Here is a 127891-nt window from a genome sequence, read left to right on the forward strand (position 1 = left end):
GTTTTCCAGGCACCAGAGGTGTGGAGACTCTTCTGGCCAGGGAATCACAATTGTAAATAAATGAAGACGTGGGTGCTTCTGTGGCTGGAGCTTAGGGTGCTTGTTTAGGGTGGATATGAGGGAAGTGGGATGGTAGTTGGGAACAGAGCAGGGAGGTGAGGAGAAAGCGAGTCGCCAGAGGCCAGTTTAGCAGGGCATCCTGTGTCACGTGACTCATCCTGGCTTTGTCCTGCAGCCAATTAGGCACCACTGATGAATTCTAAGCATGTTAGTGGCACAACCAGATCGGCATTTTGGAAGGTGGCTTTCTGGCTCCATGAAGTGTAGATTTGAGGGCTGGGCTGAGAAACCTGGTGGATCAGCTGGTAGAGGATCCACCCGCAATGCAGGAGGCCTGGGTTCAATTCCTGGGTTGGGAAGATCCCCTGGAGAAGGGAAAGACTTCCCACTCCAGCATCCTGGCCTGGAGAATTCTGTAGACCATATAGTGGCAAAGAGTCAGACACAACTGAGTGACTTTCACTTTCACACTAAATTAAAAGAGAAAGAAAATGTGCTTTGGAAAGATGTCAATGTCACGCAGGGTCTAGAAGATATACATTTTGGAGACGTGTTCAGAGGTCTGCCTTCCCCTAAAGAGAAAAGGATTTTGAAAATATAACTGCACCCTCTATTCAGAATATTGGCAAGTCTATACAGAAAAGAACACCCAAGGATCAAGATCCCACTTCTCTTTCAAGCTTTCTGTTATGTTGAAGGGTGGAGAAACCTTCCAACATGTAAAATGTATGCAGAATTTTATTCAAAAATGTCTAATAAATCAAAGATGCACTTAGAGTAAGAAGCATTACACAGCCCAGGTGACAGCTCTTTGCGAGGCTGGAGAGTCAAGGGGCATACTGTGTTTCTGTAGAGCTGATTGATGGAATGGGAGAGATTGGGGGAAAAATACACTCTCTGCCATAGACAGCCACTGAACAGAGGAGATTTAAAATGAAAGAGGAAAGGTCGAAGCCTCAGTGAAAGACTAAAGAAAGGAAAGAAGCACAAATAGATCAGCTGTTGTGTGAAGACCTTGAGGTGTTTAATACTTAATGGGTTGCATTGTGTTTGGAGGGTATACAGTTTTACTGCATCTCAGTGGTTTTACATTTTTCCAAACCTTATAGATCACAGGAGCCAGAACTACCAATAACCAAAGACCAGGGATCCCTCTGGCAAGAGGGAAGGAGCTCTGGATTTGGAGTCCATGGTGACCCCTTGCCAAAAGAGAGGCTTCTGGCATCTGATCTGGCATGGCTGCCCACTGTCTCTTCACCAATCCATTCACCCATTCAGCCAATGGATAAATACTGACACACCATACCAATGGATGTGAGAGTTGGACTGTGAAGAAGGCTGAGTGCTGAAGAATTGATGCGTTTGAACTGTGGTGTTGGAGAAGACTCTTGAGAGTCCCTTGGACTGCAAGGAGATCCAACCAGTCCATTCTGAAGGAGATCAACCCTGGGATTTCTTTGGAAGGAATGATGCTAAAGCTGAAGCTCCAATACTTCGGACACTTCATGACAAGAGTTGACTCATTGGAAAAGACTCTGATGCTGGGAGGGACTGGGGGCAGGAGGAGAAGGGGACGACAGAGGATGAGATGGCTGGATGGCATCACGGATTCGATGGATGTGAGTCTGAGTGAACTCTGGGAGTTGGTGATGGACAGGGAGGCCTAGTGTGTTGCGATTCATGGGGTTGCAAAGAGTCAGACATGACTGAGCGACTGAACTGAACTGAACTGAACTGATACCAGACTCTGGGGCAGAGGATAAGTTAGGCCAATAAACACGACAGTCACGTGGTCTTCTGGAGAATACTGTGTCTGAGAGGAACAGAGAATACTGTGTGTCTGAGAAGAACCCACAATGAGGCCAGATCAAACAGTATCTCAGTAAGAATTTTGGCTTTCATTCTAAGTGCAAAAAGAAAATACCCAAGAGTTTTAAGCAGGGGCATGACGTAATCTGGATTAGGCTTTTCTACAACAGTGGTGCGTATATGCTCAGTCGTGTCCAACATTTGTGACCCCATGGACTGTATCCCACCAGGCTCTTCTGTCCACAGAATTTTCCACGCAAGAATGCTTGAGTGGGTTGTCATTTCCTACTCCAGGGGATCTTCCCAACCCAGGGATCAAACCCTAGTCTAGCATCTTCTGCAGTGGTGGTGGATTCTTTACCACTGTGCCACCTGGAAATCCGTTTTCTACAAGACATACTGTTATATGGTAGAGAATGAATTTAAGAGGAGTGGGCTGCAGTCCATGGGGTCGCTAAGAGTCGGATCCGACTGAGCGACTTCACTTTCACTTTTCCCTTTCATGCATTAGAGAAGGAAATGGCAACCCACTCCAGTGTTCTTGCCTGGAGAATCCCAGGGACGGGGGATCCTGGTGGGCTGCCATCTATAGGGTCGCACAGAGTTGGACACGACTGAAGCGACTTAGCAGCAGCAGTAGCAGCAGCAGGAGTGAAGACAGAAAAAGCAGTAAAGGGGCTTTTGCAAGAGATTAGGCAGGAGATCAGGCATGCTTAGCCTAGGGTGGGCGGTACTGGAAGGATTTGAGATGCATTCTGGAGGTAGAAACATACTGATGTTTTGGGATTGAGGAAGGAGAGGGAGAGACAAATGCTGATTTCCAAATTTCGAACTTGGAAAGTCATGTGTACACTGATGCCATTTTCTAAAATGGAGAGGATTGGGAAAAGCTGTTGATTCTTCCTGTCCTCCAACTGGCATTTCTTGGACACCTACTATCTGCTAGAGACTCAACACCTGCTTCTGAGAGAAAGAAGCAAATCCATGTCATGGGTTCATCCAGACTCTTGGTTTGGCATGACAGAGACCCTTCACGGGTGATGCTGGCAGACCACGTGAACTTCAAATCATCAGAGAGACCATGAGTTTCACCATCCCGTTTACTTAACTCCCACTTGTGTTCATCAGATCATAAGGTTAAAAAAAAAAAATTTGACCTGGAATTGGTCTTGGGAATTCTTTTTAATTTTTCTTATGAAATTGATTTAAGTATCATGAAAATGATGCCAAATGATCAGGGCTTTCAGTTTCCTTTGGCCAACAGGGAGCTTAGCTATCAATTTGTAACTTGGCTTGCTTAATAACTATGTAGAATTTATGGTTCCTATAACAGCATTCTGGTTTTCTCCTTGATATTGATTAGCTCAACTAAACATCTGTCACTGTCTATCCCATGGATCCGGATCAGTGTGCCCATGTTTGTGGGTCCAGCCATCCCTGACTAGACCAAGTATTGACTAGAGATGCTCATTCAGAACTTGACCGGGCCATTCAGGTTTCCTGAATTGGATATTTGACCTGAGGGATATAGGGTAAATTCCCAGTTAATGATGGTTGAAGTGGGTGTTCTGGAGGGTACCACCAGATCCCCAGTTCCCAAATGAAGTCCCCTTTCTCTCAGAGGACAGATATTGGCTGCCAGGGGCTCTCAGCTGAGTTCCTCTCTGAGAGTTACTCTTAACCAGGGTTGCCTTGCCCAAGCTCAGCCCTCTTTTCCAGGGTTCACCCCCTTCCCATGACAAGATGGTCCCAGTACAAAGTCCCAGTCCCCTTGGCTCATGGCAGGACAATGCTGAAGGCCATCCCAGCTCCGGAGCAGTTCGTGAAATGGGTCTCTGTTGTGACTGCCTTACAGCACAGCCTTTCCCTCTGCCTCCCTCCCTCCTCATGGGTGTTGGTCCTAAGAGTACTTCCCAACAGACTCCCTGCCCTCAGATCTCAACATCTCTGTCTCCCAGGAAACCCAACCTAAAACAAATGGCTGCTATTGCTGGTGGCAACAGTGCCATCCCTAAGAATAAGTAATTGTAAGGAAGACGCGAACATGGAAATTGGTGAGGCAATGGGGCAACCTCTGCTTTTAGACATGTTGTTTTCATCAATAAGTTCCAATGTGGCTCGGGGTTAAGGGCAAAACCAGCACCCCAAGAGTCTCCAGTCCATGCAGTAGGGTAGGAAGAGCTTCAGACCTGGCTCTGCCTCAAGATCTGTGACCCTAGGCGCTGTGTTTAACCTCTCTGAGTCTCTTGAGTTTCTTTATTTGCAAAATGGACCAAATCACCTTGCAGGGTAGTTACACAAACTGTATGAGCTCAAGATTGTAAAAGCACCTGTGACACAAAAACTGCTCCATAAATGCTGGTTTCTTTTCACAAACAAGGTGGGTGGCACCCTAGTATCTTTCAGGTCAGAGAATGGGGTATGTGGTATCAACAAGTTTACAATGACCTGAACATACTAGACCATGGTAGGGGGTATGAGGTAGACTGGGGGAAAGTTACTGCCCCATGACAAGTCAACAAGCCATCACCCATCCCCCCAAAAGAGAGTGCCCCTGATAGTGAATGGATCAGGCAGATGTCTTCAGGAACAACAGGAAGGAGCAAGGACACGTCCCTGCAGGATGTCGTCTGTGATTAGGGATGACCTGAAGAATTTAGCCAAAGATCGGCCACGTGACTCTGAGCGGGGATGGTCCTGGGAATGTAACTCCATGAAGCCGGCACCTGGTCTGTCATCTGGCACATAGTAGGTGCTCAATAACTTCTTGTAGAAGGAATGACAAATGATCTTTAGTCCCCCCCACCCCACAAAGAAGTTCTGATGATTCTGGGATTTGGGAGGAATAATTTCTGAGTAAACACTCTGACTTCCCTCGTAGCCCAGTTGGTAAAGAATCTACCTGCAATGAAGGGGACCCGGGTTCGATTCCTGGATTGGAGAGATTCCCTGGAGAAGGAAATGGCAACCCACTCCAGTATTCTTGCCTGGAGAATCCCATGGACAGAGGAGCCCGGAGTCAGTGGGGTTGCAAGAGTCAGACAAGACTTAGCAACTAAACCGCCACCACCAAACACTCTGAGGACAGCGATGTCATCAGCCCGGGGCCCCTCCCACGTTTACCCAAGTGTCTCCATTTTTTCCAGGGCCCCTCCAGTTGTGCAGTGCTCTGGCCTCATCTTCAGGGCTCTCTCCTAGGGTCGTAGTCCATGACTGTGGTGCTCTTTTTTGTAAATACGGTTTTATTGAAACATAGTCTTGCTGTTGGCATTAGTACCATCATCGCTCAGTGTCTGGGGAGGATTGGTTCTAGGACCCTCTGTGGATAACAAAATCCATAGATGCTCAAGTATCCTATAAAAAATGGTGTAGTAGTTACATAAAACCTACACGTATCCTCCTGTATACTCTAAATCATCTTTAGATTGTTTATAATATCTAATATAAATGTTGTTGTTCAGTCACCAAGTCATTTCTGACTCTTCGTGACCTGTGGACTGCAGCACACCAGGCTTCCCTGTCCCTCACCTTCTCCTGGAGTTTTCCCAAATTCATATTCATTGAATCGGTGATACCATCCAACCATTTCAGTGGTTAATACAAAGAGCATGCTATATAAATAGCTGTCAGTCAGTCAGTTCAGTCGCTAAGTCATGTCCAGCTATTTGCAATCCCATGGACTGCAGCATGCCAGGCTTACCTGTCCATCACCAACTCTCAGAACTTGCACAAACTAAATAATTGTAGATGCTATCATTGTAGATGCTATTGATCATTGCTAGCAAGCAGCAAATTCAAATTTTGCTTTTTGGAATTGTCTAGAATTTTTTAAAAAAACATTTTTGATCTGTGGTTGGTTGAATCTGTGGATACAGAACCATGGGGAGTGCTGGATGAGTTAGCTGCAGCTGCTTCTGTGTAAAAATGGCAGAACTGAAGATTCAAAACATAAACTGGGAGTCTAGAAAAAAACTAAGATTTTTACTATCTAGCACTTTCAGAAGTTTTTTGACCCCTGTGCTAGAGAGAACAGTAAGACAAGAGTCCTCCCGAGGATACAGTCATTCTGTCCCTGGGTTGGGGATTAGATTCACTGAACACAGGTCCTTTCATCTCTGAGGATCTGGGGGCTCAGCAAGTAGCATCCTATGAAAGTACTTTTCTGATACTAAAGCCAGTGTGTTTTGCAAAGTCTGCTTTATGCCAGACACTGCATTCAATGCCTTACCTTTATTCTCTCATGTATATTTCACGGTGATGCCATGAGGGAGGAGCCACAGCATCCCTATTTCACAGATGAGGAAACTGAGACTTGGAGGGAGTAAATGATTGGCCCACTGTCCAAAGCAGAGATGTGGCTGAGCCAGAGCTCAGGTCAATTTCAAGTCTGGGCTGCTGTTCTTACCCCCATGCCCGCTACCTCCCCGTACTGAAGGCCTAGCAGGAAGAGCTGTTACTTGTAAATAGCAAACATGAAGCAGGTCAGTGCAGGCCCAACAGATGTCATGTAACCCAGTCCATCAAAGGCTGGGTCTCCAGCAAGGGCATTTTATGAGGGCTACTTCCCTTAGGGTGGAAGAACCAGCCTGCTAGAGAACCAGAGTCCCAAGGCCTCCCGGGGCAGGACAGACATTCTCACCAGCAACATGTAACCCTACACGTGAGAAAACAGCCCCCAGAGCGCTAGAGAATAGATTGACTTGATCACATCTGAAACCTCCGCCGGGATGAGAGGTGAAGTCTCATGTGTTTGGACTTAAAAAACAGAGATCGCAGATAGGCTTGATTCAACTTCCCCGATAAAGCCATATCACATGATAAACTAGGCCTTTTGTCCCACCAAATTAAAAGGATTAAGCATCTTCTCTAGAATTCTGTCTTTCAGGGCTACAAGCAGAAGTTTATTCGGTTTCACACTGTTGTGATAACAAAACTTTAGGGAACTGAGACAATATGTGGGAGGCCTGCAGTTATCACACAAAGAGCACAATTGTCCACTTTTTGCTTGAGATAAAAGGAAGGGTACATGTCAGGGAAATGAATCCAGATTCTATTAATGAAGGTGAACAACAGACTCACCAGGTCACTTCCTGTTGACACAGGAAGAAAAGCTTCTGATTTGTTTTCTGGGAATCTCTCCACAAAGTCAGAAGGTCGCTAGTTCACATGAGGCCGTGGAGGTTAAAAGAAAAGCGTATGTCACGTGGGTGATTCAGTGATTCGACTTGTCTGAAATGTCCATTTCCGCCTTTTACAGTCTGAGCTGATACTATGAAGGCTCCAGCTCTGAGTCTGGAGAGCCGCAACCTCTTTGTGCTCACTGCCTCTTTGACCCTTGCTCCATGACCAGATAACCAGTAACGCTGTCTACACCCTACAATGACCCACTTAGCCACTGTCACTACCATCGCCACCTCACAGTCTATGGAAGGCTCCCACTCGCAAAGATTTCTGTCCGATCACCTTGTTCCATTCTTTTCCAGACTTCTTCTTTTCTTCCACTTATTAAAATTAACTTGCTTACCCTTTCACGGTCTGCCTAACTCTCCCTTCAGTTCAGTCAGTTCAGTTGCTCAGTCGTGTCCGACTCTTCCAGCAAGAAAGTTCCTAAGAGCAAAGTTCATGTCCAACTCTCCTGTCCCAGTGTGGCCAACGCTTGCTCACAGCAGATCATCAGTGGGTAGCTGATGAATATTCATGTAGTGTCCATGAATAAATTGAAGGATATTTACAAGTGTACCAATGCTTTGCCTTTTTTTTTTTCATTCCCAGTTTTCCTTTTCACGTTGAGTTGGCTATGCTATCTATGGTGCCTGGGTTAAAAAGTGTCCAGCTGTCACTGTAAGAAGGTGGTTATTCCTTTCCTCATTCATTCATGGTGTATCTATTGAATGCCTATCACAAGCCAGGCAAGTGCCAGGCATCCCTGCAAAGAATCCAATGATGAACAAAACAGAGTGCCTACCACACAAGTTTTCAGTCCAGTGGGGGCGGTAGGGAAACAAATATTAATGGAAGAGTAATATAGGTATGCAATTGCAACCTTGATAAGTGTTGTGAAAGAAAAACGCACGTAGGGCTTTTGAGGAAATAATGTTTGGGACAGCCCTGGTGGCCCAGTAGATCCCTGATTTGGGAGGATTCCACTGCAGAGCAACAGAGCCCATGTGCCACAATTCTGAGCCCCCATGCTGCAACTACTGAAGCCCAGGTGTCTAGAATCTGTGCTCCGCAATGAGAGGAGCCACCACAGTGAGAGGCCGGCACACCACTACAAAGAGTAGCCCCTGCTCACTGCAACTAGAGAAAACTCGCGTAAACCAGCGAAGATCCAGGACAGCCAAAAATAAATAAGTAAATAAAATTAGGTAGAAAAAAAATAATAAAAAAAAATTTTAGAAAGAAGTAATGTTTGGGCTGACATTGGAAAGTTGGATTAACTAGATGGGTACCTAAATGAATTTGCTAAAGAGTGATCAGCATTGGAGTTAGGATAAGAGTTAGGAGTGGAATAAGGCTGGGACTTTCCCAGTGGCTCAGCAGTAAAGAATCTGCCTGCAGTGCAGCAGACTCAGGAGACATGGTTCAATCCGTGGGTCAGGAAGACCACCTGGAGTAGGAAATGGCAGCCCACTCCAGTATTCTTGCCTGGAAATTTCATGGGCAAAAGAGCCTAGTGGACTTCGGCCCATAGGATCAAAGAGTCGGACACAACTGAGTGAGCAAGCGAGAAAGATTGGGGATGAATAGGGGAAGATTAGAGATCTTTCCCGGGAAACTGTGCTTGTCTTATAGGGATTTGATGAATGTTGACCGGGAATGAATTGCTGTCTGCCTAAAACAGAGTGGAGAAAACACAAGTGAGCAGAAGACAAATTACGGTTTGTCATTTTTTTGGTAATTTGCTCTTTTTCGATGGTTTGCTCTTCAAGGACCATCTTTCTCATGACTGGGGCACTGACTTTGGTCTTCTCCTGGGCTACTACCTATGGGGCCCTCCATGACCAGCAACCTGGCTTCTGAGGGTAGAAGCAGCCACACAGGGGCCTAAGCGCATGTCCAAGTAGGGATGGCAGATGGGTGAACAGGTGAGCCAGGTGAGCACCTGCCTTGGTCATCAGCAGGATTTTAGACCCTGGATTTAGGACTCAGATGAGAGGATTCCTGGAGCCCTTGCATAGATTATTGTGGGCAGCTAGGTGTTTACAGAAGCTCACAATGATGCCTATTAAAGAGATCAATTGTATCCAAGAGCACCCATGCTTCACAGGCAACTGTTGCTTTATGATGCTACCTGCAATCAGCGTAGGTGAAAAAGGAGTGTAAGAAACAATTGGCCCCAGATATGAGCACCATGGGCACTTTTTCCCCTCTCTTGATCAAAGAAAGACTCTAATGAAACGGAAAAAAAAATAATTAAAAAGTTAAAGCCTTATGTAATGAAATTTAAAAGAAAACTTTGAAGCCAACAAGCAATCGTGGGGAATGCTTCAAAGGGCCTGGAATCAATGTTTGTCAATAGCAGTTTTGCATCCTTTAATTTATCTTTCATGAATATAAAGCGTGATGTTATTAGGAGCCTATCCATGCCTTAATTCTGTTTGCGATTTGATGAATCAGATCTCTATTAACATTCTGCTCGAGTCAGCAGTGTCAGAGGCCTGTGGCAGGAGCCTCACTCTGGCCAGGCTTTTATCCTGCAACCGAGATGCTAGTGAACTGTGGGGACTTCTGCACTGAACCCTTGGCAATCCCGCCCCCACCCCCAGGAGCCAGGGGCACTTTATCTCTGCTGCTTTCTTTGGAGACTTTCTCTCCAGAAAAGAAACCAACCCCATGACTCAGCCCAGCCCCAAAGTTACCATTTGTTTAATCAAGATAGTTGGTTTGCAAAACATTAAACATTAAACAGTATTTGATGCCTAGTTAATAATTTGCATCCTCTTCATTTGTTCCTGAATCCTGGGAGACTGACATTCCCCCCTCCCCCCCAAAGGCAGAGACAACAAAAGAAATTGTATTTAGAGCAAAACAAGAGTTCTTAAACTACAAAGATGTTTGCCAGAATGTCTGATCTCCATGTTCTCCTGTTAATGGTTCTGGCGGGAAAGACAGCCTTCGGGGTAAGTGTTCTTTTCAAATATCTGGTGTTGAGAGGCTCTGAGGTTATCAGGAAGACCAGACCAGCTGGGCCAGGAGCAATGAGAAACTTGAGTTGTGAAAGACTGCTGTTGCCAGGTCGAATATGTCCTGATTTCAAGCGCTAATGCAGGTCTTTCGTGTCGGTTGCTATTAAGTGGCCAGTTCTAAGAAGCCATGCAATTGACTTGCGCCATCTTGGAGCAGTCTCCATGAACACCTTCCGACTAAGGGAATCGGAGCCAAAAAATCCACTGAGGCAGCATGTTTTGTCTGATATGAACCCAGAGATCCCTTTGGGAAGCCACTGAAAGCTACCAACTCTTTCTCTGTACATGCTGGCACGCATACCCGGTTCTCCAGCTTCTTTGGGGGACATCAGGGTAAGAATCCCCCTACTTTAACCCTAGAGGAGGATCCTGCTGGCAACAGCTTTACTTAAATGGATCGAATTTGGAGAGAAGCTTCGCAAGCAGGACTTTTTCTCGCATCAACCTGTGACTGTGGCTGTAGTTGACAGGGCACAGAGGTGAGCAGGGGCCTAGGAGGTCGTGGTGAGTGGAGCAGGAAAGTGACATTGGGGGGTCTTACATGGGGGATTCAAGACATTGGGGAGCAGATGAGGTGTGGTGGTGTCTGCTCCTGTTTCGTGCCCTTGTAGTCCAAGAGTGTTAGCTGGGTCTGTGGGCATATGAGAGGGGTCCTCACCAGACCTCACACCTCTTAAGTTCCATGCTGGAGGTGGTCTGAGGTGGGAGTGTGGGCTTGGAAGCCAGGGTTTGAATCTCAGCTTTGCCACATTCTGGGTGTGGAACCTTGTGCAAATAACATCATCTCTGTGAACCTCAGTTTTCTCTACTGCAAACCAACTGATAATCTCCCCCAGATTTGCAGAGGGTCGTGACTGATTAAGCGGGGCAATGCATGTGGCTTTCAATAAATGTGAGCTCTTTTCCCTTGAAATTTCCAAAGTGAACATGAGTTCTTTATAAAAATCAAAGAAGGCTCACCTTTGTTAGGGTGGAGGGGGGTGGTGAGTAACGTACAAGAAAGGGATGAGAACTGAAATAACAGTCATCATATCAAATACCTTTGCATTTTATTTCAAGTTTCACTCCATAGAGCTTTTCCTGTAGGAAGCAGATTAGATTCTAGGCTTTCTGATTAGCATGCCTTCAAAACAGCAGCTTCTCCTCCCCTTTTCATAAATTGTACACGGACACCTACCTTGGTACCATATTAAGCTGCCAATGACTCATCTCGGAAAGAATTTTCTTTTCCACTGATAACTTGTGTATGTGTGTGTGTGTGTGTAGTGTGGCTGGAGTGATCAGTCGTTATCAAACCCTCTACATCACTGATTGCTATTGAATGTCTGAGGCTAAGACCCTACAGAAATAGCACAGGTCTAGAGAAAAGCGATGGAAATTATCAGAGACTCACAAAGGGTCCAGGGAAAGTACCACTCAGAAGAAATTAAATCTTAAAATTTGCAGGCAAGGAAGAGAGTGGATGCAGTCTGTTTGAAGTTCAGCAAAAGATAACGGTCTCCCCAAATTCTTATTTTGCAAGCCCTAGTGAATTTTTAGGGTTAGCAATGAAATTGTAAGTCAATAATGGATAAAAGAGAAAATATGAGAACTAGCCTTTAGGCAACAAGCTTAGTCAATTCCAAAGAGAGGATTCAGGGCTTTGGAATGTTTTCTTACTCCAGATACCTGCCAGACAGGTGACTGGGAGAGTGGCTTGCATTCCATAGGCCAATACAGAGATACTGGGGAAAGTGGCCAACTCACTCAGATGTTTAGAGAGTCTGAGACATCACCAGGAAGAAAGGAACCACAAAGTCAGATGGACAGGGTGGCTTCTCCTGCCCCAGTGTAGGTAAAATAAGAATAAACTGCCATTTAATGAGAAATCCTGTGTGCCGAGCGCTGTGCTTTTGAGGGATTGGTCCTTGAGTTCTCCAGAAGAAAGAATGAAATAATGCCGTTTGCAGCAACATGGATAGACCTAGACATTGTCATACTGAGTGAAATAAGTCAAACAGAGAAGGATAAATAGCATATTGCATCTTTTATACATGGAATCTAAAAAGAAATGATACCAATAAACTTTTTTAACAAACAGCAATAGGCTCACAGACTTAGAGGATGAACTTATGGCTGCCAGGGGGAAGAATGGGGAGAAGGGATAGTTAGGGAGTTTGGGATGGACATGTACACACTGCTATATTTAAAATGGATAACCAAGTCCCTACTGTATAGCACAGAGAACTCTGCTCAATGGTATGTGGCAGATTGGACGGGAGGGGAATATGCGGGGGAATGGGTACGTGTACATGTTTGGCTGAGTCTCCTGGTTGTCCACCTGGAACTATCACAGCATTGTTAATCAGCTATGCTCCAACACAAAATAAAAAGTTTAAAAAGAAAAGAAAGAAGTACTGTTATTGCTCCCACTTTGCAGATCAGGAAACTGAGGAACGTGTTCTCAAACTAGGAGGCGGCAGAGCTGAGTCTTAGACTACGGCTCGTTTCCATCTGTCTGGATAAGGTCTCTTGCCTGGGGCCCTGGCTAAGGATGAGATTTCTTTGGTCCATGCAGCCTCCAGTATTCTTGCCTGGAGAATTCCTTGGACAGAGGAGCCTGGTGGGCTATAGTCCATGAGGTCACAAAGAGTCAGACACAACTGAGTAACGAATTTTAGGGGGGCTTCCCTGGTGATTCAGATGGTAAAGAATCTGCCTGCGATGCAGGAGGCCCGGGTTTGTTCCCTGGGTCAGGAAGATCCGCTGGAGAAAGGAATGGCAATCCACTCCGGTATTCTTGCATGGGAAATCCCATAGACAGAGGAACATGGCGAGGCTACAGTCCATGAGGTCGCAATACAGTCAGACACAACTTGGTGTCTAAACAACAACATATAGCCTTAGGGGTATGATCCTTCCTATAGGGATGCGGGGCTTTTAGACCAGGGGCCCGTTGCTGGGTAAAGCTTCAGGCACAGATTCCATGTGCCTCTGAAAGTTTAAACAAAAGCAGTTACAGGTCTCTCATTGCTGGCCACTGGAGAGATGCCCCGAAACCCGCCTATGCTTCCAGAACATACCACAAATATTATGATGACTTCTCTGGGGGCTCATCTGTAACTTAGGTTTATATTCAGGTATCATGATCCAAAAAAAAGCGTGGTCAAATATTGCCACAGATTCCAGGGAATCCTTCATAGTGTCTTCCTGGTCTGGTCTAGATTTGTTTTCCCTTGCCTGTCAGTGTTGAACACCTGTCCCCAGCACAGGGGCTGCCCTGGTGGCTCTGTGGTACAGAATGCCTGCCAGTGCAAGAGAATCAGGTTCAATCCCTGGGTCGGGAAGATTCCCTGGAGTAGGAAATGGCAACCCACTCCAGTATTCTTGCCTGGGAAATTCCACGGACAGAGAAGCCTGGTGGGCTATAGTCCGCGGGGGTGCAAAAGAGTTGGACACAACTGAGCGACTAAAGGACAACAACGAAATCCCCAGGACATCTCGTGTTGTTATTCCCGTTTTCTGAAGGAGAAACAAGCCCAGAGGTGACCTAACTTCCCAGCCAGAACTGAGACGCCGCTCTGTCCTAACTCCTCACCCATCACAGGAGGTTTGCTCGACTATGTGCATTGTTCCTAGGCTTTGACTTCTTTTCCTGCTGCGGTTCTCAGGGTGACTTGGGGAGCCCCTGGGCTCAGCTTTAATGCAATTTGACTTCTTCCAGGGTCAGAAGCTAGAGGACAAGGCTTGTCAGGCTTGCCCTGTTTATCTCAGCTCATCCTCAACAGGAGGCTTTGCAATTAAAATGCATATTTGCTCCCATTTATTAGCTTTTTAAACCCCAGAATTTAAACTCAAGAACTCTAGGGCTCCACAATCCTCTTAGGTAGAGAGTCACAAAAATATCTGCACAGACAGGAGGTTGCAAATTTGTGGCTTGGGATACATGTTGCTCACAGCCCATGTTTTATTTGGCAGGTAAAAGTTCAACCTGAAGAGTGTTTTCATTTCCTTTCGATTGCTGGTGACATTTGAGAATCAGGACACTTCATATAATAATACAGATCCCAGCTTTTCCTGAAAATCAGACATTCTAGTAACACAGGCTTCCATTCTTATATGACACCGAGGGGACAAGGAACTACTGCTTCTGGTATTAGAAACTGAAGACCCCAGGTCCCCCAGGTCCCAGCATGCTCTACTTTTGACACTGTCTCTGTTCAATGGGTGTACATTTACTGTCCAGTTCTACCTTGGAAAGAGAGAGACAAACAAGGAAAGAAACACAGAGAGCAGGCTTGTCTGATTATTGTTCAGAAACACTGGATGCTGAAATATTAGAGTCAGTTTCGGGTGGTCAAGTAACAGGGCTCCTTGTCTGATTAATTCAAGAATCCATAACCACATGGCCCCCAGGACCAAACAAGGGCTTTGACGAGAAGACACAAACCGCCCTTTTCAAATCCTCAATGCTCCAGAATGTCAGTCTCTTTCAGGCATAGGAGACATCCCTCCTTCATGCTGTAACCCATTCAAAGTCTTATGGAAAAGATAAGTACTGATTTGCACTGCATGTACTTATATATAAAAAAAACAACCTGATCTTAAGCACAAGTCCAACTCATTAGCTTTGGTAGTGTACGCTGGTATTTAGGGAAATCAGGTCGCAGGAAATCGTATGTGTGTGTAAGCACAGATATATTTATATTTTCAATTCATTAGAGTTTCCTAAATGCAAAAGCAATTCTGCTGTCACAGAGAAACAGCATGGCAGAATATTTGGCAGCCGGGATTTTAAATAAAACATGCTTTTTCTTCATAATTAATATAACAAGGTTTCCTGGCTTAGGACTTGGCAAAGATCCCAGGAAAAATCGGGGGAAGGGGCTGGTGTGACGTGCTTGTGACCCAATGAACAAATTCCAGGAAGAGTTTGTGCTGAGCAAGCTCTCTTCAATTACTTCACAATGTGGAAAAAAAAAAAAAATTAACATATTGACAACAGTGGCTAATAATCACTGTAGCAAGTATTTATTAAGCTTCTTAAGTCTTTGCTCTGTGTCAGACATTGTGTGGTTTATATTACCTCATGTATAGCTTCCCCGCAGCCCCATGGGGTAAGCACTGCTGTCATCCTCATTTTACAGATAACAAACTAAGCTTTAAAGAAATAAAATAATCTGCACAGATGGCTGCCCTGTGAGGTTACAGAGCTGGGATTCAAACCCAGGACGGCTTGATGCTCGTTCCAAATTCATAACTTCCGTGTTAGAGGTTGCTGCGACAAGCACTACCCTGAAACGACTGAGACTTTCGATGTGGAATGGGACGTGCCCAGAGGGACAGTGGCCTCAGACTGCAGCTTCAGGCAGGAGGAAAAGTCACTCCCACCTGGGAGCTTCTCCAACAATCCCTGAAGCTTTTCTTTCCAACACGAGAGGGATCAAGTCTTGCTAGATGGCTAGCCCATTAGCTCAGGGCTTTCAAAACTTTAGTCATGAATGAATCCATCTTCAGAAATTTTGCCAAGGCCCTGACTAGTTTCTTAATACTTTCTGTCAACCTGAATAGATTTATTTTGAAAGGAAACTGTCACTACTATAAATTGGAAAATCAAAGAAAAGGAATTGAATTCCAACTGGCTACAGCTGTCATTCTAAAACTCTAGGCAGAACTCTGCTTTCTCCTTGGTAGGAGGGAAGATTAGGAAGAGTGGCTCAGATGGTAAAGAATCTGCCCGCAATGAGATAGACCTGGGTTCGATCCCTGGGTTGGGAAGATCCCCTGGAGAAGGGAATGGCAACCCACTCCAGTATTATTGCCTGGAGAATTCCATGGACAGAGGAGCCTGGTGGGCTACAGTCCATGATCTCACAAAGAGGCAGACATGACTGAGCAACTAACACTTCACTTCAGAGAAGGACTTACCAGCACCACCCAAGTCTGTCTTGGTTATGGGATTGGGAGAGTTTACAGTAAAACTGAGAAGTAAATGGCTTTCTCACGCTATGTTTTGGCGTGATGTCTCTCCCTGGCCAGGCACCACCCGAATCAACTTGGATACTAGCAGCCGTTCACATGCCACACCAGGGAAAACACAGACGTAAAGACGGCTTCGGGGATGGAATTGGTTCCCATTTGTGGGAAGTTAGTTTCCTGGGAAAGTGAAAAAAGTGAAAGAGATAGTTGCCCAGTTGCAGCTGTCTCCTTATGACCCGGTGGACTATAGCCTGCCTGCCAGGTTCCTCTGTCCATGGAATTCTCCAGGCAAGGTTACTGGAGTGGGTTGCCATTCCCTTCTCCAGGGGATCTTCCCAACCCAGGGATCAAATTCAGTTCTCCTGCATTGCAGGTGGATTCCTTATCATCTGAGTCACCAGGGAAGTCTACCTCCCTGGGAAGCCCTGGGCTTTTCCTGAGAACTGACTGGTGGAGGAGGGGAATATCAGGGCTCGTGCCCATGTGGTGGGCCTCAGACACAGGGCCAACCCACTCTTCTCTTCGTTCATTTGCCATTTCAGTGGGCTCCCAAGAGCATGATCGCATCCAGAAATAAGTGTTTTTCTCCAACCTCCTTATACTGGATGGTCTCATGCCCGATCCTTCTGCCCTCTCCCTGCAAGCTCCTGCGATAACCCATTTGCACCAGTATCTCTCACCAAGTGCTTATCAGTTGTGTCCGACTCTTTGCGACCCCATGGACTGTAGCCTATCAGGTTGCTCCGTCCATGGGATTTTCCAGGCAAGAGTGCTGAAGTGGATTGCCATTTCCTTCTCCAGGGGATCTTCCAGACCCAGGAATTGAACCCAGGTCTCCCGCATTGCAGGCAGATGCTTTACCATCTGAGCCACCAGGGATTCTCATGTGAAGAGCAACCGACTGCAAATGCTGTGCAGTCCAGTCCGCAGCTAACTGAGCAGAGGTGCTGTAGTGGCTCCGGGTCGGGCACAGGCGACTGCCTCAGAGTGAAGGGATCCGGCCTTGACTTCCTCCCTGGCCCAATCCACTCGTGTCCTTTCAGGAATGCATCATCCCACTGGGCCTGAGCTTCCTCCTGTGCATGTAAAGGGTCTGGGCCAGCTCCTCTTCACCTCCTGGCTCATCACTGTGGTCCTATAAGCGGCTTTGCCCAGTCTCCCAAGGAGGAGGACACCCAGAGGGGCCACTGGCTGCTGCTTCTCCTCTGGCCCCAAATTTTCCCATTAGGACCTTCCCTCCTTCCCTCCAGCTCCAGATGAAAGCAAAGCCGCAGTGAGGCCACTGCTAGGATAGCATTGCGCATGTGCAATGGATAGATTGTTCATGTGCTAAAGCAAGGATGAGATTTCCTTTGACCACAAAGGACGGAGTGGCACCACTTCACACCTATCAGGATGCCTGGGACCCTTTAAAAACGACAAATAGCAAGTATCGGTGAGGATGTGAAAAAATCAGAGCTCTCTTTTTTCGCTGGTGGAAATGTTAAATGGTGCAGCCACTGTGGAAGAGCATGGTGGCTTCTTAAAAAGTTAAACATAGAATTACAACGTGATCTAGCAATTCCACTTCTAATATCAACCCCAAAGAATGGAAATTAGGGACTCAAAGAGGTACGTGTACACCAATGTTCAGAGCAGCCTTATTCATATAGGCAAAGGATATCACAACCCAAGCGTCCATCAGCAGATGAGTGGATAAACAAACTGTGATATGCCATGGAATACTACTTAGCTATAAAAAGCAGCAAAATTTTGATGTATGCTACAATATGGATGAAGCTTGAAAATATTATGAATAGTGGTGACATAAAGCCAGTCATAGAAGGACACAGATTGTATGGTTCTACTTACATGAGGTACCTAGAATAGGTAAATTCATAGTGACGAAGTACAATAAAGGTTACTGAGGGCTTGGAGGAGGAAGGAAGAGTTATTTTTTCATTTTTAATTAATTTCTTTCTTTTTGGCTGTGCTGGGTCTTCATTGCTGTGCACGGGGTTTCTCTAGTCTTGGCGAGTGGGGGCTTCTCGTTGCGGTGGCTTCTCTTGTTGCAGAACACAGACTATAGCTGCAAAGCCTTCAATAGTTGTGGCTCCTGGGCTCATTTATGCCAAAGCACGTGGAATCTTTCCAGACCAGGGCTGGAACCGGTGTTCCCTGTATTGCAAGGTGGATTCTTCACCACTGGACCACCAGGGAAGCTCGAGAGTTATTATTTAATGGATACAGAGTTTCTATGTTGGGAATGATGAAAAAGTTTTGGCTATAGATAGTGGTGATGGTTACATAATACTGTGAATGTAATTAATGCCACTTAATGGTATACTTAAAAATGGTTAGAATGAAAAATAGTATGGTGTATATATTTTACAATTTTTAAAAAATGGCTGAGGCTTTGCATAATTGTTCATCTCAGGACATAGCTTATGTTTGCGGCAGGGGCTGGAACAGAAGGATGGTGTGAGGGAGGCGGCAATTGGAATGGTGACTGGCAACACCTGTCCTCTGTCACCTCCACCTCGTACCCCAACACTGAGCCCTTGCTCCAGCAGTGGGGACAGGCCCTGCTGAGCTGTGCACTCCTGCCCCTGGCTCGCTTTCCAGCCCTGCAGCCTCACATGACCACAATGCAGTTCTCTCCAGCTGCCTTTGGGAGCAATGCAAATCCTTCCCTGGTGTGTAGTGACATCTGGTCTACCACCAGGGCTTGGAAGAACATCCAAGGAGAAAGAGATGGCTAGGGTATGAGTTCCAATCTTACCTGCCGGGTGAAAGGTTGTTCTGCTATCGGCTCATTCTAAGCTAAGGTTCTAGCCCCAAAGGTCAGGTCTAGCCCCAGCTCTTTGCTCTACTGCTTCCCAGTCCTTTGAGAACATATTGCTGTTGTTCTAGCTCTTCAGTCGCCCAGTTGAGTCTGACTTTGCGACACCATGGAGCAGCACACCAGGCCTCCTGTCCCTCACCATCTCCCGGAGTTTGCCCAAGTTCACGTTCACTGCACCGGTGATGCTGTCCAGCCATCTCATTCTCTGACCCCCTCTTCTCCTTCTGCCCTTGATCTTTCCCCGCATCAGGGTCTTCTCAGTGAGTTGGCTCTTCGCATCAGATGACCAAAATGCTGGAGTTTCAGCCTCAGCATCAGTCCTTCCAGTGAATATTCAGGGTTGATCTCCCTTAAGATTGGCTGGTTTGATCTCCTTGCTATCTAAAGGACTCTCAGGAGTCTTCTCCAGCAGCATAGTTCAAAAACATCAATTCTTTGGCATCTGCCTTCTGAGAAAATGTCCTAATAGTTAATTCCTGGAGACCATCAACACAGACTTTAAGTCTCTGCTTTTTTGTTTTGTTTTCTAGAAGGTTTAGAATTGTAAAAGGTAGAGGAAGAGCCTGTGTTGAAATAATCACTAGATTAAATATAGCACAGAAGAGATCAGACCACAATGCCCTCTACCCTCAAGAAGATTATGCTGTAAGTCACAGGATCCCTCTCTCTGCGCCCCCCTCCCCCCTGCCACCTTCCCCCCAACCATCCTTAACCTAGAAGACACCATATTATGCTCACTGGTGACTGGGTTAGGGGGTGAGATGTTAACATTGCTAGTAATTTGCTTCTAACTCAGTTTAGTTCAGTTCAGTTCAGTTGCTCAGTTGTGTCTCTTTGTGGCCCAGTGGACTGCAGCATGCCAGGCTTCCCTGTCCATCACCAACTCCTGGAGCTTGCTCAAATTCATGTCTATTGAGTCAGTGATGCCATTCAACCATCTCATCCTCTGTCACCCCCTTCTCCTCCTGCCTTCAATCTTTCCCAGCATCAGGATCTTTTCCAAGGACGCAGTTCTTCACATTAGGTGGCCAAAAGGTTGGAGTTTCAGCTTCAGGATCAGTCCTTCCAACTGGGGAAGGCCAAAGTCCTGAGGCATGGATCCATTGTGAAAGTCTGATTAGAGATGGACCAGCAGTTGGATCTCAAGGGGTCTCACTGAATCTACTGCAAAACGTCTACCTTTCCATGTGCCAGAATTAGCCATTCCTAGCCCTCGCAGAGGAGCTGGGGCAGTTGTGAACACTCAGCCATGGTGAGACTGGGAATACACATGATGGAAGAAGCAGGCAGTAGCTTGTGTGCCTTTCGATCTGGGTGGAGATGTTTGCTGAGATGTGTTTGTCACAGTGAACTGGCTGAGGCTCCAGCTGACTTTTGTCCCTACCCTGGATGTCCCTGGAGCCTAGCCGCCCTTTTTGTGTCTGCCGGGTCTGAGCTAGTCTGGGTAGGACCTGCAAAAACTTTCCAAAGACAGGGGCCCAGTCTCTTCACCAGACTGAGTGCCCTGCCTCTCTCAGGATTAGGCGGCTCTTCTACTTTCTTCATTATCAAGCTTGCAGGCGGTGGGTCCCTCATCCTCACACAATGGCTCTGGCATAAGACTGGCTCCATTCTACTCTGGCTCTGGCATTTACTAGCTGAGTTACTATCGGTAACTTAACGTCTACAATGGACATAATTATAGTACTCCAATTATCTAAGATTATGTGCAATAAAAGAGACAAAAGGCACATAAAACATTTACACAGTCCTTGGCAGCTGTCAGGTCTTAATAAATGTGAACTGAGATTATAGTTGTCCCCTCCTTCTCCCCCATTCTCCTTGTTTTGCACCAGTGATCTTCCTCTTTGGATTTACAAGTCCTGGGAATAAGAATTCTTATCCTTTCCCTGTCCCTCTGTAGAAACAGAATGGATTATTGGGATGAAAGTAGGTAGATGCTGTCTATTCACAATCCCCATGCCCTGCCATCACCCAGGTGAGTTACAGGATCCAGGTGTATGGCGCAAACAGCTGGCATTCTTGTGGCCTTTCTGGTTTGGTCCAGCCTGGTGCTGTGACTGCCAGTAACCACATTTCCACCACAGCCTCTTTTCTGCGGGTGGATCCAGTGATTCACGAAATAAGTGGGCCTGCTTCGGACCCCTGGGACCCCTTGACATCAGTCCAGGGTGCACAGCTGGGAGGCAGCTGCTTCAGACTTAGAGCCCGTGGGATCTGAAGGGCCCCCAGCTTGGGAAGGTCCTGATTTCTTTTTGTTTAGTTTCCATTTGAGCGCCAGGTCCGGTTCCATCTCCTGGGAAGGGCACGTCTGCCACCTGCTGGCCATGAGCAGTGAAGCACCCAGCTCTCCCTGAGGCTCCAGTTTTCAGTTAAAATGTGGGGCTCTGGCCTAGCATAAGTCCTGCAGGTCTGGATGAAGGCCGGTAGAGAGGTACAGGCCCTGGCCTCCAGACAGCTTCATGGAGGGATGAAGAGACAGACAAAGGACTGGATCAAGGCTGAGCTGACTGGCTGTGACGAGGATAAGATTGAAGGAGGGGGTGACATTTGTTCCAGGGTCCCCTTATTCCTCTTCTCTGGCACCTACCCGGCACCCAAGCCTGGAGGTATCAACGTCAGACACTCCCCAGGGCCAGAAACACCCTGAGCCCTGAACCTGTCATTCCTCTGCCGACCTGCCCTCACCTCTCCAAAACAGGCACACTCCAGGCAGCAAATGACCTCTGTCTCCGCATCCTTTTTCCTCCCCAGCTTTTTATTTTATAGTTTGTCAGACCACTAGAAAGTGGAAAGAATAATACAGTAAATATTTTCCGCCCAGACAGATGCAACACTGATCGCTTGTCATAGTCGCTTTCTGCCCTGATTTTATGTACATACATTTGTTAGGCTGGTTGGTTGGTTGGTTGGTTGGTTTGCTGAATCCTTCACAACTAAATTGCAGCCATCCCACTCCCTGCTTCAGGACCTTCTTAGAACAAAGACATTTTCCTATAAAACCACACTTCCATTATCACACTCAAGAAATTCAACATTGACACAACAATACTGTCTACCCTAAGTCTATATTCAAATTTCCCGATAGTTCCAATGATATCTGTCAGGGCTTTTTTAAAAAGAAATTTAGGATCTAATCAAGGATCCTTCGCTGCATTTAGTTGTCAGGTCTCTCTAGTCTCATTTAATAAGGAAAAATCTTCCCATCTTTTTCATCTTTTATGACATGGACAGGCTCGCAGAGTTGAGGCTAGCTGTTTTGCAGAAAGCCCGTGGTTTGTGTCTGTCACGTTCTTCACGAGATTCAGGATAAGCATCTTTGTCTAGACTATTGTGCCCTTCATACACCATGTCAGAATGCATTCTTTCTTCTTATCATTTTATCCCAAAATGACTAAAGGGGCTACAGTGAAACAGAAAACTAAAGCTTCTGCTGGAGGTGGAGGAAGCAAATATACAAAACTGCCTAGACTGGGTACCAGGAAAATGCATCATACTGACAGCAGCTTCCTGGCCACTGAGAACCAAAGGGAAGCCTGTCAGAAGACGGAACTCCTGGTTTCTAAGTCAGAGGTCAGCAAACCTTGCCTGTAAAGTTCCAGACAGGAAATATTTGGGACTATACTGTCTCTGTCACAACTGTCTTATCATTATAGCATGGAAAGAGTTAAAGTCAGTATATAAGCAGGTGGGAGGGGCCATGTTCCAATAAAACTTTATTGGCAGAAACACAGTCTGGCTTCAGCCTCAGGGCTTTTTTTTTTTTTTTTTTAGCTGATCTCTGATTTAACTGAAAGAAAATATTCCACCTATTAAATAAATAAAACTTTCTCTTTTTTTCTGGTGTACTGCATTTTAAAAACAATGGAGACAACAGAGGATGAGATGGTTGGATGGCATCACTGACTCAATGGACATGAGTTTGAGCAAGCTCTGGGAGCTGGTGATGGACAGGGAGGCCTAGCATGTTGCAGTCCATGGGGTTGCAAGGGACACGACTGAGCAACTGAACTGACTGACTGCATTTTAAAAGCAAAGCAAGCACTATTCCTACCATTATTGGTTTTTTCAGCAAAACTATGTTGAGGCATGCCATATGCCAAACACTGCTGGGTAATGGCTAAATACATCAGTGGTGAAACAGAAAGAGCCTCGATTTTCTAGAGAATCAGAGTTTGGTGTGAGCAACAGATAACATGCAAATAAACAGATATAAAATTATAAGCTTTAATGGGGACCATGGAGGAAATGAATGGGTGCAGAGACAAAAGTATTGGGGTGCGCCGTGCTGATGGGGGAAGTGGGAAAGATGCAGAGAAGATGGCATTAAAGCTGATGTGGTGGCAAGGGAGGAATGGTGGGGCAAGCCATCTGGGCGGAAGGAACAAGCGCAAAAGCCCCAAGGAGGGAAGAGCTCGGCTGGTGCCATTTTGAAGCCAGTCTGGTTGGAGCATCAGGAGAGAAACAACATTTGGAGAAAAGGGTCTGGGGTGAGGTTCATAGGTCGTGGCAGGTGTTTCTATTTTGTTCCAAGAACAGTGAGAAGCAACTGGAGAGTTTAAGCGTCTGTCCATCTCCAACCTTAAAGAGCTGTTGTGTGAGTCGCTCAGCTGTGTCCAACTCTTTACAATCCCGTGGACTGTAGCCCACCAGGCTCCTCTGTCCTTGGGATTTCCCAGGCAGGAATACTGGAATGGGTTGCCATTCCCTTCTCCAGGGAATCTTCCCAACCCAGGGACTGACTCTAGGCCTGCTGCATTGCAGGCAGATTCTTTACCCTCTGAGCCTCCAGAGAAGTCCAAGGCAATCACCTAGACATGGGCGTGAATGTGGATCCTCTCACAGCTGTGTGACCTCTGAAACTCAATTTCCTCATCTGTGAACAGGCTAATAAAAGCCTCTTCATAGGGTTGTTGTAAGAGTTAAATGCAGCAATGTATAGTCAGGCAGAGGAGACACACAATACCTGGTGATCGGTGTAACTAAGAAGATGGTCAGTACCTAGGCAGCCAGGTTTCCCCATGAGAACAGGTAAGCGAGAGCACTCTGCATCCATCCTGGGGAGAAGAGTGATGTTTCGGATGCTCAGCCAGCACAGGAAGAGTGGGGAACATGGTCAAATAGGCCCTACCACTCTCTCCAATCCACACCCCCACCCCACCCCCGGCCATCGGAAAGTACCCAGTGCTGCTATGCCCTGGCTATGACCCCTAAACAGCCCCTTTCGGCTCACAGGAGCTCAGGAAAGAGCTCAACCAGCTCAGAGAACTCAACCTTGCTCTCTGTGTCATTTTCTCTTTCAGTTCTCCCTGCTGTCTTTTCTCACAGACCTGGACCCAGGTGAGTGTGCAGACTGCCCTGGGGCTGCCCACCCCACAGGCTGGTTCTGGGATGGAGAAGAGGGGTCTGAGTGTGGGTGTGCCCCCAGGGTTCCAATGTTTCAGAAGTGGCTTGGACCCCTTTGAGGATTTCCCCAAAGAAATATACTCCTGGGTGTAGATAGCCACACAGTGCTTCACACAATTTTTAGTTGACTGATGTTCAGTCCCAGGACTCCAAGAGAAAAACTGCAGAAGTAGTTAAACCCCTTCGTTTCACAGAGAAGGAAACAGGCTCAGAGAGGGGAAGCAACCTGCCCCAGGTCACACAGCCTCCTAATGGCTGAGATGAGACACTTTGCCTTGGCAAAGGGAGGATGTCTTGAGCAATGGCTCCAGGCAGGCCAGCCCTGTGCTACCTTACTCTCTCCGCTCCATCAGTGGGAGGCCGGCATCTCTCTGTGGAGACGGTGGTGTCACGTAGGCAGGCTCCAGGCTGGCCCATCCCTGCTGATGGCCTCCCACCAGCAGCCCCACTGGGATGCTCCTCCACCGGCTTTGTTTCCTCAGTGTCCTCTCACACAAGCTCTTCTCTCACAGACGCACCTGCCACCTCTCACCTTCTCCCCATCCTGTCTCCTCTGTCTGGTACCCTGGGCTGAGCAGAGCTGTTCCTTCCTGACATCTGGTCTGCTCTGGGTCTCTGTCTCCAGGTCTGAGTCTCCTTTTGCTGCTCTGAGACCCAAGGAAGTTAACTCCACTCACTACTTCACTCTGGGGCAGAAGGCATCCCCCACTAGTAGTGCCCATGTTGGTCACCCGCAGAGGACACGAGCCAGGCACAAGACTACAGTCATGTCTCAGCTTTGGATCAAGGGTCTCTTTAGAGCACCGGGTCAAATTCAGCTTGACAGTCAATATTCTCTGGCAGCAAAGCCCCACATGGGCAGACAGACTTGTGTCAGCTCAAGGCAAGCGACCTTATCCCACCCCAGGTGCTTAGGGAATGTTTGTGAAATTGGTAAGAAATATACATGACTGTGGCATGCGGGGGTTTGAAAGGATTGGGGTCTTTGCTCAAAACACAAGAGAGTGTTGAATTCAACAACATGTAATTCCTTGGAAGGATCATATTTCAGGGAGGGCTCTCTCGGATGGCCAGACCAGCAGTGTCCACATGTGGAATCCAGGAAAGGTCCAAAGTCCAGAGATGGAACGAGCTGCCCCCACCCTAGCCTTCTGCACAAAACTGCTCAGGCTCTACTGAATGGGCTGCTGTAGTCTGGGTGCCCAAGAGACAGAGCTGCAGAAATGTGTGGTCACACAGAGGAAGAAACAGGACATTTAAGACTCAAGGGACATCACTCTGCATGTATTTGAAAAGCAGCCCCACCCTTAGTCCATGAGGTAGCCTTTGTGGGAATTAAGAGGGGTATTTACCTCAACACACTTTACTGCCACCTGCCAGAAAGTTGCAAAAGACATCTACAATGACTCTAAGTTTATGATGCCCTGGATTGTGCAGTGAACGGCGTAAAGAACATGGACTATATGCAGTGGTTCTGCTGAACAGACGTCACAGAAAAGGGACTGAATACGTTCTATTCATCCACGAAGCTCTCAGTTTTAATTAAACAGATTGGAAACTATAGTGTCAGATTTGATCTGCGAATAGTAGATCATCAGAGTTCTCAAAAAAAAATCTCAATGGGCTTTGGGGCTCTTGGAAAATAGTGCATTCTCCGTCCCTGGTGGTATTCAAGCACAGGCTGAAAAACCACTTAATGGACATGAATTTGAGCAAACTCCAGGAGACAGGAGAGGACAGGAAAGCCTGGCGTGCTGCAGTCCATGGGGTCTCAAAGAGTCAGCCACGACTTAGCGACTAAACAACAAAAACAGGGAGTGGAAAGAGTGGAATTTAACATGCTGAGTTTCTGGGCTTTATAAGAACTCTGCCAATGGCTTCTGAGAGTTCAGTGAGTAGAAGAAGGGACCTTGGAGCAGGCCACCCACAGGTTCCCGAGTCCCTCTCAAGGTGTTCGGTCAGCCTGTGGCTGTGGAATGGGGTGAGATGTCGTGACTGGGTCTGTCTGCAAAGAACAGGTTAGGTTCTAAAGACTCCTCTGTTTGTGTCTGATTTAATTTCATCTGAGGGTTATACTTTGATGGAATTTTGTCAGATTCCCCACTGTCTTTAGACAATGGTGGGGCCAGAGATACACTGTGCTCATGTCCACGGGCAAGCTGCTGCTGTGGTTGATCCTGCTGGAGTCAGTGCGTGGTGAGGGCCTGGCTGGCACAGACAGGGCCAGGACACAGTCCCCAACGGGTGGCGGAGGAGGTGGCCATCAAACAACACAGACTCTGCCCATCTCCCCAAAGCAGGTGACACGACAGCCCACAAGCCTATGGAAATGCCTCTTCAAAGGCGGCTAGACTGGGCCCGGCAACACAGGCTGAGCGCATCCATCAGCTGTCCTGCCGCCTGCCAGCAAGGGTCTCTGCTGGGCTTGCCCTGTCAGCCGGATTGGAAGCGTCAAATGCAGGCCGACAGGGCTGGGGTTTGGGGGCGGCCCTCGGAGGAACGGTTTGTGCCACAGTGATGGATGGTGCCAACAGGGACGGCGTTCCAGGGATTTCTACTCCGTTCCACACATCTGGCGAGCTCTTTAACCCAAACAGCTGCAGAGCCCCATCCCAGGAACTCTGGAGTTTTTCTGTAGGGACCACGATAATCCCAGTCCAGGGACCTGGAGCATGTGCCAAAGGAGATTCCCAACGCATGTTACTTCCTAGAAGCTAAAACCCGTGGACTTGCAGGAAACACAAACCCACAAGAGGCTCCCGGGCTCATAAAAAGCAAACTAGACTTAGAGTCAGGTAGACCGGGGTTCTGATATCATCTCCTTCTGCCCTAACTTTTCCTTTTCTGTAAAATAGAAATAAGAAGACCTATGCCTTAGGGTTTTGTTTTGTTTTGTTAAGGTTAAACAGATTGTGTGAAATCACATTTATTTAGTATAGTCAGCAATACATAGACAATAGTGAGTGTATATTAACCTCTTTTTTGGATTATTGGAGTTAAGATACTCTTAACATTCTTCCTGATAAATTCCAAAAGCAGACTCTGATAATTAGACAAATCCACAAGAGTTTCTTTTTATACCTGATGTGAAATGCTTCTGACAGCTGCCCCATTCTTCCTCCAAAGCTTTCTCCTTTTCGGTAGACTAGAGAAAGTTTCTGATAACCTGTATTTGAACCTGGAGTGATTTTTCAAAATCTACCAATGGAACCAAATTTCATGCCGGGCTGCATGCAATCCCTCTCTCCCCAGGTGAGCCCTTGGACAAATCTCTATACTCCTGTCAAGCTCATCAGGCACTGTCTTCACCAAATATCTATGACCCAAATCGCACAGTTTCTCTCCTGAATTCTGTTTACTCTAAACCAGACAGACGCCATCTTTGCTGGCAGAGCCGTGTGCCCACTGTGTGTTGGTTGATCAGAAGGAAGGGAGGCTTGGTCACCAAGGGAAAGCTTGATCTATCAAATACACATGTCAGGGGCTAACAGGGCTCTGTGTTGGGCACTGTGTTGTGAAAAAGAGGAACGGACGTGGCTCTTACTCTTAAGAAGCCAACTATGTAGTTGGAGGAAACAAATCAGATAGACCACGTTAAATACGAAATACAAGAGCTATGCCCTCTGAGACTGAGCCATGCAACCTAAAATTCTGCAACCCGCTGAGCCATTGAGGAGTTCTAGTATCTAAAAGTTGTATCCTACCAGCAATTGAATATTAATCAAGCTATGTGGGTCTGTTTGTTATTACTACATGATATAGTCGGCCCTTGAACAATCTGAGGGTCAGGGATGCTGACCCCAGTGTAGTAAAAAATCTACTTTGTATGCCCCCCGCCCCCAGCTTAACTTCCCTGGTGGCTCAGCAGTAAAGAATCTTCCTGCAATACTGGAGACGTGGGCTTGATCCCTGGGTCATAAAGACGCCCTGGAGAAGGAAATGGCAACGCACTCCAGTATTCTTGCTCGGAAAATCCCATGGACAGGGGAGCCTGACTGCTGCAGTCCCTGGGGTCGCAAAGAATCGGATACGAGTGAGCACACACACAAACACACACACACACACACTGCCTTGCTTAGCAGGACTATAATTCAACATCTACGTGTTTCATTCCCTCCTTAGCTTCACTGAGGGGTGAGCAGGCCTTGTAAATAGAGCTGGATTCAAGTCAAAACCCTCCACCAGACATTTCATCCATCCCCCGTCATCTGGAAAAATCACACCATTCCATCTATCTATAAAAACCTCCCCTCATTTCCAAATATCCACAAAGGTCTAACCAAGATCAGCCAGTCTGCCCCTCAACTTGTGGGAGTGATGGGAGAAATTACAGGAGCAATTTGAAGGGGCTTATCTATAAACACCTGCTGGAAAAACAAAAATCAATTCTCCGAAGAAAAAAGAAAGAAAGAAATGGGGCCATCGTCTCATTACCAAACCCACTGTCTCTGCAAAATGTCAGTTTGAAATCTTTCATGTCAAATTCAGAAAAACATTTTTTTCCCTTCACTCTCTCCCTCTCTTTCTCTACTTTATCAAGCTAGCTGGAAAGAAACTTGATTTGCTCCAGGAAGACAATGGCCTTATCTTCAACCTAGATCCTCATGCCTGGGAAGGTGCCCTCCTCTGGGAGCATTTTCATGGTGGGGAAAAGCGGCTCGAGCGAAATAATGAGGAAGCAAAGGGAGTCTGGACTTGACACTGTGATAAATGAGGTGAAACTTTGGCAAGGAACCAGAGTTGGCGTATTCAAAAAGGAAATAAAAAGATAGTCCCATTTTAATGGGAAATATAAAACAGCCATTGTGCAAAAGTCGATTTTTCAAAGGCCAGAGAGATAAAGACTATCAGGGAATGACTGAGAGACCAGTAAGATAATGTGATTGATAATCAGGCTTAGGTAAAGTGGCATCCTCCGAGCCATCAGCTGGCTCTGTGGGAGTGCCTTTTCAAGTCGGCTATCTGCATTTGCCCCTACGTCATTATCATATGCATCTCCGGAGGGCTTTCTTGCAGCTTCAGCTTGCCGACTTGCCACACTCCTGCCAGCTGGCGAGAGCAAAGTCAACCCTACTTCTCTTAAATCCCAAACTTCTCTCTGTCAGCAGCAGAGCTACCAACATCTTCCAAAGCCCCAGACAACAAAGAGCTTGGGCCCAGCCTTACACACACCTGCTTTCCCCAGTGGACTGGTCTAGTGTGAGATTTACCACCACGGCCAAGCCCATACACTGCGCTTTCTCTCAGTGGGCAAGATCTGTGAACCTTCTCAAGGTTGTTCTTGCATGATTCCTAATTAACAGGCTGGATGTGCAGTGGGAATGACTGGACTCCTTTGACAAGGGTAAGTGTGAATTCTGAGGCAGTGTGAGAGGCCTGCTGAAGACGTTGAGAGTGTGCGCTTTAGAGGTAATGCAGAGATAAGCTGCCTTAGTTCATAAGCTACCATCTAATAGCGTGTGACCTTGGACAAGTTACTGACCTCTTTTAGACTCAGATTTCTAAGTTTAAAGCAGAGATAATAATACACTTCCTAGATTTTCAGGAGGATGAAACGGGATGATTCATGTAAAATGCTTAGTGCAGAGCCTTGTACATAGTAAAGACTCAGTAAATATTAACGGTTATGATGACTATAGAAATAACTTGGGAGCAGTTTGATGCTGTGACCGAAAGGCAGGTGGCAAATTTCTTTGACTTGATTGAGCTGAAGCGACTGGTAAAGTCCCACTGAGGAATTTCATTGATAGAACCACCCAACAAGGCATCCCAGTGCCCCTGGATCTGACCCTGGGCAGATCTTGTATAGCAACTTGGAGGATTCCTGGACCACAGTCATCTTCCTGTTACAGGTGAGGAAACTGAGGCACCAAGAACACAGTTGGCTTGTGTTCCAGGTCATGGTTAACGAAGAACCAGAACTTGACATCTTCTGCCCATTTCCAGTCACGTGCTCTTGACCTTGCCAAATGCCAGTACTGGATCACTGGGTCATAACAACCCCCTCAAATGAGAATTCACAGTGCTTGACCCCTTCTATACACCCTATCAGTGTCAGGAGCTGAAAAGACACAGGAAGCCTCTTTTAGGATCTAGAAATCTTTGGAAAAATGGAGTTTTCAGTGAAATAAAATGGTGTCTTCTTTAAGTCTAACAATTAGGGTTTCTTCTGTCCTGTTCCCACGTCTGTAGATTGGACTCCTGACCAGTATGAGTACAGCCAAGAGTATTATAACCAGGAAGAGAATGCCAGCAGTACCCCTGCCTATTCTGACAACCCTGACTGGTACTACGAAGAGGATGGTGGGTACCAAAGCTGTTTGGGGGCCCTCCCGAAAGGAGAGCAGCCCACCTAGCAGAGAGTTTACATATGACCACATGCAAGGGCTCACCCCCTCCTCTCTGAATGGCATCATAAAGTAGGTTTTGAAAAAAGTTATTTAGAGTGGCTTTTTTTTTTTTTTCAGTTAGAATCATACACTATGAAAACTGGGGAGGTTGTTGGAGACCATCTCTTCCACCCTCAAATGACAGGGGAAGCAAGTGAGGCCACGAGAGGAGCTAACTTGGCCAAGATTACACAGCAAGTTAGCGCATCGTCATTCAGGTCTCCCGACCCTGTGGGGTTACAGTCATGTTCAAAGTCATTCCCAGAGCTTTCAGGACATGCAGGTCCTAATTATGCAGAAGAATTTCATTTAGCATCAGGCATCAGACTGTAGCTAATGCGCAGCTGGCACTGGGACTGCCCTTTCAGCTGCGCTGTTTTCCTTTCTCTTTTCACTCTTTGGAAGCTTTGCACAGTTGTTGGGTTGTGTGTGTGTGCGTGTGTGTATTCACACATGTGCTTCGGCCACCTTTGTTTTTGTTTCTGTGGCTTCTCAACCCACGCAAAGGGAGAGAAAGGAAAATGAGAAGCTGGGCCTGAACACAGGCACGTGACTAAACCAGGAGAAGGAATGGAAAGCACTCAGCAGCTGGAATAAAAGCTGTGTAACTGCGAAGTGGCCTGGAAGGCAGGGCCAAGATCCGGGGCATCAGGGGAACATCAGAAGGGACCATCAAAACAAGAGCCAGGCCCAGGGATCCTAGTTCCTGAACCAAAGAACAATGTGTGTGAACAGAAGGATAAAGAATTCCCCAAGGGAAGATCCATTCAGACAACCATGAAAAGCCAAAGGCACAGATGAAATATGACAAAATCTAACTGAACAAGTAGTTGAAGAAAGATGAAGGCCACTGGGTCATTTCCTCCTCGCCGTCAATTCTTCTGTCCCCCTCTTGCCTTTGGTCTTCTTTCCTGATGTTCAGAAGGCTGGTGTTTCATTAGGGGTGGGTTTTCGTTCCCCACTCCTGACCTCCACCCCTGGGCACTGGGAGTAGGGGAGGTCTTCAGGCTTGTGAAATGCCTTCAGCATCAGAGACAGACCCCGTGGCACTCCCAGCGAGACTGGGAGGAGAGAGACAGTGATGACGGGAAAGGGGAGTTACTCCAGGAGAAAGGCCCCATCCAAAGCCAGGCCGAGGGAGCCAGGCATGGTTCCTTCTCGCCTCTCCTCTTCCTAACCCGAAACCCTCCCTCTGCCCTTGTGATGGCAGTGTTCCTGGCTCCTTAAGGGCAAAGTGTGTTTCCCCCTTTCCCTGATCACTGGCTCTGTAGTTCCTCTCTTATTTGGGGGCAGGAAGCAGAAATCCCATGAGCAAAGGGGGGCGTCTCGCCTGCTTTTCATTGCAAACCTTGACTTCTGCCCGTGTGCTTTAGACCCATGCCTGTCCAACCCCTGTACACATGGTGGGGACTGCCTCATCAGTGGGGCCACCTTCACGTGCCGCTGTCGGGACCCTTTCTCTGGAAACAGATGTCAGAATGGTGAGTGTACCTTCACCAGATCCACTCTTTCCTCCAAGTTGAATATCAGGCACTTTTTCCTGCAATTCTAAGGGGGTAATGAAGGCTCTTAGAAATCCCATGGAATGGCTGAAAACCACACATATTACATTACGCATAAAGGATTCCTCAGCCTGGTCAAGGCGACATCTCCCTGAGTCCTCATCGCCATGTGTTAGATTGGACTAACACGTCCATTCCACAGATGAGAACACTGAGGAGATAAGAACTGGATCCTGACCAGGGCTTATTAGTACTGTTGTTTAGAGTGTTCAGACCAACTTCAACAGCAAAGTGTTCTCAAATAGGGGAGCAGGAAGGTGCTCAGGGCGCACAAGGCCCAATCCTGTTAGAGAAAGGGGGACCAGAGTGCACAGGGAACACGGCCACACATCTAGTCGGGAGAAGAGCAGGAATTAGAGATCCGGGGCCTGATTCCAGCTGGAGGCTCTCTCTTCCTGCCATCCTCACTCATGAAGACGCTGATAAAAGCTGTGTCTGCCTTTAGTGACCTCTTGTGGGCATAGCATGAGGTGATAAAGTATTGGGAATGGAATTCTTATGGGCCAGTTATACCCTTAGAGAGAACCTGGATTCTGTCCTATCTAGTGACCATATAACTGAGGGGGGCTGGGGGGAGACAGTGAGGGTTTTGAGGTTGACTTCTTTTCTCTGTGCCCTTTTCAATTATTCCTACCATTTAAAAAAATTCATTTATTTATTTGGTTGTGCTGGGTCTTAGTTGGGGCATGTGAGATCTTTCGTTGCGGCATTCAAACTCTTAGTTGTAGCATGTCGGATCTAGTTCCCCACCCAGGAATTGAACCCAGGCCCCCTGTACTGGAAGCATGGAATCTTAGCCCCTAGGCCACCAGGGAAGTCCGTCCTATCATTTTCAACCCTGCAAAGTCTAGATAAATGCTTCAGGATGGTTTGGGATATCAAGCACAAGCACAGCATCTGAGTTTATCCCTCCACTTCTTGGAAGAGCGACCAAATTGTAAATGGAACATAAAATCAGCTATAAAGTGGAGAAACTCAAATTGCAGATGCATTTGGAATTTTTGAAGTTTTAACATTATCAAAGTGCTTATAAAGATAGAATAATAAAGGCTATGAGCACTAGGAACTCATAAGGAACTGGGAAGCAATCATCCATGACCCAAGGATAAGGGAAATTTTCTGGGGGGTGGGGGGCTGTGAGGGATGGGGGATGGGGGTGGATAGCATAGTGTTTCAGAACCATGGACAAGGGCACATGCTCTACCAGTCACCATCACTACCACCCCCAGGACCACCTCCTAAATATTGTACTGTGCAGGTACCTCTCAATGTAAAATGTGCCCCAAATAATGTCCTGTACTTTGGCAAAACTCCTCTATTGATCTCCCACAGTGCAAAACAAGTGCAAAAACAACCCATGTGGCCGGGGAGACTGTCTCATTACTCAGAGTCCTCCTTACCACCGCTGTGCCTGCAGACACCCTTACATGGGTTCAGACTGCTCCAGAGGTAAGTACTGGAAGCCTCTTCTATGCTAAGCTCTCTCTCCCCTGACTTATGCCTGGAATGTCAGTATCCTACTGTGTGAAGTCCAGATACCAACCCAAAGTTTTGGTGGCATTCAAGATGGCCCTTTTAACTAAGATTTTTTAATATTCATTATCCCTGGAGAGTCCAGTGGGAATTGACCAGTCTGTGTGCTTTCCCATAAAAAAAAAAATCATCTTGAAACTCACATCTAGGAAGTAAGCCCCAGTCTATTCCTAGAATGGGTCATGTATATTTTTTCACTGCTGTGAGTCAGGCATTGTCCCAGGAGATTTACATTCTCTCTCACACTCTCCCAAAAACACTACAAGAAAGAGTTTTACAGATGAAGAAATTGAAGTTCAGAGAGGTTAGCTCACTTGCTCATGGTTACACAGCTATCAAGGGGCAGAGCTAAGTTTCAGTCTAGCTCAGACTGGCCCCAAATTCCTGCTCAGTCCATGCATCTTGCTGTTCCTTACTGAACCCATCTACTTATATACTCATTTTTGCTGGCCTCCATCATACTGTTTCACCCACGTCTGTTTACATTCTTAAGATGTATGTGTATGTTTACTAGCAAGTCAGTGGGTCTCTCTTTCCTCTTTGGTGACCCATCTTCTGTGAAAGGCTGGACACCAGAAAAGTGCCTCCAACATCTCCTCATCAGCTCAGATGTAGCTGCAACTCCTCCTAAAGGGCCTTCCTGGACCCACTCCCTGTGTTTACAGTGGTTCCTGTGTGCAGGCCAAATCCCTGCCAAAACGGTGGCACCTGCTCCCGGCAGAGGCGGAGGTCCAAGTTCACCTGCGCCTGTCCTGACCAGTTCAAGGGAAAGCTCTGTGAAATAGGTATGGGTCTCTACCACCACTTCTCCAGAATCTCAGAGCCACACAGGAGGCCTCTGGAATCCTTTATCTGTTGGGGACTTGGCAGAACAGGATTCAAGTCAAGATTCCCAAGTGCTGCTATTGCCTCCGCCTTCCAACCAAAGGGCATAGGGTGTGTCCTGCTCCGTGTAAAGGATGCAATAAACAGGGATATATGTAGGCAAGTCAAATACATCCGGGCATCCTTGGTCCTCAATGCAGCTCAGTGTACCAGTTCTTGTTTGAGCCAAAATTAAAGAATTTGGTTGCCAACCCCCACCCCCATGAGATTCTGTGTTTTTAAGCTGGGTTGAAGGTGGAACATTCTCAAGCCACCTTCTTTCTGGGACCTGTGGTGAAATCTCAGGGTGATCAGTATTTAGGCCAGTCCTCTCATGCCTGACAAGTCCTTTCTGGGCGCGGCACGCCAGTTCGTCTCAGTGCTCACGTTCTTGCCTGCTCTCTCCGAGGTCCTGATGACTGCTACGTTGATGACGGCTACTCTTACCGAGGGAAAGTGAGTAGGACAGTCAACCAGCACTCGTGCCTTTACTGGAACTCCCACCTCCTCTTGCAGGAGAAGTACAACGTGTTTATGGAGGACGCTGAGGCCCATGGGATCGGGGAGCACAATTTCTGCAGGTAAAGCTCACCTTCCTCTCCGCTCAGCCTTGGCTGCTTGTCAGGGTGAGGATTTGTTTGTCCCTTCCCCTTGCTCCTTCCCTGGTGGCTCAGATGGTAAAGCGTCTGCCTACAGTGCGGGAGACCTGGGTTCAATCCCTGCATTGGGAAGATCTCCTGCAGAAGGAAATGGCAACCCACTCCAGTACTCTTGCCCGGAAAATCCCATGGGCGGAGGAGCCTGGCAGGCTACAGTCCATGGGGTCACTAAGAGTCGGACATGACTGAGCGACTTCACTCACTCACTCACTCACTGCCCTTGCTGCTAGTTTTCCTGAGTCAGCTTAGAGATTTTGAAATGGAACACTGAAACTCATCAGCTTACTATCAATAGGAAGATTTTCCCACTCAGTATAGGTTAGGTTATGCTTCTGTTAACAAACAACCCCAAACCCCAGTGGCTTGAAAACACCAGTGTTTATTTCTCATGCACACTGCACGTGTCATGTCAGTTGGGTAACTCCAACAAAGTTACTCAAATATCCAGGGAGGACAAGGAGAGCCTGGAACATGGAGGATGAGATTCTTACTACCTCAGCCTAGAAGTGACATGTTATTTCAGCACATGTACTTCATTGACCAGAAATAGTCACATGGTCCCACATAAACTTCAAGGGAGAAATGGAACATCAAAGGAGAAAATTTGGTGAGCCTTACAGTCTCTGCCACAAGGATGTGCAGGCTTTCCCAGATAAGAATAATGTTATTTCCATCCCTGGTGATGACTAGTTACCTTCTTCCCCATCGGCTGCCTCCAGACCATTCTGTTGCTTTCCTCTCTGTGCTCATTGTCTGACCAAGGCCAAGGACATTCTATACGGTCTCCATACAGAAACAGGGATTTTGTGTATGGCTTTCAACTGGTTCCATTAAGCAGAGGGGTTTCCCTTGCACAACACACAAGCTCCCTTCCACTTTCGTTGACCTTGAGCTGTTCCTTCCATGGGATTGTCTGCAGGGTAGCCTCCCTCAGAGAATTCTCAAGCTCAAAATTTGGAACTTTGGGCAAAGGAGCCCTTCTCTCACCCTGTTTCTGTAGTTACTTCATGTTCCTAACAAAGAAGGATCTTCAATAGGGATCTCATTTATTTTCCTGCAAAACAATTTGTGTCTTGTGGATCTGGCATAAAGTTTGTGAACTACTCTCTGGTTATTGAGATTCCCCTCCAGAAGTTAAGACTTGGTCCCAGAGCTGTAACCACGCTTATATGCCAAGCTTTGCTAACCTGTTGGAGGAATGGAATGGAAGTTAGCTCTGGGCATCGGGGAGGGGGGGCAGAGGGTGCAAGAACTTGATATTCTTTTACCCAAAGGTCCTTTAATGAAGTCCAGTGGGTTCGCCAAGCCTCAACCCTGGCTTACTTTGTTGTTTGTTTGTTTGTTTTTTCAGAAACCCAGATGGAGACAAAAAGCCCTGGTGCTTCTTTAAAGTAAACAATGCGAAGGTGAAGTGGGAGTACTGTGATGTCCCCGCCTGCTCTGCCCCAGGTTAGACCGTGGCTACTGGAGGCCTGGTAGTGGGGAGGTGGTAGATGCACAGACATTCCCGGAACTCTCTCTCTCTCCCACCCTCACCCTCCCTCCACACCTGCTTCACCATTTGCCATCCTCGTGGCAACCCAGCTCCGCGACCCTCTGCTCTCAGGCCGAGCAGACCTGGGCAGCTTTGCAGACTCAGGCCTCCTGGCTCCCCGTCAGTGCATTCAGCAAATACTGGTCACTTGCGTGCTGTATGCCAGGCGCTGTGCCAGGCCTTCAGTGCACAGTGGGGATCAAACATTGGCTGGGCCTCCACAGCCTCTCAGGATGCAACACGGACTGCGTTCCGGCTTCACGGTCTTTCTAAAAGTCTGCCTTGGTCCACTTCTCTGCCCACATCTGAAGCTATGTACCCTCCTGCCCTATCAGTGGGATTGCTTCCCTGAACAGTTTCATTTTTGTGCCTTGGCTCTATCCCATGTTTGCTCTTGTCCATATCTAACCATTCTTTGAGAATCACCCCCAGTAATCACTCCTCCTGGCTCAAATGGTAAAGAATCCACCTGCAGTGCAGGAGATCTGGGTTCAGTCCCTTGGTCAGGAAGATCCCCTGGAGAAGGGAGTGGGTATCCACTCTAGAATTCTTGCCTGGAGAATTCCAGGGACCGAGGATCTTGGTTGGCTCTAGTCTGTGGGGTCACAAAGAGTCAGACATGACTGAGCAACTGTCACTTTCAATCACTCCTCCAGAAAGTCCTACCAAGTGATCTACCAAGTGAAGCGTTACCTTTCACTCCTTACAAACCTCATGAAATAGATCGGGCACCACCCATACATCTCTTGTTGCTCTTTCGTTTGATTGACAATTATCTGTGCAAATGTCTCATCTACCCACCTCTGTCATCTGGGTATCTTCCCCTAGGCACCAAAAAGCCTTCAAAAACCTATGTGTACATTAACATAGCTAGATACATACCTGGAGGTCAGTGAAGAATCCGCCTGCAACGCATGAGACCTGTGTTTGATCCCTGGGTCTGGAAGATCCCCTGGAGGAGGAAATGGCAACCCACTCCAATATTCTTACCTGGAAAATCCCATGGACAGAGGAACTTGGTGGGCTACAGTCCATAGAGTTGGACACAGCAACTAGACTACCAGAGCTGGATTTCTATATTGATACTCATTTGCACATGTTTTATTGAAATTCTCTTGCTATACAGTGTTAATGTAAGTTACAGGTATACACTAGAAGGATTCACAATTTTTAAATGTTGAACTATATTTATAGTTATTATAAAATATGGACTATATTCTCCCTGTTGTACAACAAAATAAGCCCCCTGTAGTTTATTTTATACCTAATCGTTTGTACCTTTTAATCCCTTACCCCGTCTTTCCTCTCCTCTCTCTGTCTCCCCGCTGCCAAGCACTAGCTCATACTCTATACTCGAGTCTGCTTCTTTTTGTTATAGTCCCTAATTCGTTGTATTTTTTAGATTCCATATATAAATCATACACACTGTTATGTATTTGTATGCACATCAAAATAAGAAGGAAAGCGCAATATCTTCATCATTAATTCTATAGGCTTGCTTTGTATTAATCAATGTGCTCAACAATTTTTTAAGGGTATGTATAAGCATGTAGGGTTTTTGTTTTATTTTTTTCTCACTATACCGAGTGAACTTGTGGGATCTTCCATCCTCGACCAGGGATTGAATCTGGACCTTTAGCAGTGAGAGCATGGAGTCTTAACCACTGGACCATCAGGGAATTCTGCCAACAAATGTTAACTGCACATGTGCCCATCCTGTATACACCAGTACAGTCTCTTAGCCCTGGACACTAGCTCAGCTTCTAAGGCAGAGTCATACCTCTGATAAGGTCCTTCTGAGAACCTAGAGGGAGGGTGGAAGTGTGATTTATTTCTCTTGTGTTTCACAGACGTTGCCAACCCAGAGGGAAGACCCGTGGAGCCCTTGACCAAGTTTCCTGAATTTGGGTCCTGCGGGAAGACTGAGATAGCAGAGAAGAAGGTCAAGAGGATCTTTGGAGGCTTTAAGAGCACGGCGGGCAAGCACCCGTGGCAGGCATCCCTGCAGACCTCACTACGACTGACCGTCTCCATGCCCCAGGGCCATTACTGCGGGGGGGCGCTGATCCACCCATGCTGGGTGCTGACTGCAGCCCACTGCACTGAGTAAGCGCCTGCTGGGAGCAGAGGCCAGGGAGGCCAGAATCCCCAGGGGATGCTGGCCTCTTCCCATCTGATCAGCATCTTGACAGCTCTAGCAGGACTAGGGGGTCTGATCTAGCTCCAAGGGCAAAAGCATGTCTCCTTAAAACCAGACAACAGAAGAAAGCTCCTGTGTGTAGAATGCTTACCACGTGCATTACATGTGTTATGACAGTCAAGCCTCAAAACTGCTTAATGACCCGCAGGAGAGCTCTGTGAGCAAGACCATGATTACATGGTCTTGAGGATGCCACCAAGTGAGAAGTCAGGTCATCTGTCAAAGGTCACACAACTCACGGGTGTGGCTCCAGCCTCTCAAATTCCAGGACTAGTTCCTGATCATCACACTTTCCCCTTACAGGATAAAAACCAAATATCTAAAAGTGGTGCTTGGGGACCAGGACCTGACGAAGACGGAATTCCATGAGCAGAGCTTTGGGGTGCAGAAGATTTTCAAGTACAGCCACTATGTTGAAATAGACGACATTCCCTACAACGATATTGGCAAGTCTCTTCTCTTCTATCATGGCTTTCCGTTTCTCTTGTCCTGGGTGGATTTCTCTTCTGACAGAAAGTTGAGGCTTGGTTCTGGAAGGTGCTCTAAGCAGGTCTTTCATAGGCCCTGTTAAGTAGAGCATTTCTTCCAGGGCGTTTTAGTTCTGAAAAGTCTCTGTTAATGTTGCAGATAAATGTGCACAAACTTTTAAACTGAGGGGAAGGAACATCCGACATGAAGAACGGTGTGCTGTGCAGAGCTGTCTTGAATCCCTACTCCCCCACTCCCTAACCAGTTTCACCCTTCTAAGTCTCAATTCCCTCTTCTGTGAAACAGGGACACTGATGTCTAGCTGTTCACTGCCCATGTGCTAAGTGACATGATGTACGTGGGTCCCATGTACATCTGGCACCTGGTAGGCAATGATGTACTTAAGCTTCTTGCTCCTTAGTTCTGTATCTTATTTCTTCATTCACACACTTCTCACTCTCCCTCCTCAACACTGTGCATGCGTGCTAAGTTGCTTCATTCATGTCCAACTCTGTGCGACCCTTTGGACAGCAGGCGACTAGGCTCTTCTGTCCTCAACATCTTCCCCCCCCCCCCACTTAAAGCCTGTTTTTCCAAAACGGTATTCAAAATGATTTCAAACTCAGTTATTATTTCTTGGTATTACTCTCAGCCTGAAGTGTTATGACTCCTCCCCAGGTGAAGGTTAAAAGCATGAAATGATAACAGAAGAATTTGGGGTATTGGGAGTGGGGTTTTCCTACAACCACCTTCCAATCAAGCTGAAGCTGATGCTTCTTTGACAGAGAGGGTTTCATCGCCCATTTCCCCTCTCTCTACCTAGCCTTGCTCAAGCTAAAGCCAGTGGATGGTCATTGTGCCCTGGAATCCAAATATGTGAAAACTGTCTGTTTGCCCGATGGTCCCTTTCCCTCTGGGACTGAGTGCCATATCTCCGGCTGGGGTGTCACAGAAACAGGTGAGTCTGGCCATGCATTCTCCTGACACTCAGGTTACTTGCATCCACCAGACAAGAAAGGGTCACATTCAGCCCTCCTGGACTAGAAATCAGAGTTATATTCAAAAGAAAGAGACTGCCCCAGCTTTCTCTGTGTGTGGTCAATCATGTTCGACTCTTTGCAACCCCATGGATGGTAGCCTGCCAGGCTTCTCTGTCTGTGGGACTTTCCAGGCAAGAACACTGTAGTGGGTTGCCATTTCCTACTCTGGGGTATCTTCCTGACCATCTCTCTAGCTCTAGTTAAATCTCATCACCTTCGCAGTCTCCTCTGATCTCCATATCTGTCCTTGGCCCTAGCCCCTAGCTCCTTGACTTTCACCAAGCATTGATCTTGCATCCATGGAGAATTTCCTCCTTTCCTAGGTAGATATAGTACTGACAAGATTATGTTGTTATTGCTCAGGCCCTAAGTCGTGTCCAACTCTTTGCGACCACGTGGACTGCAGCATGCCAGGCTTCCCTGTCCTTCACTATCTCCCAGTTTGTTCAAATTCATGTCCGTTGAGTCGGTGATGCATCCAGCCATTCCATCCTCTGCTGCCCTCTTCTCCTTTTGCCTTCCTTCTTTCCTACCATCAGAGTCTTTTCCAATGAGTTGGCTGTTCCCATCAGGTGGCCAAAGCATTGGAACTTCAGCTTCAGCATCAGCCCTTCCAATGCATGTGCCCTGTAATACGGAAATTGGGAAGTAGTATCTTAAGTGTCTCTCAAATACTCAAAACAGATTTCTCTCCCTTCCAATCTTGTTCTTAATGATGGAAAGCAAAGATCATCTCAAGTAGGCTTCTCTCCCTGTCTCCTAGAAAAACCCCTACTGCCTGAACTTGGGGCAGGTGGCTGACTTCTGGTGGGGCAGGTTCCACCCTGGTCTCTACAGTGGCAACGTCTTTTCTCTGACCCTCAGGAGAAGGGTCCCGCCAGCTCTTGGATGCTAAGGTCAAGCTGATCAGCAACACGATATGCAACTCCCGCCGACTCTATGACCACTCAATCGACGACAACATGATTTGCGCAGGAAACCTCCAGAAGCCTGGACAAGACTCCTGCCAGGTCGGAGACTTCACATGGCATTTGGAGAAAGCAGGGCCTTACACAGGGGCACAAAGGGCCCTTAGAGCCCCTGGCAGGGAGGAGGGGCAGAGACCCACTTGCCATTCGGTCAAGGTGGGCACATCTGTCCTCTGGCAAACCTGAATCCACACCAGACCAGGAGGACTCAGCATCGATACTGTAGCAGTCACTTTGCTCGCTGTTGTTGGATTTGATTCTGACCAGTCTGGTGAAGGATGTCACTGTTACCATTGTACTGATGCTTAGAGAAATTATCTTGGTTCACAGCTCCTGGGTGTAAAGTGCAGAGCAAGAACTTGCTCCTCTCTGTTAAAATGTGAAGAGGGTGTTTCTGCCCTCAGCGCTGGGCAGCTTGTCTGCAAATCCCAATAAGCAGGGGACATTTGCAAAGACCAGTGGTTAGAAAGAGAAAGATGAGGGGCCAGAGAATTCACAATATTGAGTCACCATTTAAATGTGGATTTAAATGTGTGTGTGTGAAGGGGGAAGGTGATTTAGCCCAAATACACTAATTGGCTGAGTGGCTGCTCTGTGGCCAGAGCCCATTTAGATCCTGCCTGACACCCACCCCCAGATAGGACTTTGGGGGACAAGCATGGGCACACTCAAACCTGAGCTCCTCCCTACAAAGAAACTCAACAGTGATCTGCAGCTTCGAGCCTGCTTTGGGATGGGAAATCATGGTCTCTCTCAGGGTCTGTGGCTCTCCTGTGACCCTCTGTCCTTTCCCAAGGAGCCACGGGTATCTACCTACTTAAAGGAAGGGTGTGAGCAGATGGGAGTGATTTTCCCTGAGTCCCTACAAGATGGATAAGGAAACAGATTGCAGGATTTTAAAAAGACAGTCAAAGGTTTGAAACCTGCTTCTGTCCTTTACTTTGTGACCTTTATCAGTCACTGAATGGCTTAGTCAGCTTGGACTTCTATATAAGTGACCGTAGACTGGGTGGCTAAACAACAGACATTCATTTCTCACAGTCCTGGAGGCTGGAAGACTGAGATCAGGGTGCCAGCACGGTTCCAGTGGGACCCTCTCTGACTGCCAACTTCTCACCGTGTCCTCGTGTAGCAGAAAGAGAGAGAGCTCTCTAGGTCCCTTCTGCTTGTATGCTGAGTCACTCAGTTGTGTCTGACTCTTTGCAACCCCAAGGACTGTAGCCCACCAGGCTCTTCTGTCCATGGGATGTCTCAAGCAAGAATACTGGAGTCGGTCACCATTTCCTTCTCCAGGGGATCTTCCTGACCCAGGGATCAAATCTGAGTTTCCTGCATTGCAAGTGAACTCTACACCAACTGAGCCACAAGGTTTCAACAAGGGCACTAATCCCGTGCATGGGCCCCACCCTCCCAACCTAATTACCTCCCCAAAGCCCCACCTTCTAATAAAACATTAGGCTTTCACACAGGAATTTGAGAAGGGCAGGGAGGACACAAACATTCAATCTGCCGCCCTCAAGTAATTAGCCAATCTCAGGTGTCTAATCTATAAAATGGAACTAGGGTATCCATAAAATTGGGAGATTGTGGCTAAGATTGAAAGAAATAATTCATTAAATATCCTACCAGGTGTGTAAGCAGGAGCAGATATGTGTGTGCGTGTGTGTGTGTGTGTGTGTGTGAGCTGTCTTTCTCATTCTTGCCCTCCCCACCATCCTCCTCCTCTCCACTCTAACTGGGGGTTTAATGTGAACCACGCACTCTCCCATAAGCCTTACAAGCCTTAGTCCTCACAAGAACCCTCGGGTGGGTTCTGTTGCCACCTATGGTTTATAGTGTGAAAAATGGAGGCCCCATAGGCCAGCAGATGGACAGCCTGGTTTGGAGCCTGGTAAATCTAATCCCATAGACCCTGCTGAGCATCATGGCCAAGCTGCCTCTGAACCTCATCCTTCCTGACCAGTGTGTGCCCTGCGGGCCCTGGAAGGTGCTCTATCCAAACAGGGCATCCGTCCAGCCCCTGCTAGGTCCTAGGATGGAATGAGAAGTTGAGAGCCCCTTAGTAATACCTGCATCACTGAGTCATGGTGGGTAAGGGAGTCAGGGTGTGACCTGGGCCTGGGCTTCTCTGCCAAGCCCTCTCTGACTTAGGACACAGGTTGTTATCTACTTCTCTCCCTTCAGAGCACTGCATCGTATGAGGCATAGGAAGAACCTTGTTGCCACTTTCCCCAGGGCTGGCCAACAATCCCACCCTCACCCCCCAGCATCCCCTCATGGAAGGCCGGGGTGTCTCTGAGTGTATGCTGAACCACAGAGTGGTCTCTTGCATCTTTTCCCACAGGGAGACTCTGGAGGCCCTCTGACCTGTGAGAAGGACGGCACCTCCTACGTCTACGGGATCGTGAGCTGGGGCCTGGAGTGTGGGAAGAAGCCAGGGGTCTACACTCAAGTGACCAAATTCCTAACGTGGATCAAAACCACCATGGAGAAGGAGGCTAGCTTCTGAGGTGTCTCGTGAGGCTCATAGCCTGCCCTGTGAGCACCCAGACAAGGCGAGGCCCTGTGGGCAGCAATGGACGCCCCCTGGAGCCTCTGAGTACACAGGCTCTAAGCAGAGACCACTGCTGCCCAGCCCAGGGCACCCGGGACCAGCATGGCCCCCGCTGCCTCAGGCTCCCTCCTGGGAAACCCAGAAATGAGAGAATCAAGCTGAAGTGCATGACGTTTGCTTCCCTTCCAACAATCGTAGCTTCTAGAAAATCAGTGTTCACAGCCTGCCTTCACCTGGGACATTGGCAAGTGTGAGCTTTCAGACGGCTCAGCATTGGTGGGGGTCACCTTTACGTCTTTATTCCTCAGACACTCAGGGTGGACAACAGGGTCAGCCACCCACCGCTGGGTGTTAAACAGAGAACCAAACACAACATTCTCCACCCATTTCCAGGGAGCTGTTATTTTAATAAAGGAGGACTAGGGCAGGGGTGCCATTTTCAGCTGGCTCCGACTGAAGCCACATCTCTGGTGTGCAGATTTCCTCTCCAGCTTCTCTCCCAAGGACCAAGGGTGGACGCCGCCCACTCAGAACAGCGGGGCCTTCCTTCTTTTGACGTGCAGAATCTCGGTGGCATCTGGGTTTACAAACCCCCTCTGATCATCTCCGGGCTCCACAGCCTCTGGCCCCCGCTGCAGAAACCAAACACACCTCCCTGAGTGAAGCGGAAGCTCCCACAAGACAAGCTGTCTAAAAAGCTCACCCTCTCCTTCCTTTCCTCCTTCTCCATCCTCCCCAAGAAAAAGGAACCTCACAGCAAGAAAGAAAGAAGCAGAGCCCATCTCTCATTTAGACGGGGCACCTTTCTTCTGAACAAAGTAGGGTTCAAAACCCAGACTGTGGTAGACAGCATGGCTCTGACCCTGTCCGTGCATGTAACAAGCAAGCAGTCGGCACAGCCTGGCCTGCGTGGCCAGGATTGATGTAGCCCCGGCACACTCGCCTCCGAAGAACTAATGGCTGTGACTTCAGAGAAAACCCCGCAGGAAGTTTAACCCAGGTGTCATCCGCCTGGTCATCTCAGACCCATGAAATTAGGCGCCTTGCCTGAGCTGCATTGCATGCGTCTTTAGAGCCAGCTAACCTTTGGCCAAAAATAAAGTTTGAAAAGAAACAATTGAGTTCGCCTTTCCCCCCGTGGCCTTGCCTGCCAGCCTGCTACTTACGTAAGCCCCTCGGAGACCCAGGCCCCTCGCGTTGGCCAGCTCTGCAGCCCGCCGAGCCATTTCCACTTTGTAGGAGCCAGGAGGTGTCCAGCCAATACCTCTGGTCAGGTTCAAGTCTGATTTGTATTTGACCTTGGGGGAACGAGGGAGGCAAGAGGAATAGGTCAGGAGGGCATAGAGTGAAGAGGCTTAAAAAGGCTGCCCTGGGGACTATGTTGTGAGTGAAACCAGGACATGGGAGCCAAACAGTCTTACACAGGAGCTCCTTGGCACTGAGGATGCACTGTGCTGGGAGTCAGGCCAGCACAGCGCTGTCCCCTGCATCTCTCTACTCAAGGGGGCTGCAGTGAAGGTGGAAGGTCAGAGATCTGGTTCAAGGCCGAGCTCCTTTCTAGACCTGCTCTGTAACCTTAAGGAAGTCATCTCCCATTTAGGGGCTTCAGTTGCCTCTCAGAGATAAAGGGCCCAGGCTGCTGATTACAAAGATCCCTTGGGAAGAGTGTGTACGTGCTAAGTCGCTTCCTTTGTGTCTGACTCTTTGCCGGACTGTAGCCCATCAGGCTTCTCTGTCCACAGCATTTCCCAGGCAAGAATACTAGAGTGGGTTGCCACGCCCTTCTCCGGGGAATCTTCCTGACCCAGCGATCGAACCCGTGTCTCTCACATCTCCTGTACAGGCAAGCAGGTTCTTTACCACTAGCGCCACCTGGAAAGCCCCGGAAAGACTAAGGCACAGCAGCCAAGATGTTGGGCTCTCACATTAAGCCATATGGGGCTCAGATTCCAGACCTGCTACTGATTGCCATGGGATCCTGAGTAAGTGACTTCACTGCTCTAAGCCTCCGGTTCCCCATCTGTGAACCGGCTGGTTGTGAGAGCCACGAGGCACAGCATGGAAAGCATCTGGCACGGAGCCTGGCCCGCAGGAAGGGCCTGATACACTGGGATGCTTGTCATTTCTTCTGGGGCTATCATGTTAGGTATCCTAGGTTCTATCTCAGCTTGGCTCCTCCCTGAGGGTAACATGGGATGTGGGATTATGGACACCTCCGGTGAAGAGAACCAGAGGCAGGGCCTAGGCCCGAGGGGAGGGCAGCTCACATCACTCTGCAGCCGGTGGGCCTTCTGCGCATGTTTCAGGCCCAGCTGCTCTGGGTCGCAGGTGGGCTGGGGCAGGGCCTGCCTGTAATGCACGTCGCTGGCCAGCTGCTGGCTCCTCTTGGCCTGGAGGAAGCCGGGCTGGTCTGGGCGGCTGTGGAACTGGGACCGAGTCTTGGCGAAGTCCTTCTTGTACTCGTTGTCACTCTGGAGTCTGCCGACGCTGAGGAAGTGCCTCATCCTTGGGTCGTCGTGGATGCTGCGGTACCCAATCTGCAGGCCCCGGTCCCTTAGGAAGGCCTCTTTGTACAGGAACTGCAGGGCAGAGGAGCAGAGAGGTGGTCACGGGTGCCCCCCTTCCCTCCAGGGCCGGCCCTCGGGATTCTCAGCAGGAAGCTCAGCAGTGGGTCAAGGGCACTGCTTTGGATTCAAGTAGGTCTGGGATCCAGGTTTCCCTCTGTTTCCTTTAGCTGTGTGGCCTCGGGTCAGTTACTGAGTCTCTCTGAGCTTTGGTTTCCCCACTTGGTAAAATGGGTGTGTGAACCTCCACCCCACAGGATCTTAAGAGGATTCAGCGAGACGGGGCTGAGCTTCGTGTCCTGCACAGGCTCACGTCCACCCAGTGGCAGCTGGTGATACTGCTGTGGTAACAATTTAATCCAGCAGCTAAGGAGTGCACCCATTCTATGAGCAGCCTCTCATCCTCTGATTCTTTCCAGCTTTCAGGGACCCAACTCAGTGCTGCTCAAACCATGTATAGTGAAAACCAGGATTGATTCACTTTGTTTTGCTTTTTAAAATTTCCAATCCATCGAAGTCCAGTATGTGGTCCTTCTGCCTGTGACTGCACGTGTGTGAAATCACTTCGGTCGTGTCTGACTCTGTATGACCCCATGGACTATAGCTGCCAGGCTCCTCTGTCCATGGGATTCCCCAGGCAAAAATACTGGAGAGGGTTGCTGTGCCCTCCTCCAGGGGATCTTCCCCACCCAGGGATCAAACCGCATCTCTTATACCTCCTGCACTGGCACTCGGGTTCTTTACCACTGGCACCACCTGGGAAGCCTGTGATTCGTATGTAAAAAGTACCAGGTGCATTTGATAAACCCAAACTGGCTTCTATTCTGCTCAGCCAGAGAAGTCCACCCATCTCAGGCTTGGAGGTCAGAATATCTCATTGATAAAAGTGTTGCTAAATGCTTGGTTTCTGTACTTGTTTCACTTCGAACCAGTGACAAGTTGTTCATGAATGACCATGTATCTAGTTAGTAACGTCTTCCTATCTAGTTAGTGATGTCTACCTCTTTGATAATAAAAGCTGCCGTGTTTTGTCCCCCTTCTCTGTACATGACACTGTGAACCATTTTGGTTACATTCCTACATCAATCCCAGGCTTCCCTGGTGGCTCAGCTGGTAGAGAATCCGCCTGCAATGCATGAGACCACGGTTCTATCCCCAGGTTGGGAAGATCCCCTGGAAAAGAGAAAGGCTACCCATTCCAGTATTCTGGCCTGGAGAATTCCATGGACTGTATAGTTCATGGGGTGGCAAAGAGTTGGATACGACTGAGCAACTTTCACTCTCTCTACATCAATCCTGTCACCAATAGAGATAAGTATTAGATCTCTATTTCATAGGAGAAATTTTAGTCCAGAGGATTTAAGCAACTTGCTCAAGACCACAGAGCCAACTCCTAAGCAACTGAGACAGGATCTGAACTCAAGTCAATCTAGGCGGGGAAACCCAATTTCTTTCTATCCCATAGTGCACTTCAGCTTTGAAAAACAAGGTCCCTTTATTGAAGGTCAACAAATCAGTCCTCTGCTAACTGATTTCTAGTTTCTGCCCACATACATCAACGTTTAAGAATGCCTCTCTTGAAGGAGAGAAAGTAGAAATAAAACCTTCCTTAATTCCAAATTTCTGGCTGAGATGCTAGAAAATAAGGCCAACTTTTATTCCTTTCACTTGAAACACTTTTTCAGCTTTGGTTCTCAGTGGTCTGCCTTTCAACAGAAAGGGGAAACGAGAGTGACACCTATCAGCGACAGAGGCAGGGAGAGAACGTGAGCTCTTACATCACTGGCGATCTCCCTCGACGCCCGTGCCGTCTGGAATGGGATGGCATCCAGCCTGAAGTCGTAGCCGCCTGCCCGGGTCTGCTCCCAGGAGTGTCTGTAGACTTTCTAGTTGGGGAAACAAAGAAATGAGTGACAGGTGAATGGGCAGCTCCAAGCCTCCATGTCCGCTAGTTCTCAGAGGGAGTCATTCCCATACAGGTACCCTTTGTCTTGCTGGTGCCCAGATGGCAGAGCCCATGGCCCCACGGCCACCTTGAGGACCTCCCCAGCTCTGGCCATGACGGGCTTTGGCTCTAAACGCCCAGCCTGAGCATCAGGCCCTGCTCTTGTGGGTCTCAGGGTCTGGCTGATTTGCTACATCCTGTGGGCACCAGACGCCCCTGTCCCCCTTCCCCCTGTCTTTGCTTTCATTCCAGCACCTCAAGTTTGCAGCTTCCAGCTGCCAGAATGCAAAGTTAAAGAACCCTGTTTCTCCCCACACGCTGCCAGTTCTATTCCTTGGGTCCTGGCACCCTTATGTTCATGGGCTCCACTCACTTCCTGGGGGCCCCTGGGCCACCTTGACGCCACGTCACAGCATCCCTGTGAGGCGTGCTGCAGCCCCCATGCCCTCCTGCTGTCTGCACCGAGAGGAGAGCCTTCACCTGAATTAAATTGATCGTCAGGAACCTGACCGAGTTCCTGACCCCTGCATTTCACATCGTCCTCTTTTATTTCTCCGCCTTTCAAGTTGTTCTTGCACACCCTCCGGGAGTCTGTAATCACATCCTCTTAGTCCTCAGGTAGACCCACATCACCTACGGAGGCATCAAAACCGCCCGCGCCTTCATGTAGCTCATATATATTTTTTTCAAGATAAGGGAATGGCTCCATGAAAGGAGTCATCTGGAGATCCCAGCGGAAGGCTGTCCTTTATTCTGTCACAGAGAAGGGAGACAGCAGGCGAGGCGCATCGCCAGCAGATGACAAAGTGACAGCCCCAGACCGTTTCGGTCGCTCACGCATCTCAGAGCCACAGCAGGTCAGGGGGCCCTTAAGAACCTTACTTTTGTCACTTGGAAATAGAGGTCAAGGCTGAGACTCTGTTCTACAGGGGATTGGGGGGATTAAGCAGAGGAAGAGTGGCAGAGAAAAAGGCAGAGTGCCCTCATGCCACCCCACAACCGAGCCTGGAGCTAGAGGGGACCACGGAAAGCTTGAGCCAAGCGTGGTGGAGCTCACTGTTTGTTAAGTCCTGCTGCTCATCACCTCCTTTACCTTCATCACTTCTTCCAGTCCCAACATTACAAACCAGAAGCCAAATGCCTACTCTGTTGATGCACCTAGAAATACAGAACTAATCATCACTAAGGTCATCACCTCATCGGCAGATCACAAACAGGGCCCAAAGGATTAGATTTCCTGGGTCGTCGTTGAGTTTAGTGGGCAGGACTGAGAGGTGTGTAGAAGGCGAGGCGGAATTCAGATCATGACAGACAACCAGCCCCTCTAGCATTGCATTTCCTTGTTTTGATGGTCCTACAAATATCAGACTAGGAAGGAGAGTCAAAACCCTGATCGTTCCCTGGAAAGGGGTCTGTCAGCGCCTTCCTAATAAGATTCTCCACCAGATCTGGGCTAGGAAACGACACCCATCTCTTCACAGCATCAAACTCCAAGGTCACCCTGCTTTGGTGTCATGGCACCCCAGCCTCCGAGTCTCTGTAACTGGGGGTCAACTCAAGTGTAAGTATGGCGCAGGCACTCAGTCCTGGCCGCCTCTTTGCCATCCAATGGACTGCAGCACCCCCAGGCTCCTCTGTCCATGGGATTCTCCAGGCAAGAATACTGGAGCGGGTTGCCATTTCTTCCTCCAGGGGATCGCCCCAACCCAGGGATTGAACCCACCCGCGTCTCTTATGTCTCCTGCATTGGCAGGCGGATTCTTTACCACTGCACCACATGGGAGTCAACTCAAGGGCAGGCCCAAATTGGGGTTCTGCCCGAGGCGCTGGCTCCCCGTCTTCCCACCCCACCTCTCCCTGTAAACTATTTGCTTGATTGTCATCGCTTCCTCCCTGAGGTTTTTTTTTTTTTTTTTTTTTTAATTCTGTTGAGGTTTTTGCCTTGCCACTGGGAGTCTTTAGATTCCGCAGGCTCTTTGATTTGGAACCCTGGGCGTTCCTCTTCTTTATCACAGTGGGCACAGCTTTGCCCTCATCCTCACACATTAGAGTCATTTGATTTTTAGTTATTTCGGCTGCCTTGCACATCTCAATGGCTTTCTTTGCCCAGGAAGGTCACTTTCCCTCCACATCTTCCTCACAGAGCACTTGATCCAATTGTGCGTATCCTCCACGCCCCCGAAGAAGTGCTCTTTCAAAAGAGGTTCGTGAGTCCTCCATACCCGCGTGCCCTGGCGGCTAATTTCAGCTCCGGGACTCTGCAGACTGGCACCCCTTGTGGAAGGAAGGATGCCTCTGCCGCCAGCCCAGGGTGGCTGTCCTCCTTAAGTCGGGTCCCTGAAGGACTGGTTCTTCTATCCCAGTGTCCAGGGCAAATGGGCCTCCAGGAGTTCCTCACATGGAGGCCTAGCCTTCCCCCATCCTTGAAGCATTAATGAGATGGATGTTTTGTCCAAGCTCCGCTGAGGGGGAGGTCCCGCTTCCCCAGATGGAGGTCAGCCCACCAGAGCTGCTGTTCTAAAATTATCGCCTGCGCATCCCTCAAAAGCATCAAATGGTCATAATAACTCATATTTACAAAGCACCAGCACATTCACCGCGTGGGATCCCACAGGGCTTTACAAACGCAACAAACTAATACACACGCTAACTAGAAGGCGCCTCTTGCCGACCCCTGCGAGGCGGCTACCTCTGGGGTGAGCAGCAGCAGCTGTTGATCTGCACGGAGCCCCAGGACACAATGGCCGGGCCAGGGCGGGAAGAATGGCCGGACTCTGGGAGGCCCCGCGCGGCCCCAGGCCGACACACTCAGCCTGTGTTATTCTGATCTGACAGCGTCTTTTGATTCTGCCGCCTCGGTACCTGTTATCCCAGGATCACAGCTTTGCCGGCAGAGCGGCCGCCTATTCTATTACGACCAGGGGCCTCCGACCCCTGCCAACAACAAGCCCGGGCTGAGGAAACAGCATCTTGGAGATGCATGCAAAGGGCACACATCCAAGGGAACAGACGTGTCGGGGGCCACAGCCTCAGGCACAAAGGAGCGGATTGTGTTTGGATCCCATGGACTACAATTGCAGCGTCTTTCTAACCTGCAGAAAGCAGAGAAAGCGCCACTCGGTCTCCAGACTTACGAGGCTCTGAATGGCTAAGGAGAGGAGTCTGGGGAGCAAGCAGAGCAGGTGTCTACACCCGCGGGGCCAGGGCACCGCTCCTCTGACTGGAGCACAGCCGACTGAGGTCTTTGGAGTCATGCCCAGCACTGGGCTGCTAGAGCTGGCAGGACCACAGGAGTGGGCTAGCCCAGCTCCATCCCCATTTTGCAGCTGGGGGGACTGAGGCCCAGCAAGAAAAGTGGCTCAAAGTTATATATGTCACTTATCCTACTCTCAGTCTAGGGTGCTTTCTGTTCCCAGCTCCCTTCCTAGGAATTCTTTCTAAAAAAAAAAAAATCCCATCTGGGCACAGATCATATTACAGAAATGGGCAACACCACATGAATAGCCGGTTCACTTACGTCGCTCAGATGCAGGGCGTTGAGGCGGGCCCTGGTGAAATCAGGGTGGTCGGGCACCAGGGTGTACCTGTGTCGGGATTCAGCATCCCCTGACCTGTACAGGCGCTGCAGGGAAGAAGGCTCACAGTAAATGGGAACCCACACTTGCTGCAGTCAAAGGTGAAGAGGGGGCTGATGCCCTTTCCTGCCCCTCCCACCCCAGGTGCAGAAGCTATCCTGCCCTTGGAGAGCATCCCTCCAGACGCCACCCAGGAAGGGAGGTGCCTGAGTGGCCAGGGTCAGGAGGTGAGGAGCTGGTTTTAAGTATTTAAAATATTCATCAAGTTTTGCTCCAAAAGGATCACAAACCATCATCCTGGGTCACTGTACCTGTGTTTCACAAACAGTAAAAGATGGGTGGATATTTCAGAGGATCTTTGCAATCAGGCATTTGCTCAAGCTTTTTACTAGTAACAAGATGTCTCAATGCCTTTGTTACTAAACATTAATAAAAATAATAAAAAGACATAACAGCTAAAAAAACCTTAAGTGCCTTAATATCTCTTAAGAAATTTAAAGTTTTCTTAGTTCACCCTGTGTCCCAAGAAGACACAATTTTAGAACTCAAGCTTTCTCTTAATGGCTATTTTTAGGGCAGTGATATAAGGACTGGAAATAATTTTAGGAGGTGGTTGAGTCTCATCCAGTTTTAAAGAGGAAATATAATATTTAACATTCCAACCCTTTCCCAAATTCAGTTTGTGTTTTGCGAACATGAACTGGTCAGTACCACACTTAGACTCTGTGAGCACGGGGCAGCTTTGTCAGTGTGCAAAAATCCAATCCCTGGAGGGTTTCAGAGAAGAAAATATGTAATTTCCTATTCTTCAAAATTAATACAGGAGAGAAGAAATGGGGCTAAATTATACAGTAGAAAGAAGTTCTTTATATAGCTGCTTTTTTTTTTCTTAATTGGCTTATGTTAAGATTTAATTCCATTGTCATCTATGGACAATTTAGATATATATGATCTAATGTTTGGTAAGGATCCATCAATAATACTTGTATTAATTACTATTGTGATGGTTATGAGTCAAACTAGGGACATTTATTGAGGACTTACTATGTTCTAAATACTTGCTAAAAGCTTCATGAAATTTTATTTACTTCATCCTCATTTAATTCACTCCATCTCATGAAATGGTTGCTATCATTCTCTTTCTTTCAAATAAGGGAACCATGGCCGGAAGACATTAGAAAACTGACCCAAGATCGCCCAGGTAAGGGACAGAAGGTTTGCACTTACATCTTAAGCACTGACCACTGAGCAGCTCTACCCACTATTAAGCCTGGGATGAGTGAGCAGAAGACACCCACCTCATTGCAATGCATGTAGCTGTTCTTGGCATGAACTAGGTCCGGGGAGTCAACCACTGTGGTAAACTTGATGGTGTCTGGTTTTTTACGGTATTTGGTCTGTAAGAGAAAGACCAAGATTCTCAAGAAACAATCAAAGACCATGCATTTTTCTGGGTGCAGCTTCACCCTACCTACTCAGTACCAGGTGTATCAATGACATGCTTGGGAAAGAAATCTCTCTTCTTTGTGGCCACCTCACCAGCATACAGAAGAGATTCAAGCTGCCTCTGTGATAAGGACCATTTTACAGGTATTTCCATTCTTGGCAAGAGAGGCTGCAAAATGCCAAAGCGCATCACAAGAAAAGGAATTCAGGAGACGGAAGGATTCAGCCTTAAGTCGGCCCTGCCCAGACCCTATTCAAGTAGGTTCTGTTATTAAGGAACTAAAGAAGGCAGTGCTGTGCTCTCAAGGAGTTCCCAGGGCAAGAATCTCTGGGTCATCAACATGGTGGGAGTTCAGTTAATGCAACCATCTCTGGGCAACTTTTAACACCCTCTGAAGTCAGGTAACCCTAGGACATTGAACTGAGTAAACTCAGGAGACGGGTGGCAAACCCTCTCCTTACCTCCATGAAAATAATGGGTCCAGTTAGATCATAATTGTGCATAAAACATTTGTTGATCATCATCTAATGCATCACCCCTCTTTCACTGCCTGATTGGAACAAGCCTTTAACTCCCCAGCAAGTGAATTCACTGGGAGCCAAATCTTGTTCTGTCTTGGGATTTGGTTGCAAATCGCCCCTGAAAGAAATCGGGAGTCCAGTGCCATGGGGCCCTCCCAGGCTCTCCAGTCCCTCTGCAAGCTCCCTCGTCAGGAGGAGATAAACGCCAGGTTGCGTTTGTGGTAGAGTCAGGTTAATACCTCACTGATGAGTTCTCCGGCTTTCTTTGCACTTTCTATCTGTGGGGAACTCAGTGCCAGCCATCCTGTCCCCTTCATGCCCATCAGGTCCGACTTGTAGCGCAACTGTGGGAAGAAAAAAACACTGGCTTTTATCAGGAAAGGGTTGCAAACCATTGGGGCATCCATAAAAATGCTTCATCACAACATTCGATATCTTCATTTGGGTGAGTTCTGCATGTCACCAAGGCAAACTATTTGAGTTTGTGCATTCCGCCCAGAATTAAGTAACGGATCATGCGTAAAATACAAGCAGGTCCCACATGTAAACTGGCTGGATTCCAAGCAGAAGGTTGTGACCTACGGGAATGATCCCTTAAGAAAGATCTGAGATACACACCCCAGCCCACACGTCAGCCTTGATTATTTGGTTTCATTCTGGCAGTGAGGCGATTGACCGCCTGCCTAAACAGAAACGTTTCACACACTTGCAGTGGATCAAAGGGCTTTGAGCTCTGGATCAAACCTGCTGTGACTCAGGGCAAATCACTGTACCAAAATGTGACTCAGTTTCTCTCTGTGATACCCGAAGGTCATGACAATCCCTCTGTTCTCATGAAAACACCTGAGAGTCCTGAGGGGTAAAAGACACTCTGCGTGTTAGATTTGTTTTTCTCTTTGCGGTGGTGGGGGAGGGGGAGTTCTTTGCAGGACTCTCAAAACTGCAACAAACCTGGCTACAACTGGGGAATGGTGTGTAAACCGCCTTAATATTTCCATGCCTCAGTTTACCCCTCCTCCTATGGTTACTCAGGATTTGCCTACATTGCACAATAGGCTTAAACTTTATCCATTTTTCTCCTCTTAACGACTCAGAAGATCAGAACTACAGCATCAGTTCCAGGAAGAAAACAGTAAGTGGGGTTTTAAGACAATGGGCCTGATTAGGAATCTCCTGAAATGTTTGATCTTATTACCATTCCTTGATCTGCCCACCATTACCTACATCGAGACAGTCTCTGAAAAAGCTTTTCTTCCTCTCCATATGGAAATGTTAGGCATTTTTAAAGGAAGAAAAAGGACTCTCTAAGGAAATGTGAAATTTGGAACTAAACGAAGTTGCTGGCATTTCTCTAATTTAGATACAAGCTCTGCGGTAACGCAAAATACCCACTCCTGAAATCAGCCTTTCGGCCTTTTTAGTTTTCTTTCATTTCAGGAATCACAGTGCTCCTCACAGCTGGCCTCAAAGAGGGTCCGTTTCTGATCTACTGTCTGCTGGTTAAGGCCCCTGAGCAAATTCCACTCTGCTTTCCAACTGGTGAAGGGGGACATCACTCGGGTTTGGGAGCACGTTTCAAAACCCCATGTCAGTGAAATTGCTTTTTATACCGCGATCTTTCAGTCTACACCAGCAAAGCGTTTGCCTTCCACTCTGATAAAGAACAGAGAAAATTGGATAAATTTCTAAGTTAGAGAGAATAATCCTACAGGGCCTCTTCACAGCCGGGCCTTGCTCCTTTCATAAGTGAGATGAAGTGGGGGCGCATGCTTTCAACTTGCCTTTTGTTGAGCTGAACAGTGCGAGCGCAGGTGAGTCAGAAGGCAAGACGCAGGTTCCCCAAAGATCTGACTGCGCCTCCGACTCGCTTATAAATGGCTTGTCTATTGATATTTCTGCTCCCAGCCCCGCTTTGACTATTCACGCAGACCCTAAAAACAACACGCCTGCCCCAGACCTCACCATAAAAGAGAGGGTGAGGAGCAAGGAGGGTAGTTGAGGAGAATTGGCCCAAAGAAGGTTTCCAAGAAGGATTCTAAGATAATAAGAGATCTTCTCAGGCTGCCCAGCTGTATCTCGCTTCCCCAGGTGGCAGCCTCACTACTTGCCCTTGTACATATGAAGGCCTGGATCCCACTTTCAGAGTCACACGTGAGATTCCTGGCGCCCGCCCCCCTCCACCCCCATTCTGGAGACGCACAAGCTGTAGCTTTCAACCCTTGAGCTCTAACAGGAATTACATAACCAGGAGGTGCGCCCAGGAGGTGGCCAGGGGAAGGGGTATATTTGTCATATTAATAATAAGAATCACTATAATAACTGTCTTGCAAAGGGTGTGGTTTGCTTCAGACTCATTTGGGCTTCCCTGGTGGTTCAGATGGTAAAACGTCTGCCTGCCAGTGCAGGAGACCCGGGTTTGATCCCTGGGTTGGGAAGATCCCCTGGAGAAGGAAATGGCAACCACTCCAGTACTGTTGCCTCGAAAACTCCATGGACGGAGGAGCCTGGTAGGCTACAGTCCATGGGTCGGACACGACTGAGCAACTTCGCTTTCACTTTCATTACCTCATTCAGTCCTTGTGCCATTCTCAAAGGACGAGCTCTCATTCCCAACTATAGAACAATCTGGGGGGTTAAATGCTTGCTCAGATTCTCAGACGAGTCACCAGCTGCTGTCCTCTGGGATCTTGCGCAGGTGGTCCTTAAGAGAACCCTCAAGAGCCAGAGCGCCTGGGTTCTTAATCTAGCCACCAGGGGGAGCCAGAGAGCGCTAACCCCAGAGTCAGGAGCCCAGAGCTGGGCTTTGCCTCTTAACTAGCCATATGGTCTTGAGCAAGTCATTTCCCTGGCAGCTTATGACCCTGAGCAAGTTCCTGAAGATTTATAGGTGCGTTAGTTACCGCAACTGTAAAAATGGAAGTACTCACAGTACCTACCTAGATACTACATGAGATCGTTCGTGCAAAATCTTTAAATAAATGCCTAGCCCAGGATAAGCATTCCGTACTTCTTAGGTATTGTCACTGTCATTGCTGTTGTTTCTGATGGGGAAACGGAAGCCGGGGAAGCTTAAGGAGTCTCCTGAGGCCTTGCAGCCATAAAGGCTGGGGCCAAGGCTGTCCCCTTGACTGTCCCTTCATGTGCTTTGCAGCATGCCTGCAGCCCTTATGTGAGGTCACGGAGAGGAGCGTGGAGTGGCAGATTTGGAAAGGACCAAGAGGTGACTGAACTAGCACCCCCTGGTGGTGGAGCGTGGAGTGGCAGATTTGGAAAGGACCAAGAGGTGACTGAACTAGCACCCCCTGGTGGTGGAGCACAGCCTGGGCAGAGCACGTATCTCAGATGCATCCCTGAGGTAAGCACAACTTTCCCAAGACTTCAGCAGTCACAGCCTTGAGGACCCTCCCGCCAAGGGTGAGCGCCGAGACCCACAGCTTGCTTTCCGGCCTGGATGGGAGAGGTCAGGAGAACGACTGATGGCTACGGGAGCTACTGTTCCTGCCCAGAACTCTGCTGAACTTCGTGAGCTCACAATGAGCCTTTGTTTCCTTTTCAGTAGAACATAATGGCAACCCACTCCAGTACTCTTGCCTGGAAAGTCCCATGGATGGAGGAGCCTGGTGGGCTGCAGTCCATGGGGTCGCTGAGGGTCGGACACGACTGAGCGACATCACTTTCACTTTTCACTTTCATGCATTGGAGAAGGAAATGGCAACCCACTCCAGTGTTCTTGCCTGGAGAATCCTAGGGACAGGGAAGCCTGGTGGGCTGCCGTCTATGGGGTCACATAGAGTCGGACACGACTGAAGCGACTTAGCAGCAGCAACAGAACATAACCACATGGAATTGGATTTTCAGTGATGACTGCAAGAAAACAAGCCTCCAGACCAGACAGACATTCTGGGGGTCTGCTATTCACAGGATCTTGGGGCCCAAGACCGCCCAGTTTAACAAACCTGAAGTTTCAAAACAATGCATGAAGCCCAACATGGTCATTCTCAAATCAATAAATTCTCAGCACAAAACATATCGCATTTGGTAAAGTGTAAGTCTATGACTGCCAACAAGTGTTTCTTGGGAAGGACTCTCTTTTTTTCTTGTTGTTCTTATTTGTATGTGTTAAAATATCCTTTCTTTTCAGAAGTAACGGTGATATAAATGGTAGCTTGAGGTAAGAGTTGGTTTTTGGTCTTTCTCCTTACTTAGTAAAATAGTCTGATACTATGATGATGTCAGCATTAAAAAAAACATTTATCTATGAATCCTGAAATCTGAGATCACCAATAAATCAAACATCTTTGCTTTTCCAGTAGAAACATGAAGGCCTAGAAAGCCAAGTGGCTGCTGCCGGGCCCCCAATCTCCCCACAGTGGCCTGTCCTGTCCCAGGAGGTTTATTTTCTCCCCGGAAGAGGCCACCAACAGAAGGGTCCTTGGAAGGCTTGGTGGAAAACATAATCCTAACAGCTCACACCCTCTGGCATATTCCTATGGACCATGCACTGTCTGTGCTCAGCACAGTGCATCATATAGACAGTCCTCAACTGAGAACAGAGGTCTCAACACTGTTGAGACCCCCAGGTGCATTTGGCAATATATGGAGACGCTTCTGATTGTCACTTTGAGGGGGTGCTAATGGCATCTCAAGAGTAAAGGCCAAGGATGTGGCAATGCACAAGACAGGCCCACACAACAAAGCATCCAGCCCCAAGTGTCAAAGGTGCCCAAGTTTGGAAACCCCGATATGGATGACAAGGGTTCATGTGACTACGGTCTCATGAGACCTGCTCTAAAATCTCATGAGAGCACCTTCCTCCCAGGGGAGCTGTGGGGCTGGGGGAGATGGTACACATAGGCAAACATCGTGCAGACCCTGCCATGGGCATGGGGCCTGGAAGTGCTGACCGCGACCACATTTTCATCACTACCCTGGCCCTCGTGAGGGAGCCGAGACTTGGAATGGCCTGGAACTGACTTCAGAGGCACTGAGTCTGGAGACGTCCACTAAGGGTGGGACTTAATGCCCCTGCATGGGCCAGGATGTCCCCTCTCTGGGCCTAAGCATCCGCACCTGCATCACAGGAAGCATGACTCCCCTGATCCAGGAGGGTGGCATGGTTGAGAGTGTGGGTTCTGGAGCCAGGCCTGCCTCAGCCCCTCCCATGTGACCTCATCTGTGCAACAGGAGGAGCAAGGCCCTCACCCCGAAGTGCTGGAATGAGGGTGCCATCCTAGTGAGCAGTCAGGGAACGGCAGCTCTGGGTACAACTCTCCACCTCGCCTCAGGGACACCCCCAGTGCACACAGTCGGGCCCTGGGTCTCTTTCTCGGACCCCCATCCCATCGCCTGGGACATCCTCACTCACGTACTCAGGCACTCACTTCAGTCCAGTCCCAGATATGCTGAGGCTGCTGCTGCCCAGGGTCTTTGCTCAAAAGTCACCTCTGCAGCGAGAGTGATCCTGTCTTTGTTGTTGTTCAGGTGCTAAGTCGAGTCCGACTCTTTGCGATCCCATGGACTGCAACACACCAGTGTCGTCCTTGTCCCTGTCCCTGTATGTCACTATCCCCCAGAGTTTGCTCAGAACTCATATCATTGAATCGGCAATGCTACTAACCATCTCATCCTCCTTGGGCTGCAAGGAGATCAAGTCAGTCAATCCTAAAGGAAAACAGCCCTGAATATTCATCGGAAGGACTGATGCTGAAGGTGAAGCTCCAATACTTAAGCCACCAGATGGGAAGAGCTGACTCATTGGAGAAGACCCTGATGCTGGGAAAGACTGAAGGCAGGGGGAGAAGCGGGTGACAGAGGATGAGAATGACCCTGTCCCTCATTTTTTCACGTTGCACACATACACTTACCTGGCCCTCCCTGCTGGCTCAGATGGTAAAAGATCTGCCTGCAACAGGGGAGACCCAGGTTTGATCCGTGGGTCGAGAAGATGCCCTGGAGAAGGGCATGGCAACCCACTCCAGTATTCTTGCCTGGAGACTTCCCATGGACAGAGGAGCCTGGTGGGCCACAGTCCATGGGATCACAAAGAGTCAGATGTGACCGAGCTAACACTTTCACACTTTGACACACACACCCCGCTTCCCTGCTCTGTCTCCACCTGACGCACCACACAGCTCACTCCTGATGCATCTCCTCCCCACAGACTGGAAGCTCCCTGACACCAGGAACTTCGGGCTCTTTTGCTGACTGCTATATTCCCAGGGCCTTGAGGGATGCCTGTGGCATGACAGGTGCTCTGCAAATATCTGTTGACTGAATAATCCCAACCTAGATGATACAGATCAAGCAAGTCACTGATGAGGGGCAGGGGCTGATGAAGGGATCTGAAGGGCTAAGGAAGAGGCAGGGATGTGTACCCAGGCCTGGTGGGAGGAAGAAGGTCGGGGACTGGCGTGTGATCCCCGGACTCCCTACCTCACTCTGCAGGGCATGAGCCTTCTTGGCCCAGGCCATCTTCAGGTCCTCGGGCAGCGCCGTGAACGCGTGGCACCGTGTCCTGTAGTCAAGGTCGCTGGCCAGGGCCTGGGCCTTCCTGGCGTGGACCAGTGGCACCATGTCCATGGGCAGGTGGCACTGCGCTCTGCTGCCCGCCGCCTGCCTCCTGTACTGAAGCTCGCTCTGCAGCTGGCCCATCCGCTGACAGTGCCGGAGCCGGGGGTCGTCACTCACGCTCTGGGCCCCGATCAGCCGTCCTCGCTCCTTCACAAAGTCATGTCTGTAGAGAAACTGGAAGGGGAACCAGGCGGTCAGGGGCCGGCGTTTGGCCCACTGATGTTCTGTCTGTGCCTTTTCCTCGCAGTCACTAAGAAAATCACCTGTTCTTACACGAGACGGGGATGATTATAAGAAATGGCACAGTGAGGCTGGCCGGAGAGCCTGCCTCCCCCACGCTGGGGGAGGAACAATTAAAACAGTGCTCCCTTCCTCCCATCTAATTAAAACCAGATCCTTAGAACCAAAGCGAGGGCCCGTTCCCCTTACGAGTTCTATGGCCAAAAGGAATTTATCAAAAAGGGTGAAAGAGAAACTTGTGCTTTATGCCCTCACACTTGGCAAAACATCAAACCCAAAAGACAGGATCCATTTATTTGAAGTCTACATTTTCTGCGATTTGTTTGTGGGAAAGAGAAAGTCACCTTCATGTCCCAAAGCTATGGACGCTATGAGTCGAGTGGCTGAAACACAGCTGCAAACCCTACCGCCGATGCGGGAATCCACAGAGCCAAGAGGGGACTGTGCTACGGCCACAGTACAATTTCTACTGCAAATTCTCTTTCTAATTCTGGATGGAGTTAGAAAACAGTTCACACATTACAGGGGGATGGTTGCCTAGATGCTACAATTAGAAATAAATTGTAATCTCCTTTCTGCTGGAGATCTTTGCCTGCATTTAGCTTCTGATTACCAGGGCCTTTCTTTCCCTCTCTCCATCAAAGAATCTCATTCATAACTAATATATTCCGCGGATGACATCCTGTTTCACATGGTGAAAGATCTGCTTTAATTCAGGGAAATCAGCCATAGACATTGTTTTACATGAAGTTAACAGAAATTAGGCAGAATGGAAGGTCGTATCATTCAACTCACATCACTGGCTATGTCTCCAGAGACTCGAGCCGCCTGGAAGGGCAGAGCGTCTATTGTCAGCTTGTAGCCTTGAGCATGGAGATTCCTCCAAGACTCCTTGTATTTTGCCTACGGTAGGAACACATGTAGATTTTCTTAAGAAAACAAAACCAAAAAAATTACATGACTCCATGAACAAAGGCTACCCACTTCATTTGTACTGTGGTGTTGCAGAACGGATTTCTGACAAGCAAAAGCTTTCGATTTGGCAAAGAAAATCTCATTAGCACCCTCCCGGGAGTGGGCTCTGACACACACATATCAACACATCTGGGAAAAGGTACGTTTAACGTGCTTGTCGACCAGATACAAGGTTGAAAGTTTCTGCGAATGCCAGCAGGGTCACTGTTACGTCCCATCACAGACAGAGACTTGGCCTTGGAGATCATCTCAACCTCAGCAGTGAGAAAGGCTTACGTCACTCAGATTGGCCGCGTTTGCTTTCGCTCGGACAAACTCGGGCAGGCCCAGGGTCATTGTGTACTGATGTCTCGCATCTTCTCCTGCTGCTTTATAGAGGCGCTGGGCAGAAGGGGGAAAAAAAACCCAAGAAGGTAAACGCTGTGCATTTCTGCAGGACTGGAGGTCCCTCCTTTGCAACTGGGAAATATGTTTGTAAAAGGCCGTTCGCTGTGTCATGGACACACCCTCAGCTTGGGGAAGATGTTTCTTTCAATAAAGGTAATCTTTCATGGGATTTCCCTGGAGGTCCAGTGTTTAAGACTTCGCCTTCCAATGCAGAGGGTGTGGGTTCAATCCTTGGTTGGGGAGCTAGGATCCCACATGCCTCACAGCCAAAAAACTAAAAACATAATTTTTTTTAAAAAAGCAAGCAATATTGTAAGAAATTCAATAAAGATTTAAAATGGTCCACATCAAAATTTTTTAAAAACTTGAAGGAAAGATAGTCCTTCATCAGCCAAATTGAGTGCTATGAAAGGAATGCGTTAAAAAAATTGCAAGTTGCTTGTGATGGGGTTCAGGACATGTTACCCCCAAATAGGGTACCTTAGCATAGTGCATATTTTAAGCAGAAGGATTCTGGAAGTAGCAGGAGATGGAAGACCTCTCTCTGACCTTCCCCCCGAAGGAGGTCACAGGCCTCCTGGGGGAGCTGCCCGCCCTCTGGTGGAGGGAGAAAGGGGCATCTGATATCTGAACCCCAAGGAACCCGAGAGGCATCTGAACAAACAGACCTTGCTCAGTGTCCCCCAGCTTCCTACCCTCAGCTCACCCCCTTTTGTTCTGTTACACCTGCCCACGATCTTACATTTCTCATCAAACCTGGGGTAAAAACGCTCAGGTTTAATGGTTCCTCCTGAACTCCATTTCCTTACGAAGATGCCTAAGTCCCCTAAAGCTCATCCTAAATAAATGTGTATGCTTTTCCCTTGCTCATCTGTCTTTTGTTACAGAGCCCCAGCCGAGAACCCAAGGTGAGTCAAAGAAAAGATATTTTTCCCTGCCCTCTACTTTGCTTAATAGCAGAAACACCATTAGGAATACTGTTATGGTTCTTTCCATTGTATATATATATATATTTTTGCTGAGGACACAGTGTAAAGACAATATTAATATCTGGGAAATTTAGGAGCCATTCTGCTGGTTGGAAAGGAGGTTCCCAAGCCCCAGTCTGTGTCCTTCACTAAAGTCCCAGGATCCTCCCACGGGCAAACACACCAGTGCTCCCGTGCAGGGCCTCAGCCGGCATGAAAACACATGCTCCTGTAATTAGAAATGGCCTGCGGTTGCTGAGTTCTCCGAGGCCAGAGGCCACTGAAGGAGGCATTACCATCCCACAGTACCCCGATCACAAAGCAGGCAAGATAGGTTCAGTGGGAATCTTAAATCGATAACGTCGCTACAGAGCCCTTTGGGTCTTCTTAACCCAGTCTTGGGATAAGTGTGGAAACTAATATATAAATACCCAAATCTCAACTGACTTTCAAAAGCTAGGGTCAGAAGGGAGAATCTGAAAAACTCATTTCATTCTCTGCCAGGCTCACTTGCTATTTCAAACATGTCAGAGAGCCACTCCGAAGAGGTAGAGCTGGAACGATGATTTGACGGAGTGAAGAGTCTCTCCCTTGGGCCCCCTCTGCTCGACTATTACAGTGAGAATTGGGTAAGTGGGGAGCGAGAAGATGGGAAGGCAGAGAACCAAGAAGCCTGGCAGACTTCACACTGTATCAATCACCGTCCCTGGACAACCACAAATCCTCCCCAACACCATCGTCGGAATGACGATGGAAGAAGGGTTAGCCAATATCTGCCCAGCCAGGACAGAAAAGTGACAGACCAGTACTTGCCAAACTTTCATGTGCAAAGCAAACCCGTGACGGTCTTAAATGACCTCGTGGATTCGATGGCTCTCGGGTGGGGCCTGAGGTTTAGCATTTCTAACAAGCTCCCAATGATGATGCTGTCAATCGGTAAATGCATTTGGGGTTGTGGTGGGGGGGCAAGACCACAGACTTTCTACTGGGCCTTTTTCCCTTCTGGAAACCATTTAGGTTTCATCTAATGATATTCCTTTCTTTCCATGCAAACATGCATGCTTTCCCCCGCTCCCCACCTCCCCCGTCCCACAAATATTCATACTTTTTTTTTTAAACAATCTAGCAGTTTTTTTTAAAGCCCATCCCGAAGTCATCCGAAGGTTTTACCTCGTTTGTAATCTGGTTGCTGAGTTTTGCATGAGTGAGGCTGGGTGTGTCTGTCACAGCTGTGTACTTGAGCGACTGGGGATGCTGACGATATTTACTCTGAAGCCACACACAGGAGGGAATAAGAGGACAAGGTGAGGTGCAAAACCAGAGGAAGAATCGGCTCTTTAAGCACTAGTGATAAACCCTCATTTTGTGAAGGTCGCCAGTCTGTGACCCAGAATCCAGTCCATCACCCGCTCTTGTGACCTCAGAACTCAGTGAGATGAATAGACAGAGAGGAGGAGGACCGATGGAATCGGAGGCTTATTAACAAGAAAGGGAGAGCTAGTCCTTTGCCACGAATACGAACATGACTACTGAAATTCATGTTTTGCTCCCCAATTTCCTTTGCTCACTGAAGACCCTGGATTCCTCAGCTTTGGGGGTACATGGGAAACAATCGTTCAGCTTAAAATAACCCACATGCCTGCACACCACCCCAGGAAAAGGGATTCGGTAAATTGGCAGTAGCCTCAGGCCTCTGTAATTTTTTTTAAGTTTCCAAAGGGCATTCTGATGCACCATGAAGTTTAGAAACCACTTGCTTTAGAGATTTCATTGGAAAAGCAAAGCACAAAGTTAAATCTCGACTCCCACTGTGAGGCCCATTCTGCTTGCTCAGAGCTTCTAATCAATCAACGCATAAGCCATTCTGAGGCACCCAGGCTGGATGCTGACCGCCTTTCACTTCCAATGCCTTCCATTATGCCAGTCTACTGGGAACGGAAGTCCCAGAGCCCTCCCAGGGGCGGGCAAGATTCCTCAGGAGTTCAAAAAGCTTAGAATTCCAGACTTCTATCTTTTTACCAAGAAATTACCACCAGGCTCACGGCAACGATTTCATATACAGCCAACAAAGAAGCACAGTGCTTAGAAGACTGTTGATCCTCTCAAAAACTAAATGAGACAGGTCTCAGTATTCCCATGTGACTGATTAAAATATTGAGGCTCAGAGAGGGCAGGTGACTGGCTTGAGGTCACACAGCAAATGAATCACCATCTGTGTCTCCAAAGCCTGCTCTCTTTTCACAAGGCACTGTTCAAAGGGATTCTGGGAAAGTACATCTTGCAAACCAGTGAATAATTCCTGTATGGTATTAATACAGGACCTGACCCGGAATCTGCAAAGTTGTCTTACGTGGCACCCTGTCTAAACGGAGAACAGAGTAAGGGGAGAGGCCGGGTGAGTCACCACGGCTAACAGTGTAGCATCTAATTGGCCGTAGTAAGACACAACTGATAGTTGTTTAATCTCTACTGTGGAATATACCTGACACCCCCACCCCACCCTGGGCCCCCAGTTACCTCACTGATGAGTTCAGATGCTCTCTTTCTCCCTTCAATCTCTAACGTGCCTGGAATGACACAGGCAACACCTCGCATAAAGTTCAGGTCCGACCGGTACAAATTCTACAAGGAATCAGAAAAACCAAGCTTGTCGAGCAAGGAAGGACCCACAACAGACAGCATCGCAATTAGAACTCAAGGCCAAACCAGCCTCTCCAGACACATAATACTCAGCGAACACACACAGGCTTCTGAGTAAATGCTCATTAGGGAAACAAAAATGTAGGTCAGAAGAAAATAATTCTGCTGTCACTCGTCTCTGTAGCTGTTAGAGGGGTGCTCAGCGGATTTTTATTTTCATGTGGGCTATCAAAAAATAATCGCTGGAGCGGATTGTGGTTAGAAAGTCAGCTGTCTTGGGGCAAATGTGGAAATGATTTAATAGGTCTTCAAAACAAACCCCAGCAGCAGAGGGTGCCATGAATTAATCATGGGTTAAGAAAGAACTAATAAATGAATCCAAATAATCTGACAAAGCCCCGAGTCTGTTGGGGTGGGGGTAGGGGCGGGGGTGTGAACCTGAAGGGCCTGGGCTGACAGTTTAAAGAGGGCCTCAAATTCACTCCCCTTCAGCCACCAAGGCACCCCCTGGGCATGCCTCCTTCCAATTGCTAAGGCAATGAGAGGCAGGGACAGTCAGGGCTCTGCTCAAGTGACAAAGGGGCCCCTTAGCTGAGCGTGGCGGCTTGCTAGCTCCTCCAGCTGCTCCTGGGTCCCTGACAGTTTACGTCGCTCGTAAACGCCGCACATGGGCAGAAAATTCCAACAGACGACAGCAACCCAGATCTGGGCGCCACTCAGCTCTCAGGCTCTGCCAAACCAGAAAGCAGGGTTTTTTTTGCGGGGGTGGGGGTGGTAGGGGAGAGCTTGTTTTATTTCCAACTCAGGCCCATTACTTGCAAATCTCCCAGCAATGGAAATGTAGCAAGCTGGGGGATAAGATGAGCACCAAAAAGGATGCTGCTGTCTGTTGGGAAGATACATCCGGCAAGTGAGGAAATTCTTCAACACTTCTCAATGTTCCCAGGCCTGTCTGCTTAAGAAAGCGGGCAGCATGAGCTAAAAACGTACTTGGGGGGAGTGTGAAGGCCTCGGAAGGCTCCTTGGGAGGACCCAGGGATGGTCTCTGGAGCCCTGATTTCCCTGCCCTCTGTCTCACTGGCTCAATGGACATGAGTCTGAGAAAACTCTGGGAGATGGTGAAGGACAGGGAAGCCTGGCATGCTGCAGTCCATGGGGTCGCAAAGAGTCGGACATGACTGAGCGACTGAACAACGACCGCCCGACACTCTCCTCTGCCGGAACTGGGTTAGTTCCCAAGGGGCTCTGAGCACCTCTCCTGGCAGACCTCAGGCCTCTTCAGAAGACGGGTGACCCAGGAACATATGAGGCCCCTAGAGGAACCCCCAGCCCAAACTGGGCCAGAGGCAACACCACTGACAAGTCCTGAACATGCTAAACCGTGAGCCTCGAATCTCAGCACCCCCTTTCTCATTTATAGTTCTGTGATCTCGCATGAGGTATTTAACTTCTTTGAGACTCACTATAGTTTCTCTGTAAAATGGGGATAAAAACTATAGGGTTATTCTGAGTATTAAAAGAGACAGTGCTTGTAAACGCAATGCCTAGAATTCAGCAGAAATACTCAATAAATTGGAGAAGGAAATGGCAACACACTCCAGTATTCTTGCCTGGAGAATTCCATGGTTAGAGGAGCCTGGCGGACTCCAAAGGGGAAAGTTAAGTCCATGGGGTGGCAAAAGTCGGACACGACTGAGCGACTAAACACACACTTAACACACTCAATAAATTGTTACTATTATTAATAGATTTATGTCACTGTGCTTATGAAGAGCAAGGCAGGAACAACAGGGGAAGTGCTTCAAAATAAACCCGAGGTATAGGATTCTTCATCTCTAGAGCCCCCACCGAGCCAACAGGAGTTTGTGGGTCACTGCCTCAAGGTCAAATTTAAAAGGAAAAGAGCTCGAAGAGAGAGGCAGGTCCCCTTACCTCACTCTGCAACTTGTGAGCTCTCTTGGCGCAGCTGAGCCTCAGGTCCTCAGCCAAGGACGTGTACTGGGGGAGCGGGTGTCTGTAGTCCTGGTCGCTGGCCAGGGTCTGAGCCTTCTTGGCGTGCTCCAGGGTTATCATGTCCAACGGCAGATGGAACTGCGCCTTTGAGTGTTCAAAGTCTTTCTTGTAATTCACCTAGATGGGCAGACAGATCGACAGTTATTTCAAAGCCGCCGTTTGCATCAGGGCCATGAGGGAGAACAATGTGCAGCGACTGTCCCAGGTGAGCTCTGAGGGGTGTTCTTGGCAGGCCCGGTCCTCCGTTCTTATGGGGACTGGCTTAATAAGCAGGACTCCTCTCTAGGTCCTGCCACTCGCCACTCGCAGCTCTTGGCGGTCATTGATTGGGATGACCCAGGCTCAGGGTTCCCTGACTTGGGGAAAATACAGAAGTTCAAGGGGCAGATAAAATGTCAGTGGTTCCCTAGTTCAGGTCGAGACTGTCTCGCTTTCGAAAAGCAAGAGGAGGCATGGCTGAGCTGCCTCCTGCTCCCCAGCAATTCTTATCACCCTCTCAAGTTCAGACTGAGACACCGGGGTTTCTCCTCGTGTGCTAGCCGATGGAGAGCGTCTTCAAACATTAAACAATGACATCCTAGTAAGTCTGGGAACCGGGAGCAGTGGGCGGATGCTTGAAAACCCAGTTCTGAGGGATGAATTCCCAAGAGCCCAACATGCATCCTGCAGCAGGAAGGGGGAGGCCTGTTTGTAGACCTCAAGCTCCACCCCAGTCCTCAGAGGAGCTGCTTGAAGACCCTCAAAGCTCATTCTGGGCTTTCTGGGGAGTCAGATGCATAATCGCCATCTCTTCTTCCTCCAGCCTTCTCACTGCCCTCCAAGCTCCGCCCACTCCTCCCTAACCACCCACCCCCACTTCTGCTCATCCTCCCCCAACCCCTAGAATAAAGCCATGGACAATTCATGTCCAATCTCACCCCAGTATGGAAAGTGGAAAGAAATATTAAAAACAGGGAAACTGACGCAGAGAACATGTAAAGCTGTGGAGAGAGCATGCGATGGAGAGCTGGCTCCATGTGCAGCTCTGCCCCTTTCCAACCAACCTTGGGCAAGGGACTGAGACACTCAGGGTCTAGCTTTCCTTATCAGTAACCAGGATGAACAAATGATGTTCCTAGAAATAGGCTGATGGTTAAATGAGACACTACGTGTTTAGTCCTCTACTACATGTCGGACACGTATTAGATTTCATCCTGGCCATTAGTCAACTCACATATGTGCAAGGAGATACCGTACACATGTGTGCCAGCACCCAGAGATTCAAAGTCAAGGGGTGCAAACTCAGATGTCACCAGGAGCCAGTCAGGTAGCGTAACTGAGTGAAGGAGGAAGTGGGTGAGCAGGGCTTGGCTGCATGACCAGGAGGGCACAGATCCCTTCTAAACGGGGCTCTCAGTAATCAACTTCAACGGTAGCCTTGAGGAACCCAGGCCTGGCTTCTGCACAGAACTTTAAAACTTTCATGCCAAGTTTCCCATTTTGAAAAGTCTGCAATTAATCTTCTCTGCAGACCCAACAAAATACCTCTGCAGTCCAAAATCCAACCCACAGGCCTCCATTTGTGGCTGCTGGTCAAAATCATAGAATGAGAGAATCAAAGAATGCTCAATCTCTCACTTGACCGAGGAAGAAGCTGAAGCCCAGAGGGGCCAAGGGTCTTGACCATGCCACCCAGCTAGCCGGGACAGAGCCAAAATCCACAACCAGAAGGACACAGGACTTCTGTGGGCTGTGCGTCATCATTAGCTTTGGGGGTCCAGGCTCCACTGAGTTCTCTCCCACTTACTTGGCTCTGCAGAGAGCTCGCGTACACTGAATGCGCAAGGCTGATATCATCTTCCAAGCTCCGGGAGCCGAGCATCTGCCCTTTCATTTTCTCAAATGCCTCTTTGTATTTGTACTAAAGGGAAAGAGAGCGGGAGAGAGTTAACAGCTCAGGGACAAGGGACACGGAATGGAAGAGGTGGGTATTGGGCAAAAAAATGTTTTGTTCTTTTGACAGTAACTGGGTGAGTTAAAAGAAAAGGCGCGGGAGTCGTCAAAAGGCCTCTTCTTTCATATGCAAGCCTCCCAATGACTAAAGGGCTGGGATATGAAATGGCAGGACATGAGAGCGCTTGGGCGGCCCAGGCTGGGAGGAAGGTGGGTGCATTGTTAACAGTCTCTTCACATGGACTGGCTTTAGGAAAGCGCTTGGCGGAGGGTGCGTTTCATCTGCCCGGGGTCCATATTTACAGTCCAGCATCAGCTTTGTACCCCGGCTAGGGGATTTTTTTGTTGTTGTTGTAAGGCATGTTCTTTCTCACCGGTCATTATCTGATTGCCCTGACACAGTCAGTTGGGGATAGGAGAGGATATTAGCCACAGGCAAAAGAAGGCAGGGGTTAGGGGCAAAAGGAATACAAATGGGTAAGTATTAAACATTGTCACAGGACTGTGGGTGGAAGCTCACATCACTTATGATTTCGCCAGAAGCCTTTGCTGCCTGGAATGGAATGGCATCCAGTCTCAGTTTATAGCCACCGTCTCGAAGTTTGCTCCAGGATTCCTTATAACGTGTCTGTTGAGAAGATGGGCACCAATAAAGACCTTTCCTAAATTCCCATGATCAAAACGAGAATCTGGTTTCTTGTGGAGTGCTGCCCCCAATTAAGAGATCACTGTGGTCCAGCAAAAATCAACCGAGAGCTGGAACCTGTCTCATGCCCAGTCTTGGAGGGGAGTGCCATGGGGCTGGGGGTGGGGGGTGGTTTAAAAGGCAAGAGCTCTGGAGTCAGAATTAGACTGTTCTGAGCAGCAAGTTGATTGGAAGAAGGAGGCATGAGGCTATAGGTGCACAGCTCCTGACAGAATCATGAAGATTCGACTGTCTCCGCTGAAGACGAGGCAACGGGGGTGCTGACAGGGATGAGGGAAGGAAAGAGCTCAGTCTCCCAAGTCTCTCTTTGGCTGGATGTCTTCACCTATATTCTGAGGCTATAGAATATAGCTTCTATATAGAAAACAGGGCTTCACCTATATTCCAGCCCCTCAGTATAAATGCCCTTTGTATGAAGGAAGTTTCCCTAGTCTCATCCTTATCAGTGTGCTTGCCTCTTCTGCACGACCAGCCACATAGTGTGCAGGGTCCAGTGGAAAGGAAAACATGGGGCCCCTTGTTCAGGAAACTTGCATATTTCAGTGACAGCAGAGCATTAAACCAAGAGCGGGAGCGCAGGATGCTTCCAAGCACAGGCGCGGCGCCACTGTGCAGGTCCGCGACCTCCCGCAATTAAAACCAACGCCCCCCTCATCAGGGCTTCCCTGGTTGCCCACATGGTAAAGAATCTGCCTGTAATGCAGAAGACCCAGGTTCCATCCTTGGGTTGGAAAGATTTCTTGGAGAAGGGAATGGTTACCCACTCCAGTATTCTTGCCTAGAGAATTCCATGCACAGAGAAGCCTCGTGGGCTACAATCCGTGGGGTCGCAAGGGGTCGGACACAACTGAAGGACTAACTCTCCTTTCCCTCCATCAGCCTCACCTCGCTGATATTCATGGCATTCAGCTTGGCCAGCAGGACTTCAGGGAGGTCAGCAGTCTGTGTGTAGCGATGCTTTAGGTTTTCTCCTTGTTCTCGGTACAACCTCTGTGGATGCAGAGAGATTTTGTGTTAAACCCAGAAGCCTCCCCCACGCAGCCATCAGCCAGGTTACCCTCCAGGAGACAAAGGCGCTGCCGCTGTTCCCCGCCGTGCCCCCCACCCCGGTGGAGACAGGATCTTGGGTGTCCTGCCTCCTCCCGGACGGCACAGTGATCCTCCACCCGGTGACATGCACGTCACTCCCTCCCGAGTTCTTCCCAGAACATGACAGGTTGAAACCTGCCCTCTCAGTGAACACTCCCCTTGGAGCACACTGCTGAGATTGGTGTCAAGTGAGAGAATGAGGTCTGGTTAATCTCTAGGAATTTCATTATTCACTATGAGCTAGGAGAGGACATGCAGCTGAGGATGAGATGGTTGGATGGCATCACAGACTCAATGGACATGAATTTGAGCAAACTCCAAGAAAAGATAGGGCAAGACAGGGAAGCCTGGTGTGCGGCAGTCCATGGGGTGGCAAAGAGCTGACATGACTGAGTGACTGAACAATAACAACAAGGAGAGGACCTCAAAATACAGCAGGCACAAGAGAGAATGGTCCTTCCAGAGCTGAGATTTTCCCTGGACCTACCACCATCCTCCCCCCATCCCTGCCACCGCAAGGATTCTTATGCTAATTAATAAGCCTCTTTCCGGTGGGTTGGGTGGGTCTGGGGCTCTGTCCATCCAGATCTCTGATCTGGGCTTATGATAATTCTAGCAGTGAGCAGTGACACACGGAGTTGGCATCCACCACTGGAGAAAGTTTCTAAACCGGGCTTTTCCATCCAAAATCTTATTCTTATTAGACGTGTCCAAGTTTCTACGTATCACAGCAGTGCCCCCTAGAGTTGGTTAGGATAAGGAAAATGCAAATTTTTTTTTCTCTTCTGACACAAGTTCTTGTTTGACCATCTATGTTTCTCAGAATTAAATTTGCTTCTGACAGGCTGATTGTCAAGAAATAATAAATTTCTAAACCCATAAGTCTGTAAACCATCCCATAACATATTCAGATAGGCACTCGAGCCATCTCAGAATGTCTACCGAATATGGCACAGCAGGAGTAATTTCTTCAATTGGGAAGCAAGGGAGACATTTGGCAACTCCTCCCCACCAAGGTATGTCAATTTCCCTCGCGGCAAGTTAAAAGGTTTGAAGATATTTTAAAGGCCTGTCTGTCCTATGCAATGACTCAGGGGCCCCCTCTCAGAAGAATCAGCCAAACAGGGCTAATCCTGCCTTAACGTGAATTTTTAGAGGACCTCGTCATTCTTCCCAGTCTCCAAGGAACCCTGCGCTGAGAGGGCAAAAGGCCAGATCTTGGTTTCACTTTATAAAGGGAAGATGGGAAATGGCTTGAAAGTTAGTCTAATGTACATAAATCAGATCCAAACCACTTTCGAAGTCTTTAGGGGAATTCAGAAAGCCAGAATTCCTGCCCTGGGTCCCAAGAAACCCTAAGCATTCCAATTCCTAAGTATTCCAATCATCAAGAATTTCGCCCCAAAGTCCCATTTCTGAAAACAATGTTTCAAAACAAAAGGAAGGGGAAAAGGCCTTGACCACAGACAAACCCTGGAGACATGCAAATGGGAAGGAATGAAAGCCGGGGCACTGGGGTGGTGGAGCCCCACTTGGCAGCTAAGAGCAGCGGTAACACCCCATTTGCATCCTGATGAAGAAGCACCCCCGCTAAGGTGAGTCTCAGCAAAGGATAAGAAGCTCCTTCATCCTTAGAACAACAGAAGGAGCAAGCCAAGAACCCCTCAGCTTCAATCGCAGGGTTGAAAGAAGAGCCCACTCTTAGAGTCATAATGTATATACATTATCACTTACATCCACTGCTTGGGTATAACTAATTCTGGCCTGGACCATCTCCGGAGTGTCTTTAATACTGGTAAACTTCAAAGCATCTGGATGCTGCCGGTACTTCTTCTGTTGAGCAGAAAAAGATCAAAGCTGTGAATTTTGTGCTGCTCTTTCATGCCATTTGAAAGAGAAAATCATAGGTTGCTTGAGATTAGAGTGAATTTGTGAACATAATTATTATTCGGCTTCCTCCATCTTTATATCCTAGGTGCCTTCAGGTTAATATTTGTTTCAATTTAAGAATAACCTCATGTCAATTAACATTAAAGTATTTCTACCTGGTGCAAAGAAAACATCTCAAAATTAGGTTATACGGGTAAAATACTGTAGGACACACACTTAGGAAAGGATTCTTTATGTAGCCTTCAGATACTGTCTTGCAGTTGTTTACATACCTTAGTTTGGGTTTCCCAAGCAAGAAAGAACATTCATAGTAACATTTATCATTGAAGCTTTCTAAGTTCCTTCCACAAAAGAACTTGGAAGAGATTACCACAGTCAAAACCGTTACTTTAACAGTCAGTGGCCGTACAAACCAATTCAGTTAACACATGCAGTAATTCTATAAATGTTATAATAACATGAAAAAGAGTGCTATTATTGAAAGGAATCATCAGACAATTTGAAAAAGACTGAAACAATAAGGGTTACAAGAAATACAAATGCTAACAAAGTCTGAGATACCCAATTTTGAAATATTCTGACAATCATGCTTAAATTAATTTCTGTGGTTTTTTTTTTTTTCAATCAAAGTACAGTTCCGGGAGAGTAAAACAGTTGCTTTCTTAATGGAATTATGAAGTATATCCTTTATCCAATCAAACAATTATTTCAGAAACACTTCCTTTAGGTTGGATATTTGTATACTGGGTTATCTTAAGAAGACAGTTAAATGTCCAGCTGAATTTGGTCCATCGTTTGTTTTGTAAATAAAGTTTTATTAGAACACACTTATGCTCATTCATTTACACGTTTATCTATGGCTGTATCTGGCTACAATGGTAGAGGTGAGTAGTTACAAAAGAAGCGGGGTGGCCCACAAAACCAAAAATATCTACCATCAGGTCCTTTACAAAAAAGTTTGCTAACTCCTGGTTTAAACGACATGTGTGTGTGCATTTGTAGCTCTTTCACAGAGCCTGGCATTCCGTCTGAAAACTAAGAAATCAGTTCAGTGGGACGCTAAACTGGAAACATGCCGAACTGGAATGAGATGGTTGGAAAAGTTGCTGAAAGATGTCCTTCCTGAAGTCTGAAGACCTGTATAAAGCATGGAGAGTCCCCTGGAATAGGAAACGGCAACATGCTCCAGCTCCTACGCCATGGACAGAGGAGCCTGGTGGGTTACAGTCCATGGGGTCGCAAAGAGTTGGACACAACTGAGTGACTGAGAACACACAAAGCATGGAAGACAGGCAAGTTTGTTAAATAAGTTTGCAAAATGGGGTGGAAAATTAAGACCGCTATAGGAAGGATGGTTCCAAAAAGGATCCCTTGTCTTCCAGACTTAAATACATGAAGGAATCATCTGAAAGTCTAAATGATGTGTACAAAGGCCTTTATTTTTTATGAGTGGGTCCGCTATGGAGAGTTTGGGAGCATGAATCTTCAACTATAAATGTGTTAATTTCTCATGTTCACTCTCCTAAGGGAGCTTCTCCTTAATAAGACTGAATTATTTAACACTTAGGGCAGTACAATCTCTACAGAACTCCCAGGGTCTTCTGAGCCTTAACTGTCCACTAACGTTTCTAAAAATTATGTCAATCAGAGCAAGGTCATTTTTGAAATCAGCTCTGTGACACAGCGGGCTTCCCAGATGGTGCTGGTAGTAAAGAACTCGGCTGCCAATGCAGGAGACATAAGAGACGCTGGTTTGATCCCTGGGTGGGAAAGATCCCCTGCAGGAGGGCAAAGCCACCCACTCTGGTCTTCTTGCCTGGAGAATCCCATGGACAGAGGAATCTGGCAGGCTACGGTCCATAGGGTCGCAAAGAGTTGGACACGACTGAAGCGACTTATCATGCATACACTGTGACGTGTCAGGTGACCGGAATGCTCACCCATGGGGAAATATCAATGCGTGGCAGGTGTCTTTCTGCTTTAACTTCACATTTAGGAGGACCTGGGCCCACACACTGTCCCAGGCTGCTCACTGTCAAGGCTGAAGTCTCCTGGGGCTATAGTCATTATGTCTCCTCCTCCCCCAGGAACATCCAGAAAGACCAGGCTGCTGAGCAAGTGCCTCCCAAAGCAGACATTACAGAGTGGATTTGGCTCATCGAGGGTGTGCAGCCTCTCTGTGAATGTGAGACAAAGATGACTCTGACGTGTCCAGCCCAGGGGCAATCACGCCACTTGGCAACAGTGTCCAGAGGTATATTTGGTTGTCATGACTGGGAAAGACTGCCGTGAGCGTCTAATGCTTAGAGGCCAGCGATGCTGCCAAATGCCGTGCAAGGCCCAGGAGAGCCCCACAACAAAGAATCATCAGAACGTCCACAGGGCCCAGGTCAAGAAACGCTGACCTAGTCTTTAAAAGATCTGCTCAAGGATACTGTCCTAAAAAGGGAGGAAAGGGCTCCTTTCAGAAGCCTGTGAGTCCAGCCAGGGTGGCTACAAGTAGCCAGCAGTGAGAGTCAAACAGAAGTGAGACCCTCCCACAAAAAAAGAGCCGTGTCACATGTTCGACACCACGTGAATATTCAAAAACTGTTTACACTGCCTGCCTCGGAAAGAAAGAGGGAGAAAATGTGCGTGAAGTCACCAAAGGGCTTTCTGGGTGCGATAAATGTGTCTTTTTATCATCTCTCCCGTGTTGCTTCATTAGAAAGGTAAGTTGGTGGGGAGCAATTGAGCTCTGTTTGATTGTCATTATTATTCATAATATCATTTGTCACCCACTTTGTTTTTGCCAGGGCTCTCTGGGCCCCTACTGGGGTGTGTTTGGTATGTGGTTTTCCTCTAATTACCGGCCCTAGTCTGGGTTTGGAGGCCTTTCATGTAGCTTTGCCTTTTTCTTTGCCTTTTGAGTGGAAATTATTTTAATTTTATACAGAAATGCCGCACGCCTAATGCAGCCAGGCCCGCCGCACGCTGTCAGGGAATCTCACCTCGCTAATGAGTTCTCCTGCCTTCTTCGCCTGCTCCACATTTAATGACCCGGTGGCGACCCAGCCCGTCCCTTTCATCCACTTCACATCTGCCCTGTATTGGTTCTGACAAAGGAGAAAGGGGGAAAAAAAAAAAGGCAGGCCATTGTTGGTGTGCAGACATTTAAAGGGCTATTAAATGGCTCCCCGATGCCACCTTGGTGCCAGCTGAGTCAAATTAGATGCCACTTTTGTCTTATCCATTTCTGCACAGTCACAGGTAGGGCTCCAAAATGTAAATTAATCTCTCCCTTAATTGGAGCCGATCCGCGGATGGTGGCTTTGGCCCCACCCGACACTGCTGGGGCTGAAGCTGGATGGAGGGGGGCCCCCATCAGTCGCATCCCTCATTACAGGTCCACGGCAACCTCGGGAAGACGCGCGGCCTCATTGTCTGCCTTCCCCGGTTTCTTGTTTAAAGTGACACGCAGGGGAGAAGAAAATGAGAATCCACAACGGAACCCGGGTGGGAAGCTATCTGAGGGAATTTCACAAGACATGCGAGACTTCCCACGGTGCCAATTCCTTCTTAAGAACCTCAGCGCAGGGCAGCAGGGGAGGGATTTCTCATTTCTTTCTTTGCCATGGAAGGAGTAGTAGTTTTAATGGAAAATCATTTATATGGACATATCTCTGAAACTAGCAGATCACCTCTCCATCCTAAACGAGCTCTACCTGGAAGGGTGTGTCTGCACTCCCCCCACCCCACCTCCAGGGGTGACAGTCTGGCTGTTGCTGACCTGTCTTTTCCGTTCGCCAGTCAACCGGAGATGAAAGAACACAACCGGAAAGGGAGAGAAGGCTTGTGGAGGACTAGCAAGCTGCGCTTTCTAAACATGGGACGACTGACCTTGGCCTGAGTACCACGAATGCTCTCTCCACGGGCAGGTCACAGTTAAGAATGTCACATATACATCCCCCCGCTAACCCAGCAATAAGGAGAAACAAAGATAACCTATGTCCGTCAGAATGCCAAGAAGAAAAAGGAAGCTGTATAAATTTCTGTTCGGTAGTACCGAATCTTGCCTGGAGAATCCCAGGGACGGGGGAGCCTGGTGGGCTGCCATCTATGGGGTTGCACAGAGTTGGACACGACTGAAGCGACTTAGCAGCAGTACCGAATATAAAATGGGCATAGTTCTGAGAAAAATTAAAGCACTAGGAAGCTTAAACGTTTCCACTGAGGGATCCAGAAACAGGTATCTCAAAGTATAGACTATGTCCTGAAGGGTTTGGGGAACACTAGTGCGCACGCACGCGCGCACACACACACACACACAAGGAGCTTACATCACTCTGTAAACTGTAAGCCTTCTTGGCCCACTCCACCTTCATGTCTGTGGGCAAAGCTGTAAAGTGATGGGATGCCGTCTTGTAGCCTATGTCTGTGGCTAAGTGCTGAGCCTTGCGGGCGTGCACGAGGTGGATCATGTCCAGGGGGACGTGGCACTGAGCCTTGGAGTCCTCGAAGCCCTTCTTGTATTCCAGTTCACTCTGGAGCTTGGACATTTGCAGCGAGTGGCTCATTTGCGAATCCCCCTGGGCACCCTGAGCTCCAATGAGCTTCCCTCTGGATTTTTCATAATCCTCTTTGTACTTCACCTAAATGAGAGAAAGAGAGCAGGGGTCCCTTAGCAGATATCTCCTAAAGGAATTAAGCGTCAAGTCACACAAGAAAGTTAAAGTCATACAACAGGACCTATCAGAATTAGTGTCATAAAAATTGTGCCTCCTTTGAACAACTGATATATTTCCTTTCATCAACTATTGAAAAAAAAAATTACAACTCATTATTTCCCTTTACACCTGTACTACCAGAACCTCAGAACTAAACTGAAAGTTCAGCTATCAAACAGTCTTCTCCCCATTTCCTGGTGCAATTCCACCTTGTCTCTATATTATTTGAGATTACTCTTTCTGGGTTTATTTTTAAGTGGCCTGTTGCTTTCATGAAAGCCGTTTTGTAATTTTTTTTGACAACAGCAAGAATAGTATGGAAAGTCATCATGAAATGAAAAAGACACAGAATACCTAAAATACAACTGCTATTTCAGAAAGAAGTTCAAATGAAAGAAACTGAGGTACATGTAAATATTTAGGAGTTACGGGGAGCAAAAGGGAACGCACTGGCCTGAAAAAGAAACACTAGACCTAGATTTATGAGGATCCGAAGAAAGAATAAATATGGAAGTGCTTTGAAAACTGTAGCAGGATGGTGGTGTGTGGCATCATTTCAACATAGTCACTACTGAGGTCATCAGGAGACGTGGGCTCTACTCTCAAATCTGGCAACAAGAACAACAGGATCACTATCCGCCACGATTTATTGAACACTTGCAATGAGCCAGGGATGGTATAAATCTGTGCCACTCAAAAGTGCATCTATAGACAAGTGCTGGTTTGTGATGAGACAAAGGGCTTGTGTCATAATGTAAATCAACCACATTGCCAAGCCATTGTTTAGTTCAGCTGATACCTATACACATTTATGGGTATATTTTTGTGTATATATATATATATTATTACATATACATACACAATAGATACAGAATGTGTATACACACACACACACACACACACACACACACACACACACATATATATGGGGGTTTTTTTTGGAAACAAGAACTTTCTTGATGAAGGAAGCAGTGAAAGTGAAAGCTGCTCCCCAGGTCTCCTGCATTGCAAGCAGATTCTTTATCGTCTGAGCCACCAATGTCAGACTAATAAGCTGGCCTAAGCTCCTTATCTCACATCGGACTCGTAATAGACAGCACTGGACTACAGAACACTTAACCCACATCAATGCATCTCATTTCCTCATAACCACTTTGCAATGACCAATTTACCCATGAGTTCATTGAGATTTTGAAAGGTGAGACAGCCTACCCCAAGTTACAAGCTATTTGGTGATGGAGCGGGGATTTTACCCAGAGTCATTCCAACGCCCGAGCCTGTACTCTAACCTCAGCAGGCCTCCACAACCCTAGAAAGTCAAGGAATGTCTCTGGACATCAGTTTACCTGTAAAATGAGTGGTTTGGATTACTACTCACGCTACTACTAGTGATAATACCAGTTACCACTTACCAAAAACAAGTGTGCGGCAGGCAGTGTGCTAGATACTTACACGATTATCTCACTTCAAGGTGTCATACTTATCTCCATTTTACAGATTAGAATCCTGAGGGTCAGAGAGACTAAAAACCTGCCAGGACACCTTCGGACTCGCTCAGACATAGATGTCAGGATTCATGATGCCGAGTACAAACTGGGGACTGACTTACCTCACTGGCCAGGTCCCTCTTGGCTTTGGCTGCCAGGAAGGCCAAGGAGTCAAGACGCAGATCAAACGCTTTCGCCTTTTGGTTTTCCCAGCTGCTCTTATACAGTTTCTAAGGGTAGGAGAAAAGAGATCATCCTGAAGTGAGAGGACTTCCCCTAGACTCTGTAACAACCTCTCCAGGAGACAAACACCCAGAGGCTGAGCCCAGCCTCTAGCGCATGTGGGTCTTTCCTTTGCTCTTCCCACTTCCTGTCCTGCCCCCACCTCCAGATTTCAAGTTCTTTCTTCTACAAAGTGAAAGTCGCTCAGTGGTGTCCGACTCTTTGCGACCCCATGGACTGTAGCCCACCAGGCTCCTCTGTCCATGAGGTTCTTCAGGCAAGAATACTGGAGTGGGTAGACATTTCCTTCTCCAAGACATCTTCCCAAACCAGAGGTTGAACCCAGGTCTCCTGCGTTGCAGGCGGATTCTTTACCATCCGAGGCTCCCTCCATTTCTGTGTGTCAATCAGTTTAGCTTCTGTTTCTCCATCCAGTTCTACCCCCTCTCCCAAATACTTGCATCAGGACTCCAAAGATCTGGGAGACCAGCATAAGAGCCAAGAAAGACTCTTCCTTAGACGAAAGAGAAGAAAAGTTGGAACCCCACAAGCTTTCGTGCCTAAGGAATAACTGCTCTGAGCACGCTCCTCCCTGTGCTTGCCGTGTATCAGCTCACTGAGACTTCAGGGCAACCCAATGTAGAGGGAAATAAGAGTGCCCTCATTTGCCAGTGGGACTGCTGAGAGCAAAGAAATTGCCCATGATTGCATACCTAGTAAGTGCTAAAAACCCGGACAGTTTGGAGCTAATTTCTGAGCTCTTTTTCATTCCCTTCTCTATCACTATTCTTACGTTGTTTCAACTCCAACCCCGGAATAACCACTGCCTCCTACTCCAGCGTATAGCCGATGCTCATTCCTACCAAAGGTTGTCTGCATGCATGCCTGCGTGTGTGTGTGCGTGCTCCATTGCTCAATGGCGTCTGACTCTTTCGTAACCTCAAAGACTGTAACCCACTAGGCTTCTCTGTCCCTGGGATTTTCCAGGCAAGAATACTAGAGTGGGTTGCCATTTCTTCCTCCAGGGAATCTTCCTGACCCAGGGATTGAACTGGCATCTCCTGTTTGGCAGGCAGATTCTTTACCACTGAGCCACCAGGGAAGCCCCTCCTGCCCACTAATACTCGTGAGGAGTTTACAATGACCAGATGTACACAGGCAGCCTCACCAACACAGACACACTGATACAGCTGGTGGGCTTTACAGATCAGGTGCCTACATACAGGAAAGTGGAGCCCTCAGCCACCCCCCGCCCCTGACTGTACCTCGCTGAGATTGGCAGCGTTGGCTCGGGCCTGTAGGAAGAGAGGCTCGTCTTTGCTAATGCTGTACTGATGGACAGACTGCTCGTGCTCTGCCTTGTAGGCCACCTGTTGGGACAGAACACTGGGTCAGGAGCAGAAGGCAAAGGAGGAGGTGGCTGGCTGCTCGGTTCTTCTGTGTCTTACATGGAAAATCCATTACAGGATCAATCAGGGCAGATGCTGGCTGGCAGCATGCAGGAAATGAAGCTTAAGGCAGAATAGATGACTAGGGAATGAGCAGCAGCAGTGAGCTGCTGGGTGGAAAACGTGGCCAGGGGACCAATCTGAGAACCCCTCTAAGGTTCTCATTTTCCCTCAAAGAAAGTGAAAATGTTAGTCGCTCAGTCGTGTCTGACTCTTTGTGACCCCACGGACTATAGCCTGCCAGACTCCTCTGTCCATGGGATTCTCCAGGCAAGCATACTGGATTGGGTTGCCATTCCCTTCTCCAGGGGATCTTTCTGACCCTCGAACCTGGGTTTCCTGTATTGCAGGCAGATTCTTCACCATCTGAGCCATCAGGGAAGCCCCATTTTCCCAGGAGGCATCAACTTCCCCAAGCTGTTCCCATCCACAGTGTCCATGGCCACACAAATGACCCACTAGAGGGCTAAGACGAAGATGGACTCCTCAAGTGGGAAAAATTAGAAGTATCTCCTGCCTCCTGCACCCCATGGTCAAACCTAGCACATCTACAGGGAGTGACACCGGGAAAGCGAACAGTGGCCAAAAAGGCAGCATGAGTGAGCATCTTCTCCATGGAAACCAAATCACTCCTGCTCTTTCTCTCTTCCCTTCTCTCCCACTTCCCAGCCCGAGTTTCCATGCAGTGGATTTCTGCTGACTCTGAATTCTGTTTATTGCATCCTTTCTGGCAGGTGTATCTGGACCTTTAGAAAGGAAAGCTAGGAACGTCCTGGCCAGATGGCAGCAACTATACCTGCTCAGCTGTTGATCCCCAACGCGTAAATAACATGTGGTGTTTTCTTGTACTACCTTCCGCATTTCAGTGCAAGTGGGCGTGAAGTGCACCATCTCACAAGCATAATGCTATCCTCCTCTAAGATAACCCTCTACAGCCTCCAGAATTCTGGAGTCCTTGATGAGGGAGAGAGAAGGAGAAAGAAAGAAGAAGGAACTAGGCAAGATTGAAAACCGAAAAGCAAGAATGTCAGTTGACATCTGTCTTTAACAACCAGAGGAGAAATATGGTGAGTGAGGTAGGGAGGCCTGGAAGCCCGTGGAAAGCAGGGCCCAGCCTATTTAAGGGGAAGGCTCCTTGGCTCCTGGCTCATGCCTGGGCAGCACCTGCTGTGGTCCCGGAGGTTCCCAGGCCCATGACACAGCAGCTCGGAGGAGAAAGGGCAGCCCAGGACTCACCCCGCTCTGCAGTTCCTGGCTCTTCTTGGCATGCTCCATCTGGGAGCTGTCGGCCACACTGGTGAACTTCAGCTCATCGACTCTCTGCCTGTAGTTTTTCTGTTTGCAAAGGAAAGAGACTCGGTAGCATTAGATAGGGCTGTCCCCACCATCACATACATGCAAACACCCACATACTTTCTGTGACCCAAGAATTTTCCCAAGGGGGATGGTCCAGCTATTCCTTTAGCTTAAAGAGGACCACTCAGACCTGAGACTTTCAGCCTGGTGAGCTTGTTTTAGTCGCTTCTGCTGAATGGGGACTTGAATCTTCCCTTCAGTGAAGCCTGTGTGTCACTGTGAGCCCTGGGATGGATCCATTTTGTAAACCTAGATCTGACATAGGAGAGCTGAGTGGAGGGAGCTTGGACTTGATAGGCAGGAATCCTGAGGTCCAGATCTCCCCCAACCTCTTTCTGGTTTCACGGCCTTGGGCAGATCCTTGGATCCCCTGAGCTGCTCAGGCTTGGACTGTACAATGTGGGAAACAATAGAAGCTGCTTTACTGCGGGTGGTGCAGAGGCTTCAAAGCCTCCCTTCCCACGAGGGGAGTCCTTGGGCAGAGTAAGTGATCACTGCGCTCGCAGTCACTGTTATTCACAGTGCTGTCAGGATGTTCCAGGAAGTATTGTGACAGGAAAGGCCAGGAGCCACATCCAGAAGGCAGGTGGCCAGGTGGGTTCTGCCCTCACAGCTCTCCGTGTTTCAGATTACTGAGGGCTTGTCTTCCTCATGTCCCCATCTCACAGCTCCAAAGCCACTGGCAAAAATTACACGTGCTAATTCTGTTCCCCAACGGGGACTTCTTGTCCTTCTCAGAGGTTTAGTTCCTCTGGCTTTTCCATTGGAGTTGCCAAAGCTGATGGGAAGGGAAGCCGCTGAGAATGGCTTATTGAACAAAAACTTGTGGGGAGATCACAGGTGAGCAGAGCCCCCAGTGCCGTCAGCGAGAGGATTGCTGATACCAAATGAAGCACAAATAAGGACTGGAATATTGAAAGTTTCGAGCTTCCTCCCACGAGGAAGAAAAGAAATTCTACAAAAAATATTCCAAAGAGACTTGTACTTTCCCTTTCTCATTAAAGCATGCTGAATGGGAAGACTCCTTCACCACATAATTGAAGGAAGTCACATTGCCTTTTCATGGTTGGAAATCCCTGGGTGTCCCAGCCTCTGCATTGGTCAAATCAGAAGTGCCAAGTGAGGAGCGAAGAACCCACCCTGCCCAGGGCAGAGCAGGGCTATGAAAAAGGTAAAGGAAAGGGTATCTTCCTGGCCCTCAAGGAGCTTAACAATGAGTCAGCACAGGAGTGAGATGGGATCAGGCATGCCTAAGGCAGAAGGTCCCCTTACCACACCCCTGTCCAAGACAAATGGGGCTCGGTTTGTTCCACTTGGATTTCAACTGGTCTCAAAGAAGTTAAGTGATGGGAACCCTCAAGGGTATTCTCTTCTCTCTACCTTCCTTATTCAAACACCCTAACCTTGAATGTGTCTGTGTCTGAGAGAAGGATGAGTACAGTGGATAAATAAGAATAAATTAGAAAAGGTGCTTCAGGAATCCAATATTGCTTAACTGTCCAGAGCTGGTGCATTGGAGCAAAACATTGCATACAGATCCCAGCTCTGCCACTTCTGGAAATGTAACTCTGTCTTACCTTCCACCTATGTAAAATGGGGATGTGAATAGAATAATACTAGTGTCTACTCACAGAGGAGTAATAAACGTGAGTGATAAATGAACCATGGGTGTGTAATACACTCACAGTCATCAATGAACGACAGCACTGGTTGCATAATTATTATCAGCCTATAAACGGCAGCTGTTATCAGCACCATGATTACCATGTGCAAGAAAAATGCCGACTCAGCCTTCCTGCCACCAGAATAAGAACCCCCTTTGAAGATCTCAAACGGGGTTCCTGAAATAGTCACATTTGCAAATGAAATGTCCTTCAAAAGTCCTCCTCTGCCTGCTGCCAACACCAGCTGTACACGGAGTAAAGAGAAGCACAGGCTTGGAGCCACAGGGATTTGGGGAGGATCCTAGCCAACTTTCTCATTTCTATAAGAGAGAAGGAGGATTGGAAAGGTTGAATGACTTGCCGAAAGTCTATGGTGAGTTTACGGCACACAGATGGTGAGAACCGTTGTTGTCCAGTCAATTAGTCCGACTCTGCGACCCTATCGGTTGGCTTCTTACAAATACCTCCCAGGAAGCGTAAGGGTGTAGAAAGCTAGTTCAGGGTGAGCTACACGTGCAAAATGAAGAAGTACTCCCCTGTCTCACTCAAAAACTAAGCCTGGGGGTTGAGGAGAATTCAGAGGGAAAGATGGCTCTCCGGGGTCACTTGGGCTGAGAAGGACGAGAAGCCAGGGGCTTGGGCTCAGGTTACCTCGCTGACCAGCTGTCCGGCCTTCTTGGCCTGTTCCAAGTTGAGACTGCCCTCGGTCAGCCACCCGACCCCTTTCATCCACGCCAGGTCAGCCTTGTACTGCAGCTGCAAGAGGAAGAGCAAGCTTAATCAAGACATATGGACGCAGACTGGGAGAAGTTAACAGAGACTTAGGAAAGCACTCACTCCTGCGTTTTCTCAGCCCTACATCTTATAGTCAGGCAGAGCTCTGCTAGGGGGTGAAGCCACTACCCACCCTGTAAGCAGACGAGGCTAATTCTACCTTAGTTCTGAAACACCACCACCTTCACCAAAAAGGAGGGCTTTTCAGACTTTTTGCCTAAGGACTTTATCTGCCAAGCTGGTGTACTTCCTAGATGTACTTTACAACATTTATCAGCGTTACCACTTTCAGCACTTGCTTTTCTCTTTGCTCGTCCCAATACCAACACACCTTGACTTCCACAATAGCTCTGAGATCCAACCCTCCACCCTCTGGTCTCTACCATCTTGATTCTAACTCCATCTCTATCTCTACCTCCCCGTCCATCCTCCCTGAGCCTGGCACATCTCCAGCAGTTCTTCCTGGTCTGGAGTCGCCTAACAGACTCATGGACAAGTTCTAACTCACTCTGAAAGTGTCACCATATCCAGCTGCAAGAGCTGCATGGGGAGAACGGGCTAAGAGTCAGAGCTCACCTCGCTCTGGAGCCCGTAGGCTTTCTTGGCCCAGAGAGTCTTCATATCTTCAGGCAGCACAGTGTATTCATGCAGTTTTTTCCTGTAGTCCAGGTCACTGGCCAGAGCTTGGGCCTTCTTAGCATGCCTGATGTTGACCATGTCCATGGGCAGGTGAAAGTGGGTCTTACTCTTTTCAAAGCCTTTCTTGTATTCAACCTTGAAGGCACCAAAACGCACTGTATTACTGGAAGCCTGCCTTGGCGGGAGTGATGTGAAAACAAACGCAGCAGAGAAGCCCAGGCTTCCATGAGGAACTGGCACTCTGGGCAATGCCACCTGTCTGTCCAGAGCATGAGACCCGAGTCCTGGCTCTGCCAGGTGGTGGCACCTGGGAACTGAGGTTTCATAGTACTTTGACTCTGCGAGAAATGCCTCCTAACTCTTTTCACCCAGCTGCTCTAGAAAGAAAACACTCGATCCATGGTTTCTGTGGAAGCTTTGAGAGGCAAATATAGCAAAGTGTGAGCTCCAGGGTCAGCCAAGCTTGAGTTCAAATCTGATCTGAACTTTGCCAGCTAGATGGCCTCTGGGAAGCCACATCACCTCTCTAAAGGCTCATTTTCCTTGGAGGGCTATTGTGAAAAGTAAACAAAACAGAAGCCGAAACCCACTTAGTGCAGGGATGGTATACAGAAAACACCTGATAAATGCTGGCAATGAGGATGAATGGTGGTGATGATGATGGTGATAGTGTGATGGTGGTGATGATGGTTTGATGGTGAGGAAGTGTGGTACAGTAGAAAAAGTCTAGGAGTAAGTTAGGAGTAAGTTGAGTTCTTAACTTCTAGGGTCTAATTCTCTATTCCTCAGCCACTACCACTGACTACATTATGACTTAGGGCAAGGCCACCTTTTTTGGCCCCATTTGCTCCAACTACAAGTATGCAAAATCAGTTTTGTTCTCTGTCTAGACTGAAGCCAAATGCTCAACGTCTCTGTATACTTCATGACTGAGGACATTAGAGGGCTTGTTCCATAGGGCACATCCAAAATGGTTATAAGATGCCAATTCTCTTTTTCTACTCAAGCCCTGGTTCCTCCATGACTCATCAGGTAATCATAACTGACTGCACCACCAAAGCAGCATAAGCCAGCCTCACCATCATAAAGCAGAATTGATGACCATGCCTCGTTTTTGCCTGTTCAGCATTGACAGGGAAGTCTTAACTGGAAACCAAACCTGACCCTTTTGGCAGACCACTCCTTTCCCAAAGGTTTCTGCTAAGGGATACGTACCCAGGTCAACCACCTGCCACTATAGTTGTTTACAAGCACTGCCATTTTGAGTGGCTGGAACCTGCTGCTGCTGCTGCTGCTAAGTCGCTTCAGTCGTGTCCGACTCTGTGCGACCCCAGAGACAGCAGCCCACCAGGCTTCCCCATCCCTGGGATTCTCCAGGCAAGAGCACTGGAGTGGGTTGCCATTTCCTTCTCCAATGCATGAAAGTGAAAAGTGAAAGTGAAGTCGCTCAGTCGTGTCCGACTCTTCGCGACCCCACGGACTGCAGCCTACCAGGCTCCTCCGTCCATGGGAGTTTCCAGGCAAGAGTATTGGAGTGGGGTGCCATTGCCTTCTCCCGGCTGGAACCTAGATGTCCCAATTGTTGGCTAAACAAACATCTTGAATACCATTTGTGTTTGGAAGAGAGGATTCATCCAGGGCACCACCTCAATAAACAGAATGCTTCCTATCTAACGCTCCCAACATAATTAAACTCCATTAGAGAGACACCAGGTATGTGTTGTTTCCTCTTGCAGCCCTGGTGTCTCACACAATATGTTGTGCAGTGTAGTTATTTAGTAAACATTTCAGGGTGAATAGATGTGGCCCAGCATCCTGTACCACGAACAGCAGATGCCGGTCACCCTTAGGGACCACACACTTCTCATCTACTTTAAAAGAACAGTAGTCTTTGCCAAGATAAAGGAAGAAAACATTTCCCACATAAGCCAGGAAAGAAATTACAAGCGGAAGTGGAAAAATAACAGTCTCAGGTGAAGCAGGCTGGGAAAAACTTTCACAGCAACACAGCCCTAAGTGAGGGGGTTGAGGAGTAGAAAAGATTTTACCTCACTGCTCATCTTGGCAACTTGAAGGGAGTGCAGCAGCCTCGAGTCTGTAGTTCCTAGGACTTTGCCTTTTGCTTTTTCATACTCCTCTTTGTATTTAATCTGGAGAGACAGAGGAAAGTCAACTGTGAGAGATAAACTTTGCCATGGGAGGGACTGTGGTTAGTGCAAGGGGGACCATGTCTAAGTGACAAGTGCAAGGGGAACTATTCTGAAAAAACACCTCCCAGTCTTTCTCAAAGCCAGTAGAAGATTAAAGCGTAGCAATGTTTACAATGTTAACAGTCATTATTCTTTTCTGCGAGACCACTGATGTTTTACTGGAACCATTTTTTATGCATTTCTGAGTTAATGAGAGAAACTTACATTGCTTGCAAGCTCTCCCGAAGCTTTGGCAGCCAGCAGAGACATGGCATCCAGCTTCATCTCAAATCCTTTCCCCTTTGTCTTCTCCCAGCCTTCTCTGTATTTAACCTGACAAACAGAATCACAGGTGAATGGAAATCACTGTCCAGTCTTGCCAAAAGTTGAACAGAAGTATTTTAAATTACAAAGTTGGCACCTTCATCTGTTTATAGAGCAGAATCTTGGCTGTTACTACCGAAGTGATAATAACAACTATTAACACTGTTGATTCCCTCACTGTAGAGCCATGTGGGGCAATGATGTGATAGGACAATGAGAAGACCCATGGGTTCATCCTAACACTGTTGCTGCCTGACCATGTGACCTTGGACAAATTACTTCACTTTTTTGGTCCTCAGTTTACCATTTGCAAAAATAATATCATATATCTGTCTAAAGGGCTTTCCATGTGGTGCTAGTGGTAAAGAATCTGCCTGCCAACGCAGGAGACATAAGAGATATGGGTTCGATTCCTGGGTGGGAAAGATCCCCTGGAGAAAGGCATGGCAACCTACTCCAGTACTCTTGCTTGGAGAATCCCATGGACAGAGGAGCCTGGTGGGCTACAGTCCATAGGGTTGCAAAGAGTCAAACACAGCTGAAGTGACTTAACGCAAGGGTGGCAGTAAGAATATACCGTATACATGAGAACAGATACCCTAAGTGCATCAAGTGCAAACAGATACAGGGTATTGTTGTTGCCATGGTAGTAACACCTGGCTCTCTGATACCAAAGCCCATGCCACCAACTGTGTCTCTGCAATAAATAACTCCAAGGGGTTATATGAATATAATACATATGAATAATTCCATATATAATGCCTATCCCAGTGTCCAGCACAGAATAAGCATACAAAAAAGATTATTTTATCCATTTTAAAATTTTTATGAAAGTATAATTTATAATAGTATGCCAGTTTCAAGTGTAAAGCAAAGTGATTCAGATATATGTATAGATAGATAGATAGATAGATACATAAACATTATACATATATAGCCTTTTCAGTTCTTTTACATTATAGGTTATTAAAAGATATTTGGTATAGTTCCCTGTGCTATATAGTTCAGTTCAGTACAGTCACTCTGTCGTGCCCAACTCTTTGCGACTCCATGGACTGCAGCACACCAGGCTTCCCTGCTATATTGTAGGTCCCTATAAATCACTGCAGATGGTGATTGCAGCTATGAAATTAAAAGACACTTACTCCTTGGAAGGAAAGTTATGACCAACCTAGATAGCATATTCAAAAGCAGAGACATTACTTTGCCAACAAAGGTCTGTCTAGTCAAGGCTATGGTTTTTCCAGTGGTCATGTATGGATGTGAGAGTTGGACTGGGAAGAAGGCTGAGTGCCGAAGAATTGATGCTTTTGAACTGTGGTGTTGGGGAAGACTCTTGAGAGTCCCTTGGACTGCAAGGAGATCCAACCAGTCCATTCTAAAGGAGATCAGCCCTGGATGTTCTTTGGAAGGAATGATGCTAAAGCTGAAACTTCAGTACTCTGGCCACCTCATGTGAAGAGTTGACTCATTGGAAAAGACTCTGATGCTGGGAGGGATTGGGGGCAGGAGGAGAAGGGGACGACAGAGGATGAGATGGCTGGATGGCATCACCAACTCGATGGACGTGAGTCTGAGTGAACTCCAGGAGTTGGTGATGGACAGGGAGGCCTGGCGTGCTGCAGTTCATGGGTTCGCAAAGAGTCGGACACGACTGAGCGACTGAACTGAACTGAACTGAACTGACTGTTCACCTACCCCATAGATGGTTGTGTGCATATGTTAATCCCAAACTCTTAACTGGGTTTCCCTGGTAGCTCAGATGGTAAAGAACCTGCCTGTAATGCCGGAGACCTGGATTCGATGTCTGGGTCGGGAAGATCCCCTGGAGAAGGACATGGCAACCCAGTCCAGTATTCTTGCCTGGAGAATCCCATGGGCAGAGGAGCCTGGTGGGCTACAGTCCACGGGGTCCCAAGAGTGGGACACGACTTAGCAACTAAACTACCACCTCCCAGGTTAGTGCCTCTTTCCTTTTTCCTGTCCTACAATTCCCATTTAGAATAAGAAGCCTAGTCATAGCCTTATTGTGACTCCTGGCAGAATCTGGTGATTAAGTTTTGTCTTCTTCAAACTTAAACTTTTCACTCACACAGCAAAGCACCAGCTAGGAGTCATCAGGATGATGATGGTGATGATGATGAGTGTGTATGACTGTGAGTATGTGACTTCCATATACCATACACATGCACGAACACTGAGAATTCAATTGCTGTGATCAATTTATTCTCATGAACTACCACATGAGCAGCAGCATTCAAAATTATAACCTGATGGGTGCCTCTGACGAACCTCTCCATGAACAGAGGATTGCCTGGGCCTTGTTTGCTGGACCACTCTCGTCCCTTCATTTTCACATCGGTTTATAGCCCCCACCGTGTTCTCACCCATGCTCCTTGCTCACCTCGCTAAACAATTCTGCATTGGTTCTGGCCTTCACCAGCTGAGGGACGTCCTGGGGCAACGTGTAATTCAACTTGTTTTTCTCATAGTCAGCACGGTAATTCACCTGTTGGATGTAAAATAAACCCACAGGGTAAGCACATGGTCTTGACATGGCAGAAGGAGAACTCTGGAGAGAATGCACTCTTTTTCACTCTCTTTTTGTAGGCCCGTAGCCAAAAAGGAATTTCTGGAAAAGGCATTTCACAAGGAAGCCTGAAATTTTATGAATGTTTTAAATTAACAGATGGAAGATGCCAAATGAAAAGTCAAACAACTCAAAGGCATGCTCACAGTTACAAGTTTGCAAGAGACTTCCCTGTGGCTACCTCACCCGCTGGTAGCACTTGAGGCTATGAAACTTGTTTTTTTAAACTTCCTGCAATGCCAAACCTCTCGCTATGTGCAGTTAGATACTCAAAGAGTAATTATCAAATGTCTGCCCACGTTGGAAAAAGACCATCATAAACCACACACAAAAACAGCCAACCAGACATTTTATGATTCCCAATGGAAGAACACGGCATCATATGAGAAGCAGTCTTGCCCCCAAATTAAACCTGAGCCTGACCAAACCTAGAGATCCAACTATTATTTTGTAGGCACTGGAGGCCAGAACACATGTGCAATCCTCACTGGGATACAGTCAGCAAAGCTCAGATGTGGGAGACTTTATAGGATAAACAGTTTAGTTTCTTCCACAAACAACTTGCAAGAAAAGAGATAAAGAGGAAAACTTAAAGATGAAAAGAGTCTTGAAGACATATCAACCAATCACAAAATGGGAACCTTATCTGGAGCTTGATTCAGACAAACTGTAAAAAAAAATAAATAACCCTATGAGACAACTGGAATGCTGAATGTCACCTGGACATTGGTGATGTTAAGAATTTTTGTTCGTTTTTTGGTGTGATATATCAAAATTGTATAAATATGTTTAAAATTATTTTTATAGTTTAGAGATTCATACTAAAATATCTGTAGATTAAATTATACAATACCTAGGATTTCCTTCAAAATAATATGGAAGGGGACAGTGGATGTGCATACGGAAGCAAGACTGGCTACGAGTTAATTCATTGAAGCTGAGTGACGGCTGCCTGGGGGTTCATTATGCTGTCCTTTCTACTTCTGAATGTATTTGAAATTTTATAAAATAAAGTTTAAATCAAAGAGAGTGATTTCTGGACTCTCCTAGGGGTCCAGTGATTAAGAATCTGCCTGTCAAAGCGGTAGACATGGGTTTGATCCCTGGTCTTGGAGGATCCCACATGCTGCGGAGCAACTAAGCTGGCACATCACAACTACTCTAGGGTCCATGCTCCGAAACTAGAAAAGCTACCGCAATGAGAAGCCCAAGCACCACGCTAGAGAGTAGCCCCTGACTGCCGCAGCTATAGAAAGGCTGCACGCACAGCGCAAGGAAGACCCAGCGCAGCCAGACATAAATAAATATTAAAAATAGTAACTTTTAAAACGAGCCATCTCACGGTTTTAACAGGACATATGACACCATCAATGGAAGTCAAATCTTTGGGGAACCAGATATCCAGAACACTGCGAAGCAACTGCAAGTCCCCCACATCTAGCCGGGTGGAGAGGGTATCACTTACGTGACTCAGTTGCTGGGCATTGATTTTGGCTTGAACAATCTGAGGAGTGCTGGTCACAGAGCTGTACTTCAGCTTGTCGATGCTTTGCCTGTAGTTGACCTGGATGCAGAGAGGCACAAGGTGTCACCTGCACTTTGCTCGAAGATTTCCTTAGCTCCCTCCCCCTCAGCCCTATAGAGCCGTGATTCTCAAATGACCAAAGAAAAACCCGAAGATTCCAACTGGAGACCAACAGACACTCCAAGCCCACTCCAAGATGGAAAAACAGCCCAGTGAAGAGTGACTGACTGAACAGGTAGCTCACGAAAAGAGTTCAACTGAATGGCCAGGGAATGGAAGTAAGGGTGATCATCCACTTCGCTAATCAGAGAAAGGAATTTTAAAACCTACCATCTGCAGGCTAGGCCTTTTAGTCAACTAGGTTCTGGATCTGTTAGTAGCAGTCAGATCACTATCAAACATCTCACACATGGTCTTCATGCCTCTGTTTAATTGCCCAAAGCCCAGGGCCCCACCCAATATCCTGCACAGTATGGCAGCTTCTTTAGGCCTCCACACGCCACTTTCCAGCATCCCACTAGCTCTTACTTCTCTGTCCACACTCCACCTACTGCCTCTGACCATGATCTCATAGCAGGGGGCTGTGCCCTCACAGGGGGCAGCCTTGCACTTTTCTATTATATCCTGTTTGTCTAAACCAGAGTCTGATGTCTGTCATCCTACCCACTTGCTGTCACCTCCTGTTGCCACCTCCCTGGGTGACAGCTCAACCCTGTGAGTCACAGACCACTAGCTGGATGGCACTCATCTTGGCTCAATGTTTGGCCTCATTGTGGGGGAGTAATGAGGAGTGGTGGGGACTGTGGCAAAGGGCAGAGCTACTGCTCAGCTCTGGGAGATAGTGATCTTGATTAAATGGGACTCAGAGTGGCCAGACAGTCCAGTTATCCCAAAGAAACCAGAAACCCATATTATTATATAAGTTCTTACAATTTTAAATGCTGAGAAACAGTTCAGTATTTTAAAACCCACTGACCCAAGGGAAACAGACCCAGTGCAAAGCTTGAGACGGCATCTCTTCCTTGGACTGACTACATTCTTGCCTGTTCCAACAGGAGCTAAACAATAATTACGACTGAAAAATAGCACTTACTATGCGCCTAGCACTACTGCAAGTGCTTTACATTTATTTACACATTAAATCTTCCCAACCACCCTGTGGGGAGCACTGTTATCCCCACCTCACAACATGAGGCACAGAGCCCTGAAGTGACTTGCTCAAGGTCCCCAGCTGGTTTCAGAAAGTGAGTGTTAGTCACTCAGTCATGTCCGACTCTTTGAGACACCATGGACTGTAGCCCACCAGGCTCCTCTGTTCATGGAATTCTCCAGGTAAAAATACTAGAGTGGAAGCCATTCCCTTCTCCAGGGGATCTTCCCCACCCAGGGGTCGAATCCCGGTCTCCAGCATTGCAGGAAGATTCTTTACTGTCTGAGCCACTAGGAAAGTCCCTGGTGTCAGGGCTAGGGTTCAAATCCCAGCAGTTGGCCTCCCAAAGTGGCTCCCAGACTGCAGACTATAACTGTGGTTTTGCCAATGCTGGTGTGCTTGGAACTGTTACCTGTTATCTTACAGATGAGCCAGGGGTACCCTATAACCAGAGCTATCTCTGCTTCGAGAAGGAAATGTATTATGACAAATTAGAAAACAAACAAACCAAACAAACAAAAGACTTATAAATTAGCTTCTAGAACAAGATCTAAGAAGATCAGAGTGTTCCAGATACTAGACCACAGAATCTTTTGTTGGATTCGGAGAAAAGGGACAGTATTGCTTCATTCTATTTAGTTAACAATTCAAGGAGAAAAGTTTTTGCACATTTTGAGTTTTGGACCTGGGGTATGTAGAAAAACTAGGCAATATGGTCATTTCAATGTCAAATATTAATGAGATTACACTACAGTAGCTTCCTAATGCACTAAGTCAGAGGGAAAATTATCGTCTCATAATAGAGTCTAATAGAATTCAGAATTATGCATGATAAAATGTCACAAAACTGTGTTTTTTAAATGGCAAATGCCTTCCTGATAATTCTGCATTAAGTATGTTGCAGAGCACAATTACTTTCCTCTGCAGGACATAATTAACACCTTCCATGATTAATTATATCTTTGCAACATCACAGATGCTTGGTCAGTGCTTCAGTCTACGTTCTGAAAGGTCCCTTTGCTGAGGGTAGAGTCTCATTTTAATGCTATTAGTGTTTTTAAAATCTATCTGAAAGGAATGTTCTCTAATTAAGGGCCCATGCTTGTTTATTTAATTTCAGGGCTACCTGACCAACTTTAAGACTACCAGACAGAAAGAGAGACCACAAATATAAATGGATTCCCAAACTTCCTGAAAACTAAAGTCCTACATCAAGGGCGGTAAAAATTTTCACACAGGAGCCAGGAAAATAAAAAAAGCAAAGCAGGTTGAGGTGATAGAAGAGGTGGCCACTCAGTCCCCATCCACTGCTGCCATGCAGGAACTAGGGCCACAGTTCCTACGTGAACCCACAATTTCTACATATCGTTTCAAAAACAATTTTTCTTAACGCTGTGTGGCCACATCAAATACCTCTGCAACCTGGATCTGGCTCATGGGCTGCCAGTGCAGAATCTACCTCTGCTTCCAATTAATATTTCTAATCCAGTCTAGTTTAATTCATCTCTCAGACTTCTCCAGGTTGAGCTGACTCTATTTCAGGTGGCTGGTTTGATCCACTGACTTACATAGGCAAACGTAATAGCAAGACATGTTATAACAGGACTGCTGTTATAGGACCCTATATAATAGTTGTAGGACCCTCTCTCATTTCATTTGTGTTACTATGCATTGTTTCTAGAATTCTACTATGAAGGTGAAAGTGTTAGTTGCTCAGTCATGTCTGACTATGCAACCCCATGAACTGCAGCCCACCAGGCTCCTCTGTCCATGGGATTTTCCAAGCAAGAATACTGGAGTGGGTTGCCACTTCCTTCTCCAGGGGATCTTCCTGACCCAGGGATTGAACTCCGGCCTCCTGCATTGCAGGCAGATTCTTCATTGACTGAGCTACTATGGAAGCCCACTCAAAGAAAGAACTCACTCAGAAGCCCACTGTGAAAAAACTCACTCAGATTTTATGAGATGCTCTTGATTCCTCAAGTTTCTCAGAAAATGTATGCAGCCAAAAAAGAGAAACCTGGCTTTGGTAGCCAAGTTTTAACTTGAATTTCATTAGGATGAAATGAGTGAGTCAATGCAATTGAACTTTCCGGGAAAGGGAGAAGCAAAATGGGGGCGTTTATATTCTACTTCCCATCCCCTGCTTTATCACACATTTGAAAAGCCCCTTTCATCCATCAAGCTGTCATTTGCCACTGACTGGCCTTTGCTGTCCTGTAACTATGTTAGATGCTGGAGATGCCCAGCGGAACGTGACACTGCACCTACTCAGAGCAAAAGGGGAACAGCTGCAAAGACCTATCTACCAACAGCACAGACCAGGTCAACTGCTGGAGCTGTGCTGCCTCCAGAAGAATGTGAAGGAAAGTAGCCCTGAGCACTCAATGGGCACAAGTTGAATGAGATACTAAATTATTTTTGTAAGGTTTTTTTTTTGAAGTGGACCCTTTTTAAACTCTTTATTGAATTTGTTACAATATACTTCTGTGTTATGTTTTGGTTTTTCGGCCCTGAGGCATGTAGGATCTTAGCATCCTGACCGGGGATCCAACCCTCACCTCCTGCACTGGAAGGTGAAGTCTTAAACACTGACCACCAGGGAAGTCCTTACACTATATGATTGACTGGAGATAACTCTCACTGACAAACATGAACTGACAACTCAGTTCTAAACCACCTTATGTACTGTTTAAAACAGCAGATAACTTCTACTGTTTCCCTTGTACGTTTCTGTATTTTCTAAATTTTCTGTAATCAACATGTAGTAAAATTCTTGTAATTAGAAAACAATGAAATTAATTAATTATACACATTTCATTGGCAACAAACCAAACTATAAGTAAATCCAATCACTGCTGTAATATTAAATAATAAAATTAAGTTATTTTCTTAACCTTAAATTATTTTATTTAATATTATATAAAATTAAATTTAAAAATTACACTCATATTTCTCCTGGGGAAAATAATTAAGTGCTCCTGGAGAAAATAATTAAGCCAATGCTGCCATTTCCTCTCAACTTATAGCTATTTCAGTTTACTTCCTCTGGTCCTCAAACATAAAACTTAAAAAAAAATAAACCTCATCACTGCTAGCAAATAATTACTTTAAATGTGCCTAGCAGCAGATATAGGTCTCAAATTCTAAGAGGTGAAATGGAACTTTAAGATATTTCCAAGATGAAACCAGGGTTGTCTCTGCCTTATGTTGGAAATCCAAGAGTTTCCAGACATGTATATACAAACCTCCTGTTAGAAAAGAGTTACTTTTTCTCAGTCCCTTGTGTCTCCTAAGAACTGCTGTACCCTGTTTCTTTCTATCTAGCTGACTAACAATCACTCCATTGGAGGGAAGTGATGAGGAATAAAGGTCTATTGGGGAAGGACTCACATCTTTCAAGGGAACCAGTTTCATTGTTGTTTGATAGGAAGGGGTAAGAGTGGCCGGGTAGTTGTAGTCGACAACATCATGTTTATAATCAGCCTTGTAGGCGATCTGAAACACAAAGAAAAGAGCAAGAAAAGAGAAATTAGCCCCCACTTTCTTGTGACCTTGTTTGAATGTCATAAAAATATTCTTTAAATAACCAGAAACAAAATTAATTCAGTTTCATCACCTCCAAGGAAAATTAAATTACATTCACAGTTTTGCCTTTAATTAATTTGAATTCTTCTTCTTAATTAACCCAAAATTAGCTAACTTCATCTGTAGCACATTTATTTTATCTTTCTTATTAATCATGGAGTCCCTTGTAGATTTTTTTGTCAAAGAAAAAGTATTTGCATACAAGTATACAATAAAAGAGCTTCTTGGCTAATGCCCAGAAAATAAATGAAAATTCAAGAGTCTTCAAAGTACTTGAAATTTTTTTCTAAAGGTCAAATTGACTTTCTCAGGCAGATGAGATTTGACATGTGTATGTTTTAATAACGAGATCAGCTTCTTCTTGGTGTCCTTTACTTCCAAGATGTACAATTTGGCATTTGCAAACGTGCAAACTGAATGAAGGAAAGTTATGACCAACCTAGACAGCATATTAAAAAGCAGAGATATTACTTTGCCAGCAAAGGTCCATTTAGTCAAGGCGATGGTTTTTCCAGTGGTCATGTATGGATGTGAGAGTTGGACTGGGAAGAAAGCTGAGCGCCAAAGAACTGATGCTTTTGAACTCTGGTGCTGGAGAAGACTCTTGTGAGTCCCTTGGACTGTAAGGAGATCCAACCAGTCCATTCTAAGGATCAGTCCTGGGTGTTCTTTGGAAGGACTGATGCTGAGGTTGAAACTCCAATACTTTGGCCACCTCATGCGAAGAGCTGACTCATTGGAAAAGACCCTGAAGCTGGGAGGGATTGGGGGCAGGAGGAGAAGGGGATGACAGGGGATGAGATGGCTGGATGGCATCACCAACTCGATGCATGTGAATTTGGGTAAACTCTGGGAGTTGGTGATGGACAGGGAGGCCTGGCGTGCTGCGGTTCATGGGGTCGCAAAGAGTCAGACACAACTGAGCAACTGAACTGAACTGAACTGAACTGAAACTGAAAGGACAAAGCCAGAGATTAATAGATCACATGCTTTAGCAAAAAGAGGGACCTGAGCTACCTTGTTATCCCACTGTCTTGAGCAGTGCCTGGACACAGAAAATCTACAATGAACACTAAGATGGAACGAACGAATAAATCAGTCAACCAACCAACCAACCAATTTCAAATAAATCACAAACGCTTTGGAAATCTGAAGCATTTCAAATGAGAATCACGCTCATCCATTTCTCTTTATCTCTCAGAAACTGAAAGTTTTTGTTACACTGGATCAATTACAATAGATCTAAGTACTCTTCAAAGCAGAGAAAGCTGAGATTAATACATGGAAGCTTTTGAAATTTTTCAAGGATTTTTTACCTAGCGTTGGTTGTATTGATTAACATTTAGAAACTCTTTGAGGTCAGTCTTTACACAACAAAACACTGACTTTTTTAAAGGGGAGGTTGGGAAAGAATTGGCTGAATTCTTCTTGCCCTTTCTCCCTCCACCCCAACAGACCCCGAGGACATGCAGGCCCTTCACAACAGGACTCACATTGCTTGCCAGGCTTCCAACTTTCAGAGCATGGAGCATCCGTTTGTCCATCCCGACTCCTTCATAGCGGCCTCTCATGCGGTTCTGGTAGTTTTCTTTATATTTATTCTACGTGGGAACACAAAACCTTCAACAAAAGTATTCTCTCCCCAACTCATGGAAGACAAACGACTCATCTTAGTGAGCTAAATCCAACATATAAATGATTAAATAGAGCCTATTTATGTATTCAGTGGGTCAGCGAATTAAAAATAAGACAAACCTAAAAAAAAATTAGAATTCAGGAAGTTGGGGTAAAACAAGCTTACAAGCAAACATAGGATCTGATGCATAGACGGCACAAAACGACCTGATTTTTTTTTTTTTAACATTTTCAGTTGTAAACATACCAGATTTTTCCAACGTGAAAACCTATCATATGAACGTGGAGCTTTCCAAAGACAAGCACTGATCATATAGGGGCTGCATGCAACCCCATGCCCCAAGCCCCTGTACTGCATGCTATTACCACTCTTGCTAGATATATGAAGAATAAAACCTGAGCTTTGCCAAATTCTGCACCTTTTACATGACACACTGGCTACTACCGCAACCATGTTAAGTAACTATATTATGTCCCAAATGCAGCTTACAAAGAACGAAACAAGAAGACAAGAAGTCACAAATAGAAAAATCTAGTACTTTCTAATAAAGCTACATTAAAATCACCTACCTTGGGAGGCCACTGAGTTTCCAGGCACTGAGAGTATTTTAACAGAATACTATTACTCTACATCAGATATAGTTCTACTTATCTCAGTTAATCTTCACAAACACTTTATGAGGAGGAAGGATTTATTATCATCCCCATTTTACAGACAGGCAAAATGGCTCCATGAACTCAAACAACTTGCCCAAAGTCGGCCCCTTAGCCAATTATGGAACCAGGCCCATCAGCTCCAAAGCTGGTACACTCAACTATGGCATGTATGCAAAAAAAAAAAAGAAAATTCTTTGCTAAGCCTTACAAAGTCCCACATGATTTCAGATTTTACTACTATAATCAACTAAGTAGAAGTACAATCATATAAACCAGTCTTTGATGTTCTCAAGGATACATCCCCAGACTTTGAGAATTTCCAAATTTGCAAATGCCACGCCAGTATACATCTGCTCAGCTGTAAGATGGGGAAATAACACCTGGCCCTCCAGGTGACCGTGCAGGGTAACTGAGATTGTGTACTAATTTAAGAAGCACAAAGTCAAGTTGAGAGGGAACGCTGCATGCTCAGCTAGGCTTCCTCACCAGCATTTGCCACTAGGATCTGGATACTGTTTTACATGAAGGAGGCAAGAGGGCAGATGCAGCCCTGAGGACTCAGGGTCAAGTGCATGCTGGGGATTTAACACTCCATGGACCAGCCCCAGCAGGCAGTCTCTACCAGCACTCATAGTATCTGTGCCTAAGAAGCCATGCTTCTCCAAGACATCCAGATGCATTCATGTTCGCAGTCTCTTAGGAGACCAAGAAATTCAGGTCATTTAAAAAAAAAAAAAAAAGGCCAAACAAAGGCTTAGGCATTAAAAACTCACATCACTGGTGAATTTTGAAATCTTGCACACATTCCTGAATTGAGGCGTTTCACAGTAGTTGATACTATGACCTTTACTACTTTCCAGATCCTTCTTATACGCCACCTTGGAAACCAAAACACCAGATGCACAAGAGAACCAAACCCGAAGTCACTCTTGAAAATGTCACCAGGGCTCAACTTAGGATATTTTTAGAAAACTTTCAACCGAAGATTTTAAAATAGCAGGCATAGGCTACTGTAGGTCAGCAATACATGTTTTCCTTTCAAATAGTTAATAAGCAAATAATCAGTTTGGTTCTGGATATTAAAAAATATATAGTCCCTTTCAAGAGTAAATACTTTAAGATTTTTATATAGCTCAAAAAATGGCAAAATAGTTTTAGAAATCAGGACAGTGGTCACTTCTGGGGGCAGGTGTCGGGGGGGATGTCAGGACTTCTGGTCATGTTGTTTTTTGATCTGATTGCTTATTACAAAGATGAGTCCACTCGTGGAATTTCTTCCTGTTGAACACTTATACTTCAGTAGAATTTAACCAAAAAAGTTACTTTACAAAAGAGTATAATAAATGAGACCACACATAAACACAGAGTGCCTTCTAACTTTAAATGGCTAGTTGAGCTCCTCTGGGTAGTTGTATGTAAGATGTGAGGTCATTATTAAATAGACTCCAAGTCACTCCAGGTAATTGGAGAAGGCAGCTGAAGGCTAGTTACCATTAATAGAGGCAGGGCTGGTTTCTTACTAGATAAGCATGAGGGCAAAAAGAAATGGAAGGTTCCCTTGTGATGCTTACCAAAGGAAACACAATTTATTATCATACTTTATAAAACATTTGGTGGGAATATGCCTCTTAAAGTTTGCAAGATGCATCATAATGCTTATAATATGATATAAAATGAAAAAAGGCACATAAAACTGTACACGCAGTTGAATTCTAACTCTATAAAAATGTTTTCATATTCATATGAATATTGTTTATAGTATATTCACATAGAAAAGGGCTTCCCTGGTGGCTCAGATGGTAAAGAGTCTGCCTGTAATGTAAAAGACCTAGGTTCGACCCCTGGGTTGAAAAGATCCCTGGAGAAGGAAATGGCAACCCACTCCAATATTCTTGCCTGGAAAATCCCATGAATGGAGGAGCCTGGTGAGCTACAGCCCATGGGGTCGAAAAGAGTTAGACACAAATGAGCAATTAACACTTTCACTTTCACTAGAAAAAGGCCAAAACGGTAACAGTGTTATTCCTGGGTCTGGTTCTAGTTCTGCCCCTAGGAGTCTATCGGAACCAGAGCAAGACACTTGACTTTTCCAGGTCTATGACAAAGCCAGGGACAAAAGACTGCAAAGACCCCACCTAGATCTAATGTTCCATGAGTCAAAACGCAAGATTCAGCAAACTTTTTCTATAAATGAGCAGATAGTAAACATTTGCGTCTTGGTAGGATGTGTGTGTCTCTGTGTGTATGTGTGTGTGCACTGAGTCACTTCAGTCGTGTCCAACTCTTTGCGACCCTGTGTGCCACCTGGGAAGCCCTGTACGATGTACAATCTCTATCAATTCTGTCCGTATCGTTCAAAGGCAGATACATGATGTATTTCAATAAGACTTCACTTCTAAAAACAGGCTATGGGCCAGATTCGTTACTCAGGTCATAGTTTGCTGACCTCTGGCCTAGAGCATAAGAATCATATGGATAATTTGTTAAAAATGCAGGTTCTGGACTTGCCTGGTGGTCCCATGGCTAAGCCTCCACGTTCCAGGCAAGGGGCCTGGGTTCGATCCCTGGTCAGGGAACCAGGTCCCATGTGCAGCAATTAAAACCTGACACTGCCAAATATACAATTTTTTTTTTTTTTTTAGTGCAGGTTCCAAGAGCTTGGCACCTATCCACTATTTCTAAGTAACTGACGTTTCTGAAGATGGCCAGGAAATGTACACTCTTGTGATTCTGAGCAGCATCACAGGCTAAGGCACTTTTTGGGATAAAGGACTGACTCTCAGGGAAGAGAAGAAAAATCTTTTAGGATTTTTGCATATCCTTTTTTGAGTTGCAGACAACTTGTTAGATGAGTCCTATGCATAGCCTGGCAAGAGGCTGACAACTCAAATGCCTTCAGGGTCCTGATAGGTGATGTGAACAGAGAAGAAGCTGCTGTAAGAAACTCAAGAACAATAAAAAGGATATGGGGAACTAGAGGGGATATTCCCTTGCAACCAGCCCTGGCAATTCTAAAATTCCTAGCCCCTTGGCAGGCCAAACAAAACACCGTCTCTGGCAGCCAGGTCTGCCTCTAAGGCAACGGGAATTCATACAGCACATAGAGCTTCTTGGAAACCTGACTACAAAAATGAGAGAATCAGGGAGGTTCCATGTTCAAAACACTCCTCATCTTTGATGTCCACTCTATAAGAATGACATATGGTTATAAAGGTTGGTTCTAGAAATCTACTGGCAACTAGAAATCTACCACCAGGAACTTTGGAATATCCACAGCCCTGTGAGAATTTCAGGAGGAAACTTCTGAACCATCAGAGAAAGATTTAATTAGTTTGGTTCTACGCTCTGTTATGAATTGCTTTTGACTGTCTATTCATTCTTTGGCAACACGTGTGTAGTTCATGGGTGTTTGGTAACACGTGTGTAGTTCATGTGGCGTTAACACAGAATTTTTCATTCTGGGGTCACCCCCTCACTGTCTGTCGGAGTCAAAGGAAGTGACAGCACACAGATGGGACCGTCCCCGTACATACCTCACTCACGAGCTTGTTCACGCTCTGAGCCCGCTTCAGAACCAAGTTGTCCTGGGCTGGGAGGGAATGATAATGAGCAGCGCCCTTCATCTTATTGAAGTCCTGCCTGTATTTTATCTGAAAGAAGCACACAAAGAACAACCAGAGCTGTTGTTTTCATTCTCCAGGAGAGAAGTTACTCTCCATCTACTCCACCTTTCATGTCAACATTTATTCAATACAATTTTCTGGAGGAAAAAAAAAATCACATGGGTTTTTCCTCCACTAAGTCCCTAAACCACTCACTCCCTTTTAGATTAAAATATTACTGCCCCCTTTCACATTTTTTTACACTTTACATTCTAGTTCTACATGAAGAAAGGTCTCAAAATGACCATACCTAGAAGTATCATCTGAAAACCCATTCACCTTTGGTTTTAACAACCATTTCTCATCCAGTCTGGAGTGTTGAATGTGTCCTTTATTTCCCCTCTCAGGCCAAAGTGCACTTTTCTAGGGAAATGGTTAATAACTGAGTAGGAACGAAGTAAAGGAGAAGGGCAAAGGGGGTATGGGACGAACGCTGGGCCTCTGATGATTGATTAAGTTCAAGCTGGTGAAAGATCTTCAGTGTGTGTGCCGCTTTACCAAGTGTAATAACTTTACCAAGTGTAATGAGAGCTTATCTTTCAAGGATGGCCAACTGGCTAACATCCTGCAAATGAAAATTATTTTATCAACTGGGTTACACCCAATTTGATAATCATACTATTTATTTTAATCAGCTATTCCTCTTGAGTGCTCAATTTCTAAAGTGGGTTATTTTGCAAAGACTCTCCCAGCTCCATCTTATCTGGCTAGACTGTATCTGCGCTTGCTTCAGCTGACCTCAAGTAAGTTATGTGGTTTGTCCATGTCAATCTCCTTTAACGCAGACAAATGTGACCTAACAGTATGAACCCAAAGAGCAGATGTCAGAAATCTGGACAGGAATTGAAGGTTAACATTGTGCTTTGACTCAGCTCTGAAAAATTCAGCTGGGTGTAGGTTTCAGGAAGCACAGTCTCCAGAATCTCATTTTTCCTCTGCTTCTGTGGCTCCATGGGTTGTTCCAATGAGGTACTTACATCACTAACGAGTTCGTTGGCTTTCTTGGCGTTCTGATAAGCTGGGGTGATCATGGCTGGGAAGCTGCCCTTTCCTCTGTGCTCGCCATACTCTTCTGAGTAACCCTGCTGGGTCAATCGAAAATTTTAATCAGGGGACTTCCCTAGTGGTCCAGCAGTTAAGAATCTGGGGACATGGGTTCTATTCCTGGCCTGGGACCTAGGATCCCACATGTTGTGGGGGCAACTAAGCCTGCGTGTCACAACTACGGAGGCTGAGCGCAGCAACTACCAAAGCCCAGGTGCCCTAGAGTCTGCGCTCTGCAACAAGAGCAGCCACCACAACGAGAAGCTCATGCACGACAGCTAGAGAGTAGCCCCCGCTGCTCACTGCCAACAGGGAAAGCGCTTGAGCAGCAACAAAGACTCCGTGCAGCCAAATAATTGGTTACTTTAAAAAAACTTTAATCAGTAATGCTCTACCCCTGGAGTCGGGAGGGGATTAGCAATGATCTCTCCTACATCTCTTGTTCTTACATCTCCTGTTCCCATGGAGGCCGGTCCACACTGAACTCTCCTGTGTTCACCCCTAAGAGCAGCACATGTGGTCATTGAGCTGGTGGATTCTGGAGGCAGACCCACCTACTATTGTCCAGCACACTTACTGGGGTCAGCACTAAGTAAACGGAAGTGATTGTCATTGGCATCATCATTTCCATCAGATAAGTTAAGACACTGTAAGAGTCTCCTAGGCCCATGGAATAATCATTTATTAAAAGACACCAGGAAAGTCCCTCTGTCTTCCAGAGGTCTTGAATGCTACTGTTATCGGACCTGTTGGCAGATCTATGCAGAGAGGCACTGATATCCCACAAACTGCCTCCCCCAGTGATGGATTCATTTCATTTACCAACAAAGGAAGGTTATATAACGATTTGAATTTTTGATATTGGGAGGAAAAGATTCCAAATTTCCGTAAGATGATCTTAACTGGGACCAAATGTATATTTCAAACTAAGTATTACAATCTGAGTCTTGATTTCTTCCTTCTTCCCCACATCACCCAGCCACTCCCATAAAGGAGTACCTTCCTTCTCATGGAGCTGTCCTCATGTGCTAAGTCGCTTCAGTCACATCCAACCCTTTGCGACCCTATGGACTTAGCCCACCAGGCTCCTCTGTCCATGGGATTCTCCAGGCAAGAGTACTGGAATGGGTTGCCATGCCCGCCTCCATGGGATCTTCCCGACCCAGGGATAGAATCCAAGGCTCTTACGTCTCCTTCACTGGCAGGCAGGATCTTTACACTAGCGCCACCTGGGAAACCCCACGTCACTGGTGTACACCTTCCCTGGCCATCAGGAACCGGATGTACTTCAAAAGTCCATCAGATGCTACCCTCTCTCCAGGAAGCTCCTCCCTCACTCCCGGGCCCGGCCCAGGCAGAACCAGCTGCTCTGTGCTCCCGCAGATCTGAAACCCTTAGTGTGTTCCCTTGGGCTTATGACCCCATCTCACTCTGGCCTCCTCCGCGGTGGGGGCTGCCCGGCTCCAGCAACACGGTTCAGAGTCTGGCACACTACTCTCTTATATGAAACAGTTGGGTCAAATTAGAATGCCCAGGGTTCCTTTCTACCCAGTAATGACAACTGCTTAGCCTAAGAGCTCCTTTTTGGTTGGTTGCCAGAAGGTTCTGGGCCACATGAAGTAAGTAAAAAGAGTTAACCTAAAAATAATAATAATAACAAAGACTCAAATTCTTTGGTAGCCTCCTTTTGCCCTTTCTGCTTTATGATTTGGAGTTGGTTTGCAGCTTTATTTTAACGTCTCTCTTTATATGAATATATGTTGTGCATGTAAATTTTTGGTTTTTTTAGTATGTAAATCTTTTTGAGACACTTAATGCTATTGGGAAGATGACTGGTTACAAATAATAGATTACATGGTAAAGTCCATTAACCTAAAAAATATGCATTAAAAGGAGTGAACTGCTTTGTCGTTTAGGCATTACAGATATTTATAGTTCATCTGACTGCCTGTTTCTCTCTCACTGCCCTGTACTCTCAGCCTGACATGTCACATAAATCAGTGAAATACCACAGGGGATGGAGTCCTCTTGACCGACAGCTGCTGGTGGTGCTATCAAACCAGACCCACTTTGATTCTTATATCTGTTATTATCCCGATTCCATGCGCTGTGTGCTTGGTCGCTCAGTCATACCCGACACTTTGCAGCCCCATGGACTGTAGCCCACCAGGCTCCCCTGCCCATGGAATTTTCCAGGCAAGTTCACTGGCCTGGGGTACCAATTCCTATTCCAAGGGATCTTCCCAATCCAGGGATTGAACCCACGTCTCTTACATCTCCTGCATTGGCAGATGAATTTTTTACCAGCAGCGCCAGATTGGAAACTTCAAAATGCCCTAATAATCAAGGCTCCACTCTGGCACTAGGAAGTTACGTTTCATCACTGTGTATAGAAAGGCTTAGATACACATAAGAAATTATATGTATGTAATAACAGTGGTAGATAGGACGGCCCAAATATAGAACAAAATATTTTCTGCTGAATATGGAAGCCAAGTATTTTTAAAACTGACTTTGAAAAGTTGTCCAGAGCATCTGAGCAACATATTTACAACACAAAATCAATAAAAACATATTTTGGGGTTTCCCTGGGGGCTCAGTCGTAAGGAATCTGCCTGTCAATGCAGGAGACATGAGTTCAGTCCCTGATTCAGGAACATCCCACATGCCGCAAAGCAAGTAAGCCCACACGTTACAACTATTGAGCCTTTGCTCTAGAGCCCACGTGCCGCTACTACTGAAGCTGCATGCCCTAGAGCCTGTTCTCCGGGACAAGGGAGACTGCTACAGTGAGAAGCCTGCACACTGCAACTAGAGAGAGAAGAGCCTGCACGGCAACAAAGACTCAGCACAGCCAAAAAGAAATAAATAAATACAATTATTTTTAAAAATATTTTCATTGAGCTTTAAGCACTGGAGACCATTTGACTAACAATTATTATGGAATTTAATAAAATGGCCTTATAAATTCAAAATTAGACATTTGTGTTCAGATAGATATTTGCAAAGGGACCAAAACCTATCTTTATATTCATTCAAAGTTTCACATGAATATACCCCCCAACAGTCAGGAAAGACTGAAGGCAGGAGGAGAAGGGGATGACAGAGGATGACATGGTTAGACAGCATCATCAACTCAATGGACATGAGTCTGCATAAACTCCAGGAGTTGGTGATGGACAGGGAGGCCTGGCGTGCTGCGGTTCATGGGGTTGCAGAGTCAGACACGACTGAGCAACTGAACTGAACTGAACTGATAAACAACTCGGTTTTCTGAAGAAGAGAAATCAGTTATGTTTCCTTTTGTAAATTATATATGTCAAATAAGTCACATGTGTTGTAAAGTCTACTCAGTGCCAAAAATTTTAAACAACTGTCAAATTAAGAAAAAAAAAACAACTAAGCCCAATTGAATGTACTCTTCCAATACACATATTTGGTCTTCCAACATTCTTTACTTACAACCATGAAAAAATAATGTTCCATTTTCCCCTTACAACAGCTGTCTAGTACCAGAAAATACAGAGGGATGAGCAAATGAAATTAGCTTGTAATTGTCACTCAGTCTTTTTACATCTTGTCAAGATGTAGTTTATTGAAGAAATGAAATTGAGAAAAAGAGGCATAAAGCAATATGCTTTTTTTTTTTTTTACCTCTGGCATATTGCTTTATCTGGCAACCTAGATAAGAAATTCACTTTCTAAGAAAAAGAATCCTGCTACTCAGCAAAATATTTTTCAAGACATGCATTGATCCCTTTGGTGCTACTATGCAGTGACAGGCTAAACACAGCCAGTCTGAGTCCTCAGGATTTTTCTTCAATGAATAGATGAGGATGCTTTATTCCTAGCAAACGCACCACTCTGATATAGGTCCTTAATTTTTTTTTTTTAAAGGAAAGATAAAGTACTTAGAATTTATTTTCCTAAGTGAGTCAAGTTGAAACCTGTGTAATTGTTTGCCTGCTACTTTCTGGCTTTGAAATCCACTTTCCATAAATAGGGCAAATATAAACGACAGGCCAACCCCTGATTAAACTGTCACAGGTTGTGTCATGGGCTAGAGGGTTGCCAAACTGAGAACTGGCCGTCCAAAAGGGTAGTCTTCCAGGAAGTCACTTTATCACATACCTGGCCATACTGGTCCATGTAATCCTTTGGCAATGGGCCCTCAGCTCCAGCAGCAGGGCCAGCCATTCCCTTCATTTCTCTTTGATATTGTTGATGGTATCTCACCTATTTGGAGGGGAGAGAAGGATACACCTGGTAAATTTAGGCCTCTTATGCACACGGGTTAGAAGAGTCAAAATGAACATCTACGGAATGTTCTTTTTCTGCCCGAGTCTAGGGAGTGTCTCTTAGACATAAAAGGGCCTGATCATTGCTCTAGTAAAACTGACTGAAAACTCTGAAGGAAAGTTCCTTCTTGGATCCACAGTGCACACAAAAGAAGGCAGGAAGCTGGACTCGCCAGGTCTGGGTAACTTTCTGACTCCTCCCCTCACCTGGCAACATTGCAAGGGACACTTACATCACTTGCCAGCTCGTTGGCTCTTTTGGCTATCTGATAAGCAGGTGTGATCATAGCAGGAAAACTGCCTTTCCCTCTCTGCTGTTCATAGGCCTCTGTGTATCTCACCTGGAAAAAGAAATATTTTGAATCACATACCACAATCCCACCATCTACCAGGCAATCTGAGCGAGAAGAGCTGCTAAGGACTCCCATAACACCTGCACATCTCCATCAGATCTCTTAGGCAATGTAGTAGGTTTAGCACCTGATGGACTCTTATTTACCATTTTATTCCCAACACCCAGCTCAGTGTCTGATACATGGAGATGCTCAAGGCAGAATTCAACACATACTTGGGAGCACCTGCTGCAGGCCAACCAAGGCAAGCGGAAGCCACTCGTTAAGCTAGCTGAACCTGGATTCGTGCTTAAACTTCCCAATCAGAACAACACGAAGTTTTCCGTCTTACTATGCTGTGGAGCAACTGGAATCGAAAAGGCAAATGGTACAAATTCTTTGGAAGTTCTAGTCTATAATTTGCAGTGACAAGGAAAGAATTCTTTCAGGTTAATCAGAAATATCTGGTTTGTTACTCATACCATGTAAACTTTTCTCTCTAAGGAAGAGTTTTCACATGGTCTGTGCTAGCTGCTGAATCTGACCTGACCACCCTTCTCCATGTTAGGAAAGAGTGGGGAACCTTAAAGAAGAATCACAGCGTCTGGCCACCATTGTTGCTTTCTTTTCTTTTTGGCCACTCCACATGGCATGGGACTCCACAGACTTCCCTGGTGGCTCAGACAGTAAAGAATCTGCCTGCAATGTGGGAGACCTGGGTTTGATCCCTGGGTTGGGAAGATCCTCTGGAGAAGGGAATGGCAACCCACCCCAGTATTCTTGCCTGGGGAAATTCCATGGACAGAGGAGCCTGGCGGGCAGCAATCCGTGCGGTTGCAAAGAGTCAGACATGACTGAGAGACTAACCCACAAGTGGTATGGGAGATCCTAGTTCGCAGACCAGGGATTGAACCCAGGCCCCCCTGCAATGGAAGCATGGAGTCCCAACCACTAGACCACCAGGGAAGTCCCTGGCTTCTATCATTTCTTACATCACTCTGAAGCTGTCCACCAGCCTTGGCCCGGAGCAGCTCGGGGGTATCCGCCACTGTGCTGAACCTGGAGATGCGCTCATCATGCCCTCTCTTGTACTCCACCTGGTGAAGAGACAGCACGGAGTCAAGATCACACCCAGCAGCCTTTGTAGGACCTCTCCCTGCAGCTGTCCTGAAGCTACACAACTGGGCAACACTCAAGGCAAACCTATGGCAAGTCTTTCTGGCTTGCTTTATGGGCTCCTCTCCAAAAACACGCACATGTGTTCAGTCCAAGAGAGTGCCAGGAACTGCTAAACTTGAACAAATATCCATTTGTCTCCGGAACAATCACATGAGGCAGGACTATGATTTTCCCCATTTTACAGATGAGCAACTGGGGAAAAGAGAGGTTAAGTAATTCGTGCAGGGTCCCACAGTTACGAAGCAAGAGAGCCAGGATTCAAATCCCAATATAGCTGGCTCCAGAATCTGAGCTCTAAATCAACCAGCTATGCTGTTCTTCAGTAGGATCTGCCATCCTCTTAATAAAAATCAGTGTCCTTGATGCTTAACCTCGAAAAATTATTTGGTTCAGTTTCAGGGTGAGTGACATGGTCTTCTCTCCATTGATAGAGGAAGCACAGGCACAGAGAATGACTGATACAGAAAAGATAAGAACACAGTCTTCTTTGTAATATCATACTCAGGGTACCTACTGCCCCCAAAGAGCTCTCCTGTTGGATTTTACCTGAATCCCAGGGATTCGCTAATGACAAAAATTAGTGTAATCAACAGTGAGCAAGCACTAAGACACTCACTTGGCTGGCCAGCTGGTTGGCAATCTTGGCCCTTTGATAAGCAGGTGTGATCATGGCTGGAAAACTCCCTTTGCCTCTCTGTTGCTCACAGTCTTCCGGATACTCCTGTTGGTCAGACCAATGTCAGCATGAGAACCAACAGGATCTCCAATGAGAATGAATAAAACTGCAATAGCAAGCATCATCAGAACCGAGGCAACTGGATGTATAAGATACTAGGAAAATATTTTGGTCTCCTGGAATAAATTTGAAAATTATTCACTTGGTGATTTAAATTAACACCTTCAAGGATGAGGAAATCATATTTCCCAGGTCAAAGAGTTTCCCCTTCAATGTTTATATTAAACTCTGTGGAACCTGGCACAACCCAAGGGAGGCCCCTGGACTCAAAGGCTTGTAAGATAATACAGCAATTATTACGCAGGAGAGCTTTCCGCAACTCACCCACTAGACACAGTTCTGGGCTTCCCTGGTGGCTCAGTGGGTAAAGAATCTGCCTGCAATGCAGGGCACCCGTGTTAGATCCCTGGGTCAGGAAGATGCCCTGGAGAAGGAAATGGCAACCCACTCCAGTATTCTTGCCTGGAAAGTCCTTATAGACTGAGAAGCCCGGCAGGCTCCTCAGTCCATGGGCCCGCAGTCCATGGCGGGCTCTACAGTCCATAGGGTCGCAGAGTTGGACACAACTTAACAACTAAACCACCACCAGACATTTCTACAGCCCTGGGAGTGAAATATCTGTTCTTTTCTCCTCCTTACTTTTGAATCTCTCTGCTAGTCTGCGCTCCTAACAAAACACAGCACCTTAGCGACTGTGCTTCAGCTGCTTTCTTTCCATGTGCTAAAGAAAAGTTACTCAGGACTACAATATGTTCCAAAGTGGTTTCTTCAAAGGACAAGGTGCCCTGGGTTTAGGGAGAGGACTAGAGGATACAGCATGCAAATCATTAAGGAATTCCATAACCTGGGGTAAAACTGTCTTTCCTACGATGAAAACCTACTAAGATCTCTCTTAAGGTGCTACAGGTCCAAAATCTAAACTAGGGCAGCAGGTCTGATTCTGAAGGCTCTGGCAGGAAATCCATTTCTTTGCCTTTTCCAGCTTCAAGGGGCTGTCCACAGTTCTGAGTTCCTTTTCTCTGACTCTGACTCTCCTGCCTCCCTCCTTATAAGCACCCTTGTGATCACATTTGGTCCACGTTAATCATCCAGCATAATCTTCCTATCAGGAGATCCTTACCTTAATCAGGAGCTTGAGTTTAGCAAATACAAACCACTACGTGTAAAATAAACAAGGTCCCACTGGATAGCACAGGGAACTACGTTCATTATCTTGTAATTGATTATAATGAAAAGAACATGAAAGAGAATAGATGTGCATATGTATGTATACATATAACGGAATCACTCTGCTGCACGTCAGAAACTCACACAACACTGTAAATCAACTATATGTACGTTTGTTCCGTTGTTCGGTGGTGTCCAACTCTTTGCAACCCGATGGACTGCAGCCCACCAGGCTCCTCTGTCCATGGGATTTTCCAGGCCAGAAAACTGCAGTGGGTTGCCATTTCCTCCTCCAGGGGAATTTCCCAACGCAAGGATCAAATCCGTGTCTCCCTGTCTCCAGCCTCTCCTGCATTGACAGGTGGATTCTTTACCACTGAGCTACCTGGGAAGCAAATCAGCTATACTTCAGTTAAAAAAAAAATCCCTATCTTCATCATACCTTTGGCCATGCATAGTAGCATATTCATAGGTTCCAGGGACTAGGACATGGGAATGTTTGGGGGAGGGCCAGTATTCTATCACAATCTTAATGAATATTCAAGCTAACTGCTAACGTAATTTTCTAGGGCCCTTACCTCACCCAGTGACTTTCGTGCCTCCACCATCCTTACGATTTCAGGGTCTGGCAGAGCTCCTGGGCACCAGGCATTCCCTTCCCTGTATCCACTCCAATAGGCTCTCTGGAGAGGAGAAATACAAATGCATACAAACACACAGCCCACACACTTGCTTGGTAAGATCACCCTACCTACCTCACCCTCCCAGCAATGCTCACCCACATCATCAACATAAGATAGAAAAGACAGAAATTCTCTAAAAACGATAAACTCCTCCTAATATATGGCAGGTCTCAGCTAACCAGAATGTTCATTTTTTCCAAACTAGAAAATAACCTAATCTCCTAAATAACCAAAAATTTCAGAGATTGACTGATACCATAGCAGAGTTCCAAATGTAACTTAACATTTTTTGCACATTATTGCACCAAGATGGGGCAGCGGGGAGTTGATGTGAACAGGCCATCTATCTGAGCTTAATCAGCATTATTCAGCCAACCTTCAAAAATCTGCTACCTGTTGTGTGCCAAGTGCTAGATTAAGCAATTAACACTAGGAAAAGAAAATCAAAAAAGAAGAAGACAAAGTTCCTCTTTTAAGATATGTGTGGTTTCTCTAGGGAGATAAAACTAACATATGAAACAGTGATTAGAAAATGTTTGGTGATTATATGTACTGTATTGAAGATAAACACAGTGAGAGTTTTCAAAAACCAATCTCCATGTGAGGCCCCCTGATTTGGACAGGAATTTGAGCTGGACCTCCAGGGATGAGGTCGGTTACCAGATGATGCAGAGAGGCAAGGAAAAGCATCTGCTCAAGGAGGTCTGTTCCATGAAGGCAGAGATTTTTGTCTGTTTTGTGCACTGATGTATTCCAGCAGCCTGGAATAGTGCTTGGCATATAATACTCCATACACACATGCTGATTTTAAAAAGGCCAAAAAAAAAAAAAATACCCCACACACATGTTGAATAAATTCTAAGAGTGGGGACTGCCATGAGTAAAAGCATGAGGGCAATGATAGACTTCACGTGAAAGACCATGAGGAAATGGATTTGACTGGAACTGGGGGGAAGAGATAGGGAGCCAAGCGGGCTGGAGGTATGGCAAGTTGGACAGGTTGGGTAGAACCATCCTTTGGCGATCTGAAAAGTCAGATCATTCATATGTGAAAATACGCTCAATCAGGAAAGTTTAAATAGAAAAAAACAAGATACAGGTCAAAACTTTTGTCTGGTAATACCAAGTATCGTGAGAATGTGGGAAACAGACCATGGAGGTCTTCTGTAGACAGCTGGAATGACAAGATGGATAGAAGAAAGCTTAACCAATTCCCTCGCAAAGTAATGCTGACTACACATGTCATCTGCACAACGTGCCATTCTTTTCTCTGCTTCCAAACCTGTTTCTAACTCTCGCCTCACCTCATCCACCAGTGGTTGCCTGTTAGGTGCGGCGGCCTCATCCTTGGATTTCATGTCCCAGTGAAAAACCGACTTAAACCGTTCACCATCCTCCTGGCCACCGATCTGCACAGTGAAGATGTCATCAGCAATGTTTCCATCAGAAACGAGCAAGGTAACAGACAATACAGAACTGAATTGGGGGTGGTGGGGGGAGCGGATCCTACGTCTCAACTGCAGAGCTTCGTAACTGTATGACAAGCCACACTGTACTGTCAAGTGTCACCACCGGCTTCATCTGTACTATCAGCCAAGTGGCACGTGGATAGCACCTACTGTGTGCAAAGCTCTATTGTGCAGCGCTAATAAAAAGACAATGTCTCTACAAGCTCATCACACAGTACCAAGTATTCAGCTTAGAAAACACCAGACGTGAGAGCAGTGGTTCCTAACACTCGGGGAGCTTGTTCAATGCTGGCTCCTCAAATTCATGAGGTGTAGGAGAACATGCTTTATGATTCCACCTTTCACATCTTGATCCGTAACACACCTTGCGTTAGTGTTTATGTATAGGTATGAGGTAGGTGTCAAGGTCCATCTCTTCTACGTAAAGTGTCCAGTCACTCAGGTACCATTTATTTAAAGATGATTCTTGCTGCACTGAATTGCAGCGGTGCCTTTGTTGTAACTCAGGTGACCACATGTGTGCACCTCTACTTCTTGACCTGGTATTGTTTTCCACTGAGCTGTCAGTTCTACAGTAGTGCCAATACTACACTGAGTTAACAACCACAAGAGGCACCCTGGTGGCTCAGATGGTAAAGAATCCACCTGCCACGTAGGAGACCTGGGTTCGATCCTTGGATGGGGAAGATCCTCTGGAGAAGGGAATGGCAACCCACTTCAGTACTCTTGCCTGGAAAATTTCATGGACAGAGGAGCCTAAAAACCTGGTAACCTAAGTCCTTTGATTTTGTTCTTCAAGATTTCTTGGCCATTCTAGAATCACTGTATGTTCATATCAATTTTAGAATCAGTTTGTCTATTTTTATGAACAACACCAGAGTTTTGGCTGGGACTGCACTGACTGTGTCAATCAATTTGAAGAGAACTGACATCTAACCATATTTTCATGATTTCAGAATAGGCAAAGATTTCTCAAGGAGAACATAAGAAGAACTAACCACAAAAGAAAATATCAGGGCTTAGGTTCAAACCCAGATATCATAATGCTTGAGATCCAAGATGGAGCCCAGAAATCTGCAACTTAAACAAGTTGAAATCTAAATCATTAATTTTACAGATGAGGAAAGCAGCTCAGAGAAGAGAAGTGAACTTACTGAGATCATTCAGCAGGTGAGCAAAGCCAGGTTTAGAACCCGGGAATTCTAGTTCCCTGTCAAGGGCACTTTGTCTGGGCTTCCTTAATGCAGCACTAACATGTGTATAAGTACATAAATTGAGGAATCTTTACATGCCTTTTCACTTGGCTATTGAGAAGTTACCTTGAACACTACATAAACTCATGGCAAAGTTTCTTGTAAGCAGCTCCACTGACATTTGGGGCCACTTTATTTCTTGTTGGGGGCGGCCTGTCTAGCTCACGGCAGGATGCTGAGCAAGATGGGTGGTCTCTATCCACTAGATGTCACCAGTATTCTTACCTTCCCAGTTTTGACCAGAAAAAGTCCCTCAGATGTCACCAAATATCCCCTAGGGGGCAAAATCGCCCTCCTTTAGAGCCATTGACTAAAGGAATCAGAATCACGTGACCAAAGTCCACAGGAATCTGTATTTTCTGCCCTTCTCCCACAGTATAGGCAGCGGGGAGGGGGGGGGCGGTGCCTGCCTCCCTAGAGACCTTTCACAGGGCTCATGACTATTCGGAGGAAATAGGAAGAGGAAAAAAGCCATAAATGTTATTTGTGGAATAAGGAAGCATTAAGGGCTAAAGTTCATTCTCTGAATAGGAGAGAATCTAGATGTTCTATTCTGCTAAAAGTTCCATTCACACCTACCAAACAGGAAACTCTGTCTTAGTAAATATTTATTTATGTATTTATTTTTCAAAGAGCCATATTTAAAAAAACAGAAAAATGTTGACCAGCTTCAAATGCCATTTCACCTTCATCGCTGTAACTGAAGAATCCCTTTCTTTGCTTTTTTAATTTTAGCACGTGCACTATGAATCTGTTTTTTATTCAATTGGCAAAGTCTCCCAGAGAAGAAAAGGGAGTAAGGATGCAATACACAACATTCCCCAGGGGGGTTGTAAGATCTGGGGCCTAGAAGGGACATGAGTGTCCACTTGATTTTTCCCCTGGTGGGAAAGGAGGAGAAAGGGGTCTCAGCAGCCAGTTGTTCTGTACACAGGCACACGCACACGTACACACATATATGCATATACACAGAGACGCACATGTGTGTGTACACGTATGCATACACATGCATGCACACACACATTCAAGTATGTACACATGCATGTAAACACGCATCCACCATATACACACAGAGATAACACACATATACACACACACAGACCACACACACACAAATGTGCACACAGGCATGTATATACACATTCGTGTATATACGCACATGTATATACACCATGTATACACGTGCACACATATTCACACCTACATACACACATATATACACTCCCCATATGCAAACATACATATTTACACACATACACACATATTCACACAGATGTGAACTAACACACACACACAGGCTTCCTGGGAAGCTCACGTCACTGCCTGTGGCTGGAAATAGAACCTGCGATAATCTCACTCCAGGTCCGGCCTGTCATACAAGTTACAAAAGTGAACTCACCACCACTTCAAAGGAAGGGAAGTACTGCCTGATCTGTTGTAAGATTTTGCCACCCCCTAGGGACGGGGGAGGAGGCTGGCTGAGCAGTTCAGGATAGGGGTCCTAGAGCCATAGAGATCTGGATTTGTATCCATGCAACTGGCCGGGTAAAACTGGGCAAGTTACTTAACTTCTGTGAGCCTCAGCCTCCCCAACTGTAATAGAATACTGCAGAGGGTTTTTGTGAAGAATAAGTGAGATTATACAGAAAAAGGGCCTTGCAAAGTGTCTGGCACTCTGTCGAACTGAGAGTTAAATTCAGTACTGTCAATTCTGTGTTAGACATTAAGAGACAAAAACAAACAACAAAACCCACACAAACAAGCAAAAACGGATGAAAGCAAAATCCTAAAAGAATCAGCCTTCTCAGTAATGGATGGCTCGTGAATTCTTCAGGCTTCTCAACTGTTAGAAGTCAATGATAGATATATGAACAACTCTCCAAGCCTCAGTTTCCTCACCAGTAGAATGGGATAATATTAGTATTTACTTTATTGGATTGTAATGTATTAAATTAGTTAAGCAATTACACAGTAAATGTTACCTAAACTTGTTAAAAAAAAATAATAAACTCACAATTGGAGCAAAGCACTTACTGAAATAAGCTAGTTGGCAATTACATGTAGAAAGCCATGATAAGGATAAGCTCAAGCTAAACCATCTTCTTGAGGAGGACATGGCCTGGGCAGGCAGGAGAGTCAGGATAGGGTGAGGTAACATGAGGAAGGCAGATTACTAGAGAGCCTTCCACCTCCTGTGTCATTCTCTAATTTTAGAAAGCTGCTAGTTCCATCACATAAAACAACTTGCTATGGGGCCTGGGGGAGGCAAGTGAAATGATTCATCATTTTAATAAATGCAAGCGTTCAATCAATAGTTATCTGACAAAACTCTACTGTTAGTTTTTCAAAACAGGTTGGTTAATCAATATGGCCTCCTGGCCTACCCAAACATTAGTTCCAGATCAAAATCTCTCTGACCTACCCCTACCCATGGGGAAAGAGATCTTAAATACTACCAAATGCAGAGAGATTTAAGAGTGTGGAACTAGAGGTTTCCATGTTTGTACCCAAATATAATGGGGAAAGAAAGGGCTTTGTAGTATTTTCCAACTACATATAATTTGTTTTATGTATTAAGCACCTGGTGTATGTATGGCCTGCTTATCAATGTGTACAGAGCTGACAGACACAAGGAGATTAAAATGGATACAAGATCCTCAGATATTCAAGCTGGATTATCCTGGATGGGCTTCTATGTTGTGGTAGGACAAATAGCAATATTTGTTACTTAAACATGCCTAGGTGTAAACCTGCCCATTTTCTGCCTAGATGTAAACCTACCCAGTTTCTCCATATTTACAGAGACACTTAAAAACCTAAGAAACGCCTGAGCTAAGAAATTTTCTTTAAACACTATTTTGAAATTCAAAATTAAGTAACTTACCCCACAAATGGCCTCTGGAGGTTTCCGCACATTTAGATTTAATGGAGTGTAATAGACACTTGTAAAAGTGTTGTTCTTGGGGTTATGGCTACAAAAAGTAGATATAAATCAGAATTAGAAATGTACTTTATCCAAGATGACTGAGTGACTATTCTTAAAGGAAGAGTCACTTTTTTACATCAAAAAAACATAAGACGTAATAATTAAATTCAAGAGTCTCCAGGCAATGAGTCGTAAAGAAAGAAAAGCAAATCAAATAAATTCAACCTATTTAACGTAAACACCAAATTTAACTGGAAATTATTTACCTGAAATTATTTAAAAGAAAACATTTTAAAGCTTTCTGCATATCCATAGAAATTATACTGTTCTGCACAATCTTTAATGCATGGGGTTATAGAGGATAGATTTTGTCTTTCACTTGTAAGAGATTTGAAATTTTCAACTTTCTGTCCATTGCATAAAATCCTGCATCAGATCTCTTTAATGACTGTATGTAAGTAAAAACTTTTGAGAAGACATTTCTTGGGTTCTTGGATTTAACCCTGGAGTGTGCGATTTGAACCTCTGGTTGGTTACTTATTAAAATTATATATATATAATTCAGGAGGTGGTGGGCAGGGGCGTCAAACACTTACGCGTGACAGTATGGCTTTTTCTGGTGACTCACAAAGTTATTCACTGATAGCATCATCTTGCAAACTTCACAGTGAAAACAAGCTTTGTGCCATATCTAGAAACCAAATAGAAAAGACTGAGCAAAATTACCTTTTCTTTCACTCTCAGGAATCTTACATATTTCAGGGCGAAAAAAAAAAAAGAGCTTTAGGGATCAAATGGTGATAAAACTCATACTCGGCTACAAATTTTTGAGACAATACAAGAGATGTAGCTAGAAATTGGTAGAACCTATCTTGGTGGCTCAAAAAAACCCACATGTCCATGTTACCCAATGTAACAAGATACATTTCCCAAGTTTGTGACAATTTGCAAAGGCCAGGAAATGTCTACTGACCTGGTCTAGACAGTTGATCTTCTCAGCAGGGTACACTCCGTAGCCACACCTAGAGCAAGCCTGCACATTCATCGTGAAGTCTGAAGAGAGAAGACCAAGACCGGTAACAGGCAAGAAATCCAAAGAGAAGCCGCTGTCTGGTTGTTCAAGTTCCAAAATCCTGACTCCTATTAAATTCCTCGGGGCCCCTTGACCGTTCAGTATCCAACTTCCACTCTCCTCTGCTGACCTTCTGGTTTGAAGTCGGCGGCTGGACGGTTTTTAAAGCTGCCACTTACTCAAAGGGCTATTTTGGAGACTTGCTCGGCACGCATGCGTCTGGGTAATAAGGTGGAGGTATTTCTAGCTGACATGTTTCTCTAAATAGAAAAGTGAACTCACAACAGCATCATGTTTATGTGGATGACCAAATCCTTGTGTATGATCAGGCAGCGTGCAGTAGTTGAACACTAGCTGTGATCATAACCCAGGAAAAGAAGCCAAAGGCACACCCCACACCCTCATACAACGACTAGATGAGAAAAGCTCGCTCTGTGAGGCCTGTGACTAAAGCAGAAGGTCCAACTCACCCCTCCAAAGAAGATGGAAAAGGATTTACTCACTCCATAGAGGGTAAATACTATATTTAAAATTTAGCCTTATCTCTTAAAAATGTTTGCTATCACCTAACCATTAAAAAGAATGAAATAAGGCTACTTATAGCAACATGCATGGACCTAGAGATGCCTGAAAGTAAGTCAGACAGAGAAAGACAAATACCATATGATATCAGTTATATGGGGAATCTAAAACATGACACAAATCAATGTACCTGAAGCAAAAACGACTCACACACAGAGAGCAGACTTGCGGTTGCCAAGGGAGAGCTGGATGGGGGTGGGAAGGCTTGGGAGCTTGGGATTAGCAGAGGCAAACTGTCATGGATAGGATGGATAAACAACGGGATCCTATGATATGTATGGCACAGGGAACTATATTCAATACCCTGTGACAAACCATAATGGAAAAGAATGAGAAAAAGAATATATGTATGTATAACTGAGTCACTTTGCTGTACAGCAGAAATTAGCACAATATTGTAAACCAACTGTACTTCGATGAAATGTTTTCAAATAGATTAAAATGTTTGTAAGAGTAGGACAGAAAATTTATTAAGATATCAATTCATGTTTAGCTTCTGCAAGGATGCAAAAATAAGGGCAGATGAGAACTCTTTGAGTGTTGACCTCTGTTATCTTAGGCGGTTCCAAAAAGTCCTTGCCATCCAGGTGTTGCTTAGTCCCTTGACTCCCAGGCTTGAAGGGAACAGTGTGAAGACAACCTTTCTTTTCTTGGCTTTGTGAAGCCCCTCATTGCCTAAATGTCACTGAATACAGACCTTCCAGAAACAGCTTACAAAAAATGGCAACACACTTGTCCCCACCCCTCAGCTCATTGTCTTTCTTCGACAACCCTCTTCCTGCTTTACGTTCTTCACAGCAGTTACCACCACCTGACACCTTAAATGTAAGTATATCTGTTTTTAAAAATTATCTGTCTCCTCCATCAAGATATTTCATCAAAATAGGGTCCTTGGTCCATATCGTCCTTTCTGTATCCCTGATGCCAAGAACAAGGTCTGATACAGAACACGTGCTCAACAAATATTTATTAAATCAAAGAAATCAACACTGATGCCAACATGCCTACAGGGAATGAGGTGAAGCCATAGGTCACAGGCCCCATCTGAACCACCTCTCCACCCCAGCCAACTTGTGATGACGGAATCAGTAGCCAGCAGGGACAAATATTCTGACTTTTCCAGAAAAGCCAGCTATCTGCATCTGCACCCGAAATTCCCTTTTTTGCAAAACCCTGGGAATAAAACAATAAAACAGGGTCATGGGCAGTACTTATTCAGCAGGCTACCAATTAGTGACTGTCCACCTCAAGAGAAGGCTCTGAGGAAACTGCTGGGGGGACCTCGGGTAAGACAGAGAGAACTCAGTAGTGCTTCTGTGTTGTGACGGGAGAACCACGAGGAGGAGGAGGCCACAGAGCAGGTGAAGAACAGCGTCCCCGTGACGCTTAGGAGAGGGTGCCATGAGGTTCCCCACGGAGAGAGCGCAGGCACAGAGCTGCCTTCTCAGCACCAGAAGGAGACTCTGAGTAGGGGCCCCGGACTCAGGAAGGCTCAGGCTGAAATGTGATAAAACACGGCCTGAACAAAAGGGAACAGTAAAGGCAAAGAACTATGACCTTCAGGTTAGGGACTTCCCTCGTGGTCCAGTGGCTAAGACTCTGTGCTCCCAAAGCAGGGGGTCTGGGTTCGACCCCTGGTCGGGGAACTAGATCCCACATCCCACAACTAAGTGTCCGCATGCCGCAACTGAAGATGCTGCAACAAAGATTTCGTGTGCCACAACTAAGACCCGGCCAAATAAAGACCTTTTACAAAAAGACCTCCAGTTTCCCCGAATATTTTGCTCTGGGTGGGATTTCTCCAGCTATACCTGGACACAGGCTGGAAGCCTCAGTGATCACTGAGAAAGAGCTCTGTCCCAATCCAGAGGGATGCGGAATCGCAGCCAGATTTCCTTTAAAGAAAAATGACCTAACGCTTCTCTAAGGCCGTGATTGCATCACTGCTATAAGTCGTGAAAACAAGGATGACCCAAACGCAAGATGCTAAATCTGACTTGTACCATCACTTCTGCTTTTGAAAGGTGCTTATTATGTATCAGAAATTGTGAGAAGAAACAACCCTGTAGAATTGGAAGTGGGACAGTTTAAAGACCTAAGATGAACATGCGTTGCTGGGGCCAGAGACACACAGCCCTCATCTGCTTTACAGACCTTGTGGATGGCCTTTCCTGTGTGTATCCTAACCCTCTCACATCAGGCAGAGCCCCTCCCTTTTCTGACAGCGATTACATCAGATCCTCCACATCTTAGCCAATGAACAAGGGTGCTCCTCTGGCCCCTGGGCTCGGTTCAGACAACATGTGTTAGTCTGGATTCCCCACAAAATAGAACCTGGGGCAAAGGCTTCCATGCGAGAACTTTATTCAGAAGTGTGATCCAGGGGGCGGAAGTAAGAAGGCAGGAAGTGGAGGGGGAGAGTCAACATCATTTCCCACAGAAGCTTTGGACATTGGATCTCTTGGTCTCTACCTCCAAGAGGCCACATAAGCCACTGCTACTCAGGAATATCTGCTAGAGGAAGGAAACGGGAAGGAAGTACCTGCTGGTCCTGCCCACCACTGACGAATGTCTGGCCCCACTGGGTGTTAACTCCCTTATACATCCATGCTGTGTATGTGCCCAGGGAATCCCACAGCATCCTATGCCTCAATAGCAACAGGGGAAAAGGCAAGGGCAACAGCTGATCAAAGACACTGTTGGCTAAACCGACATAGAGCTAGCTGCCACTGCCAAGGCTGGACTGGCATAAGTCGTAAGACAGGTGAGCCTAAGTGGATGGAAAGAGGCTCCTGAGAGGTGTGGGATATGTCTGCCAATCAGCAGAAAGTCCAGGACTTGGGCTTGGTGGTGGTGAGCCAGAGTCAGGGCAAGTAGAGGCTTGTTAACCTCTGACCTAGATGCTTGTCAACAGTGTCCATACTGCTTCTTCTTTTTTCAAGTCTTGACTCCCAGGGAGATTGTGATCAATGAAAAAGCCCACATTTCATTTCACATTAGTGACTATCATGTTCAGTACATGAACAATCGATTTTTTTTCAACTTTACCATAGCACTTGTTTCTTTTAAATGGCATCCTATTGATGGCAGCCCCATTGCTTCAGCCAGCCAAGATCTTTTTCAACCCTGGTTCTGTCATTGAGAATATGAGGTAATTCCTCCTAGCTCTGAACCATTTCCAATGCCCTGCAGGGCCATGGATGTGAAATGGTTTTAAGAGTATGAAGAGATGACCAAAGAGAAGTAAAAAGAAAGCTATCAAGCCTCCAGTCTGTCATTGCCACTCTGGTTAGGCTGGGCTTGTTCCTCCTGCGGTGGGGGTGTGTGCATGCCTACCTCACTTTAGCTTCTCCCAAAAGCAGAGCGTGAGGTGAGGATTTGGCTGCAGGTGGTATATTTGGGAGATGATCTCACAAGGTAAGAATGAGGGTCTGAGGTGAGTGAGCAGAGAAAGAAGAGTCAATAAAGGGCGCATCCTGAGCTAATTACCACTGTGTGCAACTGAGGCTCAATATTGTTAGGGATTCTCTGAGGCATTGTGTAGAATGTTTCCCCAGACCATCCCACTGAAGGACAGAGGCTGGGATACTTATCCACCCAACTCTCATCTCCCATTGGCTGCATCTCAGGGGCATTAACTCCCTCCACCTCTAGAGTACACCTGTCTGCACAAGCTGAACAGACTTCTACAGCTTCAGAGAAAGCCCAGAGGCATAGAAGCAAGGGGATGATGCTGCAGGAACTTAAGGGGGTGCTGGTGCCACACTTGGAGTTACTGATGAGCCAAGGAGAGGCGCATAGGGTACCGCAAGGTCAGTCACTCAAGGAAACTAACTGTGAGAAGGGGGAAAGAAAGCATTTACATGAAATACACCATGAACTCCCACGGTCTTCTTTTCCAGCTGCTGGTGTCAATTCTGTTCCCTCCTTCCTCTTCTCTGCACTGTGCAACAAGTGACCAACACTTGGGGTGGAGAATTCAAGAGGCAAGGGCTTGCCTCTAGCTGTCAGGCTTTCCCAGGTCAGAACTCCAACCACACTCTCACCCTCATCCCTAGGTGTTTTCAGGTGCCTGGGGGTGATCACATGGGGTTAGACAGAGGCAGAGTTGATTTCAACCTATGAGTTTGGAGGCAAGAAAAACAACTCATTCCATATAGCCCATCAGGCTCCTCTGTCCATGGAATTCTCTAGGCAAGAATACTGGAGTGGGTTGTAATGCCCTTCTCCAGGGATTCTTCCCGACCCAGGGATTGAACCCGGGTCTGAACTGCAGGCAGATTCTTTACCCTCTGAGCCACTAGGGAAGCCCAATAATATAACACAACATAACTTGCCATTAAGTCCCTTGGACTGCAAAGAGGTCAAATCAGTCAATCCTAAAAGAAATCAATCCTGAATATTCATTGGAAGGACTGAGGTTAAAGCTGAAGCTCCAATACTTTGGCCACCTGATGCGAACAGCCAATTCATTAGAAAAGACCCGGATGCTGGGAAATATTGAAGGCAGGAGAAGGGGACAACAGAGGACAAGTTGGTTGGATGGGATCACCGACTCAACGGGTATGAGTTTGAGCAAACACGAGTTTGACTCAAGCTCATGAGTTTGAGATGGTGAAGGACAGGGAAGCCTGGCATGCTGCAATCTGTGGGGTCACAAAGAGTTGGACGCGACTTTGAACGACAACAACTTGCCATTACCCCAGAGGGCCTAAGGAAGAGTCCCCTGCACCTTCTTACCACCCCAGGGCTGTGATCCGAACTTTATTGGAGAGAGCATGTTAATGGCTTACTAGATGCAGAGAAGTTATTAGGGGACTGTGCCAGTGGAACTTGCTAGCGATCTGTTCTCTAGAACTTTCTGGAAATCTACCCTCTAGTGCCAGAGAGAGCTGTTCATGGGGAAGTATCTCAATGGAAGGACACCTGAAGGGGGTGCCAGAAGTTGCTAATTGCCAGGTACTGGTGCTCAGCAGGCCCAGCTGGGCGCTGGGGAAGCCAGGTGTGTGATGGGAACCTAGAAAGTGTGCATCCCTTCTGTAGGAGCCCGATTCCTCAAAAGTATGCCAGACACACCAGAACCAGGGAACAAAATCTCTACCTCCTGCAGTCTCTCTCTTTTCGCCTTTTTATACAGTTCATGGGGTTCTCACTGCAAGTATCCTGGGGTTGTTTGCATTCCCTCCTCCAACGGATCACGTTTTGTCAGAACTTCCCACTATGACCCGTCTGTCCTGGGTGACCCTGCACATCACAACTCATAGCTTCACTGAGTTACACAAGCCCCTTCACCACGACAAGGCAGTGATCCAGGAAGGGATGGCATCACTGGTTGGATGGCATTACCAATTCAACAGACATGAACTTGGGCAAATTCTGGGAGAGGTGAGGGACAGGGAAGCCTGGTGTTTTGCAGTCCATGGGCTTGCAAACAGTCGGACATGACTTGACAACTGGATAACAACAACAATCTTTCTCTACTGTCCCCAACTGGCAAAGCTGAACATAGGACCACAGGCAAAGGAAAATTACTTAAAAGACCCAGTTCCATTTTCACAGAACAGAATGCTTAGAGGCAGTGGTTAATAGCATCAATTATTCTCTTCAGGGAATTCAGCCTGAACCCTGACCCACCCCTCTCCCCCTTTGCAGAAGCCTGCTGGTGCCTCAGCCAGAGTCTGGGCTTGGGCCTGTGAGTCCTAAGACGGGCATTTCTGTTACTCAAGGGATTATCCTTCAGTGGTGTCCTGTACGAAGTCATAGCCTGGTCTGAGCTGTCCTGTGAACAGCAAGAGAAGCATGACTGATTGCACCCCATGGAGGTGTGGTACCCAGTAGGATGAGGGTGGGATTGTTGAGCTCAGCAGGATTTGCAGCCGCATCCCGGTGACTAGAGCAGAGGGCCAGAGGCAAAGTCCAGAGGGATCAACCCAGGAGCACCCATGAGGTCAGCTCTTCTAAAGACTTCTGAATAATGGAGTTGGGGATTTTTCTGGGGTGAAGAGAAAGACTTAGTTCTAATCATGTGAATTTGGAAAGGAAGCAGAAAACAGTGACATGGTCCAAAGCTGGAGAAACACAGGAAATACAGTTAGAAGAAAATAGCATTTGGATCTAACAGATCAGTACAGTTACCAGAGAGGGAAATTTTTTTTTTAGTTTTTTGAATGTCGATTTTTAATTAATTAATTTTAATTGGAGGCTAATTACTTTACAATATTGTAGTGGTTTTTGCTGTACATTGACATGTCAGCCATGGGTATACATGTGTTCCCCATTCTCAACCCTCCTCCCACCTCCCTCCCCATCCCATCCCTCAGGGTCATCCCAGTGCACCAGCCCTGAGCACCCTGTCTCATGCATCAAACCTGGACTGGAGATCTATTTCACATACGATAATATACATGTTTCAATGCTATTCTCTCAAATCATCCCACCCTTGCCTTCTCCCAGAGTCCTAAAGACTGTTCTTTACATCTGTGTCTCTTTTGCTGTCTCACCAGAGAAGGAAAAATTTCTAACTGTTTCTTTCCTTTCACATATCTGCAGTTTTATTTGTTGCTGCTGCGAGAATCCAGCCTTGGAGCAACACTTCCAGAGTTGCCACATCAGACACACTACAGAACTGAAAAAAGGGAAGTGTTGCTTCAAATCATCTTTCTATCTGAGCCAGCAGCAAATTCCTGTGTGCAACACGTTTTAATAATTGCATAATATAATTATGACATAATTCTTGTGGATGGAAAATGTATCATTTTTATAAGCATCCTGGTTCTGTCACTAGCAAGCTTGTGATGCGGGCAACCTCCCTGAACCTCAGATTCTTTATCTATAATATGAGCAGAGGGATTAGTTGTGAAGCCTCCTCCACATCTACCACTGTTTTATCGTATTTCAGGAATAACTTGCAAAAACTTAATTGTGTAAATCAGATTAAAGAGTAACGTATTTGCCTTACTAAACGATTTTTCATTTCTCAACTGATTCACAATTGAATTCCTTCAAAAAGTATTTTATCTTTGGGTATCCAATGACTTAGTTGGTCCTGACATTTCAGAAATATGGGGATTCAAGAAAGAATAGGACAGCCTGTCTTAGTCTGTTGCAGTTGCCGTAACAAAATACGACAGGCTGAAAAGCTTACGAACAGCAGAAATTTATTCCTCACAGTACTGGAGGCTAGAAGGTCAAGAACAGAGTGCCAGCATGGTTGGGTTCTAGTCAAAGCCTTCTTTGGGTTACAGACTGCAATTTCTCTCTGTGTCCTCACTTGGTAAAGGCCAGGAAGCTCTGTCTGGCCAGCTTTACAAGGGCACCTACCAGAGGGTTCCACTTTCAAGATTTAAGCACCTCCCAACGGCCCCACCTCCTAACGTCATCACTTTGGGGATGAATTGGGGGACATATGAATTGGGGGACGAGTGCACAGACGTTCAGTATAGCATAGCCATAGTGTAAACAGTATAATGGCTTGTTTAAAATAGTCATGGATTCAGGATTCTGGCAGAACTTATTAAATTATCATTATTCACTTACACTTGCCTGGGGCCAGTGTTTCTTAAACCAAGAAAGTGTCCTTACCTGGTGAGATTTTATGGAGGATATTGAAGTCTCAGGCCCAGAGGAGAGCAAAGAGGAGATGCCCGTTCTTGCCTGACGTCACATCCTGAAGATTCACTCCCTTCACTCAAGGTGTTGATAGTTTCATAGCAAATGTCTCTGGTGTGAAGAAAACTCTAATTTCTCCTCCGCTATTTACACGTCAGGGCGCCTGTGTTCATTAGCCAGTCCGGTGAGAAGTCTTGGAGAGCAAGGCCTTGAAGGCCTCCGCTGGAGTCTCCAGGTTGAAGAAAGACAAATGTGGGGGCACGCGTGGGTGAGGGGTGAAGTGGTATTGGGGCAACTACAATGTCTCTCCCGTATTAGACTAACTTAGGGCCACACACCCGGTGGCTGGGCTTCCCAGCTGGCACTAGTGGTTAAGAACATGGCCAACCAACGCAGAAGACAAAAGACACGGGGGTTAGATCCCTGGGTCGGGAAGATCCCCCCCTA

General features: G+C 46.6%; 2 protein-coding genes across 7 annotated transcripts; one reads left to right on the forward strand and one right to left on the reverse strand.

Moving 5' to 3' along the window:
- Window positions 1–9810: 9810 nt before the first annotated feature.
- On the forward strand, window positions 9811–45131 carry HABP2 (hyaluronan binding protein 2). 3 transcript variants are annotated; one of them, XM_004020203.5, is made up of 13 exons: window positions 9811–9992; window positions 24144–24180; window positions 30439–30549; window positions 32009–32116; window positions 33530–33646; window positions 34396–34515; window positions 35004–35175; window positions 36605–36702; window positions 38638–38893; window positions 39291–39433; window positions 40279–40413; window positions 41360–41505; window positions 43808–45131. In XM_004020203.5, the coding sequence occupies exons 1-13, from the start codon at window positions 9924–9926 to the stop codon at window positions 43970–43972; spliced, it is 1677 nt and encodes a 558-aa protein (XP_004020252.3). In that variant the 5' UTR covers window positions 9811–9923; the 3' UTR covers window positions 43973–45131. The 3 variants fall into 3 exon arrangements, with proteins under 3 accessions (XP_004020252.3, XP_042095047.1, XP_042095046.1); XM_042239113.2 differs by lacking the exon at window positions 41360–41505; XM_042239112.1 differs by lacking the exon at window positions 30439–30549.
- Window positions 44393–119389, reverse strand: NRAP (nebulin related anchoring protein). 4 transcript variants are annotated; one of them, XM_042239109.2, is made up of 42 exons: window positions 119156–119389; window positions 118779–118873; window positions 118141–118228; window positions 113839–113943; window positions 112430–112534; window positions 110565–110669; window positions 109762–109866; window positions 108671–108778; window positions 108271–108375; window positions 104073–104177; window positions 102967–103083; window positions 100207–100311; window positions 98635–98742; window positions 96947–97051; window positions 92344–92442; window positions 90693–90797; window positions 88190–88297; window positions 87824–87925; window positions 85713–85910; window positions 85014–85118; window positions 82579–82677; window positions 81160–81264; window positions 79795–79902; window positions 77799–78110; window positions 76470–76574; window positions 73324–73422; window positions 71386–71490; window positions 70315–70422; window positions 69649–69762; window positions 67782–67979; window positions 65727–65831; window positions 64380–64478; window positions 62131–62235; window positions 61675–61782; window positions 60502–60813; window positions 54309–54413; window positions 53400–53498; window positions 52044–52148; window positions 48360–48467; window positions 46285–46596; window positions 45184–45315; window positions 44393–44649 (listed from the first exon to the last, which is right to left on the reverse strand). In XM_042239109.2, exons 1-42 carry the CDS (start codon window positions 119225–119227, stop codon window positions 44545–44547), a joined length of 5193 nt encoding a protein of 1730 aa, XP_042095043.1. In that variant the 5' UTR covers window positions 119228–119389; the 3' UTR covers window positions 44393–44544. The 4 variants fall into 4 exon arrangements, with proteins under 4 accessions (XP_042095043.1, XP_042095042.1, XP_042095045.1 ...); XM_042239108.2 differs by having other exon boundaries at window positions 104073–104180; XM_042239111.2 differs by lacking the exon at window positions 100207–100311.
- Window positions 119390–127891: the final 8502 nt, after the last annotated feature.

This window comes from Ovis aries, chromosome 22 (genome assembly GCF_016772045.2).
Source record: "Ovis aries strain OAR_USU_Benz2616 breed Rambouillet chromosome 22, ARS-UI_Ramb_v3.0, whole genome shotgun sequence".
NCBI lineage: Eukaryota > Metazoa > Chordata > Mammalia > Artiodactyla > Bovidae > Ovis > Ovis aries.

Coding starts and splice junctions, on each gene's coding strand:
- HABP2 (XM_004020203.5), top strand. CDS start 9,924: ATGTTTGCCAGAATGTCTGATCTCCATGTTCTCCTGTTAATGGTTCTG. Junction 30,550..32,008: donor CTGGTACTACGAAGAGGATG/GTGGGTACCAAA, acceptor CGTGTGCTTTAG/ACCCATGCCTGTCCAACCCC. Junction 39,434..40,278: donor CATTCCCTACAACGATATTG/GCAAGTCTCTTC, acceptor CTCTCTACCTAG/CCTTGCTCAAGCTAAAGCCA.
- NRAP (XM_042239108.2), bottom strand. CDS start 119,227: ATGAATGTGCAGGCTTGCTCTAGGTGTGGCTACGGAGTGTACCCTGCT. Junction 118,874..119,155: donor AGATCAACTGTCTAGACCAG/GTCAGTAGACAT, acceptor TTTGGTTTCTAG/ATATGGCACAAAGCTTGTTT. Junction 70,423..71,385: donor ATGCCATGAATATCAGCGAG/GTGAGGCTGATG, acceptor TCTTCTCAACAG/ACACGTTATAAGGAATCCTG.